Below are 144,179 nucleotides of genomic sequence, written 5' to 3' on the forward strand. Positions count from 1 at the left end.
ACAGACTAGTGTTGGTCAATGTATTACTATTTTGTTCCTTACATTTTATTTCTTGAATTTTATTATTCTTGAAATTTATTTGCGGGTACGTCTAGTGTTGTGTGAATTTCTGTTTCTCACTGTTATGTATTAAACTGTTATGGTGTATGTTATGATTAGTTTGGTTTGAGTTGGTGTTTTAAGTCCACTTTATGCACAGTAAGGCTAATCGGGACTGGACCTACAGTTTAAAGTGGGATCCGAACCACTTGTGCCTCCACTGGGTATCGAACCCGGGACCCCTTGATTACAAGGCAATGACACTACCACTGCGCCATGGGGGAGGCCCTGTGTTATGATTAGTGTATTAAGGATTAGCCTAATATTTAACTCTGTATAAATATCCAATAAATAAGTTGAAAGTTTTAGCCTTGAACTGTACAATTGGCAGTTTTAGGGAAAATTACAATGACGAATCAAGCTAAAAATATTCCAATTTTTTTTTTCACGAACTGACGAATAGATTCAATGAAATCCTTTGTTCATTTATTGTTCATTAAAATTCTTTCTACGGTGTTCCTTCTTATGTGAACTACCTTCTCACACAGCATTTATTGTTATCTCAAAATATAGTTTAGCTCGAATATTTTTTTCAATGATTCGCAAGTAACGCAAAATTGGCTACTTTCAACTTCGTTTTTCTCAAAATCAATATTTCGCACATTCGCCGGTTCGTGATGCAGGGGAGTTGACACATTCGCCAGTTCGTGAAAACATCGACGATATGCGTGTAATACATTTTCCTATATACAAGACAACAGAGAGAACAATGAATGTACCTTTGGTAATGGTCCCCACCAGGAAACTATGGGGAAGGAAAAAACCTTGAGCTGAAGATAGCGATTTCTTTCCTTTATGACAGTGGCATAGCAGCCGCCGCCGTGATGGTGGTCTCTAAGCTCCTGAGATTTTATACAGTGTCGGTTGTTTTTTTTTAAAAAAAAAAAAAAAATACGAAATAGACAAAATGCACGTCAACAATGACAAAATTTGAACTCGAAATTCACTGATGTGGGCACTAAATAGACCCGATCTATGTTTTTCTTGTCGGTGAACGCCGCTCGGGATCAAGTGATGATAAAATTTGCTGACTGCACCAAACTTAACACTCCTAAATAACTAGCAGGTATATATTTTTTACAATTATAATTCTAATACTGCCTACGTTGTTAGGTTAGGAGGGCAGGTTTAAGGCTCTTAGGCCTTAGAAGCCAATTTTCGGGACGTGTGCACGTTGCGTTACATTATCTTCTCCCATCTCTCTTATCACTACTGTGTGCCTGTTATTTGACATTAAGATATTGTGTTCGGTTTTCTTAGAGCTTTTCTTTCAATCCTCGTTTTTTGTTGCATACAACAATGTGCATAATATTCACAATGATGGACAACTTGCCTACTGCTGCATTTGGAAACTGGAAGTAACAAAATTAAAGTAATTGAATAAATCTAATTTTATGTTGGTATAATTGTTAGTTATTTTCGCTTGATCATCCCTAATCTTCGCGGAGTCTTGTCCAGACTTCGAAGTGCCAAGCGTTCTTCTCATGCCTGCTTCCCTCTGAAGCTCAAATGCTATGGAAGAATAAAGCTTTGAATTCAAAGCATTTAGAAGGAAAACTTTTAATGTTAATTTTGCATTTAATTCTAATGATGTTAATACAAATAAATAAACTACATAAACATGTGTAGAGTTATTTCAGATCAACAACTTACTGCTCAGGTAAAGAGCTAAAGATTTGTTACAAGTCCGCTTTTTAAACAGATAAACTAATCGGGACTGGATGGGATCCGGACTATGTGCCTCCACCTGACATCCAATTAGGGACCACTTGCTTACAAAGCTTGATTATAAAGTGACAGCGTTCTTTATCCATTATTAATATATGTACAGAAAAATGTCAGCACTGGGAAAAATACTATATTACTGGATTGTAAGAAGAAGTGTAAAATAATTGTAAAATTTAAGAGAAAAAGAAGTTTCGAGGATTTACGAATAATACAGCTGTCCTAAATGTTGTTAATGTTTTGTGCTTAATAGGTTAGATGAATCAGGTAAGTTAAATTGATTTGAGCTTTATTTCAAACCCACTTTATATATAAATAGGCTAGTCATTGTGGACCTACAATTTAAAGTTAAATCATAACACTATGTGTCTTCATCGAACACAGGACCCTTGATTACAAGGAAAGGACGTTCCTCCTACACCATCGGGGAGGCCCTACAGATATAACAGCCAAATTATAATTCATAACTCCAAGTTACTTAGGGACAAAAAAATACTACACTAACACGAAAAAATACCTTACTTCACAGAATTTAATACTAGCATGTTCCTTTCTTTAACACGGAATTAGCATTAGTCGCAGCCAAAGATCTGCTGCTTATACGCTCTCCTCATAACAAACTTCAATAAAAAATTAAAACAGGAATGTTTCTCTTCGTCAAATACTGGACAGTCTGAAAAACAAAAATGCTAGATCTAGATTTTACTTCTAGTCCGTCTTTGTTTACGTGTAGAACGCAAGGGTAACGTTTCAGGGTTCGAATCCCAGAAAAGGATGCATTTGTACTTGTCTTTTGTTGCATCATGACAAGTCACTAACAGTTCTGTGTTGTAACGATTTCATTGACTTTCAGTTGGATAATTACAACCCAGAAGAGCCAGTGACTGTACAAATGACCCAGTTCGATATTTCAACGGCAGAGTGCTTCTACTGCTTGCACAAGTGAGTGTTATCTGCTGCAGTAATCGTCAAGTCGTTCCCCTTCTTCCACTCATCCGGCTACCAGAGTAGTGCGTAAGAATTATTTTGACCGGTATCTAATTTTCGCTCCAGGCTAGAAGCAAGGTCTAACAAAATAATTAGTCATGCGATATAACATGACGATTATTATTAGAGATAATTTATGAATTGCTCTTTTGTAAAGTGAAATAGTTTTCCCTTTCGCTAAAGTTAACAACAACGAGATAGCAAAGTAAAGAACTATGAATCAAAACAAAGACAATAGCTAACAGACAGCGTTTGCCTTTCTTTGACGCTTTACTTATGAAACTGGCCTGTGATAGAACATTTCGTTCCCAGTTTTTTTTTTTTACATTTATTATTATTTTACAAATATTTTTTTAAATCTTGTATTTACAAGGACAAGCAAACAAACAAAAGTAAGAATGTCTTATTTCAAATTGTTAACCGCCCTGAGCCAAAGGTTGAGGGAATTTGAAATGCAAAAGTTAACTTTCGTACTTGGTTATTGGAGAGAACGTGCATAGTATTAATATAACGAATGGTTTGTCCAATGAATGTATAATACTTGTAATTGTGACAGACAGGCGGAGCAAAGGACGAAAATTCCGTGGATACAACAAAACCAGAACTGCATACCCAGCCCAAAACTTGACAAATTGAAATTAAAAGTGCGCAAATATAGAAATATTATGAACCAGTTATTGGTCCATCATTTCCAGCTGAATTGAATATTTAAACATCTGTCGTAAGTGACTTATGGAAAGTTTCATCTGCACATTATTTTGCAAAACTCCACCTTTACAATTCTACTTTCCTCTCTATAGGTATATACCATGTTCGATATCCGGTAAAGGGACATAGTGGTTCGGATTTTATTTTAAAACTGTAGGTCCAGTCCCGTTTAACCTATCTGTGCATAAACGTGGACTTAAAAACTATACGTATACAGATATGCCGACCTCCGTACGGAGTGGTTAGGAGAGTTTACGACGCCAATGGTAACGACATCTGTTTTCTTTGTGAGTGTTCCTGCATCAATTTCGTAATTTCATCCTATCATCACTCATCTTCATCGTTGCGATTAGCCTAAAGTGATAGCAAAGCGATGCAAAATAACAAAATCAAATCACACACAAACAACATACATACACTGAAGAAACTTAGTAGCAGTAAAAGTTTTGCATTTCAGTTCACAATTACGTGTGTTTTACATTGAAGGCACATTAAGTAATGTTTTGCGATGGATCCAAAATATGTCTGTTACTGACAGTCAATTTTTTTTTCCTCCCATCCGTATAGCCTTCACCCGAGTATCGAGACGTCGCCAGTTTCCATCAATGTTTCGTCGACAAAGGCTTCAACAACGATAAATATCACATCTCTACTTTCGATGCGTAAGCTTCATGATTATACTGTTTAATATTGAATAAAGGTGACGACCATCTGTTGAAAAATGCTGAACATTTTGGCAACGTAGAGGCAGGATTACATGGTAAAGAGCTCATTGCGTCAAGCAGGCTCTGGCAATTCCCTTACAGTTGACAATTTTGCAACAGCGCCAGTGAATTTCTCATCTTGCTCAAACTCTACCATCAAAATCAAAATCATTATCTCTACTTCTTTTAGGTGGAGTTCGACGTCTAATCATACATGGGATAATTCACTTCCTTTGCTGCTGATACGTTTTTGCCTTTCAAGTAAATGCAGGATTGATTGATTTGGTGTTTTAAGTCCACTTTATGCACAGTAAGGCAAATCGGGACTGGACCTAAAGTTTAAACCCGAAATACTGTGTGTCTCCATCCGGTATCGAACTCGGGGCCCCTTGATTACAAGACGACCACTCTACCACTGCGCCATCGGAGAGGCCCAAGTAAATGCAGGAAAATCAGGCCTTCTGTAAGAAGCTAAGAGGATTAAAAACGTTTCTGTCCCTCGCCCTCCTGCAAGATAGCGATAAGAAGTGCTTGCTTCTTTTTTTCTTTTCGCCGAACTACATTGAGTTAAACATGTCAAATGCAGTACAAGAAGACCTGTGACCGGTGGTTGACTGCGGACGGAGTAGATAGTCAAAATGTTACAAATGGAACATTGGACCTATCTTTCTACATTAAACTACATTACTCTTTCAATTAATATACTTTAATTTCTAACTTATCCAATTTATCTTCCAGCCGGACGCTCATTTCTTTCATGGTTCGTTTACTTTCCTCCACATTCTGATACAACATGTCAATTTTTTTATTCTACTCTTGCCTATCCTCTTCTCTAAATTTAAGCTGATCTTGCATATCCTCTTTTCTACTCTGCTTCATAAATAACAAAAGTGTCGTGACGCTAACGCTCTCTTTATTTTCGTCAGTTAATTTTTGAACACCCTGACATTTTCCTTTTCTGACAGTGCGCAGCATATCTTGCAAGAAAACATTTCTTCTATATGCAACTCAAATTTCGTAAATTCTTCTTCGCTCATTCCCGCGCAAGATTTATGGTACCACATAAAAAAAAACCTACATTCTATTGCTCCCTCATAAGAAAGTCCATTGCCGCAGCACTCAAGTATTTTATTCCAGCCTATTTCCGCTGCTTCGTACTGAGAAGGAGAGATCGACGTTCGAACCATGTTTGTACCACGGACCTACTTATCGCTAGCTCGCTAATCCCTTAATCCCGTACAGCTGCAACGAAAGAGCCTGCTCACCCGATCAAACTGTACAGGTTTTTCTCTTCACTTTCTTACGTCGAACACAAATATTTTACACACAAATAATCCTATCTCAACTTATTATTAACATATATTCATATTTTCAGTAACTGATTGACGCATAGTCGTAACGTAATTTCCTGAGAAATATGGTGCGAAAAGATGAATTCCCCCATTTATAAAAATTCGACTCTGTTGTTGAGTGCGTTGGGTGATCGTACACTCCGGGTTCGAGTCCCGTCAGCTGTTTTGCGAGTGTCTCTTCATCCATTTAACATAATCAAGATTCATCGTCGTGAATTGCCAAAAAAAGGAAGAAAGGCGACGTAAAATAAATAATAAATATCAAATACAAATGACTTCTAAAAAACAGTGGCCTGGCCAACCAGAAAGCTTCGTACTGTCCATAACTGCACAAATTAACCTAACAGTCCATACCCGCCCCCCCCCCCCCACGTCCCTTTTGAACAGGGAATCATTTCGTGGGCTTACAACTGAACAAAATATAAGACATAAAAACGAACAAAGTAGGTTTCAGGGATGACCAGTGGCTTAGCAGCAGCTCCCTCAATGCAGGAAAGGGGGAAGCTAGGGACCTGTCTATGCAGTAAAGTACAGCTGTTCCCTGTGCATTGCGCCATGACTGAATATCACGGGAGTGTGGACTGTGGAGTTATAGGGCATAATATGATAAGATGACCTGATTACTGCAATGCTGTCTCTCTTCGCCCGAAAAATATACGCAGTGTTAGTGGTATAGGTGACTTCGCACACACCGCACTACGAAAGAAGGGGGCCCAAGCCTCAAGACTAGATTCCGAGATCGGAAAGTGAAAGAAAGAAAATAATTATGATGATAAATTGAATTCAAGTTTCTCCAATTTGAAACACAATTTATTAAATAGTTTTTAATTTTGCGTACGTGTTATGTGCCCATATTTCTATTATTCATTTAAATTATTAAACTAATTAATATGTTAATATCTGCTATTTATATATCAAGTTAAAACATCATGACACTTTTCTGAATGAGTTGAAAGGCGCTAAGACTTAAAATGTGCTAAGGTGACAGAGAACAGGCGATTGCTTTACAAGCCGTTAACATGTGCTGTTCCCGAACAGCGATATCTCATTATATCTAATCATCACGATCTCTTGCACAAAAACTGCGTCATAAATGAAACAATAAAGAAAGATTCCGCCGAACTACCGTCCAATTAAAAATTATGGCTACTCGAGTTTGCTCTCGAATTAAAAATTAACCAGTTAACTTATTGAATTGTGAGTTAAGCTATAATAACTATTTTTTTTCAATTATGCCTTCAATTTCTTATCCTCGTGAGAACCAAATAAAATGCCGCTTTTTTGGTGTTTTTCAAACTACGCTCTCTTTGAGATTCTGTAATTAAAAAACTTGTGGTCCAATCGTGACGAAATTTAAATACGTAGCTCTACTGGTTAATTTTTTGATTTGAGCTCAAACTCGAGTCTCCATAATGTTTAATCCGACTGTAGACAATCATTCGCTTTCAGGTCAATTGCCCTCAAATAGTACCAACACAGAGAAAACAGGAATGGCATAGTCTCCCTCCTTTCCGTACTTTCAAGCGACAACCCTGGAATCAGCCAAAAACGGCGTCACCCACTCCCTCCCCTTCCTTGACGTCCCCTAGCCCACAAGCAAGAAAAAACAGCGTCGGAGATCCAATTGCGTACATGGGCCAATGTTGAGGGTCTCAAACAGTTACCAAAATTCTGGTTTGAAAGATTGCGTTAATACATGTTATACAAAGTTTAGCTAAATCTAAAGAATAGACTCGATAATATTGAGTCATGGACATCGTAATTCTACCTTCAACATTTTATCATTCCACATCATTGTCTGGATTCATCCACGAAATAGATCGGTGAAGTAAAATAAAAAAATAGAAATAGCTATATAGGAAACATTTTAATTGAATAGGTCGCAAATTCTTTCAAAATAATGTGACGTGTAGAAATGTTTATATTACAATCGAAGCAAGCAAGAAATATTTTTTTGCAAAATTGATGGTAAAGCAGGCAATTTTGACCAAATATTTAGTCTAAAATTGCATACTACAGTAAAATGTTGTTAACCGTAAGAGGCTGCTGGTAGATCAGAATGTAATCTTGATTTATTTGGGGGAGGCAAATGGTATATCGCCAAATGCCGTGACGATATATCGCTGACACGATATATGTTCTAAAATATCCTGACTATGTATTGCCCAACACTAATAAGAACTAATAACCTGGAAGTAAAATTGAAAGTTTAATTCAGATATAAACGAAAGAAGGCAAGGAGAGGAGATTTAAAATTGTAAACAGATTTAATAAAGGATTCAAAGGTTCGTAGGTAAGCGAAGATATGTGGCCCCCGAGAAAAGTTAGTTTACACTGGATATAAAGCAAAGCAAACAGCACGACTATTTATTAAAGTTCTTGAAAGAAATGGGCCAGAGGAAAAAGGCCATCCCTTTGGCTGGTCGCAAATCCGAGTTAACCAATTTTCAGGACCAAACTTGAAACCAAACCTGAAGAAATGAAAACAGACAGTTTCTGGATCAGCGCTTCTTTCAAATATTCATTGCCGGTAATTGCGAAGATGAGGGTGAATGGTAATACGATCAGATTGATGAAGTGACAATCAGAAATCTATATGGACGACACAACCCAGGCACCAGAGACTCGTTAGTCTGATAAATGCAGTTCAGGGTCAGACTCCAAGACACACATTTTGGCGAAGTACAAGATAATTTCGACTATATTCCTCTTATTCAATTTATTCGACATAGCATGCAGTTTTTCTTGCATAACAATTGTATTACTGAATTCTAATTAGATTTCTTTATGTGTAAATATTTAGCGTACTACAAACTGCACGAGAAATTACGCTACTGGTTTTATATATAGCCTCATTAATGAGTTCCTCAGCGAGGGGGGGGGGGTTGCAAAACTGATATAGCAGTCACCTTAATCAAGATGTCTCGGACTCGATTTTCAGTGGCGGCACATATAAATAGTATAAATACCGTCACAATAATAGCAAAACCTGTGCATACCCATAAACCATAAGGTAAAATGGTTTCTGTGAAAGTGGGAAATGAACGTATGACAATTAAGGTAACATTCTCCAGACAGGCTACTGAAACACCCCTTAACACTCCCAAATAAATTAGTCTGCGCTTGCATATGTGTGTGAGGGGAAGGGATAGGAGAGCGTGTAGTTCTGAATTCTATTACCCACGTGTTTAAGTGACATTTCAGAAGCTGAATATCTTTTCCCCGGCATCATGAAACATGACCTTGAGACTGCTTATCGTATCGTTAACTAAATAACGGAGAAAAGGATGGTAATTGGACATTATTGATTGTTCACTTTTCTTTTCTGTCACTCTTGACTAATCGCGAATATGAGGATGAGCTCTGTATTTCTCCCTATATTTAAGTCGCAATTAGTCATAATGCACAGTTTTTTGCTCCACAACTACGTAAGTTTGAATAGAAAAGAATAGTTACAAGAACACAGACATTTGCTAGTAAAAAAAGCGTGATCTCGGCGCTTTACAAAAGTACGAAAAACATTTTTTCTTTGTAATTAACAAATCACCCAAATTTTTAACCGCTACGGCCACTAGGCCTAACTACAGTATAACAAAGCGTCTCAGGTTCAACTACAGTTTTTGCCTTGATCAATACTCTCATCACGGGAATTTTAACGTCCTTTCTACAACAATTATTTTCTCAAAAACCACGACAGTGCAGTTATGCAACGTGCGTGTATAAATTTTAGCCACAGAAGATTCTACATGTGTAGGGGTTCGAGGAATAAAGAGTGTCTGCCAAATGGCAACCGTTACGGAGAAAGGGGGACGGGATGGATAAAGGCTCGTTTACACCGAATGTTACCTGCAAACGTTATCAACCTTTTGTTAACCTTTGTTAACCTTTGGTTTACACCAGATGTTGTCAAAATGTTGGTAACCATATCACTACTTTCACTTTACTTTTGTTAATAACTTTTGTTAACATTTTGGTTGCAAGATGCCGACCGTGGAGGACGTTGTACTCTCTGTGGCAGCATGTGTCATTTTGTCGAAACAGAGAAGACCGAAGATTCTGGGTGAGACCTTCACTGCGGACAGGAGATAATTGTAGGGGAAGTGCCCTTTGATCTGTACCGACTTCTAGTGGATAACAACATTTCTGTTTCCAACACGGGAAATCTGTTGAAAACATGAGATGTTGATAAGAAATTCACAAGCGTTTTTCGAAATATTAACGACATTTGCTGGTAACATGTGTGAGCAACCCCGGTGTAAACGCGGCTTAAGAGCATGGATAAATCCTGGAAAGTTTCGATACAAAGTTTGTTTTCCAACAGTTTTGTTATATTGAATTGGTATTGAACTCCAGCTAGGATCGTAGCAGTTAGTTAACACACTATTCTGTTCATCTTTTGAAACTTTTCAGGTACTACAAATCGACAAAAACACTCGAAATAGACGATTACGATACATTTACATGTAAATGTAATGTAATTGTTTGAGCAATGTTAATTTGTTCGAGCAATAAAATATAAATAAGAATTTAAGAACTAAGAAGTATTCACAGTATTTATAACCTGACCAAAACAAATAATGGGCAGACTGAAATTCAAGATTACTCATTTTAAAATATCTCCATAATTGATTGATTGATTTTGTTTATTTTAATTCGCTTTTCTGCCACCTTTGGCTAATCGCGAAGATGAGGATGATATGATGAAATAACAAATGACACCAATGTCTAGACCAGGATTTAAACCCGAGACACCTGGCGCCGAAGCGAGCTGTGCTAACCACATCACCACGGAGTGTTTCGTACATCATGCAATATCAACAATTGCAAGGGACACGTGACATAGGGGAAATCCACGAACGAACAAATGTAAGCATGATGTGTTTGCTGCCTCGTTTCAAACACGCAGACTATAATGTTATTACAATTTATTTATTAGAAATAAAGTGAACTAGCGCTATTGCAAATCGAGTTCGTTATAAAAAGCAGGCTGAAAAGAAACAAAAATCTCCGGCAGATGAATATTCTTGAGCCATTTCGGTGACTGAGTACGTTTAGTGATCAACACATGATCCCTCTCTACCGAATGTTCCGGACACGAGTTTCGACCTGACAAAAATGTCACTGAATCTTATGTCCTCGTATTTACTATTTGCCCGAAAGTGTAGGAAAATTACGTACAATGAGAATAATATAAATTCACACGAATTATTCCGGAAATTCATCTAGATGTCAGAATCTCGCTCGTTTGCTACAAAACGTTGTTTCCAGGCTGAACTAAAAGTTGACATTTTGTTGCCTTCCGAAAATATTACTCTTACATTTCAATGTTGATATCAAGTTGCTACAATGATTGATAAATATGTACAATTTATGACGTTTACTCAATGGTTTCCTTTTGTTTATTTTTTTTCACGTTCCATGATAAGAATGCTAAGCAAAGACACAAAATGAGAAAACTAATTCGCACACATGAAAAGAGTGTAAATTACGAGGATTTCTCTTGATGTACCAATATCAAACGATATCGTGAAGTGCAGAACAAACTAGTACAGGCAGTAAGTATGCACCGAACTCAATGTGATTCCTTTGAGTGAAATATTAATTTCTTCCTACAACTTCTTTAATAGAGCATTCAAGATTAACCAGTTTGAGTGGGGAGAAAGAGAGAGATAGAGAGAGAGAGAGAAAGAGAGAGAGAGAGAGAGAGAGAGAGAGAGAAGGGGGAGAGAAAGTTTTTAATTCGCATGTTCCTAGTATTGCAAATAATCCTTGGAATTTTCTTGATACCAATTTTTGAAACACATAATTTTTCTTACATGCATATCAGTTGTCGGTAAAATTTATAGGTTGCCACTGTTTTCTAAAATAAGCTAGGGGTCTTGGGTTCGAATACCGGCTTGGGCATGTATGTTTGTGAGTGTACATTCATCAATTTAATCATATCATCATTCATCATCATCTTCGTGTATTAGCCAAAAGTGGCACAAACAGCTAAGTAAAATAAAGCAAATCAATCAAGCAATCAATCAATCAATCATTAAATGAAAAGAGCCTCGCAATTATTTTCTTATGAGACAAACACGATTAGCAATAACGCTATTACAGATAGGAATAATTTTCAAATAAATTGTAATAACCCGGGTTCGAGTCCTGGTCGAGCCTGCATTTTTCGCTGAAAATTTCTTCATTTCAGTCTGCGTGTTCGAAACGAGGCAGCAAACACATCATGCTTACATTTGTTATTTCGTGGATTTCCCCTATATCACGTGTCCCTTGCAATTGTTGATATTGCATGATGTACGAAACACTCCGTCGTGATGTGGTTAGCACAGCTCGCTACGGCGCCAGGTGTCTCGGGTTTAAATCCTGGCCTAGACATTCATCATATCATCATCATCTTCGCGATTAGCCAAAGGTGGCAGAAAAGCGAATTAAAATGAACCAAATCAATCAATCAATTATGGAGATATTTTAGAATGAGTAATCTTGAATTTCAGTCTGCCAATTATTTGTTTTCGTCAGTTTATAAATACTGTGAATCCTTCTTACAACATCGCAAGTATCATTAATGTTTTCGATTTTGCTCAGGCAAGACTCCCAAGTTGTTGTTTTTAAGTCGTCTCTCTTAACGAGGAACGCTAGTGGCAACCCTGCCACGCGCCCCTGCTAGTTATGTCAGAACAAGCGTTTGCTGTGTTGGGTTGCATACGTACAGGATAGACTTTAAGCGCTTATAGCACAGAAACTAAGCGCTTTCGAGGTAAACTTTATAGGGAAAAGTTACTTGTTTTTATGATATCTACCAGCTCCCAAGCGTTGTTGAAAGAGTTTTGCGACACCCTGTATAGTAAACGTTCATGCAACTTCCCACTCTTTAAAATTATGCACTTTTTGCGTGAGGTCCGCCATCACAAATTAGGAGGTAGGAAAAGAAACGGATGACACGCTCACTCAACAAGAGGCCTTGCATCAGTGGTGCTTTCAAATCTGGGCCGATTAACAATTACAAAAGTCGGAACGAGTTTACGCCATAGATTGAGCTGATGCACTCGTATCCGGACTGAGATTTTCTGTGTCTTCTACAGATGACTGCAGGCATAGCAGCTTCGTCGACGGACAATATTTTCCAAATAACTGCCCTAAATCAAGAAATGTTCCAAAATAGTGGGACATTAAGTGAGATATAATATGTGACCCCTTAAAACTACATCCATGCAACGCTGTAATGCACTTTACTTTACCTTTGCATGTTTCACATTCATATTATTTATTAGTATTTTTTGTGTTAAGAACTTTACACCTTTCCAACGACATTAAAGTCTAAAGTCTTAAAATACCACCATAGAATAGAGATTATTCATTTTGTGCTCGTAGGCTTGTTTTGTTGCACTAAGTCGCTGTGTATTAGTAGCGACATGTTTTGTGCTGCCATTGGTTGGAAATGTTCCGTGTATACGTCGATCCAAACTGTTTCTTTCAAGGTTAGTTGGTAAAACTACACACAATAATAAAACAAGACCGTATGATCGCAATAATCGGGACAGTTAGCTTCTTGTGCTTTTGTAGTCAGGTCAGTTCGTTCTGCCAAGACGACACCATATACTTTTTATAAGTAGTGAATTGAAAACATTTCTTGTGACTAAGAAATGTCTCCCTCTGTTGCTAATATCGGACTCTTGAGATAACAGTGCAGAATAATGGCGTGTTCGCCTCTACCTCAGTTTGGTGAAGCCACTTGTTTTATTGCGACATGTTATGAGAGTTTCTTATTCGACATACCAACAAAATGTGACGCAACATCAGTTTAGGGTTGTACAGAAACGCTTCTGGGTAGTAATGATTCCATTGAAAGTCAATAGTGTTGCTACAACACAGAAGTGTCCGTGACTACAATATGATTATTTACCATAATATACTTCTCCCAACTCGGCCTCGAGAACATTGGTTCATTTCTTTTTCTTAATCGTGTTTTTTTTTATCCTGCTTTTGAGACTGGGTAACGACATGAAGACATACGATATTTAAACTTCTTGACTGTATGCTTGCTTTTGGTGCAAGTGGAACTCGTTTGTTTGAGTTGGTGTTTTAAGTCCGCTTTATACACAGTAAGGCTAATCGGGACTGGACCTACAGTTTAAAGTGGAATCCAAACCACGAAATGCCTCCACCGAGTATCGAACCCGGGACCCCTTGATTACAAGGCGACGAAGCAACCTTTACGTCATTTTTTAAGGAATACCCCTAACCGGAAGTATCCCCCGACACAAATACCCGTGCCTTACCCGGGACTCGAACCCGGAACCCCTGGTGTCGTAGCGCGCCGTGCTAATCAGTCCGCCACGGAGGTCGACATGGCCATCGGGGAGGCCTTAGGTGGAACTCGTACCCCTCCTACTTGACTGCGAGGAGAACTACCGAAGTAAGAAAGGACCGGGCGTCCGGTAAAAAAGGCGCGAAAACGAAATGCTTGTGCTAGGACGCAAAGAAACACCTGCAGACTTGATGGGTGACGTGGAAGTAGAGGTAAGTTGATGAACAGTTACTGTGAATGGGTGGTTGCAAGGAATGAGATTTATAAAACGTTTTATTGTTCGCTCCATTCGCGAAACAAACATTTCTGTACGCTTCACATCAAGTTTATACGTCAATCATTCATTACGAGTATTACAATTATGCCCTATCTCAGGGGATCCCAAACTTTGTAGTTTTCAAATTTTTCCGAGGCGCCCAAGTCAGAATGTAGGCATAGGTCTATCTAAAACTTGCAACGCTAAGTTAGTGTTGTTAGGTTGCTTGCCTAAGTTAAAAAATAAGCACATATTTCAAATTCAGAAACATTGTTTATGTAAAAAGCACTAAATAAGCAAATGTTTGGAACAATCATATCTAAAACCATTTGTAGACTAACAAGTAAGTGACATTTCAGTGAAAATATCGCACCCCTGGGCGCCGCGGAGCACACTTTGGGAATCACTGCCCTATTCAATTTTGAATCAGTTTGTGAAGAAAGGTTTAATTAAAATGTCGATTAAGACTCACACCATTATATACTTGGATAGTTTTACTGTACTGGACTTCTGGTAAATTAACACTTAATTCATTTTACAAAGAAATGAAATAAGTGACTTTTTCCTTTGCTCGTTTTTTTCAAATGTACAGTCTACATGGAACAACCATCTGAAGCACCACCCTCCTCCACAAACTTAATAACTCCAACAGAAGTAATTTTTTGTCGACTATAGTCTCCAAATTCTGTTCTCACGCAGAGAGACAAAATCGTAACAATTCTATTGCGAGTGACCCTTCACAACGATGAAGAAAGTGAGATCCTATAGATCGACCACAAGGAAAAAAACCTTGGGACGAAAAGTATTCGCACAACTTTCCCTTCTTCCCTCCACCTCGGGCCATAAGGAAGCATTGTCCACTCTCCCCCTCCCCTACTCATGGGGGTACGGTGCACAGGAGCCGCGGGTCTGCGCAAGTTGTTTTGCTCGTGGTTCCACAATAGTTCCAGTAAATAAATTGTTAGGGCCGCTTCGGTAGATTATAGTGCACGCTGAGTGTGCACAGAAAATAGAGTTTCAAATATAATGAGTGGCTTCGCAAATGATCTGCGGAGACTGTATTTGTATAAGCATTCTCTTCCTTCCCTGAGGAGAATTGAATAAAACAATGGCTTGGTGTAGCTTTCAGAGGCGAGCGGCACGTGACACGCTTAACTTGCAAACCAGCATTCAGAAAGCGACAGGACAAGTTGCATGTGTCACTCTGATTAGGCAATTTTCTCAATACCGTGCTCTTGTTAGCTCATGCGCGGTGAATGTTTGAATTTAAACTAACTGTGCGAGTGTCGCTTGCCGCTTGTAGCTTTTGTGTGAATTATCCGTGTCGCTTGTCGCCTGTCACTTGTCGTCTGTCGTTTGCAGCTTTTTTGCTTTGTAAGGGAGATTTCACACGAAAGCGACAACCAACACCTGTCCCTTGGAAGCGAACCAGCAGTAATGAATTGAACTTTTAGAACAGAAGCGACACGACAAGATGCAGGTGTCGCTTGTAGCTTGGGTGTCGCTCTGATTTGCCAGTTATGTTAATACTGTGCATCATGTCGCTTCGTTCTTTTGTTCTCGCATGCGCGGTGAATGTTTTGCCTTATATTGAATTTTCTAATGTCGCTTGTTGCTTTGGTATAAAATCTCCATGTCGCCAGTCGCCTGCCGTTTAAGCAGATTCCAGACCGAAGCGTAACGCGACAAGCGACAAGCCTCGGTAATCAATGCTTCGTTTCGAACTGATACAGCACGGTAAGCTGCAAATATTGCATGTCGCTTGGTTGTGTCACTCAAACTTGCTATTTTATCAATGTTGTGCATCGTAACGCCTCCACTTGTTGTCGTGCACGGGCGTGAATGTTTTAGTCTACAAGACAAAAGGGACCCGTGTCTCTTGTCGATGTGGAAGCACACTGTCGCTTGTCGCCTCCGTCAGAATTCTTCCCCTGACCCCTTCAAGGAGACTTCAGATCGAAGCGACAACTGGCAGGCGACAACCGACAGGCAACACTGGCATGGACGTCAGCAGTTTTTTTTTGCAGGGAAGGGCCAGGAAGGGATTTTTTCCTGGGGGGCAAATAAGCCACATTTTCTCCAATGTTCCCTCAAAAAACATTGCTTACATTTGAATTTATCATGTTCGTGCATTAATAAACACTTATTATTGTGGCTTAAATGAAATTATATGTGTGAAATATATAATTTCTTTGACTTTCATTTTCCAGGGGGGCACGGCCCCCCTTGCCCCCTTCCGGACACCCACGAACACTGGCGACTTCAATCTAAAGCAAGAAATTCACCGCTCATGCTCGAAAAACCTAATGCATCGACCCGCAAGCGACATGTGTATCTTGCCCAGTCGCATCAATGCGAAAGGTCGAATTGATTACTGAGGGTTCAATTCCAAGCGATACGTATGTCTTGTCGCTTGTTACCTATTGTGTTTCGCTTGGTAGCGTTCCAATAAAGAGCTTCGTTTCACATCGTTGCCGCATGATAGGTCGCACAAGCCTTCTTTGATTTCTGAAATCATCAAACAACACATAAAAGTATGCAAAGTAAAAATTAAGATTCAGCGATTAGGGTAAATTTGATAATTTTCTCAATTCCACAGTGGGGCAAAAACTCCTTAAGTACGGCACTGATTGCGCCGCAGTTAATCCCTTCCTAACTCCGCCGCGAGAGGAACTCTGCTTTCTCCCCCCCCCCTTTTCTAATGCACTGCGACGAGACAGATACTTGCAAGCTACGCGCTCTCAATTGACGCCGTAAAGCGCGTTTCACAACTATTGCCCAATTCGGTATGGCACGTAGCTGCTTACACACAGGAAGAAATCATGTGACCTACAAGAATTGTGATTGGTTGGACGGGTTTTGCATTATTGAATGGTACCCACAACGGATGCAATTGTATTAAAATTACAACACGTAAATCAGACAGGTGATATTGGTACCAGGTTCCAACAAGAATAGTAACCATTATTTCGTCAGGAAAACTGGATGAATGATAATTTTCAAAAACCACGGTGGTATTTGTAATCACATGCATGGTCTCGACATTTTAAAATGAATTTGATTATGCTAATTTATCAAATTATAGTGGTTCCAACAACATATGTACACTCACTTGGGCCTTATAAGACCACGTTTACACGTATGTGTGTGTGTGTGTGTGTGTTGTGTGGGGGGGGGTTCATAGTTTATGTTAGAAAGCAGAGTGCAATATCCTCGGAGATTGGGGAATTTCAACCCACCAACAATTTTGTCCTACGTAAATTTAGTTGGTATAGGAACTTGCTACTTGTAAATACGTCATATGTATAGTATGTGTGTATTATTATATCCATATGTATACACACAAACATACACATCAGGTATTCATAAACTAACAAACCAGTTCGTTTACCAACTGAATTTTTGTAGCACAAAATTGTTTGTGGGTGGAAATTCCCCCCTGTCCCCAGAATTTCACGCTTCTTAATATTTTTAATACTAATAATTCCAACAAAATAATCTTTACTGCCAACTTGTTGATTTGGTTGATGGTACCAAGCATCTTGTTCTGAGAACTGGACCCAATTAGTTGCAATAAACAGATGATTTGGTTGGATTAACAAGATTAAGTCAATCAAATAATTTTGTACTCTCAACCTTCACGTTTTGCTCGCGTAGCTAGGATTTGTTGCAGCCAACCAGATTTTTTTCTCAGTGCAGTGTAAATTTCATGTCTCTATTGCTTCTTGTACAAAATTTGCGTACGTTCAAAATCTCGTTTTCCTGGCTTCTAGGACACCCTGTAGAATTATGCAACAAGCTATTATTATAACTTAAACATGTTCTAAATTACACATTTAATAAGTTCCTTGTTACGTAGTATAGATATAAGGAAGATTTTTGAAAGGAAGATAAGAAGGGAAGGTTCATTTTATTATTAAATTTCATGTTTCATCTGGTTATTTGTTTATTGCTATAAATACGAAACATTTGTTAGAATTGACTCTCAGATCATCTTATCTTCAAATCCTTCATTTTACACAAGTCTTTGCTCCAACTCTGTATCATCGTTTGTAACAATTACCTGAAAATGAAGAAGATATGACAATGAAACAACAATTTAATGAATATACGATAGAGCAAGGTGTTCGAATGCCTTTTAAATTTTAGACACGCATATTTTGAGTTGCAGACCGTGATACAGTTCCATTCAATAAAATCGTCGCATAAGGTTTGGCAAGTCCAGAGTCTATATAAATTATATTACAAGTTCTGCAACAAGGTGCGAAAATATCTATCTGAAATCAGAGTGACGTTGACTTAGGAGGAGGAAAAGGTGTGACCACATATCTGTGGTGTGAAACAGTCTTGTTCATTGGATGATGAAACAATGCAGTGTTATCAAACATTTATATAATTATAAAGTTAGTATTGGTTAAATATTGTTTTACTAATGCGAATTAGCATGAAGAATTAATAATAATTTATATTGTTGCTTTAATTGCTAAGCATAGATTACAAATCGTATTAATAATCTCAGTTATCGTTCACCAACTTGATATATGCATGATTGAATGTATGAAAGTGTGTTTGTGTGAATATACTTGTTTGAATTTTGTTTCAAATCTCCCTTTATGCACAGGTACGTTAATTGGTACTGGACCTACCGAAAAAGGCAACGATGTTATCACTACGCCATCGGAGAGGAACAAACTGTGTGTGTGTGTGTGTGTGTGTAAATGTAAATCACTCATTACAACAATCTTCACGTTACTTTCATTATATGAGATGATATTTCATTTATACTTGTGAGATAATAGTATCTAATAACAGAAACACTATTCATTACATAATTTAGAGATGTATTTTTTTTATTTGCTAAATTAATTATTATACAATTTTTTTATTTTCTGTAAAAGTGGTAACCGCAAGTGAAGGAAAATTGGGAAATTACATTATTAAGGTGAGCAGTTTGTTATATCATCACTTTGTGCACACACATGCTAACTGCAACTGGGGATACATTTGAATTGAAATTTGAAACATTACGCGACATGATTGGAAATCGGAGGTGGAAACACTGTTTAGAAGACGTCGATATTTTACCACTGCGCTCTGGAGAACACCCACCATAATGAGGGATTATGCTATATAGGGTACGACGTGAAAAGTCTCTAAACACCTCCGCCCCCATGAAATGTCAAGGAGTTATGCTGAGCACAATTGGTCATGAAAGAGACAGGTTAGGCCCGGGTTGGGAGGGGGGAGGGACGATTGGTGCGTGTGTCAAGCTGAGGTCTGCCATATTACTGTTGGACGCCATGTTGAATACAACTTAAGCATTTTAAATGCGAAGGGATGATTTTATATATCAAGTCAGGCTAGAATTTGTGGTGAAGTTTTTTCGACGTATCTTTAACCAGTAAAAAGTTATTAATGAATGCTTGTACCCATTTCCTTCTTTTCGAAGTGTCAGAAATGAAGCATTAAAATGACTCTAACTCGTCAGTAACTCATCGAGATTATACTGACGTCTAGGGAGAGAAGATCGCATGCCATAAAACATGCAAATAAACTGTGAAAATATGAAACGAGTGTCTCGATGCTTGAGTATCTTGGTAAACTGAGTTACGCAACCCATGCAATGATTAGCAACCGCCATTTTAAACTCTGAATATAATTTCCTATTAATTTATTATTGTGTGACCATACCACTTGACATACGTTCTTGAAACGCAGGTACACACTGAAAGTGAGGGGTCGGATGTGGAAATAGGGAAAATAGGGAATGAAGGAGGCGTCAAGGAAGGTGGTCAATATGTATGTGTTCAGTTGAAGGAGTAGCTCAGAGGTAGAGGGTTAGGTCACCAGGTATTTTGTTAGTTGAACAGAAATTTTACAATGAAGAAAACAAAAAGAAAGCAATCAAAATGTTCCGAGACGTAGAATTTAAAATTAACAGATCAGCTTCTCGATGGTGCAGTGGTAACGCTGACATCTTATAATCAAGAGATCGCAGCATACCCGTACCCAAGGGGGGTCAAGGGGGCCATGCCCACTCATCGAACCATGAAATATTTAATGCAAACCTATAAAATTCTACAAAATTAACATGACAATTGCAGCCCTCACTTTCAAATTTTGTGCAAGTAAAAACAAATGTCGTAAATTTTTTTGCTCGTTTCGCTCGCAATCCTTTGTTTTCTTCCAGTCTCACAGCTGTAGCTAGGGGGCGGTGGGAGTCACACCTGCGTTCGAACGATCTAAATGAAAAAAAGTTGTAAAAGAGAGAATGCCATGGCGACCTGTCAAATTATTTGCACTCTATTCCATATTGTTTTAAATTAGCAAAAAATTGGATCAAATTTTTTTATCTCTTCGCACGCAATATTATCATTTTCTGTAATGCATTGTAAATTACCAGAGAGAGAGAGAGAGAGAGAAGTATGACCAAATATGTACTTCAGACTGTTGCTGCTAAGCAGTTTTGTCTTAAATACATGAACAATTATTTTGAGGAATAGGAGCGGGTACATGTGAGAGACAATATATATCATTTTTGCTGTTGGTTTATTATCAGATGGATGAATTGATTAAGTAATGTATTTAAATAATGTATGTTCTATATGTATATGTATTAAATAAACTTTGAATACGTAGAGAATTTAGTGTTAACATCTTGCATATCTATTTCCTTATTTTACGTCACTCCAAATGTGTAAATGTAAATGTACATGAAAGTTATACACGTCATGTGTAAAAAAGAATCATATTCGGAGTGCATTTATCATGCGTTTTCTGTCTTTCAAAGATAGAGGTTGTTTGCTTGTTTTCCATTATTAGCTAATGTGAAACTGAGCTTGTTGAAAAGAATATTTCGAACCTTTGTTCCAACACAAATGCTTCAGTACCGACTTCTATCCCCTTTCTGTGTGATTTCCGAGGATAATAACGTATTTGATACTACTACTACAACTACTACTACTAATAATATCATTATTATTATTATTATTATTGGCACGTTTATCCTGGTACTTGCATCCCATCAAAATTCGTGGTTGCGCCTCTACTCCTCCACCAAGTTACGTAAAACATTATCCATAGTATTAGCATCTCAGATCTTCAATTTGCAATTGAATTTGAAGATGCGAGTGATACCACAAACTGCTTCAATAAAGAGAAGGTGGGATGCACTGCCGATTGTCCTTTTATTAGCAATATTTCTTGAATGCTAAGTTTCATTTTCATTGGATTCAACAGATAAGAGTAGGTACATAATATACTTTATCTTCAATGTCTACATATGCTAGCTACACATAGGCAGAGGGTGCAAAATCTGTGCAGGGGTTGCGAAAATCTATTCTCTTCTTTGGTGCCGAAATCTCTAGCTAAAGCTCTGATTAGGAAATATTTCCATTCGAGAGACCATTAACAGATTTACACCATTATAGAAACATATACACAAATAAACTATGACATTTTATTGATCGTTATTAATAGAAAGCAATAATAAAAAAATCACTTATTAAAAACATTTCATATATCTTCTAATATCTTGACATTTTGAACATTTCTTTATATGTATATTTAATTATATTATTTAATTATTTAAATAATATAATAATAATAATTCATGGTAATAATATATATATATATATAGAGAGAGAGAGAGAGAGAGAGAGAGAGGAAGAGGGAGAGAGTTTCGGGCATGCCCCCCCCCCCAACTCAAAAGAATCCTGGGTACGGGCCTGGATCGCACGTACGGTTCCGGTGGAAGCACATAGTATGTGCAATGATGCCGAGTCCACGTGAAACTACAGTTACTGTCCAGAGTCAAACTGTTAGTAAAATTTGGCCTAGCGTTTTTTGCTAAATCTTCCCATATTGCAGTATGAGTGGGATTTATAGAGCGGCCAGGAGAAAAAGAACCTTCGGTTAAAAGTCCTCGCGCATTTTTCCCTGCATCTGTTTAGCTCGACCAATGTTGCCAGGTCAGATTTGAATAAATCGGGAGATTGTACAAAAAACCAAATTTGCTAAAATATCGGATGATCTAATAGTAGCGGATTAATGTCATTCACCGGTGGAGGGCTTTCTAAAGTTGTCTTGCACTATCTTTATTAAATTGATTGATTGATTGAGTTTGTGTTATAAGTACACTTTATGCACAGTAAGGCTAATCGGGACTGTACCTACAGTTTAAAGTGGCATCCGAACCACTGTGGGCCTCCACCGAGTATCGAACCCGGGACCCATTGATTACTAAGTGACGACGCTAACACTGCGCTATCTTTATTGAAGATTAATTATTACTATTGTTAGTCAAAATATAACAGTATTACTCTTACTAGGGTTCAAACTTTTCAAAAATATTCGGTGGACTCAAACACTACAATAATATGTTCACAAGAAATCTCATGAATTCTCCCTTCCATGTTTTAATGATTGATTGATTTGCTTTATTGGATAATGGATAATTGGGAAATTAGAAAAATCCACTCTTCTTACACCTCGTAAGGAGCACTAGCAGCACAGTCGAGAACTCTAACCACTACACCATGCCCTTTCCTTTCGCTGTAACAACAATTTTTAAGTACTCTGTCCCTCCAATATTGTAAATGTCGTTGGGTATACATGTAGTTGAACTGTTAGTTTACTTTTGAATTGCTTTCTTGTAGTATGGCAGAGAAATAATTTTCGAAGTGATGAAGAAAAACGAGAATATTGGTAGTTGTCAAAATGAATACTTAAAAATTGTTGTTACAGCGAAAGGCAAGGGGATAGTGTAGTGGTTAGTCTGGCTCGAGCAGTGGTCCGGGACGGTTGTGTTTGCGCGTCTCTCTAATAGCTCGAAGTCACGTAGCGCGTATTACTCGCGAGTCCGGTTGAAGTGAAACACGGCGACGCTGCCAACATGGTAATCAAGAGATTGAATACACTAAAACTGAACTTCAGTCAAGTGCGAATTAAACCAACTTCGACGGAAATACACAATTGGATTAGCAAGACGATGAAATTGAAACCGGAACAAGTAGTAAGTATTGAAGTAGACAATTATAGATGTTGTATCATTCTGAAACTACTATCGAAAGTAGTGTGTGAACAGTTGTTGCTGCAGTCAAACGGAGAGTATAAATATAGTGACGAAGACGGGGATTGTCCAGTGCTTGTTACGTGGGCGGATCCAAATTACGTGATAGTTAGAGTGCACCTTGTACCGAGTGAACTGTCCGATGACGCTATTCGATCGGTGCTGAGTACGTACGGTCAGATAATATCCCTGGACGATGAACGCTATTCCAGTGATCATATTTATCCGGTAAGATCTGGCCGAAAAATCGCCAAAATAACTCGTGCGATTCCATCGTACGTCACAATCAGTGGGGGATGATACTGGGTCACATATAGTGGTCAAACCCGTACTTGATCTTACTGTGACCTTATTGGCCATTTTTACGTGACCTGTCCGTCCCGACGTCGTGAAATTGAGAAACCCGATGGTACGTCCTATGCTGGGGCGGCGCGTCCTGTTCCGAGGAATGTGCTGAGAAAATGCTGACCCCTACAACCATTATACTACCTGTGCACCTGAAACGCTCCGAAGACCAGGATAATATGGGCAACGTACAAGCTTCACTACAGGATGTACCTAAAACTTCCGTATCAGATTCCACTTTACAATCCAGTGTAGAAAATAAGACAACAGCAGATGTCCCTATCCCCGTCAGTGTGGACCAAGTGAATGTCAACCAAGCAGCCCACGTAGCACAGAAGAATGGGGAAGAAACAATGGACGTTACTCTAGAGGTGCACCATAGTCCGATGCAGCAGGCAGATGATGATCATGCAGTTGAAGGTGGGAACTCCGAGACGGCGTCCCCTGCATCAGGAGCTCTGCCGAAAACAACGAAGGAACCAAAAAAGACGAAGAAACGCAGTCTCCCTAAGAACAATACGGCGTGGATGCGGCGGCAAGATGACCTTCATCGTTCGGTGTGTCTAGTGTCTCGGCGACTGCGTAGAACGATGAGTGCGACAAGAGAACAAAGTGAGAAATCTGGCGGCGGCTCTGATTGGTAGCTTAAAGTAAATGAGTGATATATGTCTAACATATCATAAATATGAAGTGTGTTGTCCTTTTCACAATGTTATTATGGTTATGTTTGTCGTTTTTCTTAGTGAATTTGAAAAAGGTAACTAGTTTAACATCAGAAACTGCACATAACATTCCCACCGGGTACAATATAACAGAATCCCACAAGACGACACGCATATATCCTTTTGAAACAATAAACATTAACAAGATGAAATATAGTGTCAAGCATCATGCATTCTTAAATTATATTAAGCAAAGTCACCTGGATGTAATTTTCCTGCAAGAAGTCGGGACCGATTATTTCTGTCAGTACAACAATTTAACTCACAATCCTCTACGAACCGCCATAGTTGTGAAAGAAGGCTTACGTATGGACGGGTTAAAGTTACAGTGGTGTAAGTCACTTTTTTTTTAAAAAAAAGAGACTTAAACACAGAAACCAGATCGAGATAAGTCAATCTGTTAACAGAAAACGTGAAGTAAGTCAGAGATTCATTCAACTGTGAACAGACGACAGTTTAAGGTCTAGTGATTAAGGATACAGCTGTTGTGTTGATCAGCAAAGTGCTGTGAGTCAGACTCTTTTTTTCAAATACATATATCGGAAGTTTACCATCAGCCGTCTGGTCGTATCACATGTATCCAAATAGGAAACATATGGTTTTGTAATGTTTATGCACCATCAGGTACCAACGCTAGAAATACTCGGAACATATTTTACGCTACAGAAGTGGCGAAGGCATTAGGTGGCACCCGTCAAAACATTGTGCTGGTGGGTGATTTTAATTGTACTCTAAGAAGACAGGACCAATATCCAGGATTCCATACATCACCTAGCTTGCAGGCGCTGGTTGAAGGGTTTAAACTGCACGATGTTTGGGTGGCTAAAGGTCCGAATATAGACTGCTACACATACATACGTGCCAACACAGCGAGTCGGCTTGATCTTTTTTATGTAAATGCATACAAGATTAGCAAAATATCTGCGATTAGAATTTTTCCCAACGTACTTTAGTGATCATTTAAGTGTCCAACTCGACATGAGTTTAGATGTACCTTCAGTTGAACGAGGGCGGGGATTTTGGAAGTTCAATGTACGGTTATTGGAAGATGAACAATTTCCTACCGAATTTAAACAAAAATGGAAGAAGTGGGAAGATATGAGCGGGCGTCAAACTGACATTATTATGTGGCGGGACACTTTTCTAAAACCTTCCATTAAATATTTCTGATTAGCATATAGTCGTGAAAAGTACTCAGATTTCAATAAGAAATATAACTTTTACTACAGAGTTCTTTACGAACTAACAACACAGTTAATAGAAGGGCAGCCAGCCCTTCAAGAAGTGAAACGAGTGCAAGCAGTGCTGCTGAGCATGCACAGACAGCGTATGCAAAGTTACAATGTTAGGAGTCGTCTTTCTATGTTTGACACACAAGAAGAAGTCTCGCTGGTGCAGGTGTTAGCAGAGAGGCGCAGTGCACAGCGAAAGAGGATAACGTGTCTCGATACAGTATACACACAAATACTCCCCTCCAGACTATTAGAAAGTAGTTCTGGAACAATCTAGCAGGTGGCTTTCCCTTATCAACTGTACTTTCACCTGAAAGAGAATGTGGTTGGATTCTTTAAATCAGGCCCGTAGCCAGAATTGATCTCCCGGGGGGGCTCAAGGGTTATCAGGGGGGGCTTTGTACATCAAGTCAATTTTTCAAAAGGGGCCTCCCCCATGGCGCAGTGGTAGCGTCATTGCCTTGTAATCGAGGGGTCCCGGGTTCGATACCCGGTGGAGGCACAAGTGGTTCGGATCCCACTTTAAACTGTAGGTCCAGTCCCGATTAGCCTTACTGTGCATAAAGTGGACTTAAAACAGCAACTCAAACTCAATTTTTCAAAAGTTTAACAGTATTAAATGAAAGTATATTATGTGTGGGGGAGGGGGGGGGTCATTAACTTACATAAAGTTTAGAAATATCACAAAAATACTACATTTTCTCTATATCTTTTAAAATATCGCTTGAAGTGATAGTTGTCTGATACTGAAATCATCCTTTACTACACACTCCATACTACGTTTGATGATGCAGATATTTATATCACCCAAGATGGACAATATTCAATCATAGTGCTTAGCCTAGCATACATTCCACTCCCCGACCGAAACAATAAAACTCCCCTTCGTTTCCAAAATTTGGGAGCTGTTAACCTTTGACGCAGATGCGGAGGGTTAATGACATAAAAGTCGCAGATTTCTGTATAAATGGGAGGTTGTAACAAGGGCAACAGAGGTACTAATAAAGAAACTCCCTTGTGAATGAACTTTCTCAAGTCTAGAGAAGAGAATCTCCTAAATACTAGCCGCTACTTACACTTCTTATAAATAAGATGAACGATTGTAATAGCTGCTGTTCATACTCCTTGAATTTATCCTCGCAACTTTGATGAGGGATAAATTCAGGGAGGATGAAGGATTTTGAACCTTTGAACTTGAATTATGCACGTTATGGTCAGGATAGTTACCTGTCTATACTTAGAAGAACGATCTTGATTTTTAGGAAACGTAGAGTAAAATAAACTAAGCTCTCTCTAGGCTTCGTAGGTAGTTCACCTAAGTCAGACAGAATGCTCCTGCTCTCCCTTCCAAAAGTCCTGTTGCCTGTCTCTAATGAAAACCAAAAGTGAGTCCCCTCCCAGTCTGTCCGTCCCTTTCAACACCTCTCACTGCAGACTTCCTATCCGCTGGTCAGTCAGTTTTTACCTTCCTACTCATTTAAGCTGCTTCTTGTATACCTGATGTAAACCTTGATGCCCCAAAATATCAGGAAGTGGAAGTCTGCGTAACACAAGACTGTGCATAATTCAAATACCTGAGAGGACTGGACAGCTGGTGTAAACAAGTGAATGAACTTAGGTGAAATAAAGCTTAGAGAAAGTTAAAATAAAAATAAAGAATAATAATATGGATTGATACGTAATGAGGAGAGGGTTCAAATCATGTTGTGGGACTATATTTTGTGATATGGTATCAAATTCCTACATTCAATTGGAAAGTCGTGTTATCAAGGAGAATTTAATCTGAATTACTCGTAAGGAAAACCGTTCCTTCTATCCTAAAACAAGCATCTGCCAAATAAGAAGTTCATGGACATCCGAAAAGGGGCGCTTGAACCTCCCTGTAGAATGAAAAGAAAACATTAACTTCATCGCTTTCTAGCATGTAAATATACCTATTGGTTAGAAGCAAGCTGCATCCGGTAGATCTCGGTGGTGACAATATCTTATTCTGGTTGAAATAAGTGAAATTGTACTTCAACACCTCATCGAAAATATTCCTGTCACTTGAAATTGCACATTTAATACCGTACAACCTCACGTGTTACCAGTTCCCTCACAAATGGCTTGCTGGAGGGAGGGGGTTGGAGATGGAATATTCACTTTAAAATTACCCGTCAAAGGACTGGATGAAATATATTGTCCTGTCATAATAGTAACCTTGTCCACATCAGAATATGGAAACAAATAATGTTCGCATGTTCGCTTCTTTGTTTCAGTTAAATAACATTTGCGTCTTGTTTTCGTAAATTAAACGGCTGATATCGACTTTTTCCAGAACTGTATTTTTAATGTGTCTCCTAATCAAATTGGATTATAGACTACCAATTGTTATTATAAATTAGAAGTCTCGCCTATTGAATACAGCATTCATGAAGGACTAATAGTTAACTCAACCTTAATTAAATATTTGTTGTTAGTCGTTGTTAGATTTTATGATTACACAAGTACCAGTAGAGGGGAAATAAACCTTAAAATAATTATCAATTGGACTGTCCAAGTAAAAGTACATCCTTGCTGGTGCTGATTAGAAGAAAATAAGAGATTGCCAAGTTTCGTGAGATTTGACACCATCTAACAAACAAATGCCATCCATCAACGACGAAATGCTACGTTTTACGTTTTATCTGTGTAATGTCGCAAACACTGAACGATGTATGACAGACAGCGTCTTGCAACTATAGAGGACTTGGTCCTTTCGCTTTCTCCAGCTTTTCTACATTATCAAGTGCCCTGTCAACCGGATTGAGCAGAATGCCTAACTCATGTGATGGCCTATGCAATAGTGTTGTGTGACATCACATAAACATGTTTGATTTCGAAGATACAGATTTTGGATAAAATACACAGCAAAATTATATGTTTCTGTATATGTGATAACTAGGGCTTGGAAGTTAATAACCTAAAAATGACCTTTACAGTGACTTTAAAATTATTTACAAATGACCTAAAATGTCAAAAAATGACCAACAAATAGTTTCCTCTCTTAAAATGAAAGCTTGATTTTTCACAAATTGCAAGAGACTAGTTGAATATTTTGATAAAATCTGTTTGCTGGTTTAAACTATGAAAGCACTTAACTGCTAATGTAGTTTTCAATATTTTTACTTCAAGGTAACATAAAATACTCCACAAGGTTTTTCTGTGCAAGTCATTCACCTTCTTTCAGAATGGGCCTTTCACGATACAGTATTCAATCAGAATCTGAAAATAGGGTTTTGCTTCGTGTGCATCAGATTACCTGATATTTTATGAACTATATATATATATTATGTTGTGACTAATTTTACTTTAAAATCACAGATTAAAGTGATAATAGTGGCCAACAAGGGAAACTCAAAGTAGGCTTCAAACAAAGTATTTTAAGTATACTGGAAGAAAAGTAAATTTACCACAGATTAATTCAACACAATCCATTGCCAAACATTTCAGTTAAAAATAATATTTTGCTTTTGCATTGACCATATTTACGATTAATGGCGTACTTGCTAAAACGAAAACGTGTTGGAGAATTTAAATACATAAGTTATGCTAGCAAATGCATTTAAAATTCATGATACAACTGGGAGAAGAAAGAAGAAACTTCACAAATAAAAAAAATGTAATAAAAACGGAAACAATACTGAAAGTGACTTAAAAACAAAAAAAAGAGCTGAAAATTAAAAAAACAAGAAAAAAAACATGTTGTCTGGTTCTAACTGAAGTGAAACGGACTGCTATCAGGTTTAGGTTCAGGGTTAGTTTATCTTCCAAAACTCAGAGAAAAGAGTTGATTTGTCATCAACTCCCTAGCATTAGTGATAACTTTATTTATCCAAATCGGTTCAAGACAGGACGAACAAGGAGCTATTGGAGTATTTTATATGTAATGCTTAGAATTTACCTGATACTTTATGAACTCTAAACGCCATTTCAGGGTGGTGCACACGTTTTCAGCTTCGAATGAGCAAAAAGAGAAGCTATAAAAGAGTAAATATGGCGGGATCCTGTGAAAGTATTGGCACTCTATTAAATTAACATTCTTGCAAGACTGCAGAAAAATGGTTGCAAACATTTTCTTCCTCGCTTCGCTCGCAACAATACGTTGCAAAAGTGCGTGTTTTGGCCTTTGGATCGGGTGATTGGGAAGAATAATACTACAGCTGCTATACGAGATATAAGCAATATTCTATATATTGATTAATAAAATCAGTTCTTAAGATTTAACCTTTTGCCGCCCAAGGCCTTTTTCAGAAGTAAGCCTCGGTTGCCCGAGCCGATTTTGAGCAAAATGCAGAGTTGAGTTTCAATTAAATGAGTGTAGATCGGAGGCTGATTGCCCTAGATAGATGGGTGATATACCGTTGTACGCGGAATGAACCAGAAATTCAGACTATATAAAATGTATGCAAATTCGGCGTATATGTGGCGGGGGGAGGGGGCTAACTCTCAAAATTCCAAAATTTCGGGGGAAAAAATTTGTTCCCCCCCCCTCCCCTCAAGCAAAAAGTACATGACAGTGTCGACATGCACATGGAAATGATCGCTAACATGTAAGGAACACAAAAATATTTGCATTATTATCATATGGCCAATGTAACTTGAGTTGTACCCCCAAAAGGAATTGTCGGCACGCCACTGATTCAAGCTTCAAAATGCAGCAGTACCTTGAAATGACTATAGCTCAGAAACTAAATGCCCTGGAGATATGAAACATATACCGTTGTACGCAGAATGAATCACAGATTTAGACGATATATAATTTATACACAGTCGGCGTATATATGAAGGGGAAAGGGGGGAAATCCCCTGAAAATACTTTTTTTTTAAAAAAATGGGGTTTCGCCCCCCCTCCCCCCTAAAAAAAGGATATGAAAAGTTCAAAATGCACATAGAAATTATCGCTGGCATGTAAGAAATAGAAAAATATTTGCATCATTGTCGTATGACCAATGTAACTTGAGTTGTACCTCCAAAAGGAATGGTCGGGACGCCACTGATTCAAGCTTCAAAATGCAGCGGTACCTTGAAATGACTATAGCTCAGAAACTAAATGCCCTGGAGATATGAAAGATATACCGTTGTACGCAGAATGAATCACAGATTTAGACGTTATATAATTTATGCACATTCGTCGTATATATGGAGGAGGAAAGGGGGAAATCCCCTGAAAATACTTTTTTTTAAAAAATGGGGTCTCGCCCCCCCCCCCGAAAAAAGGATATGAAAAGTTCAAAATGCACATAGAAATTATCGCTGGCATGTAAGAAACAGAAAAATATTTCCATCATTGTCATATGACTAATGTAACTTGAGTTGTACTCCCAAAAGGAATGGTCGGGACGCCACTGATTCAAGCTTCAAAATGCAGCGGTACCTTGAAATGACTATAGCTCAGAAACTAAATGCCCTAGAGATATGAAAGATATACCGTTGTACGCAGAATGAATCACATATTCAGACGATATATAATTTATGCACATTCGGCGTACATATGGAGGGGGAAAGGGGGGAAATCCCCTCAAAAATACTTTTCTTAAAAAAAATGGTGTTTCCCTCCGCCCCCCCGCCCCGAAAAAATGTCAAAATGCACAAAATGCAAAATTTATGCAAATTTGGTGTATATATGGAGGGGGAAGGGAGAAAGCCCCCAAAAATTATTTTAAAAAAAAATTGTCTTCCTGTGTCGGCAAAAAATTGACCTTGAAAAGAGACGCAAAAGAGAAGTCCCTTTTCCCGCCTTTAGCCCTCCATTTTCATGAAGACAAAAAAAATGCAAAAAACCATTTCTCTTAAATACATGTGTTAGGAACAATATAACAAAATAAAATCGAAATTCTAGTCAAAAATAGAAAAGTTATAACGTAAAAACTACGACCTTGACACAGCGTCTCGATCGAGACGCTTGGTTCCGTGAGGGTTACTTTTGGGTATCTCGATCGAGACGCTTGGGCAGCAAAAGGTTAATGATTAGTATAGGTATCCTGTTTAATTTAAAAACATTAATTTAAAAACATTTTAATGATGTAGTTCTATGAGCAATATTATTGTACTTTTGATTTCCTGCATGCTGTGATAGTTGTACTAAGTGTACTTCGTAGGTACAATGAATAATCATTCTAATATCTTGTCGCAGGATAATATTACTTTAGGAAGTGAAATTTGCAATTAACATAGAATCCATGTAATTATTGGTATTTATTGCTAAAATAATAATATTTACCCCAATGGGGTGGGTTCTCCGAAGGAGACACCTTATTGTATTCTCCCCCCGGCCTTAATAATTTCTAGCTAGGGTTCTGTATATGTCTCGTGAAACAATATTTGAATCTGTCACACAAACAAGCAAGTTTTGCTTAACAAACAACTGCAGCACGTTATTTGGTTTGTCTAGGTTGATTGTGTCAAATACTAAAATTGTGAATTTTCAAAATCTTATTCGCCACCCACACACACTGTCTAAACACACATTTTATATAATTAACTTTATGATATTTGATATTAAGTTAAGTATTTTACCAATCAATATGCTATATTTCCGTATTTCGAAGAAGAACCACGATTCGTAAAGAAAGTCTTCATGAATTAAGTAATGTAAGATTGATTACATTTGCAACCTCAAAAAATTTAATTTCGAAAATTACCACTTTTAAACATAAAGATATCCATAAATGTACCTGGTCTTCTCCAGATGGTAAAACTCATAAACAGATAGATCATATTCTCATTGATAAGAGAAGGCATACTAGTATAATTGACGTTTGTACACATAAAGGTCCTGGCTGTGCCAGTGACTATTATTTAGTTTTGCTAAATCAAGAGAAAGACTCGCAGTGATAAATCATAAGCAACAAAATTTAAAAATTACAAAATTTAGTACAGGAAAATTAGCTGATGAAAGAAATAAGAAAGATTACCAATTTAAACTGTCAAATAGTTTTGATGTTTTAGAGGATTTAAATTATGATTAAAATATTAATGAAACAGACGTAAATAAGAATTGGGAGCACATACGTAATGCAATAGAATCAGCAGCTAAAGAAAGTATAGGATACCATAAACCAAGAAAAAGTAAAGCATGGTTTGATAATGAATGTCATAATCTAGTAGAAATAAGAAATCAGGCTAGACTTAGGTGGTTAAATAAATCTGATGATACAAATCTAAGCAACTATAATAGAATAAAGCGAGAAGTTAACCGCACCTCTAGAAGTAAAAAATGAGATTACTTGAGAAGCAAAATTAACGAAATTGAAACAAACAGCAAAACCAAAAATATTAGAGATTTATATAAAGGTGCAAATAAATTTAGAAAGGGGTGGCAACCTAATGTAAAGTTGATAAAAGATAAAGACGGTGATTTTTGGCTGACCCAAACGATATTCTAAATAGATGGAAGAATTTAATGACCTTTTAAATGTTCATGTAGGAGATAAATCAGAAGTAAATGAAGTACACACAGCAGAACCTAACTTGACTGAAGTTAAAGATGCTATTGAAAGCTAAAAAATAACAAAGCACCTGGCATTGTTTAATACCAGCTGAGTTAATTAAATATGATGGAAATTTGTTAATATGTCAAATTCATAAATTAATTTGTATAATATCGAATAAATAAGAAATCCCTCAACAGTGGAAAAAATCCATAATTGTTCCTGTGTTTAAAAAAAGGTGATAAAATGAACTGCAATAATTACCGTGGAATTTCTCTACTCTCAACAACATATAAAATATTATCTAATATTCCTTTAACAAGACTAACACCATATGCTAATGAAATTATCAATGTGGATTTAAACGTAACAGATCAACTACATATCAAATTTTTCACATTAGACAGGCACTTGAAAAAAAATGGGAATATAATCAAAATGTCCATATGCTATTCATTGATTTCAAAAAAGCATATGATTCGGTCAAAAGAGATATAATATATTAGTAGAGTTTGGAATACCTAATAAGCTTGTTAGTATGATAAAAGTATGCACCAGTGAAACAGAAAGTAAAATTCGTGTGGGTATTAATGTATCTGACAAATTTACAATTCATGGAGGGTTAAAACAAGGAGATGCATTATCTCCATTGCTCTTTAATTTTGCCTTAGAATATGCTGTTAGGAAGATAAAAGAAACTAACGAAGGACTTAAATTAAATGATGTGACTCAGTTGATAGCATATGCAGAGGATGTAGACTTATTAGGGGATGATATAAATGCAATTAAGAGTAATGCTAAAATATTTTTCAAAGCAGCTAAAGATATAGTTTTGGAAGTTAACAAAGAGAAAACTAAATATATGCTTACAGGCCGATACCAAGTGTTAGATAATAATCAAAATCTAATTATTGATATCAACTCGTTTGAACCATTTTCCAAATTCAAATACTTAGGAGTAATATTAACAAGTGAAAATTATATTAAAGATGAAATAAGAAGTAGACTTAATTCAGGAAATGCATGTTACTTCTCTCTTCATAAACTTTTGTCTTCTCGTTTAATATCTAAGAAACTAAAAGTTAAAATATGCAAAACAGTAAATTTGCCTGTAGTATTGTATGGGTGTGAAACTTGGTCCCTTACATTGAAAGAGGAACATAAATTGAGAGTATTTGAAAATAGGATCGTTAGAAAAATATTTTGACCTAAAAGTTATGAGGAGACAGGTGAGTGGAGAAGGTTACATAATTTAGAACTACATAATTTGTATTCCTGTCCAGATATTATTAGAATGATTAAATCAAGAAGACTTAGGTGGGCAGGCCATGTGGCACGAATGGGAGAGGAAAGAGAAATTTACAGGATTCTTGTTGGGAAAGCTGATGGTAGGAGACGTGTAGGAAAGCCAAGACGAGGATGGAGGGACAACGTTGAGATAGACCAAAAGGAAATCGGTAAGGATGGAAAAGATTATATAGATCTTGCTCAAGATAGGGACAGATGGAAGGCCTGTGTTGCTGCAGCCATGAACCTTCGGGTTTGAGAATGCTAGAGAGTTATTTTTTATGTGAATCTGAGATCCCGCATAGCCAGGAACGGCGCTAGAAATTTTTTTACCGGATGGGCAAGAGCCAAATACTGATGAATTTGGGTAGGCAGATATAAGGTTTATGAATTTCATTAACTCATACAATCTCGTTTTCGTCCCCCTCTCTCTTGAATTCATTTGTATTTCTTTCGTATTTCCTTTTTGTTGTTGGACACCTTCTTATCTATCCTTTTCTTCTATTGTCCGCTTGTGTTACACCCCTCCCTCCCTCTCTCACCTTCTTCATTCGTCAAATCTTCTGCTCAATTTTCTCATCTTTATTCTCTCCATCCACTCCAATCTAGGAAAAGTAGGGAAGGTTGATTGATTGATTGATTGATTTAGTTTATTTTACTTCGCGTTTTGCGTCTCTTGGCTAATTTGCGAAGATGAGGATGAGTGATGAAATGATGAAATTGATGAATGGACATTCACAAACAACCAATCCCGGTCGAGATTCGAACCCTGGACCATTGGCGTCGCAGCGCGATGTGCTAACCACTCGGCCACAGGGTCGGGCGAAAAGTAGGGAAGGCTGTTGTCACCTGCTGTAGAGCTGCTTGTCTATCATTCCTATCTTTCCTGCGTCAACCTTGATAACATCTCCCTATTTCTCTCCCATTTGATTTTTTCTAGACTTCAGTGTATCTTCTTCTTAGCCGGCCCCCTAGCGGAGCGGTTAACACATCGTGCTACGACGCCAGGGGTCCCGGGTTGGAATCCCGGCCTGCGAATGGGTGTTTGTGAGCGTTCATCATCACTCATCCCCGTCTTTGCAATTTGTCAAAAGTCGCAGAAAAGCGATGTAAAATAAACTAAATCTATCAAACATTGTATCTCCATGTATATGGCTTTGTGTTTTACACAAGGTAAATCTAAAAATTGTAAAAATAAATTAATTTGTGCAAAATAAATATCGACAAATCGATACCATTATAGAATATATCACTTCCTGAAGGTAATCCTGAGATGACCCATGCAGAAAAGACTTGCTCGATGTGGTTGAATAGAAATATGTGTAGCAATGGAGAAACAATTACTTTACACATCAAAACGAAAGTAGACAAAAAACATCAAATTTGATCATGAGACCTACGTAGAAATTATCCTCTGCTTCACACCTGACCTTTCATGCAAATGGGGTTTCTCTTGTCCAATTTCAATTACTGACAGTTATCACAATATCAAAGTAAATCAAAACGCTATACCCTGTCTCAGAAATCCCTGGAGCAAGCGATCGAAAGCCAGTCTCTGCGCAAGCAATGACTCGAGAGGACTCAACCAATAATCACGTGCGAGGGAAGGGGATTGCGTGGAAGGGGAAAGGCGACTGCAGCTACCAGCCTTTGCATCAGCGTGTACTGCTTCGCTGCGCTTACTCACTTTCTTCCCTTCTGTATATATTGCTCCACAGATTCCCGGAATAGACTATAGGTTTAAGAAACCTAGTCATGAATCAAAGTTCTTTTCCATATTATATGGAAGTAACGCAAAAATGATATTTTTATTTATATATTTGGTTGTTGTAGATTTTTTTCACATCCTGTACATCCTATCAAAAATATTTTTATAACACAGGAGAATGTGCACGTTTTGTTCTCATAAATGTGGCACATTTTTATCTTTATAAGTCTGATACACAAGATAATTGTACTTCGAGGTATTTTTCACTTCTTGAGTGCAAAATGTATTGAAATTCGCAAAGATCATATGATGTAATACCGAAGTAAAGAATAATAGTATTCATGCATGGATATGTTCCAAAAATTTGAACACGTACATACGTAAACTTTATGTACAGATAGGCTAATATGGACAGGACTTACAGTTGAAAGTGGGATGCAAACAGTGAACTGTAATAGCAAATTTTCAATAACAAGTTTGCTAAGCGACGTTAAGTTGGACAACACAATAACGTATTCGTATTGCAAGTAAGCGAGAATTGTCCAAATCTAGGTGTTCCATTTTTACTGCCGGTTATTGTACCTTCACCAGGCATCGAATCCAAGATTTCTTGATTACAAGATAACGACGTCACCACTGCATCATCGAGGAGGCTCATTTTTCTGAAGTGAGTATTGATTTCAAAGATATCACACTGCATTTCAAGACAGAAATATCCTTAATGTTGATTAATAACTTCCATCACAAAATAATGTTTCGTCTAAGTGTTTTCATGTATATTTAAAGAATATACGTCACTATTACAATGTTGTTCCATCAAAATTGTGAATGACTATCTGCATACTGTAATAATTTTACTCAATATATTACAGAGGACCACACTGGAAGTTACCCACATAGAACAGAGGAAGATAAAACACAAAATAAGAAATCCAAGCTCTTTTTCCTTTTTGGCGCGAAGCAGTATTGTCTTATTAAATCAGTTGAAATGTAGGAATAACAAGCACATCTGAGACAAAAATTGATATAATTTTACTGTGAAATCCTTCAAGTTGAGGCACTTGCTGTTTGCGCGCGAATATTAGGAAGGTGCACAAAGTATTAAAATAAACTTTGTTCCAAGAATGAGAAGAAAGGGGTGAACTTCGGTGTAAGGAGCACGGAATTCTATTCTCGGTCCAGACAAGCTTCAACTCTATTATACTCTACAACTATACTAACTACTTGTCTGCTCAAATATATAAGTGAATGGTTGAAGATAGCTGTTCGTAACCTCAAGGATTTCCGAGTTCGATACCCGGTAGGGGTACATAGTGGTTCGGATCCCACTTCCAACTGTAAATCCGGTATCCCTATAAGCCTATCTGCCCATAAAGTGGGATCAAAACAAAATTTTATTGCCCTTCATCTTTCATTTGTCACGTACCCACATTATGTAGATTTTCGTTGGGGATTCAATTTCTAGGAGGTGTATAAGTGTAAATTCAACGCAAAATTCCCATAAATCTGGCATTTGTAAAACAAGAAATGGAAGTTCTGGTAAAATGCCTTTGCCGAGAGGGGGAAGGGAAGAGTGTTTTGGGATGTGTGGATAAATCTCTGAACTCAACATTTGTAGTTCCTCACCAAATAAAGTTAGGTGGAAAATAACTGCATGTTCCTATTTCTGAGAAAACGTACATCTTAAATGATTTGCCACATGACCCCTTTGCCATTTGAAAATCTAGAGAGAATTCCAAAATATTGGCTTTCAAGATGGCCGCCATGAAACATACTGGCTCTGTCTGGTGTGCCCCCACTGCCATTACCCATACCTGAAGTTTCATCGTCCTCCGTTAAGCCATTTTCGAATTAAAAGGGTAGTGCTGGACTTCTGCCTCACTCTGTACTATCAAGAGGTAAGTTTATACTCTTTTGAACGGTACAGAATGACGATTCTGTAGAAAGATTTCCTCTTGTCATTGGTTGAAGATTCAATAGCTTATTAGGATACCAACATTAGAAGACCATGCTTGTCAAGATCTTGAAAATACGAAATAACAACCTTAATTAATACACAGTGCTTTACTCCAAAGGTTTAGTTTGCTGATTATGCAGCAGAAAATTCTCTGAACCAGGTAAAGCAAAAAGCAGTCGAAACGGAAGCTGGCTCGGTAGATACTTGGTACATACTGCAATGTATTTTTTTCATTGCAGTGTGAGGAATACCAGATGAATTTTAATAGTAATATATTTATTTCATATATAATGAAATACTCTTATCAATACTAACACTGCTGTTTATTATAATAATAGTAATACAGATGTCAATTAATAAGAGGTTAAGTAACCTAGTCAGCATTTTTTGAGATTTATTAGATATAGGGACAATATTGACTAAATAAATAGATAAAACTTTACCCCTCCTCGGATTACTTTCACTGAAGAACGAATAAAAATTGCGTATGTTCCTGATGAAATATTAATCAATTTAAATTGAATGGATGCATTCTTGGTTATAGTATACTGGCACTCTTAATGCACCAATAAAAATTTCACATATGGTCTCCCCCATGGCTCAGTGGTTTCCTTGTAATAAAGGGGTCCCGGGTTCGATACCCGGTGGAGGCACAAGTGGTTCGGATCCCACTTTAAACTGTAGGCCCAGTCGCGATTAGCCTTATTGTGCATAAAGTGGTCTTAAAGCAGCAACTCAAACCAAACAATTTCACATCATTACATATCTAATAATCTTCTATGTTTATAGAAATTCCTAACATAACGTTTTCAAAACAGGATTTTGTTTCTTTCTACATTCCCTGATGATGAGAGCAATGTATGCGCTCGAAACGTTGGAAGCCAACGTCAACTTAACTTGGCTGATAACCCGAGAACACATGTTCGAATCACGCCGCCAGGAAAGCTACAATTCCTATTTAGGATTATGTTTGTACAATGCCCTTCACTTATCAATGACATTAAATTCTACCTGTGGAGATAAAGATATATCAATTATACTTCGTCTAAAAATAAATTGTTTGTACGTATTTGTTTTACAATGTTAGTTTTGTTCACAACTTCTTTTATGCTTCTTCATCAAAGCACTGTTCCAAATGATGCATTAAATCTGAAAATGTTTATTGCCATCTTTAAGAAAAAGTGAAATTACATAACCCTCTACAAGATATATAAATAATATCTCTAAAATAGTCAATAGATGTAGTATAATATTCCTAGATTGTTGTAAAAATTCACATCTTTACAATGTTGTTTTTATATGTATGTTAATAAAATTTATTAATAATTATTTTTAACTTTCTAAAAGTGAATAAAAATTTTCAAGGATTACAATAACATTTTTGAAGAAAAGATTATTAATCTTGTGAAATAAGAAAGCATATGATCCATGAAATATTTGCATTATATTTATACATACGTATATTTATGTACAGGTTATAAGATTTCCATTGAAATACGTATTAGTTATATGTATATAATGAGATACAAATACTTACAGAGCATTTAGAAACACGCTTCTTGTTGATTATGTTGTAAGCACATTTACAGCAGTCAGACGCAAATATTATAATCAGAGCAATGATGAATACCATGAGAACGAGACCGACAGACTCAGTGGTCTCTCCATATACTTTCGTCATGAGTAGTTGTTCTTTGCCTATAGGCTTACCTATATATAACATCCTGAAATTAATGAGCATATATAATACCAAGAAACATAGATAAATTACTAATTGAATACAATGCGAGTCATTAGATAAAAAAATATAGATATATATTATAAAATATGTTTTATTTTCACTAGGGAAAGGACACTACACTCACTCGCACCCGAACATTTGACGCACTACCAAAAAAACAATGCTCGTTGCAGTGACATACTGTTTGTTTTTACAAAAGTATTCTAATAATATGTTGTTAACATCAATGTAAAATGAATTTATACGAACAACCTTTCTTATTTTAAAATTTACATTAATGTAATGTGCATAATCCTACATACAAAACTTCCTTTTTTGTATTCTGTAACAGCCATGTACATGAGATTAATACCTAGCTACATATATATATGTTTCAATTTATATATTCGGCCCTGTACCAAAGAGGTGGCCATGGCCCCTACTCGGAATATGACATATTTTAATGTGAACCTACAAAAACCTACGAAAATAAGTTTCACAATTTATCCGAATTTGCAAAACTTTCGAATTTGTCCTTGCATGAATAAATGACTTCTGGACATTCATTCCTTTTAATTCATGTTTCGTATCCGTTCAGACACCACTTGCTTAAAAGAAGACTTTTGCACCACTGTATACGTTATACTGGTTATGTAGGACATTCTGTAGAATACTGTTTAACGGAAAGTAACCCAATTTAGCCTAGTAACCTAATTTTGCCAGCCAGGGTTTTTCAGCTGGTGTGGGTTGGGAACAACTGTCATAGGTCTTAACCTTATAATTGGAGCAAATGCTGTGAACTATGAGACATATAAGAGTGAATATTTCATTGGAAATTTGAAGGTATTTTCTCCCACTAAAAGTGTTTGAGAGGTTCCGATGTTTAATAAAACTGCAGAAAGGGTAGATTCTATACTGTTACCGATAAGCATGATTGTTAAGTAAAATGTGTGCTGTAATATACAGTTTATTGTTGGTGGTTAAGAGTTGTGCTCTGACTTCGGGAGTTTTGTTGCACTTTGTCAAGTAGACCGAAATTTCGCCTACCTGACTGTTTCGCCAATGGGTGAAATTTGGATACGAGTTTATTTTTTCAAGATGAAGTATTGCAGAGCATGAAGGACATATGTTGGTCTATGAAGCAGCAGCAAACAAACCTTAGTCCGTACTAAACCGCATTGGTTTCAACTTATTTCACGATTATAGGGGTTACATGTGGTGCATGAATTGTAGAAAATAACATATTGAAACTACATAAACGTGCTTGTGTTTCCACGGAAAAACATGAAAGCAGAATTGATGGACTCATCTCCCTTAGGATCAATTGCAACCTGCCACTTTTTCGGCTGGAATCAATATGAATCTCTTGCACAATGCTTGCTTCATTGAGTGATTGATTTGCTCTATTTTACTTCGCTTTTTGTGCCGCTTCTGGCTAATTTGCGAAGATGGGGATGAGTGATGACATGATGAATTGACACTCACAAACATCCATGCCCAGACCAGGATTCAAACCCGGGACTCCGGGCTAAACACTCCGCACGGAGGTCGGCCATTTACACAAAGCCTGGATAATTTTACATCAATTATAAAACCCCGTCAAGAAGATACGTTCTGCTCATTCTACATGGGCATTATTCCTCTAAGACATTGAAAAGGATAACAATAGACATTAAAAGAGCACAATAAAATACAACCTCCCCCAAAATAGTGAACTTGAACTCGTTTTTTTAAAATTCTCTATGTCATTTTTCTCTATGTCGGCTATTCATTTTAATGTATATTCCTTTATTTTTTAATTTGGGTCGTTGTTCTGTTTCTTTTTCTAACCAAGACAAGGATGATGAATGGTAATAAAGTGAAATATATATGAACAGAAGCACACAAAATTGCAGACGTGATCATGGCGAGTATGTGGTCCCCTGAGAGTTGGGATTGTTCATTTAAAAAAGCTAGAAGCTTGTTGTTTTGATAGTAATTAACAGAAATCAAACTAAGTTAATTACTATTCCAGCAGAATTACCAAAGAAGAAAGAATTAGCTTACAAAATTGAGTGTAAACTACAGGAATAGAACAGATCTCTATGTTTCGAAAGTCTAAAACTTATTTAAAATAAATAAAGACTATTTTTAAAAAAAAATAACCGCAGCTTTGAAAATCTCTATGACAGATTTAAACGTTTTGTGGGATTGCAAGGAGATTATTTTGAACACTTGTAATTGCAAAATCTCAATTGTTTTGGAATAATGATTGCCGTCTTATTACTTGACGGGTGCACTATGTATGCATTGTATCTTTAAAAATATACTAATGAAAATGTTTTATTTTTCGGCATATTTAAAATTTGGTAAGTTCAGATGTAAATATCGTCGATAGAAGTAATTTTTTGTGCTATACTTTATACGTTTGTCTTCTTACATCTCCTCACTTCTATAAACTTTAATCAGCCACCCTGGTGGCTGAACGGATTGAGTGGTTCCGGGTTCGAGTATTGCCTTCACTTCATTAATTTCGTCGAAGCCTCATTCATCTTCAACGCCGCGTTTAGCCAATCGAGGATGTAAAAAATAAGCGATGTAAAAATATATATATATATATATATATATATATATATATATATATATATATATTTTACGTTTACCTGCAAGACTATTGATCCAAACGTTTCATTTCTAATTTGCTGTACAAAAAATCGCCACATTCAATATCGTTCTTTCAAAAACTCCGACGACGGAGAAGAGAGAGAGACTAAATTGATATTCTTGCTTCTGTATTTTTGGAACTTAAGCTTGTTGCCAACTATTGAGCTCCGAACCTATACGTTCCGAACTGCCGTATATGCAACATACACATTTTGTGTCTTTTGGAGAGGGTCAGTGCATTTACCGAGCGCGCCGATCCGAAATGCCGTGTGTTGGGAATGCATAATGTTGGAATTATAGACAGCCGAAAGGGCACGAGAGCGCATTCGGAAGCGAGCTGAAGCGGGTGGAAAAAAGTATTCTCTAGAAACTGCAGACGTCTGGCATGGAAATTCAACGGGATGTGTTTGTGGCCCACTGCAAGTGCTATTTCCTGTCTGCAGAATTGTACCTTCGGTCGGCTATAAGCTTTTGTTGTACCATATAAATCCCACCTTTTTCCAAATAAATAAAATTCCATGGATAAGATCTCACCTTTGAAGCAAATTCTTAGTTTCTCTCTGCCAGTCACAGATTTCGAATCAGATCTTGCTGCCACTTGTTGGATGTGAAAACACAATTAAACAGTTGAACTAAAAGTCGTACGATGCCTGTGCGCCTGGAACAGTAAGCGGAAAGGATAACATATATCATGATGTTATGAAAACTACCTTCTATTGTTTTCAGCGAATGAATTCGCCTCCGGAGAACCCATTCTATATCGTTTTATGGCTTTGTTTATTCCTACCATAAGTTGACGTAAAGCTAATAATGAAACTGAAGTTGGAAACACGTACACGGAACCATTATTCCCAAGCGCCAGTTTACATAATTTTCAGAGAGCGTAACCACGGTGAAGATAGGGACTCTTAATTTAAACACACTGTAAGTTTACTTTCTATATTTTGCTTTGGTTTATTCATGCATTATATTTGTTGTCATTTATTCTCACCGTGGGGCCGTAACGTTTTCAAAGGTGAGATTAATACTGTGAATATCCAAGCCTTTATATAATTGAGAAACTGGGAATGTTTAGTGCTGACAAGTTGAAAACACTGTCGTAGGTATGCCAGCATATGCTGATAGCACACCTGGTCTCTCGCTTCTGTGATCGAGAACGTTGAGTGGTCGATCCACAATCTTGCCACTGAAGCTTCCTGTTTCGAGCATGTGCCTGGGTCTGGGTGTCTATTTGTTACTTTCCCCTTGTCAATTTCATGTAAGCATTATCCAGCATTATTCAAAATAGGGAGAAAAAAATTACGTAAAATCAGAAAAATGGATGTACATATTAATGCTTAAAATTCCTTGTAAAGTAAGTATTTGGTCAGATTACTGCTTTCCTGATTGCACTCCTCAAATATAAATATATCATTCAAGTGTTTTTTTCTAAAATAAATATTTATATTAATTAAAATAAATTCACTAAACTAAGGGCAATATCCTCTAATATCAAACACCGGAACAAATTTACATATCACGGGTAAAATAAAACTTTATTCAGAAGATCATCTTGAAAGGTATCACTAGAAGTTTCATGTTTCTTCCTGTCATCCTTCTGTGGGCAAATTAAAAAATAGAACTACAAGAATGCCCAAAAATGAAAATGTTCAACTAAAAATTCCCCATAAAATACGTTTCAATAAATAATACGTATATTCAAATTTATTATATATAATTTGGCAGGTAACAACACTTATAAATGCAATTATAAAATAATATATTTAATAATTATAAGAAGGGTTACAAAATGTGAATAATATAGTTTGCCTGACTGGGTTATTTTTCCGATTGCGTCATGAGAATATATATTGACAATGCAGAATGCATTTAGAATAATTGAAATGGCTGTGGAAGTAAATTTGACATTCGAACAAACCAATTCGTGTGTTTTAAAGATACAAGAACTACAGTATTAATTCGTGATGAATTATGTCATTAAAAATACGTTGTAGAAGTTCATTGTTTTTTAACTAGGAAAACGTATACAGGCGCAGTTGATCAAAGAAACGAAAATATGGAAATACTGAAGCAATCAAGTCTAACCATCCAAAATTATCTAAAATTTATGAACAGTAACACTGTAAGCACGTACAAGTGTAATTATATTGCTGAGAGCTCCAAACCTTACACGCCTAACCTACTCAGTAAACATATACAGTACAAGCGGGATGATAGAAATCGTTCTGCCCTAAAAGGGCAGTGAGTAATCAGAATAATTGTTCAGTATGCGATAAAAAGCATGTGTGTAGTACTCGTATGATTCGATTAATGGAGATGATACTGGGAATTTCATAAACGGATTCTGGGCCAGGTACTGAATATTTTATGGAACATACTTTGCATCCAAATCACTGCTGAAGGGCATGGAGTCAAATGAATTAATACATTCTTATGTACGCATGCTCACTTAATTTTTTGGTTAAGGCATTGATATCAATGATTATATTACATCACGGATACATTCATATCTTTTTTTAAATTTATTTTATTAATAAACCTATGGACCACGCAAAGTTTGAAACGGAAAGAAAACACTTTCTTCAAACTTCTGTAACGCGTAATGCTTAAAATATCTCCCTTAAGTCCTTTACAGCGAAATAAAATTTTAACTGGATTCCACTTAAATTATTCGGTTAGTCGGACTGGCAACTCGCACAACAGAACAATTCTACGCGCAGTCAGATGGTATATGGAGATGAACCTTGGTGAATTGAATTAAAACACGTTGATTCAAATCACTCTAAATAAATAATTTATAGAATAATACACATAAGAAGTTTGTAGATATCAGAAATTATTTTGTTGAAAGTACATTACTCTCGTGATCATTCAATGGTGATTATTAGATTCTAAGATAGGAAATAAAGGAAATAATATATATGTACTGATTGTGTGAAGCTCATACGAAAAGAAATGTAAACACAGGATTTCTCTTGATTTAAAATTCAATAATTTTATGGGCAAGAATAACAAACATTTTGTGTAGAAAAATATACAAAATACTAATCATGTTAAACCATAAATAGTGGCAAAATCATTAAACTGTAAATAAACATGACAACTGATATTTTTTGAACTATAATTAACAAAATCTCCTAAATTCATGTACTACAAAGACTATAAAAATATTTAAGTTAATATTTTAAGTTACAATTACAGAGTACATCCAGTATGTTTTAGTTTCACTGAAAGAAGAGTTCTGAAATTATCATCAGTTTCATCAACAAACTCAACAAACATTTCCGTAGTAGTTACAGTATCAGAAACAGAAAAAGGTATGTTCACGTATATTTTTTATTTGCTTTAATCAAACTGTTAAAATATTTTACAGGGTCATTTACTAGAATAATAAGAATAATAAAAACATATATCTATGTGCATGGTGCCAAAAACAATGCAATCAATTTTAAGCATTTTTAAAAAATGGATTTAAATTTTAAAAAATCCGATATAAATTTAAAAAATCAACACAAAAGTTTTTTTAAAAAATAAAAATCATAATTTTTATCCATCCTGAGATGAACACATGCAAACAATTAGCAATCACCAGCTTGAAATTTGAGCATCATGATTTTTTCAATAGGAATTGTCATAAACAATGTACATAGCACAAACCTACAAGAGCACTTGAGACCAGTTTTCATACCTTCTTTCTAAACCTGCCTATTTACAGGACGTTCGATGCCAACAATTGGTATCATTCTACAGAATGATGGGATCGAACCAACCGCTCCCAATAGATTAATGGAAAATGTAGCTATTCACCATTCACCCTCTTTAATGATGAGACCACTTGTCCTCATGACAAGTTGGATGCTTGGCTGCGAGAGGTACAACTGAAATAGAATACCTAACTATACAACTAGAAATGACAAATTGTCACTCGTTCGATTTTGTGAAACTTTGAACCTAAATCATGCATGTTATGGTTAGGATAATTACCTGTCTAAACTTAGAAGAATGCCAATGAAATTGATCACGTAGAGTAAAATAAAACTAAGCCCTCTATAGGCTTCGTAGGTCGTCCACCTAACTCAGGCAGACTCTCTCCTTTCTAATGTGCTGTTGCCTGTCTCTCATCAAAACCAAAAGTGAATCCCTTGCCAGTCTCTCCGTCCCACGCAACACCTCTCTCTGCAGACTTCCTATACGCTGATCAGTCAGTTTTAACCTTCATATTCTTGAAAGCTGTTTACTCCTTGTTTACTTGTTGTAAATCTTTCAGCCTCAATATATCAGGAAGCGGAAGTCTGCTTAATACTCGACTGTGAATAATTCAAATACCTGAGAGGACTGGACAGCTGGTGTAAAGAAGTGAATGAACTTAGGTGAAATGAAGCTTAGAGAAAGTTAAAATAAAAAATAAAGAATAATCATGTGGATTGATACGAATTCACAAAGAAATGGTCGCTGTACATTACACCCCACCGTTACCTGTCCATGGTCCTAACGAAGAGCAACGTTTATTTGGAATTTATTTCATATTTTCTGTTTTGAACTTTATCTGTAAAGGTAGATTGATTGATTGATTTGGTTTATTTTACTTCGCTTTGCTGGCATTTTATACTCTAACATTTTTGTTATTTAGCATCCCTTTCCTCCATCTTTAAGCTAATCGCGAAGATGAGGATGAGTGATGATACAATACAATTGATGAAAGAACACTCACAATGAATACCCATGCCCAGGCCAATTATAACTCGACACGCCTGGCGTGGTAGCAGGCTGATCTACTCAATCCGCCACGTAGGTCGGCCTGTCTTTAAATAATATATTCAGAGAAAGGATCAGTACATTTTGTACTAAAACATTAAACTTTGTATAATGAGTATTCAATTCCCGTATGCACAACAGAATTTGGAGAACCCTACCTGACCCATCGCCAACTGAAATACGACGTCATTCTTGCACGGATTTCTTCGAGAAAAATGAACAAATTGTAATGATTATTAATGTAAGATATTGCTAAAATATTTTTCTTTTATCAATTCGTCAGATTTAATAAAATAAAAATGTTCTATAATGTTTTTTTTTGTTTTATAAATGGAAGGTTATATAATTAGATATTTTTTATACTCCAAATTACCTTGATTTTTCTGAAAAGATTTGTTGAATAACATTTTAACCTTAACCTGGCTAGTCCCTTTTGTGAACAATGCCTGTAAGCTTCGTACCCTGCATTGCCCTTTCTAGAACCAACGGTACGTGACTAAATTTTTCGTTGCTTCTCGGGAACAACTATTAATATTTCATTTATGTTTACATTGGTATGGTTAAAATAAATTAAATCAATCAATATACGTATGACATATTTGAGTTTAAATGCAACGCAACTATTTTATCGCTTTTGTCAAACGCTGTGTTCTAAATCGATTTCAACTTTAAAGCACGAGCTTTTTAATTATGAAGATTTGTTCTTGGCAAGGACAACATTTTAACATGTCACCTTCACACAAGCCCTATTATACGTTGTTGAACCATATTAACTCTTGACTTATCAAATGAATATAGTCAGATAAAATTTAATTCATCTTTCTCCTTTTCTCCTAACTACGCTTGTTGGGAGGGAAGATGATAAGACTTACGTGCTTCAAAATCTTTGTCTTTAACCAATCTTCTACAATTTTTCAATATATTCGTGAGCATTTGGATAATAAACACAAAGTATTATATTTTTGTTTTAATAGAATTATAGACATATAACTGTGTGTATTTCTATCACATAGGCATCTGTGTGACTCTATCTTGGCTAATTCCTTCAATATTTTAACATCTTTTCACGTATCTTCTATAATTTCTAGAATATTTTATGTCAGTGGTGGCCCTGTGTATTATTAGATAAAAGTTACGTTGAGGCCCATAAAATTACCAGTATATTAATAATTTCCGACGCTCCTATCAGGGTCGCATTGAGACAGTAGAAGCAGGAAATCCACGAATTTACAGCAATATAATATTTCTAATCGATATAGAAAAGAAACACATTAGAAATATAATACAATCCATCTCTTGTCCACTGAAAGGTTATTTTTTTTGTGATGAATATTCTAATGACAATTAATACTTTCTCAGCAAATGTTGGTGCTTTTCACGCTCGTATCATGGAGCATGAAGATTCAATTTGACTCAGCATACCCCCGTGGCGGAGTGGTTAACATATTGCGCAAAGACGCCAGGGGTCCCGGGTTAGAATCCTCGCCTGAACATGGATGTTTGTGAGTGTTCATTCATGAATTTCATCATATCATCACTCATCCTCATCTTGCAAATAAGCCAAAAGTGGCACAAGAAGCGAACTCAAATAAAACAAATCAATCAATCAATCAATTTGACTCAGCAGAATCCATTTCCAAAGCAGTTTTGATCCGCTCCATAGTACTTATTCAATCTCAATGGTCAAGACCCTGCTACGACTATAGGTGGAAACCGTAGGGACTGAAAAATTGAATAGCTGCTTGACAACCAATATATATAACGCTTGGGACGTGATTCGAAAAATAAAAACAAGGAAAAAATGCCATATGAATTTTTTCTTAAATCGGCACCCTGCGAAAATCGGCTCACGCCGTGTTTAAAGCACAATAACTCAAGAAGGAAAAAAGAAAGCAATGTCGGATTAAAAGAATACAAAGAAAGTCGTACCTGACGAATACAATGGTGAAGCAATTGAGACCTTGTGTAAATTGCGCAAGGGGACTCTCAAAGAAAGTGGGAAATCCCCTGATGGAAAATGCAGGGAATTTACTACTATTTTCTACATAATGTTGAGATCGGAATGTAGCCAGTAAAAAATGACGACGTATGTCCACATGCCCCACTACTGCTGGGACACCGTCCCACACTCGGGAAATAGGAAATTCACCCGAAAATGACGCTATGCCGTCAGATTACGCTGAGATTGATTTCAGCTAAGTGATACAGTTAGCCCCACTAGAGGCGCTGGGAGTGTAGGTCACCTGTTACGTATTAGCGTTGGTGGATACTACGTAGAGAGTGTAGTCAACCGTTGTTCTTCCTGTCCGTTCTACGTGTCGCAGCGTGGAGTTTAATCTGGCGTGTGTGTGTGTGTGTGGTTGAATTGCGCCAAGGAGTATTGTACGTAGAGTACGTATTCCAGTGTTCTTTCTCGATTTGCAACAACTGCGTGGACACCTGTGTGACATTACGTAAGTGCTAATCACGGTAGTTGTGATCCGTCACTCGGAGGGAAAGTGCTGGTCAGTTCTCGAACAGGACAATGGCGGATTACTCTACCCACGAGCTTGCTGTTATGCATCTCGTTTATGGAAAGGCAAACCGAAACAGCCGTGAACCACGGCGTTCGTATCAGGAACGTTTTCCCAATAGACGGTTACCAACACATTCACTCTTTCAAAGACTTGATGCTCGACTGCGTGAAACTGGATCTCTACTACCCGGTAGGTGGGAGAGCGGGAGCAAGATTCGAACCCGGGACCCTTGGCGTCGCAGCGCAATGGGATAACCACTCGGCGACATCGTCTGGCGTCTGTCACTCGAAAACGGTGCCGATTTCGAATTTTTTTTACATGCCATTTTTTCCTTGCTTTTACTTGTCGAATCATCTCACAAGCGTTGTAACAGGTATTTAGCAACACCCTGTATATACATGTATGTATGTATGTATGTATGTATGTATGTAGGTTTGTTCCGCCATATCTGTCAAACGCCTGATGCGATTTCAACCAAACTTGGTACACATATCACTTGCAATCTGGAAAGAAATACTGTGGGGGTAAGACACCTCTGGCAGCCATAGGGGTGGAGGTGGGAAAGGGTGACATGTAAAAATAATCGAAAATGACCGACATCCATGTGGAATCTATAGTTTTCGGAGTCGCTAAGATGAATAGTGACACTCCCCATGCTGTTAAACTCCAACACACCACTGACACCCTTAGAGGTGGGAGGGGAAGGGGGTGACATAAACAACTGATATTAGTGTGGAATTTATAGTTTTCGGGGACGCTAAGATGAATAGTGTCACGCCCAATGGAGTTTTACTGCAAGACACCTCTGACACCGCTAGTGGTAGGGGTGACATGTAAATCGAACGATATTAGCGTGGAATCCATAGTTTTCTGGGTCGCTAAAATGAACAGTGACACTCCCAATACCGTTCAACACCAAGACACCCCTGGCACCCCTAGGGGAGGGTGTGAGAAAGGGGTGACATGTAAATCGACCGATATTAATGAGGAATCCATAGTTTTCGGGGTCACAAGATGAATAAGGACGCTCTCAATGCCGTTCAAGACAGCTCTCGCACACTTAGGGGGTTGGGTGGGAACGCGGTGACATGCAGAACGACAAATATTATTGTGGAATCCATAGTTTTCGGGGTCGCTAGGATGAGTAGTGGCACTTCGAATGCCTTTCAACTCCAAGACAGCTTTGGCACCCCCTGCACCCCTAGGGGTGGGAGTGGGAAAGGGGTGACATATAAAACAACAGATATTAGTGTGGAATTCATAGTTTTCGGGGTCGCTAGGATGAATAGTGACATTCCCAATGCCGTCCAACTCCAAAACACCCCTGGCACCCATAGGGGAGGGGTGGGAATGTGGTGACATGTAAAACGACCGATATTATTGTAAAATCCATAGTTTCCGGGGTCGCTAAAATGAATAGTGACACTCCCAATGCCGTTCAACTCCAAGACAGCTCTCGGACCCCTAGGTGTGGGTTGGAAGGGGGTGACATGTAAAACGACCGATATTAGTGTGTAATCCATAGTTTTCGCGGTCGATAAGATGAATAGTGACACACCTAATGCCGTTGAACTCCAAGTTAATTTTACACTTTAATTAGAATTCATTATTTTCATGTCTAATAGAAGATTGGGATACATAAATTCCAGGGCAACGCCGGGCAGTAAGTTAGTTATTATATAATCTGCTGTTAAAATTCTCCACACTTTATTTTACTCTTCTCCTTCAACTGTTCTCGGCTTTTCATATTTTCCATGCACTCACTTCCACTGTCACGCGCTCATTGGTCGAGCCCACTGGTGTCACCACTGGCTCAGAGACTTTTTTTCATTAGCTTGCTCCAGATATTCCTAAGATATTGTATATAACTATAGGTCTTGTCTACTCTTATGACGTGCGGCTCTCATGTTAGCAAGGGAAGTGAAGAACCGGGATTACGCCGCAGACCAACCAGACAACAGCAGTGGCGTCGAGAGTGACGACAACGAGGGGAGGAAGTCCTGTCCCCACCTCGTTCTACAGGCTGCTGCGTTTCTCATCTCGCTGGATTGGTCGCTTCCCTGCTTCCCCACTTCCCTTTCCAGCATATTGTGAGCTTGCCGTAAGAGTAGAAAAGACCTATAGCTATTAATTTCATACATTTGCATTACACGCGTAATAAAACAACGGCATTCGTTATTTTTTTTCATTTTTCATAAGCCTCCACTGACTATAATCTAATTTTCAAATATTATGAAAGCATATTTTAATTATAGTTACACAGTTAAGTATGCTTATAATAATTGTAATTTCTGTTTCATAGCTGTGGGCTAAGAAGATTTTTTATATAAATCGGAACGTTTCGGTAAATATTAAATAACATCTGATCATAAACGGAACATTGCACAAGTTTCACGGTACTTAACTGTGTAATTATAATTAAAATGGTCCAAGACCATATTACTTGTAGTAGCCTAGTTACATGGGATATTGCAATAATATAAGAAGAAATACAAGAATATATCTGTAATCCTATTTTATGTTTCAGGAAAGGCAAATATAATAGTGCTTATACAGAACACCAATCGAACGGTCTATTACGTGTGAACGTTAAATCCAATATTTATATCTGTTATCTGCTTTTGCTGTCTCTAAAGAAGGTAAAGTGTGCACGTGAGTTGCGCAGATGTTAAAATGAGGAATGAGGAATGCTATACTAAACATAACATAATGACTAGTAGCCTATCATGGGCGTCCGCAGGATTTTTTTCCAGAGAGGGGCACGCAAGGTAATTTTTTCCAGCGGAACAAAGGAGGCATACTTTTATCCCATAATAATAATGCCCTCTCGAAAAACACTGCTCCAGTCCGAAATTATGAATGAACTTTCAACGCCTTTGTAATAATTTACAGAAATTACTGTGACTGAAATGAAATTATGTTTGTAATGTATACTTTTTAGGTAGACATTCATTTTCCATGGGGGGCTGTGGCCTCCCTTGACCCCCTCTTCCGGATGTCCATGTAGCCAATAAAGATTTTTCAACTGACTTGAGCTCTTATTCTGAAGTGTCTTCATGAGAATAATATTTTGTATTTATTTCTTCATTAGTTGCTTGTGGTAGTTAGCTACTCGATTTTAATATGCACTTTAAGAATATAAGTAACAACATAACCACTATGTTGGTGTTATGGTTCTGGATCCAAAGAAAATGTATAAAATTACAACCGTAACTTTATGTCTTTATGATATGGTATTAATCATTTTTCATATATGATAGTAGAAGAAAGGAAAAGTTTAAAGAAGGTGCCATTTCTTTCAGATTCCTTTTTATTAAATCTTCGAAATCCTTCATCAAATGCCCAATTAATATATACTTCGGTTCATAATTTTCAATATTTAGGAAATGTAATCAATACAGTAGGATATTTGAAGAGCTTGTTTCCAAAGTTTCGTATCTACGATTTTAAAATTTTTAAGCTGACTACGACATCATGTGCTATGATGACTCTTTGTCATCATTTTGGTTATTTGTAATACGTATATTGTAAATCTCTCTGAACACAGTTTGAGAAATCGGACTTTATTTCTAGCGTCGCATCATCATATGTCAAACAGTTGTATTTCTATGCCTCCGAAAAGGGAAGTAAACCTTTCTATCATTCGATTCCTTGCCTAACTTATCCCTTCCGCGTTCACGGTTTTTAGCTTTCAATCGCACGTTTGGAAGTGTTGGAAAGGCTGAACGTTTCCCTCTTACAGCTAATTAAAATAATAATATGCAAGTGATTCAAGTGCATATTCCCTTTAATGGTTAGCTACTGAATGGTTGGAATGGTTAAAATTTTCTTGTTCAGAACACCAGTCATGTGTGGAGAACAATATTTGGAATGTGCAAATAACCTTTGTTAAAACTGTGAAAAGGTGGCCCTGTATTGTGGCCAAGAAGTTATAATTAAATAATGAATATTCGATACCTTAGATTGTGTAAACCACTATACTCTGCTAATTAAATTCAATTCTTACAACCTCTCCAAAGCCGCACTAGATTTCTTTGCTTCCTATCTAAGAGACCCTAAAAAGGGAATATTAAAAAAGGAGTACAATTTTCTCAGTCTTCTGCCAGGGCTCGAATCGCGACCCTCTTACTTTTAGTTTTAATCAATGACTTATCATACTTCCTAAGTAAGTTATTCAGACTCTCAAGCGGGGATGATTTAAAATTCGATAGAACTCTGCACAATATTGACGACTACAAATTGTTGCAAGAAGAAATTTAGACAGTAACCAAGTGGTGCAGAATAAATCATTGTAATTTAGGAAAATGCTGCGCTATGGCATACTCGCGTAACCAAAAGCAGACTGAATTCAATTATGAAATAAATAACACAAAATTGAAAGGGCAACCGAGATTAAAGATCTGGGAGTTACATTCGATTCAAAACTTACATTTGCAACACATATTCAAATAATAGTAAACGAGGCACACAGAAACCTAGGGTATGCAATTAGAATGATTGATTGATTGTTTGATTTATTGATTTGCTTTATTTTACTTCGTTTTTATGCCACTTTTGGCTAATTAGCGATGATGCGGATGAGTGATGATATAATGAAATTGATGAATGGACACTCACAAACATCCATGCCCAGGCCAGGATTCGAACCCGGGACCCCTGGCGTCGTAGCGCGATATGCTAACTACTCTTTTTTTTCCTTTTAAATCAAACAATTACAGTAAATTTTACAAAAGTTTACAAATATGTTATTCAAATGTTAAATTTAATAAGTTAGCATAATGTAATTTTCTATAATCTTGAGACATTTGTTTATATTCTTATCTTAGAGTTAGTCCAAAGTCCAAGTAATTATAATTTTTTTCCACAGGAAATAAAAACATTACGTATTGTGCTATTAACCATTGAACTGATTTTAGCTTTTGCACTTGGAAAAAAATGAAACTCTGATAGGATTATGTCTTTTGCTGATACTTGGTTTGGTGAAGTACGACAAATTCTACTAAGCATTGTTCTTAATTTTGGACACGCTATGGCTGTTTGTTACATTCTGTTATCTTTTGGATAATCGAATCTGGAACATGACAATTATAATAATTTGGAGAATTACTAAAGCCGTATTTATAACATCTGTCTGACGTTACAATTACTTGTTGTATCACTTTGTACGTACCATATAGATAAAGCCTTATTCGTTAGATGTTTTGCCATTACATTATTCCACCACTCCGCCACTGGGGCCAGCGCAATTAGAACGAGTAAGGATAGAAATTGTATCTTTTTGGCGACAATATTTAAACAGGTGTTCTCGGGTTATCAGGCAGGTTAATTTGATTTTAGTGTCCAACGTTTCGAGCGCATATATTGATCTCATCATCAGGGAAACCACACTTTGCTTGGTTGGGTTTGGAAACCATACTTGGTCCTGATGATGAGAGGAATGTATGCACTCGAAACGTTGGACACTGACATCAAATTAACTCGGCTGATAACTAGAGAAGACCTGCTTGAACGAGTAACGACTCCATGAACAAAGAAGCAATTAAAATAATTTTATTAATGCTTTGACCGAACCAAAGTTGAAAATGCAGCAGAAACATTGGCTCCTGAAGACAAGAAATATAAGCGAAAAATAGAAATTCCAAAGTCTAAATTCGTAATGCATGCCACCAACAAAGAAACAGGCACATATCCCCGATATGAATCATGCACTTCCCTCTGTAAATGTCACATAAAGGAAGACACAATTGCTAACTTTCATGTATAATATTATGAACATTAACATTCAGGTAGAACATATAGTAAAACATATACACGTACGTGTTCCTATCTTCAAGACACGCCACAAAGGTGGTCTCTTTTACTGTTGCAGCAGGAATAAAACATTATAAATAAATCGCCTATCTGCACAACGTTTGATGCTCAGAAAAGGAGCAAAAATTTGAACCAAAGTATGGAAGAATCAGCTGTTGGATCTGCAGTTAGTTGAAGGGCTAGTAGGAACCACATACTGTAAAACATCCTAATACAACATTAAGATTTTTTGTTTTCTTAATTTAATTAAGACGTGAAACTCTTTCAAAGTGACTTAATTTCAGTCCTAAAATTGCAGATCCTCTGATTTTATTCCTTCAGAATTCTGTCGTATTATACTCATATATTTATATACACAAACAAATTTACAAACAAAAAAATCAATTTCTAGGAATTCAAGCTTTGTTCATTTTTTTGGTTTTCTGAAATTTAGCGTTTGATAAAAATACGTCACTTTGCAAATAAGCTTTTCATTTGTAATGAGTAGTTGACAATTATTCAAATTTGTTAATTAGGAATGACAAAGTGTTTCCTTTCCATTATTCACAGTATAAAAATTCGTACTTTAGTGCACGAAAGTAAAAATTTACCAAATAATTTCGTATTAATATGTTTCATATTTCCATTTGTAAAATATTAATGCAATATTTCACAATAGTAAATATATCAGCACTTTTTTGATATTTATAAACAGTTAATTTTACGCAATACTATTATAGAAAATATGAAAGAAATAAGATTATAAAGTGAAATCATACATTAGTCAGTGACGATTTTCAGCCAGTGTATGTGTATATTAACTTAATTTTACATTGATATATAGTTATAACCTAGCATGTGATGTAAAGGAGTAGAGGCGATTGTCATACGTATTTTTCATTATTTATTATGTAATGCAAAGTGGATAAATAACTAATACGTTCGATTGACTCTATTGTTGTCAAGGCGGCACATACCAATTGTCTCATCTGTGGTCGTACTGGAACATCGAGGTGCGTTACTAGCTCCGTATAATGAACGAAGTCCCCCAAGTAATAAATAATAAGGAGGAAATAGACGGACAAGGTAAAATTAGTATTTTCTAATTTCATTTATTTTAAAATCAACTCTTACATATATCTTATACGACCAAATTGAATTACATTTAGGAAAAAGGATTCTAAATTTAAAAGTTATTTTTCTATTTTTAAGTAATAGGATCACGAAATACCATGCATTATATATAACAGTGTGATGGACGAGACAAAATGAAAAGCGAAAGCCAATGGAAAAATGATAAGGCAGTGATAGCAAGATGTTTCACCGAAGAATTACTAACACCACATACACTGCCCAAGGAACTCAAGTTGTTCGCTTAGTCAACGAAACATATTGCATGTCATGGGGGGATGGGAACTTCTATCATAGTGAGACATGCTGCTGTTTGTAGAATATAAATATTGTGATACATGTCGGTTTTTTCCCTTCCTACAGTTGTTCAGCATACACATTTATTCGAACGGATCGTATATTCCACTAGTATTCTGCCTACTTAAAGACAAGAAGAAGCAGACGTACACTGATGCTTTGAGGATCTCGAATGACGAATGTGAGAAGAAGCAACTTCGATTACAACGAGAAACGTTGTGATCGATTTCGAGCAAGCTATTCATGAGAGCACCATATCTGTGCTACTTTTAAGGAAGGATCTAGTGAGCTGTCGATTTCATTTGGCGCAGGCATGGTAAGTGGAAAAGAACTAATTTTCTATTTGATTACGATAACTGCATTGATATTTTTCAATATGTATCCATATTTTACATATTCTAATCATAATAAAAATCACAAATGTATATATTGTTTAATGTATTAATGTATATAATTATAAATATACTATTTTTTGTAGGTGGAGGAAAATTCAGAGGCTCGGTTTGTCTGCAACATGCAAGCACAAGGACTCCGAGAAAGGGCAGTGGCTCCACTACTGCTTTGGTCTAACGTTCTTAAAACCCGAAGATGTTGAGGGCACATTCTGCGATTTAATTGGGATACAACCACCGGATAAAAAATTTACTGGTTTTACAGTCTATCTTCTAGAAAATGATATCGACCAAGACGAGCACGCTACTTTCAAACCACGCATTTGGTCAATGCTTCGTGGAGGACGACAAATGCATGAGAGAGCTTTCACTCCAGATTCAATGCTTCGTGCAATTCTTTACCCGAACATATATAACTTCTTGAGGAGCTTGAAGTCAACCCAGACAGACACTTAACTTCCGTGTTAATAGTGTGCGAGAAGGAAATTTTCCACAGACTGACAAGAAAAGAAGCAAAAACATAACAAAAAAATTGAGGCATTCATCGAAAATAAATTAGCACAGCTTAGAAATAAGTAAAAATATTGATCGTTTGAGTTCTGTGAAATGCGTATCTTACAAGGTGTCTTGTTAACTAGAAGTGAGTTGTTTAATCATAATAAATTTTTTAATGTCTATATTAAAATGTAATTGTTAAGTACATGTGACTCCTTTGGATGTCTATATTAAAATGTAATTTGGTATATGATTACTGACAATTTTGCCCAAATCTCAAATAAAATTCTTATTCTTATTCTTAGTTTATTAATTCTTACATGCTTTGAACTTGTTCCATTTGTGTCTACTTGTTCCATTTATGTATGTATTTCCAGCAAACTTGGTGCGCAATTCGTGCTCGGTGGAAGGGGGCGATCTTCGTCCGGTGCGCAATTCGGGTTCGGTGAGACACCTGCCCCACTGTAGATATGCAATTCGTGCGAGCCCGTTTCGAACACGCAGACTGTAACAATTTATTTGGAAATTATTCCTTGGCATGTAGCGTAATTCATAATCGAGTCCGTCACATAATACGGGAGCAAGCCCGTAAAATGATGCAATAAAATGAATAACGTCGTTTAAACATAAATTAATTCAGAAATAATTAACAGTGATTGGATTTGATTGATCTGGTGCTTTAAGTCCACTTTATTCACAGTAAGGATAATCGGGACTGGACCTACAGTTTAAAGTGGGATCCGAACCACTATGTGCCTCCCCCGGGATGAATACGATGTGAATACGACGTTTCCTTCAACAGAATGATGCTATAATGCAGTCATTTTAGGCGATTTTTTAGAAATAAAGGAACTAATTCATAACAAGCTGAAATTTGGTAGGTAGCGTTTTTTTAGCATTAATAACAACATACCAAAAGTCCCCGGCGATCACCCTTACGCTAAGTCCGCCATATTAGAAAATGACGGACAATGAAAGTTTTTACGAAATAAGGGAACTATAATTCATAAGAAGCTGCAATTTGGTATATAACATCCTAGTGACATTAGTAACAACATAACAAAAGTCCCCGGCGATCACCCTGCCGCTAGGTACGCCTTATCCAGGGAGCAAGATAAAATGGAATGTCACAAAATGGAATGTCACAACCGTGTCATGCATACCTCTTAATTGACAGGTCGCTTGTTTGATGTTAAGAGTCCATTGTCTTCACAACTTTTCCAATTTTTCCCATGTCACCAAACGAATACGGGGATAGTTACCTTAAATTAATGCCCTGGCTGCATTCATGAAAAATAAATTATCAAAAGTTGATCATCGTAGCAACTCTGAAGAATTCCTTGTGTTCACATCGATTTCTACAAACCTAAACTATATTTGTTACCTCAATCACCTTGCATGTTTTTCCTGATCCACACGAGATAGACTAAGACTTACTTCAGAAAACGAATAGCAACATTGCAAATATAATCATTTCAATCCTAAACAAATGTTTATAAATTGTCATCAATATTATGTCAAAATGTCTGTCTTTCAGTTGTGGAAAACGATATGCAGAATGAACAAAACTTTATTTGTTCGATAAGGCCAGCCGCACACCAGTTCCGACATGACACAACGAGATGGCGTACGAAGAAAGGGGGCTGAGGGGGCTAGAACCGCTCCGTAATTTTGAGAAAATCAACATTTTCAAATAAAAGCAATGAATACAATTCAGGAAACTAGAGTGGTAAATGCAATTCCCCATTAAAATGACCGCCGGTTGCCATTTTTTAGAGTGAAAATATCTTATTGTATGTACATGCCGCCTAGAAATCAGCTATGTATTATCTACTATTACAATTTCAGCCCCTCCCGAAATAAATCCTGCGTGCACGACGCAACGAGTAATTTTTGTTGCAAACCGTCTCTGTGTGGGAAGGCTCTTATGGCTGGTCGCACACCAAACGAAATATTTGACTCGAGTCAAATTGCAAATGTTTGCTACAAAACAATAAAAGCCCCTGAAATTATGTCTGGCAAGGAGCAACTTGCGACTAACGATCTGCACATGCGTAAATCCTTTGTCTGCAGCACACCGCCAGCGTGTGATTCACTACTGTATCGTTTGACAGCACTGATTGTATATAGGCTGGCGCTGGAGACAGACTCTGCCTGTAGTTTGCGGTTTATATTCTTTCTTTCACTAATCCCAATGAAAGTTAATTATGCTTAATCTCGTAAAATTAAAGAATTTGTCCTTATCCACGTAGTTCGATTTTAAAGAAACGCGTAGTTTCTTTGTTCATTTATTGGATGCGTCCAGCAACTACAGGCAGTAGCGTAACCAGTGAGAGATTGGTGAAGATCATAAACACCTTTTGGCCTAGTATCCCTTAAAAAATATCGTCGAAGGGAAGAAAATTGAAGAAGTTGAGAACTGACCCGGCCTGTATCCAGGGAGGGACATGTCCCTTCGAACTATGAAATAATTTAATATGAGCCCACAAATATTTACGAAAATAACATTGACGAGTCTTCAGATTTTGAAAGAATTTCGATTTCGCCCTTACATTAATTAATGGGCTAGTTGTGGGAGAGGCAAACTACAGAAATCTGCAGTATGCGATATTCAGAAACATTAGTTTAATATAACCTTATTTGTAGTAGAAATAGTCCATTTTTTTAAAATCCCTGTACTGACGCTTTTTGAACTGTAGTCGTGACGTGAAAATATTTATTTGTTAACTCATATTTCAATATTTTCTTTATTTTAATAATCATTGATAATAAATATAATTTAATTTTATACATAGCCTATATTGTTTTTTAAACACAGAATTATCATGGTTGTTGTTTGTATTATAAGAACATTAAAGGAAATTTGAAATCTTTGTAATTTTCGGGAACATATACTTTTCGAATACTTCTGAGAAATTAACGTAAACAATAAGCAGAAAGCTGTACGCAATGTGACAGATTGTCTGTGAGCGACTTTGTTCTTGATTGTCGTGTCGCTGAGAAGGGAAGCGAGATCTATCGCACAGTTGATTTTTTCCCGTTTCTTTGAACCCCATAGTATTTCAACTCTATCATTCCACGATTAGCTCTAGCTGCAGTACTGCCATACATTGGTGGTCGTATCTAATACTCTAACAACATTACGCCAACGACCATGGTGGAATGGTTATTACAGCGAGCTACGACGCCAAGGGCCCCTGGTTCGAATCCCTACCTGAGCATTGGTGGTCTTTCACTTCATCAATTTCGTCATATTATCACTCAACTTCATCGTCACGATTAGCCCAAAGTGGTAGAAAAGCGATGTAAAGTAACCTACTCCAATCAATCGAACAGCATTTCGGATCTACCCTTTCAAAGAATCTTGAGTACGGGCCTAGAGCTGACTAGTAAGAATACGTGAACCCGCTGGACAAGCTAGAGTACATGAGGTTCTTTTGCCATCGAAATGCATCAAATAATATGCACATACTTCAATTGCTTCTTCATGAGTGGCCATGTTGACTGCGAACACAAGAAGCCCGCTTTCATTTGCTTCGTTTTGAAGGAAAAACAAGATCCTGTGAGTAGTTGGCCTATGTGTTTAAAAACTTAACAAATAATACATTAATTTTAACCAGACATTCACGCTTACATTTGCCACTTGTAAAAACCTTATAAGTTAAGAAAAATGTTCGTTAATCCTCAACGAATAGACAGCACTTATTTCAATAATAACTTAATAACTCAGGATTAAAAATTATATATTCAAGTTCAATATTTGCCATTTTCAGACGCCCTTTCTATCAGTCACCGAATGTTCAAAATGCGGTAATTAGCCTTCTTTTTTTTACAGGAAGAAAATGGGATGTAACACAAGCTTAAACCCAGCTCACATTAATTTAACTGTTGTATGCATGAAAGAGCGTGATTAGAATGCATCGTTGCAGCTTCTTGCAAGTTGTGCCAATAACAGACAAAGCGAAAGAAGTGAAATAATATATATGAGACAAAGTGGGGAAGAGAGGAAATGATAGAGACAAATATAGACGAGAAAATTAGTTTAGAATTTGAATTCAAGAAGAGAGAGAAAGAGAGATAGAGAGAGAGATGTAACATAATGAGAAGGTAGGGACAAATAAGAAGGCACAAATGAAAAAAGAGGGAAATAAGAAAGGAGAAGAGAATAGATGTAAGAGGAATATTAAGATTGGAAGAGAGAAGGAGGGAAGGAGAGAAGGGTAGCACATATTTGTAAAACTGACATAACATATCTCATAATGTTATATCCTAATTTGTCAATATACAACTTCTGCCAACCCCTTCCAAAATCTCTAGCTCCGCTCCTGATGAAAGGAAACGAAAAACTCAAGGACATGTAGTAAGCACGAAACGAGAGATTGTACCTTGTATAGACAACAATAGATGGTGTTTTTCTTTTCTAGAATACCATATTTAGAAAAAGAAGTCACCAAGAAGACCAGGATTTGAAACGTTGGTTGAAGAAATTTGGAAAGTGTGATGAATTGAAACTGGCTGAAAATTTAAGTGCTTGTCCAAAACTGCTACACTAAGTTACCCACGAAATTTCAAGTAATCGAAGTTTGTTTTAAGTTTGCTTTATGCACAGATAGGATAATCGGGAACGTTAACGTGGGACCCGAATCACTATGTGCCTGCATCGGGTATTGCACCCAGGACCGTCCACTTGATTAAGAGGTAACGACGTTACCACTGAGCTATGGGTGAGCCGATAGCGCAGTATGTATAATTTCTATCAAGACTCCATAAATGATGAGTAACAATTACAGTTTAACAAGTAACGAATAATATATAGAGCATATCTTCACACATACGTACTATATAATTTTTATGGTGTAGGAATGTTTCATCGAATACAAGAAATATCAATAACTTTGATTAGAAGTTCACCGTGCAAATAATTAGTTATGTTGATCAAACATTTAATGTTAACTCTACCAATATAAATGTATCCTCTTAATTGTATACAGTCCTTGCTGATTTCCACTTGTAACTAAAGACAAGCATAACAAGCAAGAACCTCACTTACTTTCTTGCAGAATTTTTCAGGCCAAAAGCTGATATTTGCATTGCCTTTTACCCTGGAAACAATTGTTTGTGAAAATAGCCTACCTCCGTCGCGGAGTGGATAACACAGTTCCCTAAGACACCAGCGATCCCTGGTTCAAACCCCAGCCTGGGCATGGGTGTTCTTTGTGGGTCTAAATTCATCAATTTCATCACATCATTCCTTACTCATCCTCATTGTCACGATTAGCCAAAAGTTAAAGAAAATCGACACAACATTACAAAAATCAAATCAATTTTGTAACAATAATACCTTTAATTAAAAGTTATTATTGCAAATTGCTAAAGGAGCTCCATTAGTATTTATTATTTTAAATAAGATTCTTTAAATGAAGATATTTAATATTTTGGGATCTTTTTATTCTATTCAGATACTACTTACATAAGCTTACCGATTGGTTTCTTATTTCATTAAAAAAAAGAAGGCAGCAGCCATTGTCAAAAACGTAATTTTATTTTTGTAATTTTGTGTCGCTTCTCTCTCATTTCTGGATAATAGCTACAATGATGAAATTGTGAAACAGGTTATTTGACACTCAAAAAGAACATCCATGCGCAGACCGAGATTTGAACCCGAAACCAATGGCATCGTAGCCCGCTTTAATAATCACACTATCACACGGAGATGGAGGTAAGCTATTTTCGGAAACTATTGTTTACAGGGTAAAAGTCTATGTAAATATCAGGTTTTGACCTGAGAAATGCTGCAAGAATGAAAATGAAGTTCTTGCTTCCGCATAACATGTTATGCTTGTCGTTAGTTACAAGTGGAGATGAGCAATTGTACTGTGTACAATTAAGAGGAAATATTTAAATTGGAACAGTTAACGTTATGTGTTTCATCAACATAGCAAGTGATTTGCACGGAGTAACATTTAATGAAAGTTATTGATATTTCTTTGATAAATATTATTCGATTAAATACCTATACCATAAACATTATATGCTGCATATATGTACACATATGTTTTATATACAGGGTGGCTCAATAAGTCACTTTACGCCCCCAGTACAAGGCTACTGCGGCATGGAACGTGAAAATGGCGATGACCAATCGTAGCCTGGCCAAGGGGGAACCACATTGACATCACCCGCATGGTCGGCAGCCATCTTGAAATCAACTTCAGAAATTAAAATGGGAAGGGAGTCGTGCGATATATCAAAATGGGCTAGAATTTCACAAGGAAAACAACTGTGACATTTGTTTTCACCTAACTTTAAATTTAAGTGCGATTCCCGCATGGGAGAGTGACACGTCCTTTCCTTTTTGCTTAAATGTTTATTGTTCAAATTATTGTTAGTATGTGATTATGTGGTATTTATTGTTTAGACCAACTGGATATTGACTTACCGGTATGTACATATCTTTTAGTATTGGTTGACATGGGATTTACGATTGTGTTTTGTCTTTACATAAAAGTTTAAAAGAGTGATTATGTGAATTCATCGTGTCAAGAGTAGCACATTTCCTTTTTCACTGATCTGAACGAAAATGCCACTAACACGTGAGGAACGGATTGCCATCATATTGATGTCAGGGGAGAGAAGTACGCGTGACATTGCCGCAGACTTCAATAACCGCAATCCTGCAAGACAACCGGTGTCACATGTGGCCGTCAGCCAGTTGCTGGCAAAGTTTCAAGATACTGGATCTGTGGACGACAAGCCGCGACATGGACTTTCGAAAACAGCCACGGATGATGGTACTGCTGTAGCGGTGTTGGCATCATTTGCAAAGTCCCCAACCCGTAGCACACGGAGACTGGCGCTGGAAGCGGTGTCAGCAGGGGTTCAATTCAAAGGATTGACCACTGGCATCCGTATAATATACAGCTGCAGCAGCACCTTAGTGAGGACGATCCAGACAGGCGTTTGCAGTTTTGTGAGTGGGCTATAGTACAACTGCAACGTGGCCCTGCAGTCTGTAGCAATATTCTGTTCAGTGATGAGGCTAATTTTTATGTGTCGGGGGAGGCGAATAAGCAAAATCTGCGGTACTGGTCTCCCGAAAATCTACATTGGACAGATCCCAGCAAAGTGACGGGAGGGGGGAAGCTAATGGTGTGGTGTGGCACTTGGGGTTCCCGACTTGTTGGTCCATTTTTCATTGAGGGCAACTTAAATGCAGAGGGCTACTTGCCTCTGCTACGGGAGCAGATCTTACCATCCTTACTGTCCGAGGATGGGAGCTATCCTGAATGGTTTCAGCAAGATGGTGCTACCCCGCACTATGGGATGATAGTCCGTCAGTACCTGGATCAACAATTCCCTCACCACTGGATTGGTCGCCGAGGGACTGTGGAATGGCCTGGAAGCTCACCTGACCTGACACCATGGGACTTTTACCTCTGGGGACACCTGAAAGGCATGGTGTATGCTACGAAAATCAGGGATCTGCCCCATTTGCGCACACGCATTGTGGATGCCTGTACTGCAATAACTCCTGAGGTTCTTCAGAATGTGGTAAGGTCATTGCGTGTGTGTTGCGCAAGGGGGACGTCATATTGAGCATGTGTTATAACTTTGTGGTATTGTTAACTCTGCAACAATTAAAGTTAGGTGAAAACAAATGTCACAGTTGTTTTCCTGGTAAAATTCTAGCCCATTTTGATATGTTGCACGATCCCCTTCCCATTTAAATGTCTGAAATTGATTTCAAGATGGCGGACATCAAGATGGCTACTGACCATGCGGATAAGGTCAATGTAGTTCTCCCTTGGCCAAGCAACGATTGTTCATCGTCATTTTCACGTTCCATGCCGCAGTGGCCTTGTACTGGGAGTGTTAAATGACTTATTGCGCCACCCTGTATTATTAGTTTCTTGTAAAGTATAATTGTTACCTATCAATTATGACAAGTCATTATATTAATTATAAATATATCCCAATAATCCTTCGCAGTGTTTATGGAAGGGTGAACATTACTTTGCTTATTCACATATACACTGGTATAAATTAAAGTAATAAAACTATGAGACGACAAATTACATTTTTGCAGAATATCACTTGTATTACCATTTGTTCACTTCACTTTCGCATTCAAATATAAACAAAGAATATTGTGGATAGCTGTATGCAATAGTTGGTACTGCAAATATTTCAGACCCCTCCGAGTAGTTTGGAATTAGTGAAAATCGACATTACGTGATCATGGTGTTGTATCCAGAAAGTAAGACTACCAAGATTTGTTACTTTCCATCTTTTTAAATCAATCCATGAATTTCTTGCGTAACTGAAGGTTGAATAATAATTGAATTATACTGAGCGAGAGACAACAACTTTCCTGAAGAATTATTTTATGCACTGCTTATGGGTAGTTTGGCTGGCATCTTAGATCACATTACTAGTTTTTGAAATTTCTTGAGGAAAGGTGGCTCACCGATAGAACAGTGGTAACGTCGTCACCTTGCAAGCAAGGCAGCGGTCCTAGGTTTAATAGCCGGTGGAGGCACATAATGGTTAGGATCCCACCTTAACGTGTAGGTGCAGTCCCGATTACCCTGTGTGTAAAGTGGACTTAAAACAAATTTCGGGTGCTTGAAATTTCGTAGATAACTTAGTGTAGCAGTTTTGAAGAAACTTGTATTTTCACTCATTTTTAATTTATCACTCTTCCAGATTTCCTCAACCAACTTTTCACATTCAGGTCTTCTTCTATTTTTTTTAATATGGTCTTGTGTAAACTAAAAAAGCATCTTCTATCATCTATTGTTGTCTATCCAAAGTACAATATCTTATTTCGTGCTTCCTACTGTTTCCTTTCCATTCACCAGGAGCGGTACCACAGGGTGGGAAGAAGCTGTACATTGACCAATTAGGTTGGGCAGTACATACGAGAGACATTATATGATATTTACAAATATGTACTACCCTTCTTTCCCTCCTCCTCTCAGTTTCAATCTCGATTTTCCTCTTACATCTCTTTCCATTTCTTCTTTCCTTCCTTATTCTGCTGTTCCTCCTTATTTTTCTCTATCTCTCTTTCTCATTTTGTTACATCTCACTCTTTCTCTCTCTCTCTCTCTCTCTCTCTCTCTCTCTCTCTCTCTCTCTCTCTCTCTCTCTCTCTCTCTCTATTCTTAATTACATAGTGTGAACTGATTCTCTCGCATATATTTACTTCTACCATTTTCTTTCTTCGCTATTCTCTCTCGTATTTATGTTTCACTTCCTTTCGATTTATCTTTGATGCACACTGCTTGCAAGAAGGTGCAATCCTGCTTAAAACAGTGAAATGAATGTGAGTTGGGTATAAGCTTGTGTTGCATCCCATTTTGTTCCTCTAAGGTGGTAAAATACAGCAACAAGGCATACACCCGCATTTTATATATTCGATAACAGTGATAAAACGGGCGTCTGAAAATCGCAAAGATTGAACTTTGATATATAATCTTTAATGCTGAATTTTTAATTGAAAGAAATGTCGTTTATTCGTTGAGGATTTTCGAACATTTATCTTGGCTTACAAGGTTTTTACAAGTGACAAATGCATGTGAATGTCTGGACTGAAATTAATGTCTTATTTGCTAAGTTTCAACCACACAGACCAGCAGCACACCGGATAGTGTTTCCTTCAGAACGAAGCAAATGAAAGCGTGATTCTCGTATTCTCGACTTATTTGATTTTTTTTTGATTTTTTTATTTGATTTAGTTTATTTTACTTCGCGTTTTGTGCCTCTTGGCTAATTTGCGAAGATGGGGATGAGTGATGAAATGATGAAATTGATGAAAGGACATTCACAAACAACCAAGCCCGACCGGGATTCGAACCCGGGACCCTTGGCGTCGCAGCACGATGTGCTAACCACTTTTTTTTTTTTTTTTATAAAAAGGAAAGCCCCCTAAGCGGAAGCTTCCCCCCTCACATTCACTCATATCATTTCATTCACATTTCTATTTCAGGACTTTTTCAGGACAGACAATCACAAATACCCATGCCTTACCCGGGACTCGAACCCGGAACCCCTGGCGTTGTAGCGCGCTCTGCTCACCACTTTTTTTTTTTTATTTTTTTTTGTCAAAAGGAAATACCCCCTACACGGAGGTATCCCCCACCATTCACTCTTTTTCTCACTTTTACACTTTTCAATTCTTACATTTTCTTTGTTTCTTATCAACTGGACGAACACAAATACCCATGCCTTACCCGGGACTCGAACCCAGAACCCTCCACTTCGCCACGGAGGTCGACAACCACTCGGCCATAGGGTCGGGCATATTCTCGACTTATGACGAGGAATTCGATGTATCGGTATGTGCATATTATTTCATATGTTACAGTGACAAAATAACTTCTCGTATTCTAGTGTGCCCAGGGTTTTCTAACGGGGGATTACGTATACTTTCCTTACTAATCAGCTACATACCTGTACAAGGATTTTTAAGGGTGGTAGATCCGAAATGTTGTTGGATTGATTGAAATAGGTTTCACGTCACTTTTCTGCCACATTCGCAACGATGAGGATGAGTGATGATATGATGAAATTAATGAAGTGACATTCACAAACACAACTTATGCCCAAGCGGAGATTCGAATCATGGACCCCTGGAGTCGTCGCCCGCTGTTGTAACCACTCAAGCACGGGTGGGCAGCAAAATGTTGTTGGTGTATTAGATATGACCACCAATGTATGGTAGTATCGCAGCTAGAGCTAATCGTGCAATTGTAGAGAAGCAATGTTATGGAGCCCGACCCTGCGGCCGAGTGGTTAGCACATCGCGCTGCGACGCCAAGGGTCCCGGGTTTGAATCCCGGTCGGGCTTGGTTGTTTGTGAATGTCCATTCATCAATTTCATCATTTCATCACTCATCCCCATCTTCGCAAATTAGCCAAGAGGCACAAAACGCGAAGTAAAATAAACTAAATCAATCAATCAATCAATGTTATGGGGTCCAAAGCAACGGAAAAACTTCAACAAAGCGATAACCACTCCCCCCTATCCACCTGACCCGACAATCAGCGTCAAAGTCACTTACGGACAAAGTCTGTCACACGGTGTACAGATTGTTTACATTCGATTCTCAGAAGTATTCGAATAGTAGTGTTTTGCAAAGTAACAATGTTTTCTAATTTCCTTTAATTTACTTGTAATACAGCACCATTGAACAGTCACGATAACTCTATGTTTAGAAGAAAATCTATTCATTATTTAAATAATACGTATTAGAAATGATTATTAAAATAAAGAACATATCTAAATAAGAGTTAGCCAAAAAAGCGAAACATTTTTGTTTGATAACTGCAGATAGAAAATGTATGAACAGGGATTTAATAATGGACTTTTCAAACTAAATCGGGACGTCTGGTAGCCTTCTGTCAGTGATTATGAAAACCAATATTTCAATATTGCAAACTGCAAACTTCTGGAGCTTTCCTGTCTCCACAACAAGCACCTTCATTTATGCAAGGAAAAAATCGAAATTCTTGCAAAATCTGAAAAATCGTCACTGTTATTTTCGTAGGTATTTCTAGATTCATATAAAAGTATTTCATAGTTTGACGAGACATAATCTCTCTCTATGTACGGGGCGGGCCAGTCCTCATATGGCACTCTTTTCCTGCCTTCGACGATCTTTTCAACTGATACTGGGCCAAAAGGTGGATTATGATCCCAACAACCCCTCCCCGGGCATGCTACTGCTCGTAGTTGCTTGACGCATCTTATAAATGACAACGGAACGTGCGTGTCATTTTAATTTTAACTACGCTGAAATCAGGACACGTTCTATAATTTTACAAGATTAAGCACACTTAGCTTTAATTGGGGTTCTTGAAAGAGAAGATGAAGATGCAAAGAACAAACTACAGGCAGTATACTTATATATAGTCGGCGCTGTCAAAGGATAGCGTTGGACCATAAGGTGGCGGTGCGCTGAAGACAATGGTTTCGCGCATGCGCAGATCGTTTGTGGCATCATTGATTGAATTTTGTAGAGTGGTCTCCAAGGTCACCGGATCTAAACCCTTTGTATTTTTGTGTCTGGGGTCACCTCAAAAGCGTAGTGTACGTACAACATTCCCGTTGACACGGTTGAAAAGCTGGAACAGAGAATTGTACATGCCTGCCACCAATTCCGAAGTGATCAGGGTTGTTCGAAAGAATTCGAAACTCAATGCGGAATTGCGTACAGTATTGCATCGAGATGGAAAGACGACACATTGAGCACCTCCTTTAACAGGTACGACTGTACAGTAATTGTAACATAGAACATATTAAATTTAGTGCTGTATTCCTTGTTAAAGTAAGTAGAATGTTCAATAAAAGCAATAGGATCTCTTGATTTTTCATACTGTATTATTGGTATTTTACCAACTAAGACGATGTTTACAAACACTGAAGTCAGTGACGACTTGTACCCACACAGTCGCACACATTGTCAGCATTTTACCAACTAGGACGACGTTTACAAACAATGAAGTCAGTGGCGGCTTGTAATCACACATTCGCGATTATTTTGAAAGCGGCTCGTTTGCAGACCCACGTTTACTGATATATTTTTTGTTCTATTATCTATTATTAACCTGTGTCAGTTTGCGTTATTACTTTTGAGACACCTTCTATTGCTCTTTTCTTACACGGACGGTATGTATTATATTTTTAGTCTGAAAAGTGGTAATCGACGGTCATTTAATTGGGGAATTGCATTTAGCACTCTGTTTCTTTCCCGAATTATTCACCGCTATTATTTCCAAATAATATTTTTTCTCAAAATTTTATGCGGGTCTGTAGCCCCATTAGACGCTTCCCTGCGTTCGCCATGGCGTTGTCATGTCGGCTAGCCTTATCAAACAAAGTCTTATGTTTATTTTGCATAACGTTTTACTCGAATGAAAGATGGACAAAATATAGCTGAAAAGTAATAAACATTTGTGTAGATGAATATCTCTCTGATGAAAATAGTCAGGTCATTTTTTCAAGGTAACAAACTATCTCCACATTCGTCTGGTGATGTCGGAACAAAATGAAAAAAAAAAAAGTTGTCAGAACAATGTGCTCCAAGATCAAACAACGGGCCTGTTGAATAAGAGGTGCCCATGACACGGTTGTGACACCCTGAGTAGTAGATAAACGACTTAACGTCTGTCGCTATTTAATATTCACAATTTATTTGCACGTATTTTAGAATTTATTTGCATGCATTTAGAACGCATTTGCATAATTTGGAATAAATTTGCATATTATTAGAATACTTTACATTTATGTATTTGCATGTTTATAACTTTTATGAATATATAATTATTTATTTTATGAAAAATATAGAAGGTAATTAGAGGTACTAAACGCTATGCATATGGTTTTGTATTCATTACTGCAAAGTATGTAATGTATCAAATGATAATATTAATGTTTATAATATTGAAAATAAGGGTTTATGGTTTATGAACCGCTATGAAGGGTGTTAATGGTATGAAAGAAGACGGTCCCATTAATCGAACTCGCGATATGCAACGGTAATAAATGGTTTTTAGTGTACTATGTATGTAATAATGTATGTTATTATGTTATGAAAGACGATGGTACGACACGCTAGACAGAAGATTGTGAACTCTGCGGGTAGACGAGAATGGAATTTGGGGGATGTGCGATCTAGATCAAATGACGTCAGAACGCCAGAACAAAGAAAACACCCGATTGACCAATCAGAACCGGTTTTCCCAAGGTTAATCAGAACGCAAGAACAGGTGGAAGGTATGCAACGCTGTAGGGCAGGGGAGGGATTGAACCAGACAACAAAGGATGTCTGGGAATACGCAGCAAGGGTCAAATTTTTTGAAACTGTGCGTCGCTTGCATGCTAGAACATGTTTTTGTCAAAGTAGGTCAAGGTTTCCTAGAACACTAGAAGAAAGGATGATGGAAAGGAGTTCAAAGTAAACTAGATCGCAAGAACAGGAGAAAAGTATGCTACACTGTAACAGAGGTCAAGGGCGAAATTGAACCAGACAACAAAGGATGTTTGGGACTGTGCGATCTAGGTCAAATCTCTGAAGCTATGCTTCGCTTTCCAGAACAGGTTTCCGTCGCCAATTAATATTCAGCTCAGGCTTGCCTCCAGGGCACTGAATGCTGTAGCGCGGGGATTAGGCTAGAGCGCTTGCATGTCAGAACAGGTTTCCGTCTAAGTAGGCCAAGTTTGCCAAGAACACAAGAAAAAGGATTTTGGGATACCCAATTAAATTGGAGCGAGAACTTTACTTTGAACAAGGAGAACGAAGCGTAACTGTTTTTTATATGTAGTAGGCAGAAGGGAGAGCTATCAGGGACTGGGCCTACAGTTTTCACTATTTGATTTTATCACGGGGTATCGAACCTAGGGACCGATTGCACCAACAATATTAGCTTTTTTACTCTACATATAACTATAATCTCTTATTCTTATTTTTTTACTCAAATAACACAATTTAAACGATTTTAGCAAGAGTTTTTATTATATTTTCAACACACAAACTGCCTTCTTCAACTTTTAATTGTTTACTTTCAAGCTCTGGATACACAAAGTGTATTTTGGCCACCTCTAAATTATTATTTTACCAGTTTTACACAATTTCATCTATTCAGGAAATATCTTTTTATTATATTTTAGAATTACAAAGAATTTTTTTAACTTTTAATTTATTATTTTATAAGTTTATGCTTATTTTTTTACAAAATAACACTATTTATACTATTCAGCCAACATTTTTTATTAAATTTCGGACTCACAAAGACATTTTTTCAACTTTTAACTTATTATTTACCAACTTTATTTTAATTTTTTTTTCAAAATAACACTATTTATACTATTCAGGCAACATTTTTTATTAAATTTTGGACTCACAAAGTTATTTTTACAAATTTTAACTTATTATTTTACAATTTTATGTTAATTTTTAACCAAAATAACACTATTTATACTATTCAGGCAACATTTTTTATTAAATTTTGGACACACACACACACACGCACACACACACACACACACACACACGCACACACACACACACACACACACACACACGCACACACACACACACACACACACACACAAAGAGAGACAGAGAGAGAGAGAGAGAGAGAGAGAGAGAGAGAGAGATATTTTTTCCAAGTTTACAGGATTATTCTCCAAGTTTACTCAAATAACACATTTTAGATGTGTTTTGAATTAAATTTTGTACACACGAAGTGTGTTTCGTAAAGGTTTACAATTTTATTTTTCAATTTTACCTTTATTTTACCAAAGTAAGACGTTTTAGTCTATTCAAGAAAGTTTTCAATTATATTTTGGATACTAAACTATGTTTTTTCAAGTTCTACCCTTTTATTTTACAAGTTTAGGCTTATTATTATTATTATTATTATTATTATTATTATTAATATTATTATAACACAATTATATCTAATCAAGCAACATTTGATTTGTTATATTTTTGACACACAAAGTGTCTCTTGTCAATTTTTAACTTATTATTTCTCAAGTTTATGTAATTTTTTATTCTAATAACACAATTTTAACTATTCAGGTAACATTTTTTATTGCAATTTGGATTTACAAAGAGATGTTTTAAATCTTTGTATTAAATTATTCTATTTATTGCGTTTTGTATTTCACATTCACTAATTTTTAACTTAGTTTTATTTTTTTATTCTTTCTAAAAACTAAAGAAAAAAGTATTTTTAACTAAAAGTTATTTTATAGTTTTATGTTTTCAGATTCCCACTAGACAATTTTTGGTTCTGTATTTCTATATTAGGATATTACAAAGTTCTAAGGTGTGTATAATATTTCAAAGTATTTTCAGGGTGTATTTGTTAATGCATTTGGATGAACTAATCTTAAGAATATTTCAACCAATCAGAAAACGTATCGGTTTTATTTCAACCAATCAGAGAAGGCGTCAGTGTTGCTTATGAGGTATAAAAACTGGTAAAAGCAAGCAGAAGCTATTGGGGAAGTATTTGTGAAGCATTGTGTCAGAGAAAACGTCAAGTTGTGATTATTGTCCGAGAGTTTCAGACAAAGAACTCAAGAGAAGCTATAATTAAGGTAAGTTATTTTTAATATGCAGTGTGTTTTAAATAATGCGTAAATCCTAATATTGAAACGAAGAAAAAGTCAATGCAAATCAAAAAGAATATTCGTAATGTGAACAAGTACTACAACTATGTTCTTTATTTTTCAGGTGCATCTAATTTTGTATGTGTGACTGGAAGGAACTTTTAGTGAAAGATGGCGTTTTAAGCTCTACAATCATGACTAACCACACTGCGGTGAGTATTTTGCAAGAGATTTTACCTCTGGAATGTATATTTCTCCAATAGTTTTTTTTTAAAATAATATATAAATCTAGAAAACAAATAAACGAAGAAAAAGTAAATACCAAAATGATTATGAGTAATGTATTTGAATTTGAATTCAAAATTTAGGGTGCGTCAGCACTAAGGCTAATTTGCACCCGTCACATTCTACAGGGTCCAGCCCCTTACCGTTGCAAATAACAACTCTAACGTTGCAGAACTAAAATCATAAAATATTAAAATCTTCTGACTTTCGTTAAAAGCTGAGACTGTAAAGGGGCACTCAGCACACATAAGGTCAAAAGAAAAGGACAATAAAAACAAAATTATACTGGCCATGGGACCAGTCGCCAGAGCCTCTTTAGTCTTCAGTCCAGGGTGTACTAACGTGGAAGTGAGGTTGACATTTGGGTGTACAACGTGGAAGGTCATCCCTTACACCCCAATATGCGTAATGTAAACAAGTACTACAACTATGTTTCTATTTTTCAGGTTCTTTCATTTGAGTATCTGTAAGTGGAAGGATCTGTTACTGAAAATGTCGTCAACGAAGTAACCGACAAGGGCATGAGTAACGTGATTTCAGATGTTATCCATAAGGTTGTGTGTTGGAGATTTTGAAGAGGTATACACCTAGCAAGAATATTATATGCAGGGGTTGTTATCTAAATCTAGGCAACCATTTTTATGAGTGCGAGTGCGTATGCTGTAAAGATGAATTTCTGATTTCCGAATGTTTTTCTATTTCCAAGGGGAAAGCTGTTTGTATGAATGCCAGAATTGTGTTGAGTGGATGTGCGAGAGAATCCAGTGTTATTTGCAGGATCAGGACAATACAAGATATATTCTTGATTTTTATGTTGCTAACCATGAAGATGTTGCTGATGCTTTGAAGGCACAGGAGGAATCGACAGGATACAGACACTTTTACAGTGTGTTGTGTGAAATTTCAAATGATGATGAACTAGTAAAAACTCTTGTAGCGCCTATACGTGAAGCGGAGCTTACTTATGGTAGCACAGGATTTTTGGGAGAGTTGAATAAAGAGAAACTGACCAATAACAGCGAAAATGGTGAAATACATTATTGATGTACAAGGATTTATTTATAACAGTCAATTTATATTGCGTGAGATTTGTGTGAGTTCTACAAATTTGGACACTGTGTATTATGCGCTTGTGAGTGTTACCGATTATTTCAAAGAGAACAAAGAATCTCGCTGGATTAAAGACAATCTCCATGCATTAATGTATGATATTCCTTGTGGATGTGAAATGTAGTATGTCCGGAGGGCAGTTAGGAACTTGAACTGTCAAGGTGGTACATTTTTCTCCAAAGGAAAATCCCAAATTATCAAAGATTTGTTTAATATTGATAAAATTGTTGATTTACAAACTGCAAACATTCCATCCCTTAAGCATTTGTATATGTTTCAAGGAGGATTGTGCAAGTATCATTCTGATACTTCTCCTCCAGCTGAACAAGGTTGCGCATTCAGAAATGTTCAAAGACTTATATGTTGGTACAATAATAAAAATATTAATGTGTAATGTATTTTAGTGCAAATAATAAAGATTTGTGAAAAATAATTTTTTCTATGTTCTTATTTAGTTTTAAAGCCTTTATTAAAGGTATTTTCAAGTATTACAGGTTTTCTTGAGTGATTGACTTAATACCGGTAGTTGTAACGACCCAGCGTGGTCGCCACATTTAACGACCCTGTGAGGTCGCAATATTATATTTTGTTAAGAAGGTATGGATGAAGAATGCATGCTAAATGTGTAAAGGTGTTAACGGATCCACCTCTACGGTTATTAGTTTCGCTTATTATTATTTGACCCTGCGTGGTCGCTGTATTCTGTAAATGTTAACGGGTCCACCTCTACGTTTATTAACTTCGCTCATTATTAGACCCTGCGTGGTCGTTGTATTTGGTAAATGTTATCATTTATTGTCATTTACACTGTTCAACTCGATGTTTAGGATTGCTGAGTCCTGCGAGGCTCATTATTAATTGTATTGTCTGAATGCACCCAGTTTTAGTTTATGTTGACACGTGCATCTAGTGATTTTCCCACTAGTGTTTTCTTAATGTTACTTCTTGGATGATTCTCAGTACGAAGTTTGCTATATGTAAAAAAATGAGTTAGCAACGCGTACTTGTAGTTAAAATTTTCACCACCCATGCGCCACCGCGAGTATAAAGCCAGCGCAGCGAGGCCCGGAGTTCAGTTGGCTTTCAGGTTGGCTCCCGATAAGATCTCTCTTACCAACGGACCTGGAAGAAGGATAACTCCGCTCTTGCGAGAGTCCAAGCATCCTAAGGAAGGAAGGAAGTTGCACTCCGCTCTTGCGAGAGACCAAGCACCCAAGAGAAGTTGTCCTCCGACTGCGGGCGAGAGAAGCCGCACTCCGCCTTCCAGCGAGAGAGGTTGAACTCTGCTTTTGGCAAGAGAACCCACTCCACTTTCGAGTGAGAGATACCCCACTCCGCTTATTGGCGAGAGAGAACAACTCCACTTTAGAGTGAGAGGACCCGCTCCGCTTGCTGCGAGAGGTTTCCTTCCCCTATCAACCTGCGGCACCCCGCCAGGGTAGTGTGGCGTTGGGTTTCCAGACAACCTACTCTCTCTTTCAGGGGAACCCGTGACGACTGCGGCGACGATAAAATTAGGTCCCCATACTCCCCATTGGCGCCTCACTGCGAGGAAGGAATTGGATGTTCCCTGCTCCCCCCTTATCTCTTCGAGTCTAAAGGTGGTACAGGTAAATACACGTGAGTGGTAAGGGTAAAGGTAAAGACACGTGTGTAAGTGTGCTAATGGACATCCTTGTGATAGGATTATAATAAACTGTTACATCTATATATAAACCTGGTTTAGTCTTTCTTTACACCCAGCAAGCCCTGAAATATTTCTGAGTTTTTGTACTACTACTGAATCAGTTGCCCATATGGGTAGACTTTTGCCGACCACCCAACTGCAGTGTTTAGCGTGTTGAACGCAGCCAGTATCAGTACTCCTGCGCCGTGATGCTGAGCTCTGCGTGGGTGGACGTTGCAGAGTTATACAAGCCTTATTTTTACTACAAGCACTATATGTCTATGAGGACTAAAATCCACTGATTGAAGCTTAAAGCTTAGGCTTACAATGTATATTGATTAATCACAGAACAACACGAACCTTACAGAGGATTGTAGGAAGCATAGGCCCACACGCCAGAGCCTTATTAGCCTGCAAAAAAACATTTATATGGGGAAAATGTTGTTGTCTTGTGACTGTTTAGCAATAATATTTAAAAAGTTTAAATCATTTTTATTAGATTACATATATATTTTGGATTCAAATAAAACACTCAAGTTAAGTTTTTTAAGTTTATTTTTATTTAATAAACAAATATAGAATATATATCAGATTTACATATATGAAAAGTACTCTACCAAAGACCAAAAGTCACATAGGGATTACGATTTAGCCGCTGCTGAAATTCTTCCATGAGGGATTTGTAGTAAGATAAAAATTTTCGCCACTGTTTAAAGTTGAGAGTGACTCCCCCAGAGATGTTGGTGATTTCCACTTTTATGTTTTCTCCACTGCCCTCGAAGGTGAAGTAAAGTTCTCCTATAATGTTTATAGATCTGAATCTGTCTTCTCGTGTGGGGAATCTGTTTTGTAAGTGTCGAAGATCGCATCTGATTTGTAGACGCATGTTGGGTACTGTTCTCTATTTAGGACAAAGTAATTTTTTTCATGTTTCAAAATCAATTCAGTGTCTGTGAAAGTACCTCGAATAATGATATCCATGTTGGCATCGATGATGAATCTGGTTTCTGGTTTTATGTTGTTCATTTGGCAGGTGCCTCTGATAGACTGCAATGCTTACAGTGTTTTGGTTTGGTATCAATATTTTTTTTAAAAAAAATTGAAACTAGTGCCAGAAAAGGAACGGAAATAATTGACAATTCATGGATTATAACTAAAATTCAGTTTGCTTTTTACATATCCAATATTTACAGACCAACACTAACTAGACTTCGATTTATATAAATGTAACAGGAACTATATTTCTGAGAATCCAACTATATTAGGATTATATGTTAAACTTATACAAAACCAGATTTTTCTATGTAAGTACGTATATTTATATTGAGTGGATTATTTAACAGATCAAGCAGAAATACGGAAAAATTCACTAAATGTAGTTCTATACTATAGGTGATTGCAGGAAAGTAACTAGGTCAAGGGGTGACCAACAGTGAGCTGAATGTATATATAGAGGGTCGCTCTCTATTATTCTCACCTTCGCTGGATTGGTGAAGGAACGCACTTGTGGGCGGTAGAACCTGAATGGGCTCCACCAAGACATCGGAGACTCGAAGCAGATGTCTTGGTGAATAAACCCAAGTAGGGTCATAGGCGCTAGGACCAATTTGGTCATTTCTTTTTGTATGAGGAACCAATTTGCCTAACTCCCAAAGTTAACTTACATTGCTTATAACTAATTAAATTTGAAGAAAAATTATTATCTCTTAGACTGTAAACATATTTTATATTTAGGCTGCACAAGATCCGATGACAAAGTTAAAAAATGATAACCACCCAGACTAGGACTCGTACCCTGGACAGATAGGTTAAAACCCTAATGCAATACCAACTAAGCTATCTGGGCACAAGGTATTCTTTTTTTGAAAAGTTAGTTATGTTAAGAAATATCATTTGAGAACTCTTTTGGTCTGGGTCGACAGAGAAGGAGACAGCATTTCCAAAATTTTACAGACTGGATGTGTTTTACCACCACTATAGAGGTCTTTACTATATGTAATTCGAAACGCTAGAGTTCAGTTAGCTTTCAAAATTGAAGTTATACTGTACTGTTTCTTAAATATTTTGTGTTTGGTACGCTTAACAAGTTACACTATATCTAGTTACGGACAAATGATACCATAACTTTGCTAGTAGTTGATGAGTTGACAGTAAATTTGAGAGTTTTAGCATCATAAGTCTTTGAACATTTCTGAATGCGCAACCTTGTTCAACTGGGGGAGAAGTATCAGAATGATACTTGCACAATCCTCCTTGAAACATATACAAATGCTAAAGGGATGGACAGTTTGCAGTTTGTAAATCAACAATTTTATCAATATTAAACAAATCATTGATAATTTGGGATTTTCCTTTGCAGAAAGATGTACCACCTTGACAGTTCAAGTTCCTAACTGCCCTCCGGACATACTACATTTCACATCCACAAGGAATATCATACATCAATGCATGGAGATTGTCTTTAATCCAGCGAGATTCCTTGTTCTCTTTGAAATAATCGGTAACACTCACAAGCGCATAATACACAGTGTCCAAATTTGTAGAACTCACACAAATCTCACGCAATATAAATTGACTGTTATAAATAAATCCTTGTACATCAATAATGTATTGCACTATTTTCGCTGTTATTGGTCAGTTTCTCTTTATCCAACTCTCCCAAAAATCCTGTGCTACCATAAGTAAGCTCCGCTTCACGTATAGGCGCTACAAGAGTTTTTACTAGTTCAACATCATTTGAAATTTCACACAACACACTGTAAAAGTGTCTGTATCCTGTCGATTCCTCCTGTGCCTTCAAAGCATCAGCAACATCTTCATGGTTAGCAACATAAAAATCAAGAATATATCTTGTATTGTCCTGATCCTGCAAATAACACTGGATTCTCTCGCACATCCACTCAACACAATTCTGGCATTCATACAAACAGCTTTCCCCTTGGAAATAGAAAAACATTCGGAAATCAGAAATTCATCTTTACAGCATACGCACTCGCACTCATAAAAATGGTTGCCTAGATTTAGATAACAACCCCTGCATATAATATACTTGCTAGGTGTATATTATATATTGTATATTGTATTGCATATTTCCCACCATTGTCTACTATTTCAATTTATGAAGCGTTTTACGAAGCGATTTATTCTGTATGTCTTCCCAGTTCACGCATACTCCTCGTAGGTGATTTTAATTTGCCGGATGTAACAGGTTCTAATTATGATTTCAGCAAAATCTCGCAAAAAACTAAAACTCTCTCCAACTTTATGTCTTACTATAATTTAAGTAGTGTAAAAAATGTGTCAAAAACCAACAACAAAACACTAGATTTAGTACTGACTAACATCCAAAACTTGTCAGTCTGTAAAGATGAAACGTTAGTACGTACCAGAGGATGAACATCACCCCCAACTTAGCACCGAATTCTTTGTTTCAAAACACGTTTAAGCAAATAAAGATAAAACAATTAGCATACGTAATTTCCAAAAAGCAAACTTTGAAGTAATGTACCGTGAAATTGCTACCATCAACTGTAAAGAAATATCCATTCAGAAGAATGGAAATGACGTGCTTGATATTTTTTACGAAAATCTTGTTAAAGTTTGCGAAGTCACCGTCCCGTACAGAAACAAATCTATAACATCACGCTATCCTAGTTTGTTCACCAGTGGCATAATTAAAAATATTAAAAGCAAATCCCACCATTATAATTATTAATATCTAATTTCATAGTGTTCAGTTTGAAACTCTCCGCAAAATAACCAAAAGACAAATTGAAAAAGCTTACAGGAATTACAATTCAGAAACAGAAAATTATATAAAACTCGATTTTAGACACTTCTGATATTTCGTTCAAAATAAAAAAAGGATAATACGTCCATGCCCCTCAAATACAATGACACTACGCTAGACGATGACGAGGCAATTGTGAACGCCTTTGTTCATTATTTCCTTTCCACCTATAAGAGCATTCCCGCGAATTACGACTGTAATTTAATTGAAGACCACGACAAGATAGACGTAGGTGAAGCATTTGTACTAAACGCAGTCAGTATTGAATATGTTGAAAAGGCAATAAAAAAGTTATAACCAAAGATATCCTGTGACCCTGACGGCAATCCGCCCTACGTGTTAAAAGGTTGTGCAAGCATATTAGTCCCACCCTTAATGAAAATATTCAATCTTTCCCTAGCTACGTCTGTATTTCCCATGAAATGGAAAACATCTACAGTGCGTCACGTACCCAAAAATAGTGGCACCGGTAACACTGAAGAGCATAGGCCCATAGCTTTTTTGTCTGCGCCCGCAAAAGTTTTCGAATGTCTTATTTATCAAAGATTATTGTCGCCCATATCCCCAGTAACATCTGAAAACCAACGCGGCTTCGTCCCGGGTAGATCCACTGTTACGAACCTATCCCTCCTAAGCCATTTCGTTGCAACTAATCTAGAAGAAAGAAATCAAACAGGTGTCATCTATACAGATATAGCCAAGGCCTTAGATAGATTAAACCACGATATTTTGTTGAGTGAACTCTCATGTTACGACCTCTCCAAACCAGCACTAAATTTATTTGCTTCTTATTTAAAAGACCGTAAGCAGAACATATCTTATAAAGGAACTTTAACAGAAGAGTTCGCAGTTTTCTCAGGAGTCCCCCAGGGTTGGAATCTCGGACCTCTGTTGTTTTCAATTATAATCAATGACTTACCAAAGTACCTGTGTGACTCATTCAGACTCTTATACGGATGACTTAAAAATTGGTAGGACTATTTGTAATACTGATGACTACAAATCGTTACAAAATTAAATCAATACAGTAACAAAATGGAGCAGAATAAATGATCTTAATCTGAACATAGAAACATACTGCGCGATGACATACTCGCGCAAGAGAAAGCAAATTGAATTCAATTACAAAATAAATAACACTAAAATTAAAAGGGTGAACGAGATGAGAGATCTAGGAGTTACATTTGATTCAAAACTTACATTTGCAACACATGTTGAAAGGGTCGTAAATGAGGCACACAGGAACCTAGGGTACGCAATTAGAATGAGTAAAGAGTTTATGAACAAAGAAATAATCAAAATAATATTTAACGCTTTAGTCCGAAGCAAAGTAGAATATGCAGCAGAAATATGGGCTCCTCAGGACAAAAAGTACAGGCATAAAATAGAAATGCTACAGTCTAAATTCGTAAAGTACGCCACTTATAAAGAAACATGCATATATCCCCGATACGAATCATACACTTCCCTCTGTAAACACCACAACCTGCCTTCTCTCAGCCAAAGAAGGAAGATGCAATTGCTCTGTTTCTTATACAAAATCATGAACAATAATGTTCAAGTGCAACATCTTCTAGAACAAATACACATACGTGTTCCTATCTCCAAGACACGATCCAAAGGGGCCTCTTTTATTGTAGTAACAGAAGATCGAACATTATAAATAAATCACCTATCAGGAGAATGTGTGAACTGTACAACGGATGTTCCGAAAGGGAAACAAAATTAGATATATTTCACATGCGTATTGGGACATTCAAAAGAGTTATTCAAGACATGGAAGAATAAATGTCAACAATGTAAACATAAACGCAATTTTTGTAAATATATATTTATTTAGTAGCATATACTCAATTACATATATGTACGTACTTTCTAGAGTGTTAATTATTTACAGGTCCTTTATTACACACATAATTAATCTATTTCTTCAAGGTAAATAACTTCTATCCTTGATTTATACTGTGAATATTTTATTTCCATACTTTATGTAATTTATAATATATTAGTATATCCTTATATACATATATATATATATATATATATATATATATATATATATATATTTGTGGTGGTAAAGATCTGAAATACTGAGTTTAAAGATAAATATGTTGTGCATTGTACTAATAATTTAAATATTATTTTCATGTAGTCTATTTTTGTAGATAATAGTTAGATATTTTATTCCACTCTCTTCATTTTACATGTATTATTATAACTCAGTTTCTTAGCTGTTGTATACAAATATAATTTAGCGTTGACACATTTTATGTTTATTTACATTTATGCACAATAATATTTCTTATCAAACTGTAAATTTACAAACTCAAAGCAAGAAATGTAGATCACTGTAAGTGGGCATTCGCCTGTTGTGTTTAATAATAAATAAATAAATAAATAAAAGAGATTAACTACAGGTACAACATTAGTAACACCTCTGAACTGGGAACTACAACTCGAAATCAAACGGGAACAAATGAGATACGCTGCAGTAGCAGACTGAGAAACAAGGACTTAGCAAAGAACACTCAGAGAAATGTGACTGGGGAATCAGGAGAAACAGACTTTCAATTCTACGAACGGGGACTAACGGCTTTAAATAGGAGGAAATATTATATAACGTCCTTACGAAGTAGTAAGGAAACAGTGCTGTGAAGTGTAGTGTAGTGAATTCGAGGTGTTTAATCGAATAAAATATGATTCTGAGTAATATGTACAGTCACTGGACACCCAGTGCTGTTCATTTCAAAGACACCAACCATTTAACTAAAAAGGCGTCGGGCCTCCCTTCGCTATTATCACAGCATTTACTCTTCGGGGCAGGCTTTCCACTAAGTTCTGGTATATTGCAGGTGGATTTTTTACCATTCGTCCTGTAACCTGGTACGAAACCGGCGCTCCAGTTCATCCCAAATATGTTCAATGGGGTTCCAGCCGGGGCTTTGAGCGGGACAGCTAAAAACATTCACCTGATTGTCCTCAAACCACGATGTAATGAACCCTACTCTATGGACAGGGCCATTATCGTGGTGATAGAGGAAAGGGACCATTTCAAATTGTTGCTACAGTGTGGGCAGCATGCTATTGTCTGAAATGTTCTCATAAATACCACAGTTCATGTTGCCATTGACCGAAACTATTGGCCACGGCCCAAACCAGAAAAGATAGCGCCAGACTATGACACTGCCGTCAAGTACACTTGGATGTCCGGTGACTTTTGGTTACATAGTGTACGTATATTGGGATAGCCGCAGGGTGGGAGAAACCACAAGAAATTAGAAGAAAATGAAAGAAGAAGCAGCAGAAGACAGAAAATCAGAAAGAAGATAGAATATTGAAAAAGAAGCTAGAGATTCCCCTATTCGGGGTAATTTTACAAGTTGGTAATTCCCGTTATATTGGGTAGCCAACGTCTAAGGGGCCTCCCCGATGGCGCAGTGGTAGTGACGTCTCCATGTATTCTAGGTGTCCAAGGTTCGATACCCGGTGGAGGGACATAGTGGTTCGGATCCTACCTTAAACTGTATGTCCAATCCCGATTAACCTTACTGTGCATAAAGTGGAATTAAAATACCAAATCAATCAACCAAGATCTAAGGACCACAAAGATTCAAATAAATTAATTTCGTCTTTAAATTTACAGGTCTACGGATCTGGGTTTCATGGGCAACACAAAATAAAATTAAAATCTAATTATAATACATCATTATAATTATTATTATTATTATTTACACCACTACCGATCCTTATTCATTGACCTGCAAAGTTGGTAATTCTGTTATTCGAAAGTAAAGGTTTAAGGACCAGAACAGACTAACAAAACCTAAGCTCTTCTCCAAACCTCCAGATTTACGGATCTGACATAGGATAGCCAAAGTATATGCATTGAACAATTGTTTGCATTATCGGTATAGTGATTCTTAATTCCTCAGTTGTGTTTTATAATTATATTTATTCAATTTATTCAATTATCATTTATATTATTTTATATTTTTTTATTGTATCTTTATTCTTTCTAGTAATCAAATTCAATTTTAAACTTTGGAAATCAAATTAGAGTTCATACGACTTTGTTTTAATTTTTAGGCACAATGGCAGCTTTTCCTTTGCTCTTCAATTTTCCTGAACTCCTAACCAAATAAATGATCATTATCCTAAGAGGGGCACAACTGCTCCCATCTAAAACGGCAAACAAGAAATGCCATCAACGGGAACTATGCTGGGAGATGGTTTTATTGAGTGCAAGGAGAGAGGAGGTTGGTGGACCTCGTCTCCTGTGCACCCTTAAAAAAAGTTTTGTTTGTATTACTTCAATGTTTGCCCCCCCCCTTGAATTGACTTCCGTCCAAGATTTGGAGGGTAATGCCACGCTGCCTCTCCTGTGGTCGCGCCACTGTACATATATCTTACCAGGGAGAAATCTATTTTCTACAATAATTGGCATATTTATTCGATTTTTACCCTTCTCTGACGATATGCGCTTCCTTGCTCCAGAGTTAGCCGGGACAGGGTAGACGTACAACATGGCAAGTTATGTTGTCTCAAATAAACATCATTACATTATTATTTCTAATTAGAAACTGGGGGTATTTACCCACACAGTAGATGTCTAGCATTCATTTTACCAGATGTTGTAGGATTGTGTTTTGAATTGTAACCAACTGAGACTTTTCTTCCTACAGATTTCTATCGTATCAAGTAAGTATATTTTACAGTCACTAACAGCCGGCCCCCGTGGCGGAGTGGTTAGTACATCGCGCTACCACGCCAGGGGTCTCGGTTTCGAATCCCGGCCTGGGCATGGATATTTGTGAGTGTCCATTCATCAATTTCATCATATCGTCACTCATACCCATCTTCGCAGGTTAGCCAGAAGTGGCGCAAAAAAGAAGTAAAATCTAGCAAATCTATCAATCAACTGCGTCACTAACAACTATTCTATTACATTTGCCCTCAGTGTTCACACATTTCTGAAAAAGAGCCTTAATCCATTACGAATTAAAAAAATTAGACACATAATATTTATTTCTTTCTTCATACATTTTACTTGTTCTGAATCGAAGAGATTTTGGACGTGTGTGTGATCCACCCCCCCTCTCTCTTTCTCTCTCTCTCTCTCTCTCACACAGGGATGTTTGTGTTCATTTGAGTGTGAGTGTGAGTGTGTGTGGGGGGTATTGACCACCGATATAAAAAGTTATACATTCATTTATTGTAAACTTTTTTAAATGAATATATTATTGCTGCAGTTACAACCATTGTTTTCTTAGATTTTAATACAGTAATATATGCAGCTTCAGATTTTCAATCGACCCAAACAATTTATGACTGTTACTTTTATTAAATTTTCGTTGCAAATTGTGGCAGTTAAGATTGTGCATTTCTTTATCATTATTAAATCGTTGTTAACCTTACTTAATTTGTTTATTTCTTTCTATCATTTAGATGACGTTGGTGGCCTATTAACATACGTAGAAGAAATACTTAGATTCGCTGCTGAGAAAGTAGGATTAATCATCGTGAACATCATCATTGTTGTGGTTATAGCCCAATGGGAAAATATATCACAAAGTATGCACGCCATATTTTCTAATCATCGAGAAAATGAAGTATTTCCTGTGAGTATAACGAATATTCTAATGTTTCAATATTTACTTACGTTATCAACACAAACTCGCAAATATACACTTAAAATCAGACTAGTAAAATTTTATATCTTTACTTTCACTTGATGCCAGTCGTTTACTTACTTACCTGGAAGATAATTCAAAACGTTATTACTTATTATTATTATTATTAATAATATTATTAATACATGTATACAAAAATGTGTAAACACACAAAAACTTTCAGAGCTTGTCCAGAACATCTAAATAGGGAAATCCCTAAGATGTTTTTATTATTCTTTGCTCTTCTACAGAGGATTATACCTCTAATTACAGAAGGTGTAGACTGCGTTTATTTGATAAAGTATATATTACATGCGAATATGCAAACACATTTTCATACTCTCAAACGGACACATATAAAACATGAGAACATGTATTTATGTACAAAATTATACATTTAGGCAAGAAGTTCATGACATATTCTTAAGTATTGCACATTTTAAATGCATCACAAGAAATGCATGTATTAACATTGCAATTTAACAATCTACGTTCTATCATCATTTCGTTTCTTCATAATATTGAGTTTATTATTATTTTATATCTGTCAAGTGTAAATGAAAAATCTACATGTTGATGGCTTCCAACAGGACGACTTGAATTGCACTGGTGGATAATTGGATAACACGTAACAGCTTTCTAGGGACGTGAGATACACAATGAGAGATTTTCTATATTTAGAAATTTCTACTCTCAAAAATTATAGCTGTGGGATATTTTATTGGGGGGTTGCATTTACCACTCTGTTTTCTCTCGAGTTTTTCACTGCTTTTATTTGAAAATGTTGATTTTTCTCAACATGTCGGAGGGAGCTGTATCCCCATTAGCCCCTCCCCTCTGCGTACGCCAGTGATTTACAAAGAGGATATTATAACTATGACTCATTGGTGAGTTCTTGTAATACCTCTGAGCTTTTAAAATCTTAGAAGTCAGAATATTTCTATTGCGCAGGTTATATTTCTTACATTGAATTGAATTTTATCGAATAAGGAGCTCTTATCTAAGATTAATTGTTTCATAGATGTTTACGTGTTCTAATAATATTCTACTCTTACACCCAAATATTTCAAGCAGATTATTATAATTCACGTTATGAAGACATATATTTTGTGGAAAAGATTCCTCAGAAACTCTTTCTGTATTCTCTTTACGCCGTTTTCGTAAGATCTGTACATAAGACACCAAATAATGGATGCGTATTCGAGTTCACCTGTCACTATGCAGTTAAGGTAGACCGGAGAAAATTGGGTCACGGGAAAATTCTTGTTCTTTTGAATTTAGGCGCTCGTAACTGGCAAACTAAACGGGAATAATTCATTCCACTTTCAACATTATTTCCCCACCTCCATAGAGAAATGAACACTTCATGCTACGAGCCCAGTAAGAATTGGCAAAACTGGGTAATAAACAGTGAAGCAGCAGATGAAGGGACCAAAAAACAGAAGAATGAAGAACAATCACTTTGTAATTTATGCAAAATGTCATACAGTGACCAAAGGAGTCAGAAGGCAGTTGACTACATTCAAAGCTAGGAATGTAGAATGTGGTGTTACGAACGTATTATGTTACATGTTATATGCAATTATATTATTATATTTAATATATTATTTTGGCGCAATTGAAAGCAGGAAAATATACTGCTGGACAAAAAAAACCGGACACTTGCATTTTTTGTGATAACGCAATGGGTCGATAAAAGCTCTGGTACAAGGGCTAACTAAATGTTGCAGAAACTGAATTAAGTACGAATGCATAAACAAAGTCCGAGCCTATGAATGGTGCATATGGTACACAGGAATTCGAAAGAAACGTCCTCCCTTACGGTTATGCAACCCGGAATTTTATTACGTCTAGTTTCGCCTGGTAGAGTAGTTCCCGAGAGGAGCAGTGTTTCCAAACCTATAACCGTAGTGTTTCCAACCCCGTATTGGTTGGTTGGTTGTTGATTTGGTGTTTTAAGTCCACAATGCACAGTATGACTAATCGGGACTGGACCTACAGTTTAAAGTGGGATCCGAACCACTTTGTGCCTCCCTTGATTACAAGGCGACGACGCTACCACTACGCCATCCAAGCCTGTATTGCTTCGTAGAAGACGAAACCTTCACGTAACTTCTTCATTCGTGATTTACATTTGGTTTACAGACTCACATTACAGGACACTCTTTTCCTGTATTGCACGTTTTCTGGAGCATTTATTTTTCCTTCTGTGGAGAAAATTCTGTTATTATTTTACATCTTATTTTTCGCAGCTTCTCTACCATTTATTGGCTAATCGCAACAATGAGGATGAATGATGACTCGATGAAATTGATAAAAGGACAGTCATAAAGGAACCATGGGGAGCTAGATTCATATTTTTATTATTACTAATATCTTTCTCTTTTTTTACTTTACTTTTGGCTAGTCGCAACGATGAGGATTAGTGTATGATAAAATTCATGAAGGAACAGTCATAAACAATCATACCCAGGCCGGGACTCGAACCCGGGAATTTCGGCAGCGATATCAAAAGCCGACGGCTTACCACGCTCGGGCACAACTGCGGCCAATTATTATTAGTGATATTGTCTCAATTAGTGTATTTTTCCACCATATTCTTTCACACAATCATGAAACGGATGAAAATTAAAATGTTAAAATACCTGCCTACGTTGTTTTTTTTAGCTTGCAATATAAAGCCCTACTGCACAAAGCCAAATTGTGGGAATACGAAACAGAACCAAGTTAACATATCTTGGCCGTGGAAAGTGTTAATAGAAAATCTAGAAAAGAGCCATTTAACAGTTGCCTGATTGCTTTTCCATTTGTTGTATGGGAAGAATTGTCTGAAATGTGTGTAGTGGCAGGCAAAAGAGAATACAAAGATCGAATAGAGAGGCAACACTGTCATTGTTCTGCACTGCACAGATCACGCGTCTCGTCGAGTGGGCGGGGCACTGTGGGTGCGAGCGAGCTGCTGTTGCTTCTGCAAAAAGAACACTCACAAACAACTGAATGACGCTCCGCTTAAAATCTAGTCAATCGAGAAAGGATTTGTTGAGGAAGTGAATTGAAATATAAACGCCAGAATTTGGTCTAAGCCTATAATGGTTACTAGCAATAAGAGCTGATCAATTTTTACATGTGGAATTCCGTAATGAACGAGGCAACAGGCCGCACTCCACACCTTTAGTCTGGTAACACTAATAAATCATCTCATTATATGCGTTCGGTTATGCTGATAGTCATGTTTAATATATTACCTTCAAACATAAACAATATCATGGACTCGCTCAGAGGCAGAATTCAATTTTACGCTTTACTTTCCTGAAGATATTGTAGCAATATAATCATTCCGCTCTATTTTCATATTCTCAATTGAACTCGCACTATTTTTTTCCAGGAGTTGAGCCCCCCCTCCCTTCTCCCACCTTAAAAATTCTTGGGTGAGAGGCTACAAACTATACTAAAACTGAATTACAGACAATACTTTACGACTCAAAGTGACGTGACCTAGAACGTAGTGAAAAATCACTGGTGCAAAATTCAACGTAATGATGATAAAATGAAGGTAGGAAAATGGATGTGCTAGAAAGTTTTACATACATACACACAGTTAACTCCGTGTAGAAGATATTTCTTCACATTTTTCTCACCTTGGCTTCCTTGAATTCACGAAACTGTAAAGCCATGAACGCGTTAACCCCCTATAATCACGGAGTCCCAGGTTCGATTAATGGTGGAGACACAACTGCCTAGTGGTTCGGATCCCACTTTCAACTGTAGGTCCCACTTCGGGTAGCCTTTTTGAGCATGAAATGGAATTAAAACAAAATTGGAACACGGTAACCCATCACAACACACGCACAGAGGCCGTTGAACTTAATGACTGACAACTACATCGAACTTTCAGCGAAGCTGGAATAAGGTCTATTTGCCATGCCAAATAGTGTGAATTTTTAGTCTCGTGGTGCTTTCTATACGAAGTGCAAGCAAGTTATCTAAAAAAATTCAAATGTGAGTCGAGCTATGTTTCATTCGATAAGACTCTTCACTTCAAACATATTTTGCTCTATAGCTGTCGATTTCGAATGGGCATCTAAGACTGGTTGCTTAGCGGACCGGATTTGGAAAAAATTACGGACTGTCATAGTTCCAATCACACTACAGACATAGCAAAAATTGTTCGCCTGAAGATGAGAGAACAGGTGATCTCATGATATGTCTCGAAATATATAAATAGAATATATAGTCAATCAAAAAGAAAAACAATGGATAATGTCCAATTAAGTATAGAAACGCTGTTAGAACCGGTGTTCATTCACAGAGCAGAAGGGTTATTTTGACAAAATTCTGTTTCCCGGCTGGCTGCTTCGGAGAAGAGGGCTTTGTGAAGTTGCCGCTTCTTCCCAAGCGGTAGACCTAATTCGTTGTTTGACCACGAGTTCCTTCGTAGGTAAACGCAGCAACAGAGGATCACTGCCATAAAGGTGGTTCCCGCGCCGGCTGAAAGAGCGACGGGAAATTAAAGCACCGTTGTCACTAACTTCAGACAGACATCTAATCATTTCCTTAGGTTTCGAAGCTGATCCGAAGGGACAACAAATACCAAAAAAAACGACATGAATTAAATAATCGATTGGTCCGTCCTTCTGTTGATGGATGGCAATCCATATTAACAATAATAATCGTAAGCTTATCATTGAGGAGTCAACAATCAAAGCTAATACGCATCTATTGATCAGAAATTACTAGAGGGTTAAAGTTGTTTTTGTACCTCTTGTTATTTTAAGTCGCTCTTCTGCCACTTTCGGCTAATGAGGATGAGTGACGATTAGATTAAATTGACACCATGATACCAATACTGAAGCCGTGACTCGAACCCGGAAATTTCTTGGTATCGGAAGAGGACCATTTAACGCGCTTGGCCACCAAAGAGAACCTTCTCTGCGGCCAAGCGCAGTTAGTGATGGACTAACGATCCAGACACCGAATGTTCCGGGTTCGAGTCACTTCACAATCTAAGACATAACATTTTATCAAAACTTCATTCCTCTCCCCTCCACCTCAAATTTAATACTCAATCTTCCCAACAAAATTTCCATGCCAATTTTAGACTTCCTGTTGATATTGCTCCCTCCAAAAAAGCAATCTAAGACGTAATAGTAATACACAAGAGTTGGGATTCCCTACCCCCCAAAATAATTATCAATCCAGCTACCTGAAAATCCCACTAACTTCATTAATCGCCCACCATAATTTCCCTATCAATCTAAGGCCTAATATGTAAGAGTTGGATATCGCCCCCCCCACCAATATTACTTATTACCCGTAACAATTCCCCTGACAATCTACAAATTACTATTTGTATAACAGCAATGGCTAATTGATAACGTAATTAAACTTGTTCCCTGTTTACTCAGTCAAATTTCCATCACAGTCTGCGCCATAATGCCCCTCCCCCTGGGCACCACTGATTTAGAACTGTGACAACGTGATAGGTGTAATGTAACTAATAGTTAAGTGTTAGGAATGGGTGCATGTGTGCTGCGCATTTGAATTTCATGTGAATCATATCTGTCAATAATGTGAATATTAATATTATAGAATATAATATAATGGTGCAGGTGTGTGAAAAAGTAACCATGAGCACCAAGGTATCAATAAAAAAGAATTGGAAACATAAGTTGCATATGGAGATGTGTGTAATTAGTTTTGTTCTGGGATGTAGCAAAGAACATCGGTTAAACCGTGCGGGGTTTCAATACTGTGTCCACCCGCCGTTGGATTCAAGCACTGCATCTAGTCGACAAGGCAAGGATTTCACGAGCAGATGTTTGGTCTTCTCCTTAAACTCTCCCAAACATCAAACACGTGAAAATGTTTTCGATTGGGAGACTTCGCTGGCCAATCTACTCTTGAAATTCCTGGGTGCTGATTAAACCAGGTGGTGTTCGCTTTCGACGTATGGACGCTGCTGATGTCTTGATCGAAAGTCACGTGCGAAATCTCATCTTCAAGGTGTCTCTCTCGCACGCTGGGAAGCGTGTGGTTTTCCAGAACTGCGATGTATTCCTGTGAATTCATTCTCGAGGACACTTCCACCAATCCACCTACTCCAGACGAACTGATCCATCCCCACACCGCCACGGATATCCTGCCACTCTTAGCATGGGTAGAAATGTTATCGGGGCCGTAGCAAGTGTTGTTGCGCCTCCAAACATAAACCTGACCATTTTCGTCAGACGAAAATACTTTCTCGTCGCTCAAAATTACGTTCTGCCAAAATTCTTGAGGAGCTGGTAAATATTGTAAAGCAAAACTGATCCGTGCTTCGTGATGGAAATGCATCATTGCTTCTTTCTTTGCCGCTCGACGGTGCCGAACTGTTGCAGCATGGCACTCCAGTTTCAACTCTTGGCGAATCTTCGTTGTAGCCATGAAGGGATTGCCCTCGCTCATCTCAATGATGCCTGCATCTTCTTCCCTGGTTGCCTTCCTCGGCCGGCCTTTGTTGGGTCTTCACTTCATTCCTTGGTCCGTCCCCTTTTCCCTCGTAATACCGAATCCAACGCCTGACGCATGAATCGTCCACACCAAGGGTCGTAGCAATCTGTAGTGCAGCAGATCCGCCGCACAAGAACATGCGGACTATCTTCTCTCTTGTAAATTCCGAAAGTAAGGCATGATGAAATGATATCGTAAAGGAACATTCGGACCGAAGGGACATGCTGCACGTGGCACATGCCTCTTAAAAACACCTTATCATTGGTGCATGTAGAGTTTCATGTCCATTCCGGTGAAGAAAGTTTCATTTTATTGGTTCCGTTGCAAGTGGCATGCTCAAGGCATAGATACGAGTAAAACTGCTGCAGGATCTCGAACGAAGCACCCACCGGGGCTCGAATTAAAGCCAAAGCGTGGTGGCAAAAGGCAACCGTGGTGGCAAAAGGCAACCGTGGTAGCAAAAGGCAACCGTGGTGGCAAAAGGTAACTGCATCTGAGATTTACGTCAAGCAGGGCCTGCGTGGTGTGTGCAAAGAAATTCACGCTTGCTTTAGGAAATAAGGACACTATTGAATCAATGCAATATAAAAGAGTATATACCGTAAAATATACATTATTATTGACTCATGCATTCCCTGAAAAAAATGCATTGTTTTCTCGCACATTTCTGCCCGCAATGAATATAAATGTATAATCTATTAAATTAAGCAGGTGAATGCAGATTTAAAAATATTGATAAGATAATTCAATTGAATTGAATTGAATTGTTGTTTTTTAAGTCCACTTTGTGCACAGAAAGGCTAATTGGGACTGGACCTACAGTTTATAGTGGGTTCCGAACCACTATGTTCCTCCACCGGGTATCGAACCCGGGACCCCTTGATTAAAGGTGACGACTCTACGATTGCGCCATGGGGGAGGCCCTAGTCCTCTTACGGAGATAATTCGTTCGGAGCAATATAAATGCCCTATCAAAACAATTGGGGAATGTTATTTTCAATGTGGATATTCCTCGGAAAATATGTTTCTAACAACAGTTTACCTAAATAGTGGGGACTTGGGGTGAGAGAGAGGGACGGAGTTGGAAGAGAGAGAGAGAGAGAGGAAAAGCACACAATTTTCTGTTCAGTGCGAATCTTTGGGATTGTTTTTTCCTAGCGCACCAACAACACAATACGTATAACCCAAATACAACCCAAACCTTCAATGGCAAAATTGTGAGTCAATCACTCAACTGGAATAAAAAGTACGGATTTAAATCTAGGCCAGAAGATAGTTATTGCGCTACCATGTGCCAAAAAAATCCACTTTGCCCGCGAGAATTGTCATGCCTGAGTGATATGTAGTTTACGTTAGTTGTGAGAGTTGCTTCAATTCCATTGCCTGCCAAGAATAATGATAGCGCTGAAAGCATAAAATACAGAAATGTGCATGTTTGGCGAGCTATGAGAAAAGCAGATCCTTGCGTTTTCTTTTCAAAATTTACTAATTTTATGTCAACTTTTACATATAGCCAATGGCGACAGAGGATGAATGATGCATCAGGGAAATTGATGAAGATTGAAGAAACAACGAAAAAGAAAAACTCATTATCAGAGGCTAGGACCCAAGAACCCTGGCTACGCAGCATGTTATGATATTTAAGTATATCACGGATTGCTGCTAAATCCATTCCTAGATATTTGTAATGAATGAACCCCCGCCCCCGCTACGAGAAAAAGAAAGACTATAGGATGTGAAACATTCACAATGTAATTGCATTGCTGTACATCGCTCTTGGCTGTATTCCAAATGTAGTAAGAGATCAGCGATAAGTTGGATTTTTTCTTTTTGTGCCAAGGTATAAGTGTATTTGAGCGCAAGGGCTACCTATTTAATCATTTATAAAGAGTTAACTTCGTCGTTACACTAGCACCAGGCACAAATGAATTATCAATTTATAAAATTGTGACGGGACAAACTCAGTGATACATTCATGCCTGACCAGAGTTCGAATCTGGAACATATGACCTCGCTTCGCTAGAAAGGCTGGCAGAAATGTATCGGAAATGTGTAGGAGCACCAAGAACCGGTTTCACCCAGCACAGACAATGAAATCATTTACAGCGACTCGCTGTGGCAGTGTTGCTCGTCACCCCCTCCCCCTCACTCGCAGATAGCATAGCCTTCTCAGCACCCACATGCTGATGGAAGAGTGGAACCACAAGCAAAACAACCTGCGCAGACCCACGACTCCTGTGCACCGTACTCCCGCGAGGAGGGGCGGGGAAGAGCGGACCATGCTTCCTTATGGCCCGAACTGAAGGGAAGAAGGGAGATCTGCGCGGGTACTTTTCGTCCCAAGGATTTTTTTCGTTGTGGTCGATCTATACTTTTCGTTTCAGGCATATTCCGACTGGAAGGTTTGTGGCACCCCTCCGCCCCCCCTTTCCCACCATGGTTAATAAATGAGAAACTTGAACTTTCAAAACCCTTATCGCAAGAAAAAGCTGGCATCAATTTTACACCACCATACAATAAGATTTACACGGGAAACATTTCCTAACATATTTTCTTGATTCGGACTAAGGGCAAATTAAAAATAGTCAAAGAATTAAATTACTGAAAATATGGAAAAGCGCGATACCGAAATCTGTAATGAGTGCGAAGGGAAAATCGAGAAAAGGAAAAAAAAATTAAGTATATAAGTATTCGAATAACCAGATTAAGAGAGAAAGTTATCACGGCTCGAACAATGCAAATGATAAAAAAAAACGGAAATACGAATTGAAATATACGACAATCGGAAGTAGGCTGAAGGAAGCAAATTTTAATAAACGTGGAAAGAAAACATAATGAAAGGAGCGCTGCTTCGATTCGCGACGGAAGCTCATATTTGTTGTTCGAGTCCCACTCTTCACTGTATGTCCAGATGCATTTACACTTAAAACAAACTTCGTGGAACTTTTTCCAAATCAGATGTCGCCAAAAATTTAAAAACAAAAAGACTAACTCTGAAGGAAAAATTCCGAAAGCGTTATTGCAAAATGAAAAAAAAAATCTTCACATATTCGTTCGGAAATGGTAAAAGAATAATAAAAAACTCAAGCATAAATGTTAATAACACTTGTTATTATTACCAGAGACATTCTCAAAATAAACTTCTTGTCCGTTAAAATCAAATCAAGAGGAAAGCAAGATCTCCACCCGGTCGCGTGAATCTGTGGCTAGATTCAAGAGTTGGAAACACTACGCTTCTCGCGAGCTGCTATTCCTGGCGAAACTAGATGATATAAAATTCCGGGTTGCATAACCGTAAGGGGGGGCGTTTCATTCGATTTCGAGTGTACTACATGATCTGCCGAACATTCTGTAATATACCTGCGAGCTGTGTTTGCAATTCAGATGTCAAATATTAAAGTGTCCGGTTTTCATTGTCCAGCAGTATATATTAATAATGACGTTTGTTACATTGCAATATATCAATTATTTCCCATGTAATTGTAACGTGAAGCTGACGCTTGAAACAAAGATCTCAGAAGTTAATTCGTTTGTTATAACAAATATGTTTTCCCGTTGACTGGTCATTCGTGTATCGAAACAAAAATGTTTCTCCTTTTGACATTACTTATGTGTCGTAACAAACATGTTTTCCCTTTTTAGCGTCATTCGTATGTCGTAACAAACATGTTTCCCCTTTAGACTGGTCATTCGTGTGACGTAACAAACTTGTTTCCCATTTTCACGGTTCCTTCGTGTGTCCTTTGAACTGTACCAATGGTATGTTCGTTAGGTGTCTCATCCGCTGTATGTAGCGCTTGTGATTGTTACTGATCTGCATATTCATTGAGCTTAGGAAAGTACACTGATTAACAAGACGTCTGTGATAGTTTGAGTTTAAGTTTTGGTTTCAGTCCACTTTATGCACAGGAAGGCTAATCGGGACTGGACCTACAGTTTAAAGTGGCATCCGAACCACATGTGCCTCCACCGGATACGAACGTCAGAATTATTGCTGAGCTTACGGTATTTTCAAAATATGAAAAGGCCAAGATGTTATTGATTTATAGCGAGCATAAGAAAAATGTAGAACAAGTAATCAGGGTGTATACCTAAAGTATCCGGACAGGCGTCAACCATCGCGCCACACAATTGTAAACCTCCACACAGTTGTCGGAAACAGATAGTGCAAAAACACGTAAACGCGTCTGTTACAAACTCGTTGCAGAAGTACCTGGTAAAGTTGGTGTTAGTTGCTATTGCCGTGAACCCACAGATTAGTTCACGTGAAATTTCTACAGGCAGTAGAATCAAACACACTAGTGTAATTCGCATACTTCGACTTCGCATATTTCATAACTAACTAACTAACTCTCTGGTCTTCTTAACCCGAAGGTTCATGGCTGCAGCAACACAGGCCTTCCATCTGTCCCTATATTGAGCAAGATCTATATACTCTTTTCCATCCCTACCGATTTCCCTTAGGTCCATATCAAGGTTATCCCTCCATCTTCGTCTTGGTCTTCCTACTGGTCTCTTGCCATCAGGTTTCGCAATAAGAATCCTATAAAATCCTCTTTCCTCTCCCATTCGTGCCATATGGCCTGCCCACCAAAGTATTCTTGATTTAATCATTCTAATAATATCTGGACATGAATACAAATTATGTAGTTCTAAATGATGTAACCTTCTCCACTCACTTGTCTCCTCAACCCTTTTAGGTCCAAATATGTTTCTAACGATGTTATTTTCAAATACTCTCAATTTATGTTCCTCTTTCAATGTAAGGGACCAAGTTTGACACTCATATAATACTACAGGCAAAATTACTGTTTTTTATATTTTAACTTTTAATTTCTTAGATATTAAACGACAAGACAAAAGTTTATGAAGAGAAAAGTAACTTGCATTTCCTGAATTAAGCCTACTTTATATTTCCTCTTTAATATAATTTTTCACTTGTTAATATTACTCCCAAGTATTTGAATTTGGAAACTGGTTCAAACGAGTTGTTATCAATAATTAGATTGTGATTATTACCTAACATTTGGTTTCAGCCTGTAAGCATATATTTAGTTTTCTCATTGCTAACTTCCAAACCTATCTCTTTAGCAGTTTCGAAAACTATTTTAGCATTATTCTTAATTGTATATATATCATCCCCTAATAAGTCTACATCACCTGCATATGCTAACAACTGAGTCACACCATTTAATTTTAGTCCTTCGTTAGTTTCTTTTACCTTCCTAACAGCATATTCTAAGACAAAATTAAAGAGCAATGGAGATAATGCATCTCCTTGTTTTAACCCATCATGAATTGTAAGTTTGTCAGACACATTAACACCCACACGAATTTTACTACCTGTTTCACTGGTGCATACTGGTGCATATTTCATCCTTATAATATATTATCCTCATCATTATATGAAAATTACTTTGAGAATGTAGTGAATTTTTGTGAATGCATTGGAGTCCTACCTGTTCTCGATGAACAGCTTTTCACAAACCATGAGGAATGAACCTACGAAACGTACATTACTGGTCCGTAGAAAATCATCGTAGGCTTCGACAGGAAGAGCGATGGCGACCTTGGAGTGTCAATGTATGGTGCGTAATAATTGACGACCATCTCCTTGGACCTTACTTCATGGATGTCACCCAAACAAATGGAAACTATGTTGAATTCCTTCCTTCAAAATGATCTGCAACCTTCGCAAGAAAATGTAAACTGGATGGTTGTCCAGCGAACTCTGAAAATGACACTATTATAACCCTTGATCGAATGTGCGATGTAGGTTTTATCGGACATGGCGGGCGAACGAATTGGCCAACCCGTTCTCCCGAACTGAGACATTTAGACTTCTTTTTGTAGGGTTGTTTAAAGGAGGAAGTCTTTTGCAATGCAACTACAACCTCAGAGAACATGAAACATCTCACTGAGGCAGCCTGCGGCAGAATTACACAGGACATGCAACGGTGATTACAGCATGTCGGTTGGAAGTGTGTGTGGCAAATAATGGGGAACATTTATTCTCCTAAAATTCTTTCGTTTTCTATAATTGAATGCGTACAATGCTCTGGCAAAGAGAATCCATACTGTAGAAGAACAATTACTAATAAAGTTTAAGTGTGATTTAAATTCCTTCCTAAACCGTTTATAGTTCTACATAATAAAAGTACTATTTTATCTCTCTTCCTGTTTCATTCTTGATGTTGTCCTTCGATAGACACTTAAATGAACTGCTCGGTCGTTGTATCTCACGCTCAACTTCACGTTACAATAACTTAGAAAGTAATTAAGATATTACAGTGTAACAAATGCATTGGCAATGCCTTTCATTCTATAGCGTCGTCGCCTTGCAATCAAGGGATACCGGGTCCGATACCCTGTGGAGGCACATAGTGCTTGGTATCCCACTTTAAACTGTAGGTTCAGTCCCGATTAGCCACTCTGTGCATAAAGTAGACTTAAAACACAAATCAACCAACCAACATAGTCTAACCTCATTACCTTTAGGCGCAGACCCAATAAGTCTAACGCAGTCTTTTTTTCTTCTACTGGTTAAATTATTTTCATTTTTTTTTCAAATGGTTAATCTCTACTTCTAGTTTTTTCACCATTGGTATGGTTACTACTCTTGGAACAACCTGTACATATGGTTTTGCATTAGGTTTCATAGCAATAGAAACTGTTTTCTTAAATTCTCCAATATTTTGAAACAATTTACAATATTCTGGTGAATTAATATCAACTTTTGTGAAAGATCGTTGGTCTTTATGCAGATTATTTACATTTAGCATTTCTAAAGCAGTGACATCATTTCGACCAAGCAATGGTTTTTGCAACCCTTCTACTATATATACCCTTGTACAAAAATCTTTGCCTTTAAGGCATAATGTAAAATTCGTAGTACCTAACACCTTTAATTGTGTACCTTCGGGTTCTTTCAGGCCTGATTTCTTTGCATTTAAATTACTCAACCTGTTTGAAAGTACTCTATCAGGTAAGCATACACAATCAGCACCTGTATAGATCAAAAATTAACATTAGCGCCAAGTTCCTTAATGAAAATTGAACGATACCAACTGAATTCTGAATTACAATTAGGTCCTTTAATATTTCCTACAAAATTACATCCACACTCGATTTTTCGTTAGTGTTTTGTTCATTCACATTACCAAACTCAAAATGATTGATTGTTTTCGTGTTCTTCTTCCTACAAACTCGAACAAAATGTCGTACTATTTTACGGTACCTGCACGCCACTGTTCTAGCTGGGCAATCCTTCAATTTTGGGTGAAATGGTCCTTCACTGAAGGGACAATACTTCGGTTTATCTAAGTTTGTGTTGTACTTACTCCGAGCTGTTGGTCGAGAATTCCCTCCCCTGTTCGTTGCACTTCCGGTCCCGGTTCTACTAGCGTAGTCTTTCCCGGTCGTCTGTTCGCGTCGTCTGGTCGCTTGTTGTACCTGTCCTTGGTCGGCAATTTCATGTGAATTCTTCTGTAGTTGTTCGTACTGCTTAACCCAATTAACTGCCTCCGCAAGCGTCAATTCTCGCTGTATCTGTTGTTTGTCAGACACACGTTTATCAGCTACGGCCACGACGATCCTGTCCCGAATCATGTCGTCCTTGAGATTACCAAACTCGCAATGTTCAGCCAGTCTATGCAGATCCGTGATAAACACGTCAGCTTGATCCCCCACATTTTACACTCTGGTATTAAACTTATATCGATCAAAACTTACGTTACGATGTGTCAGAAACACAGATTCGAACTTGTTCATCAAGTCACTCACTGAACGTGGTTCCGGGAAACGCAACAAATATTCCTCACTTTGTGAACTCATTACGTATAGAAGTAGGTTGATTTTTTCGTCCTCAGTTTTGTTAACCAAGCCCGAAATACTTAAATAACGTTCGAACATTTTTCTCCATAATGGGCACAGTTCTGGTCGAACAAAGTCAAATTGTTCAGGAGGATTCACATTCACTAGCGAATGCAAAACGTTGCCTGTTACCGACAAATCACTATTGTTAGGCATGTTTAACACACACGAACCTTGTTTTCTGTTCTCAAAATAAGTCTAGTAGAGCCAAGATATCGGGATCCCATGTTCGCTATTCCATTCCTTCGTTCGATCGAACGCGGATCCCATTTCTGCCACCATGTAGTGTTTGCCGTGCTAGCCGGAGCAAGAGATAAGCGATGTATACCGGTGAGGTTGATTGGTTGATTTGGTGTTTTAAGTCCACTTTATGCACAGTAAGGCTAATTGGGACTGGACCTACTCTTTAAAGTGGAATCCGAACCAATATGTGCCTCCACCGGGCATCGAACCGAGGACCCCTTGATTACAAGGCGACGACGCTACCACTGCGCCATCGGGGAAGCCCAGATATATACACCGGTGAGGGTCGGAGGACGTACTGCCCCAGGCACTGGTATAGTGCAGCTTTCATTGTTTAGGTGGCAGCACCTTACACAACAAAAAGTGAGTGGAATCTTTTGAAATGTGGCTATGGCAAAGAATGTAGCGTGTGAAATGGACAGAGCAAGGAAGAAATACTGCGGCTTGGGAAAGAGTTGGTGAAAGAAGATCAATTCGGAGAAATCAAGAAAAGGAAAATACATTGCTTAGAACACTGACTAAGAAGGAACTGCGCTTAAAGACGTAATGGAAGTAACTAGTATTTAATATTCACTTTCATCAACCGAGGTTTTCACTTCGTTGAAATTATTTTTCACTTTATTCCCTGAAATTTCTCAGCGGAGGGAAAATTCCTTCCCTTCAAAATATTTGGAGAAAGAAGATTCGGCAAAACTGGAATTTCCCTTTTGCCTAAAATTTTGCTTAGATGCGATATTTGTTTGGTTTGAGTTGCTGTTTAAAGTCCACTTTATGCACAGTAAGGCTAATCGGGACTGGGCCTACAGTTTAAAGTGGAATCCGAACCACTTGTGCCTCCACCGGGTATCGAACCCGGGACCCCTCGATTACAAGGCAAGGACGCTACCACTGCGCCATGGGGGAGGCCCATGAGATATTTGTCTCTGGGGCTTTAGGCCAAAGGGGATTCGGCGAAACGGGAGGAAATATATCCAGCAACGGCACAAAAAACTGAAAAAAGAAACAAAAATAGAAGTTTCTTAGCACAGAAAGCATTTGTGACAGTGTCTTCTTCTTCTTCTATCTGCATACAGATAGAAGATGCCCTCCTCTAACTCCCATACATTGGAGAGTATGCGCTCATGTTCTGTTGCCTACAAATATCAGATCGTCTTTTCCGCTGAATATCGATTCCACCTCTAGTGCCTAAATATACCAAAGGTCATTTCCTTATTACTTTATTTGCTTCAAGAAATACACATATGTAGAAAGTAATCCGCAGAATCTGGTAACAGAGTTCTTCGCTAGTCAAGAACAAGTTCGGTTCAAAGTTTGTTCATGTGATAGTTGTTTTGTTCGTTTTCTTGGGTATGTAGTGTTTGTTTCAATGAATTTGACGGGCTGTCGTCGTGTCAGAAAGTGAGTTGGTGAATGCTGGAAGTCATATGACTGCCCTTGCTTATACAGTATGTAACATTGTTATTCTTACTCATTGAATTTCCGAGGAAAAAGTGTCAAATCTACTAGTAAATATAATCATTTTCATATGTACCTGGAAATTAATGTTAATGAAGGTTTCACCAACAAATGTCAATAAAAATGCATGTTAAAAGTGTGTAAACAGAGCATGTAATTTGTGTGAAATGAGAAAAACACGCTGTTTCATGCAACATTGTTATTCGTACAGGCAAGAGTTTCAATCTTCCTCACATACAGCGCCACCGCTATTCGGGCGATTTCGTGCAGTTTGAAACTTCTTAATAAGTTTGAACATGCAGGCGAGCTCCCCGTCAAGCGGAATGCTGGCGTAGGTATTGTTGTAGGTCTATCGTCTATCTATCAGCGTGTTCGAAATAGGTAAGGTGAAGGAATTTAGTTTCGATCTGAAGGATGTTATTATAAATTTTGCCCTTAGAGGTTATTCGTTAAGAAAAATTGGACAAACAGTCAATAAATCACACTTCACAGTTCAATACATAGTAAACAAATTTAGAGAGGAAGTTTCAACACAGAATGTGCCGCGAAAACCAAAAGAGACAAAGAAGGTTGAAAAAATGTGATGAACGCTTTATTTCAAAAAGAGTGCGAGAAAAACCCCGACTATACCGCGTTTGTTACAACCTGTGCTCTTTCCCGCGCTAGGGAGCGCTCGACAGTTTCGGTGCCAATGAGAAACGAGGAAAAAATCGTCTGCTGGGCAGCTAGAAAAAATGGAAGCCAGAAGAGAGGCGCTTACGTAGATGCTGTTGCGACGTTGCGTATTTTAATTGGCTGCCTGGCTTTGACTTTCCCCAGCACCGAGAAAAGCCAGGGAGCAACTAGCGCGGGAACCGGGACAGGTTGTAACAAACGCGGTATAAGTGTTCCTCAGTTACGACGGTTAGTAGAAAATGTTGCGTTCAAGAGGTTGTTCGATCGAACTGTCCGACATACCTTGTGGAAGCATGGATATCATGGCAGATTACCACGAAAGAGGCCGTATGTAAATAATGTGAATCGCAGGAATAGACTTTCATTCGCAAAAGAACAATTCCAATAAGACCAGGAATTTTGAGATAGTGTCATATGGTTAGACGAGTCCAAGATTAATATATACTGGTCGGAAGGGATAAATAAGGTGTGGAGGAAATCAAATAAAGACAATGATCACATTAACACAGTTCCAACAGTTAAACACGGTGGTGGGTCATTAATGATTTGGGGCTGTATGTCGTCCAAAGGTGTTGGCACCATCCAGTTTATTGATGGTATCATGGATGCATATGTCTATTTGGACATATTGAAGAACAATGTAAATCAGAGTGCCCATAAAATCCGTGTGTACGAATCAGAATGTTACATACTGTATATCGAGAAAAAAGAATGACAGCTCTTTGACGTACCGCAGGTTGTCGATGCGTTCTCCAAAGCACATGAGAATATCCGAATTCCACTTCACTAGGTGACTTTTGTTGTTTCTAATGCTTTAGAAAATTATTTTCTTCCAAAGTCCTATTTATTTTGTAAGTAAATTAAACATTTCATTTTCGTTATCTATGTTATTTTCTAATAAGTTAAATATATGGTATTTATATATCTAGTTTCATCTCAAGAAAATTATGTATTATGAAATTATAAATGGGAAAACTATTTAGGCCATCTCTACCTGTCTCTCATTACTGAAATAGTCCACTGAAAAGTATGCGACTACTGACTGTATTAAAATCAATTGTATGAAGATAATCTTGCAATCAAGAATTACCCCGATCAGCACAAAGAACAACAAACATAAAACAGTATACATGAATATAAAATATTTATTGTTGTGTTTTCAGGCGTCACACGATTGTAGCTGCATTTGCTCCACGAGGGATCGTCCATGCACACGTGTACTTTGTGTGTAACTAAAAGTACCGCCACGATAACAGCCAGCGCGGAGAACGTTTTTATGGTAGTCACCCGCTCTCGTCTCCTTTCCCTACGTAGGAACTTGCTGTCAGACAGCTAATCAGGCCTACAGCTGCCGCCTTGTTAGTGCTGCAAGCGAAAACCTTAAAATCCCTCCTTCCCGAAGCAGGCATCAGGGAAACAGGATTTACCAAAATAACCGTTCTGCTCTGTGAACGAGGGGCTGTTGATCGGGTGGCCTTAGTATAATGTAACTGCCCCTTTACAATATTTCCCCCCTCCAACGCCCCAGTCACTTACCTCTGGCGCAATCATTGCCAAATTGTTGTTGCTTCATGGATACGAAATTTACTTTTTTAAAGCCAACGGACCTCGATGTTATTAATTGTAAGTAAAACAGTGGCATTTCTCTTCGATATATCATTGAGCAAACATTTCTTAGACTTCTTCAAAACAGAAGAAAAATTATGGACATTTAACTCATGTATAGAAGAGTGATGTACACCCTGGTGTAGTGTCTTCAGGGCAAGGGGAAACTATCCCCTGGGTAGCGCTTCCATCTCTTTTGGGTTCCTTTAAATTGTTTGATAGTTAAATGAATATCAACTATCTTGTCGCAGTACAGTTAAAAATCGAGGGTAACGTGTAACACATTAGGTATGAACAATGCGGATTAGCTCCTATTTGAATACGGAAACAAGTTGCTGGGCGTCAGAAATTTTCGACCAGGTGGAAAGGAGGGCAGAAGTAGTATACAGATAAATTAGAGTAGGCAGGTATAAATGTAAGACACGTGAATTTTACGAATATGTATTTCCACTCCTCCCTCTACTTGTTGGACCCTTGATTTCATTTCTACATTCTTCCCCTTTCGCATTCCTATATTTCTTTACCTGTTTATTGTTTTGTGTCTATATTTCTTTCTCAGCTTGTTCTCATGTGCTCTCTCTCTCTCTCTCTCTCTCTTGTGCCGTTCTTAGAATCGTTCTATTAACTAATTTTCTCACCCTTATGTATAGTATACTCGTATATTGATGAGGTATAATGAGTGAACATAAAGAAGAGGCTCGTTTAATGCTCTCTTTACACTGTTCATTAACTTGACGTTTCCGTCGAATGCCTCTCGTTATCCCAGGAATGCGCTTCATTTCACAATACCTCTGTGATGAGGTTAAGGTGACGAAGGTACACCTCACAGGTAGAGGACATGAGGAGTAATAACCTCTGGTCCGGGAGGAGTATATAACATGATGTCCTCAAGGACAGCTCTCGCAGTTGACTTACAAATTCATTCGATACATTCAGCGCGGAATAACGGAGGAGCGTCAGTCAAAGTCCAGGTACGAACTCTGACAAGTTATGGAGACGGTCAGTAGATACGTCTTGGAAAACACTCAGCGAGAACAGTGGACAGATGGAGAGAGCATTTATACTGAGTTATATCTCATCTTTCTCTTCATTATGAACCTTAAACCTCTTGTTTTGTCATTTGCTACATCCCAGTAACTCTCCATCCCAGGTGTTAATTCGAGTCACACTTCAATATATAGTACACATATATGTTGCACGACACTTGCATGAATGAATGAATTTATTTATGTCTCTACAACATATCATTCTAATCACTCTCCTTCATGTATATGTATGCAATGATAAAATAAACGTGAATTGGATTGTGTTCGGATGGAATGTGTTGCAACATATTTTGTCATTCATGAGCAAAAAGTACAGCAACACGTCACACACTGAATTTTACATATTCGGTGGCTGTGATAGAAACTGCGGTTGACAGATAATGGCAAAGAATTAATTTATTTTGTTCATAATTCAATTCCATACACTTGCATATACAGGGTGACACACGGGAACCGGACGTTTTTGAAATGAATATTAGTCTGTTAATTGTGAAGGAAAAGTAGTTATAATTGTGTCAGAATGGAGAACAAGAGTTGCCATTTGATTACATTGGTTACGTGTGGAAAATTACGTCAATCAGGTGACGGCCATCCATTTGAATGCAAAGTTTAACTCGTCGCCAGAAAGCATTCATAACCCTGCGTAACACCTCTTGGTCAATCGCACGCACCTCCTCTGTTATGCCATCTTTCAACTCCATTAATGTCAGCGGTTTGTGGGCATAGACATGTTCCTTGAGGTACCCCCAAAGGAAAAAGTCACAAGAGGACAAGTCTGGGGATCTGGGCGGCCATGGCACGTCACCGAAACGCGAAATGAAGCGTCCAGGGAATATGTTCCTGACAACTGCCATTGATGCATTAGCGGTATGCGCTGTGGCACCATCCTGTTGAAAATAAACATTATGAATGTTTATTCCTAGTCTCTGCAGTTCCGGTTGAAAGAATGTGTCCAACATGTGGACATATCGTCTTGAGTTCACTGTGACCGTTCTGCCATTCTCTTAAAAAAAATACGGCCCAATTACGCCTGAAGGGGTAACAGCACACCAAACTGTAACTCGCTCTGAGTGTAGGGGTTTTTGCTGGATGTTGTGAAGGTGTTGGGGCGCCCAGTAACGGAAGTTCTGTTTGTTCACTACACCATTTAAGTGAAAATGAGCTTCATCGTTCATCATCACTACAGCATTTTGGTCCTCCTCCATAATCACTTGCATACGAACAGCGAAATCTTCACGAGCTAAGTAGCTGTAAGCTCCTGAACCACCAGCATTTTGTACGGATGGAAGTGTAAATTCAACCATAACATTCTTCTTACACTCTCACGGTTGATCTGTAATTCACGCGCATGTTGACGTGCGGATCGACTGGGGCTCCGATTCATTGCCCCTCTCACTATGTTGATGTTTTCTGGAGTCCTCACAGTTCGAACAGGGCCTGGAGGCTTCTTCTTCATGATGCTTCCTGTTGCACGATACGATTCAACCCATCTCAGGATCGTATTCCGGCTAGGAATTGCGCCATGCTTACCAATATTGAAATGACGACGAAAGATTCGTTGTGTTGTGACAATAGACTCATTATTTCGCACATACGTTTCATGTGCAAACACGCGATGTTCAACTGTCCACTGCTCCATACTGTTTCATACCTGCAAAGAAAAATAATACACTACTGAAATGGCATGTTATGCAAAACAAATTGGCTACTCTGCGTTATCCCGCGCTGAATGTATCGAATGAATTTGTAAGTCAACTGCGAGAGCTGTCCTTGAGGACATCATGTTATATACTCCTCCCGGACCATTATTACTCCTCATGTCCTCTACCTGTGAGGTGTACCTTCGTCACCTCCCGCTTAACCTCATCACAGAGGTATTGTGAAATGAAGCGCATTCCTGGGAAAACGAGAGGCATTCGACGGAAACGTCAAGTTAATGAACAGTGTAAAGAGAGCATTAAACGAGCCTCTTCTTTATGTTCACTCATTATACCTCATCAATATACGAGTATACTATACATAAGGGTGAGAAAATTAGTTAATAGAACTATTCTAAGAACGGCAACCTTCTCAATATATTTCGCTAAGGATCACAAAATGTTTGTGATCAAGGTTAAATGATGTTAGAACGTCATTTGACCTTCAATGCACATCCCCCAAATTCCTTTATCATCTCCCTGACCTCAGTTCACCGTCGTCTGCCTAGCATCACGGATCAACTCCTGTCATAACATAAAACATAGTACACTATAACCATATAACATTATTCCTTAGTACACTATAATTTTTTTCCAGTACTTATCGTGGTTTCGAGTACCGAGACCGTCTTAAATCATAAATAGACCCTTACCATTACGCAATAGCGATTCATAAACCATAAAATCTTATTTTCAATATTATGAACATAAATTATTATAGTTTCATACTTTACATACTTTGCAGTAATGAACTTAATATCATATGTATAACGTTTATTACCGTTAATTACCTTCTATATACATATATTTCATAAAATTAAAAAAATAAAAATTCATAAAAGTTATGAATATGCAGATACATAAACGTAAATTAGTTCTAATGATATGCAAATGAGTTCTCAATTATATGCAAATTAATTAACACCCGTGCACTAATTGACGTTAGCGCGGACAACTACTACTAACAGAGTATCTGTTTTAGGCAGGCCCGTACCAAAACAGGGTTCGACGTGGCTAGGGGACAATGTTCCTTTACTCAAATTTTGAAATATTTTAATGTAAACCTACGAAAATAACATTGACGATTTATAAGATTTTGCAATAATTTCAAATATGTTATTGCATAAATAAATGACTTGTTTGCGGAGAGACATGGGTTCCAGAAGTCTGCTTTCTCCATTGTTTGGTAATTGTAGTTTTACAACCATTGACGCAACGCTACCAGACGTCCCGATTTAGTGTGGACAGTCCATACTTTTTAATGCTGACATTACTGCCGACTTGATTCGAAAATATCATTATTTTCGATAATTCACAATCAGACATGTTCTTTATTGTAAGAATCATTGCTAATACGTATCATTTTATTTACAAATTACTATAAATATAGACTATTATTTCCTAAACATATAATTACCATGTCTGTTAAATGGCTTTGAGTATTTAAGTCCACTTTATGCACAGATAGGGTAATTGGGACTGGACCTGCAGTTTAAACTGGGATTCTATCCACTATGTGCTCCCTGACAAGGGGATGAAGCCATCCCAAAATCCTACGAATGATTCGTTTGTTTAGAAACCTGACATTTTTTCGCCTTTAAAGGTCGGCTGTTGATAAGGGATAAGATAAATAAAATTCTAGCTACGAGCCTGATTCATCCACCGGGTATCGAACCCAGGCTGTTCAATATGACGTCAAGACAATTAACCGAAATATGAATACATTGTTAATTTGAGGAACACAGTACTATACGAATACTTCTGAGAATTGAATGTAATCAATAAGCACCAAGCTGAACACCGTGTGACAGGCTATGTTTGTAAGTGACTGTTTTCTTTTCTTTTCTAAAGTTGGTGTTTTAAGTTCACTTTATGCAGAGAAAGGCAGATCAGGACTGGACCGACGGTTTAAAGTGGGACCCGAACCACTGTGCCATGTGCCTCTACCGGGTAGCGAACCCGGGACCCCTTGATTACAAGGCGACGACGCTGCCACTCCGCCATCGTGGAGGCCTGTAAGCGACTGGGTTAGTGATTGTAAAGTCATAGGAATCTATCGTTAAGAAGAAACTCTTTGATTAATTTGGACCATAATATTGCAACTCTGCAATTGTACAGTGTCTCTCAAACGTTTTAGGACAACGACACTTTAAACTAGGCAACCCAATTTACACAAGGCGTTGGTGGGTTGCGTGTAGAGTTAGGCTCAATTTCAGGGTTGCCACATGCACAATAGATATTTATAAAATACGCGAAAGAAATAAAAACAAGTATTATTGCATAAAATTATTAAAAATATCACTATTATATCGCAAGAGACAAAATTCTTTCTCAAGGGGAAAAAATAGGTTTTCTAGTATTTCATCTCTGATGAGTCTACAGAATGGAAAAGAGGTGAGAGAAAACGAGAGGTGACAAAGGACAGGAGAAAGAGAAAGCGAAAGGAGAAGAGGAAAAGTAGAGGAGTGAAGAAAGAGAGGATAGACGAGGAGAGGAAATGTAGTGTGGGGATTGGAAAAGATTCAAGGAGAGATGAGGAAAATGAGCAAAGAAGAGAAAAGAGAAGGAAAACGAGATGAGAGAAGAGGAGACGAGAAGAGGGGAGTGGAGAGTAGAGTAAAGGATAGAAAAAGAGAAGAACGAAAAGAAGAGGAGAAGAGTGCAGTGGAGTAGAAAATCTAAGACAATAGAGGAGATACGAGGAGTGGAGATGAGTGGGATGGAGATAAGATGCGAGAAAAGTAGGGAAGGCGATATGAGATAAAAGCAGAGCAGAAGGAGGGGAGAGAAGAAGGAGAAGAGAAGAACAGAAGGGATTGAAGATAAAAGGTAGTTGCAGAAAATATCGTCTCAGCGTCAAGAATTGACGCATTGGTCAAATGATCGACTTGAAACATTCAATAACATTTTGAAATGTATTGGAGAATGTATTAGATCGGTTCTAAATGCCTTTTGGCTTAGTTCAGAGCAAGGTAAAATCTTCCATGTAAGATCTTTGATTTTACCTGTGATTATACCACTAAAAACATGAATGTAATTTGAATATTTATAAGAATTATCCAATTTTTGTCCACTTCTCGCTTCGTTGAAATGGAGATTTTGTAATTTAATATTTCCCCTCCCCCCATCGTTAATTCCAAACTGAATCATTCCCTTTGACACTGCGTGGACAATGAACACAATGGGATAGGTCTAAAACTTACGAAAATTTTCTGCCACCGGAAGGGTTTGAACCTACGACCATCAGATTGACAGTCCTGAACGGTAAACACTACCCTACAAGCTTTCGCTTCTGAAACTAAGTAGAAGGAGCTGACCAATGTGAAATGTAGATGTAACTCTCCTCCGACATGTAATGTGCAAACAATACTTGTTTGTAACAAAGAAAACGAAGGTAGTACGACTCGGCGAAAACATTTAATGGAGAATTGCACATGATGAGAACTTTTCATTCGATATTTGCGGAGGTATCCTTGCATTGAACTCGAGTGGAAAAAGGGGTAAAATTAGTATATCCTGAATTTCCACAAATATAAATAGTTTTTTCATTAATATTTGTCAATGTCTTTGGAGGAGTACACAATTATCGTTAGAGTATCATAATTCACGATCTTATACATGAAATTATCCCTTTCAATGTGTGTCAATTCATTTATTTGATTATTTTTTTTATAAATTCCATATGCAGAACAATGTAGCCACTATACACTAAATTAACCCACAGCGCTACAGCCCTTGAAGGACCTTGGCTTACCTACCGACTGCTGGTCTCCCTCCCACTCTGTTCCTCCGTCACCTGTTATAGCGTGGAGGTCTTAGACCAATATTGGGGTGACGGGTGATCAGCCCGATGAACCCCCAGCCGTTGTTGTAGGTCTTCTTGACCGGGTTACGCTCACTCACTAGCCACTATACACTGCTATTACAAATAATGTTACCATGCTCTTGTTTAATAGAAGGGGATTAGAATAAAAGAATAAAAAGAACACCTAGTATGGTAGACCTGGGACCGCAATCAATGCTTTCAAGAACTCTAACCAATACACTACGCCCTTTGTTTCCCTTGGTGCAACAGTTCTTAATTATTCTGCCGCGTCAATATTGTAAACGATATCCTGCAAAGAGAAGTCCAATACTCTGATATAGCTCTGTACTTCTAGAATTACTCTATACACATGCATTTGAAATTTTACTCTGAATTTATTTCTTCGTTGTTAGTATATCTAAGCTTGTGAATATATTTTACAGTACAAGGGTCACTATTTATATGTTGAGCCTAACAATGAAAAAACAGGAATTTGGCATTGAAAACTGCTTTATTGTTTTTCGAAGTATTCTCCTTTATGGTCAATACACTTTTGCATTCGTTCGAACCATTTGTCAAAGAAGTTTTTCCAATCTTCTTGAGACACCTCCATAATATGGTTTTTGAACGCATCAACGGCGTCTTCCGCCGATGAAAATCGTTGTCCACGCAATTTATTCTTGACATTCGGGAACAAGAAGAAGTCATTGGTTGTCAAATCAGGATTGTACGGCGGATGACCCATCAATTCGATTTTTTGACTGTTCATAAAGTCGGTTGTTAGACGAGATGTGTGACAACTGGCATTGTCTTGATGAAGAATGATCCGACGGCGTTTGTTTGTTTTCCGTATTTGACCGAAGACCTCTGGCAAACAAATTGTGTGGGATCCAACGAGAACATACCTTTCTCACAGCTAAATGATCATGTAATATTTTATATATGCTGGTGGAACTAATGCCTAAGGTTGCCTCAATCTCACAGTATGTCACATGACGATCTTGAAGTATTAGGTTTTGCACAGCATCAATGTTTTCTTGAACAACAACTGATTTTGGACGACCTTCGCGAATCTCGTCGGTGAGCGAATGGCGGAAAAGATTAATTTTGTTACACCAGCGTTTCACAGTGGCAAAGAATGGGGCTTCATCGCCAAATGTGGAAGTAAGTTGATCGATGCACTCTTGTCTTGATAATCCACGTCGAAAATCGTAAAAAATCATCGCACGAAAATGTTCACGAGTTAATTCCATTTTCTTGTTGTCGCGCAATCTCCAAGGCAACATAAACAACAGCTATTGACAAAACATTTGAAGTACGTTATGGTCAATAATGCCAGACGATTCCATGCAAACGTCAAATCGCGCCTAACTTCAATCAGTGTTGCCAAGGCTCAAAATATAAATAGTGACACTCGTATATAATTTTATTACGGTTACATGAACATCCACGAAATTTGTTCTTTATAATAACCTCCGGTTGACCAAGTTGCCAATATAAAAAAATGGAACATAGATTGTCTTCGAGCATACATTGTTAAAAAGGAGCGGATACACGTATTACTATCCCAATACTTATTCAATAAGGTTTCTTGTTTGTCAGAAATTATCACTTAAACTATTGCATGTTGAGCTAGTGTCCACCTAACCGCCTCTGATGAAATCTATCATTCTTCAGATTCTCTTTAAAATTCGACTCTGGTCACTTGTAACTTGCTGGGTGCAGACACTGTGCATCGACGCACAATGTTTTGCGATAAGAAGCGACCTTGAAAGCGTGAGTGAGTCACTTTGAACGCGAGCAAGCTACGCTACCAAGCTTGTCTGTCTTTGAAAACCAAGTCGCTTTTTTTTTCACCGTTCCCGAACGCGATTGCTATTGTAGAAGTATATATTCTCTCAAAAGAGCAAGAAAGGAAATTCGACCAATGTTCTCCCGTCGTTTAAAACCAAATATTATTTAATAAACGAAAAGTTCACGATTGTCAATAAACCGATCTGAGCATAAGGTGGATGTAAATAATAAATTTAATAGAAAGATTCTCCAAAATTTCTCTCCCACTGTCTACGTCAGGACAGTATCCGGGGGAGGCATGGGGAGTCATGCCCCCTCGAAACCTGGAATATTTAAATTTGAACCTATCAATAACTACGAAAATAATATTGTCGATATTAGAAATGTGTAAAAATTTCAATTTTGTTCTTACCTAAATGAATCTGTTTCTTGCGCAAAAGTTTTCAGGGTGCAATATTGGATGGTTTTAGTTTTATAAAGAAAGGCTAGCAGACGTCCAATTCACCGATTTAGTCAGGACAGTGCGTTACTTTCAATCCCTGTCCTGACTTTTTCGAACTGCAATCGTAATGCGAGAATGTCTCTTTATTATTGTTTTTCTCTTAACTCGAAATTAGACATGTTCTTTATTGTAGTAATAATTCCTAGTATGCAACATTTAATTTATAAATATATTATTTCCTAAACATAGAATTATCATGACTTTTCAATGGCACTAGCGCTATTTGAACTATTTTGTAATCTCTCTCTCTCTCTCTCTCTCTCTCACACACACACACACACACACACACACACACACATATATATATATATATATATATATATATATATAAATTTGGGTCTGGCCCCTCCCTCAAAGAAATCCTGCTTACGAGCCTGGTATACGCCAATGACAGAAATGCAAGCAATATTTTTATTTATTTTTAACCCAATTAAAGGAACCTGGAACAATTTAAAAGAAATATAAAGAGCGGAACTACTGTTGCTCTACTTTAAACATTGTTGTTCTTCGAGGAAGAAAAATAAGAGGGATTTACTCTAGCACCTTAACACAGTGTCTCACGAGTCTCTCTTAACTATAGGTACTGTCAAATGTGCAAATGTGAAGTGATTTTATGAATAAAAATTTCCGCGTCTAACTTTGCGCAAATTTGGTAGTTCGCAAACGATGTAATTATTTCATGTTATCTTACGCAACAGCAAATACATTTCATAAGACTGTCCTGAACACGAGACTTGCATCAGTAAACAAGCATTTCGTCTGTTGCAGTATCACAGGAAAGGACCATCGTCCTGCAATGTTCAAGCCTCTAGATATTTTCCATTAATAATGTTTAATAAAAAAAAAGTAAGTTAGAAGAAATAACTCGCATTTTCACAACTACCAATATTCTCTTTTTTCTTCATCACTTGAAAATTATTTCTCGAAGATATCTGCTGTGCTACAAGAAAGCAATTCAAAATTAAATAAAAGTTCAAGTACATGTATACCCAACGACATTTATAATATTGGAGGGACAGAATACTTAAAAATTGTTGTTTCAATCAAAGGTAACGTCGTGGTGTGGTGGTTAGAGTTCTCGATTGGGCTCCGAGGTTCGATTCTCCTTAGGAGGTGTTTTTTTAATTCTCCTTTTATTATAAATAAGAGCATGGTAACATTATTTGTAATAGCAGTGTATAGTGGCTACATTGTTCTGCATATGGAATTTATAAAAAAATAATCAAATAAATGAATTGACACACATTGAAAGGGATAATTTCATGTATAAGATCGTGAATTATGATACTCTAACGATAATTGTGTACTCCTCCAAAGACATTGACAAATATTAATGAAATAACTATTTATATTTGTGGAAATTCAGGACATACTAATTTTACCCCTTTTTCCACTCGAGTTCAATGCAAGGATACCTCCGCAAATATCGAATGAAAAGTTCTCATCATGTGCAATTCTCCATTAAATGTTTTCGCCGAGTCGTACTACCTTCGTTTTCTTTGTTACAAACAAGTATTGTTTGCACATTACATGTCGGAGGAGAGTTACATCTACATTTCACATTGGTCAGCTCCTTCTACTTAGTTTCAGAAGCGAAAGCTTGTAGGGTAGTGTTTACCGTTCAGGACTGTCAATCTGATGGTCGTAGGTTCAAACCCTTCCGGTGGCAGAAAATTTTCGTAAGTTTTAAACCTATCCCATTGTGTTCATTGTCCACACAGTGTCAAAGGGAATGATTCAGTTTGGAATTAACGATGGGGGGAGGGGAAATATTAAATTACAAAATCTCCATTTCAACGAAGCGAGAAGTGGACAAAAATTGGATAATTCTTATAAATATTCAAATTACATTCATGTTTTTAGTGGTATAATCGCAGGTAAAATCAAAGATCTTACATGGAAGATTTTACCTTGCTCTGAACTAAGCCAAAAGGCATTTAGAACCGATCTAATACATTCTCCAATACATTTCAAAATGTTATTGAATGTTTCAAGTCGATCATTTGACCAATGCGTCAATTCTTGACGCTGACACGATATTTTCTGCAACTACCTCTTATCTTCAATCCCTTCTGTTCTTCTCTTCTCCTTCTTCTCTCCCCTCCTTCTGCTCTGCTTTTATCTCATATCGCCTTCCCTACTTTTCTCGCATCTTATCTCCATCCCACTCATCTCCACTCCTCGTATCTCCTCTATTGTCTTAGATTTCCTACTCCACTGCACTCTTCTCCTATTCTTTTCGTTCTTCTCTTTTTCTATCCTTTACTCTACTCTCCACTCCCCTCTTCTCGTCTTCTCTTCTCTCATCTCGTTTTCCTTCTCTTTTCTCTTCTTTGCTCCATTTTCCTCATCTCTCCTTGAATCTTTTCCAATCCCCACACTACATTTCCTCTCCTCGTCTATCCTCTCTTTCTTCACTCCTCTACTTTTCCTCTTCTCCTTTCGCTTTCTCTTTCTCCTGTCCTTTGTCACCTCTCGTTTTCTCTCACCTCTTTTCCATTCTGTAGACTCATCAGCGATTATTATTTTTAATAATTTTATGCAATAATACTTGTTTTTATTTCTTTCGCGTATTTTATAAATATCTATTGTGCATGTGGCAACCCTGAAATTGAGCCTAACTCTAGACGCAACCCACCAATGCCTTGTGTAAATTGGGTTACCTAGTTTAAAATATCGTTGTCCTAAAACGTTTGAGAGACACTGTACATCTATACCCTGTCTCAGCTAACTCTAGAGGACAGAGGAGGAGGAGAAAAATGGAGTGGTGAAAGTGCAGCGTTGCCAACCGTACGTTCCTGACCGTACATGTCCAGACCTTAGTCCGTACGCTAAATGCACGGCTTGTCAAAATTAGCTCTTGCAGTTGTATTCCTAATATTTCCATAAGAAATTCTTAAACCAATCTTAACGACCTGGAGACAAAAATACGGTTCGTTTGCCATGCGAGTTCGGTATTATCCTTTTTAAACGTTTGCCACGCTGCCTAGCGAAGGAGGAAATCGGGTAAACTACCGTCGCCCATTACATAATTCCATTTCTCTCACTGTTCACTGGTGGAGTCGTCTTGCGTCACTACTGGCGTATATACTTGGTCTCATTCGCCTGGTCTACAGTTAGCTGATACGGAGTTTAGCTCTGTCTGCAATACTACCATAGTATTGGTAGTAATACTTCGCCAGAATTTTGGATCTTCTCTTTCCTTCACATTTTTGGATCTGCCCTTCCATAAAGAAATCCTGTGTAAAAAACTGATGTTAGGGCAATAATAGACTTAAGCTGCAAAAAGTACATTTGTGTTCTTCTCCCTGTCTATTTATATGTCTGCCCTTCGATGTCAACTCTCGACGTCTAAGTAATTACCAGGTAGGACGTACTTGTGAAAAATCGAAACGAGACCACACCATTCGATATTTCAGGAAACGAGACCTCTACAAGATCCCAACGAGACCGAGACGTAGTGTCCAATATCGTTGGTATTTTTCGAGACCTTGATATAATATTGAAAAATCCATCTAAACAAAGCAATGACACATCACATTTCTCAAAACACATGGGGAAGGAGCGTTCCTATTCGTGATTCAAAATACCATTGTGGTGCTAAAATATAGTGTAGCTGATACTATGGGCACTGGATCTGAGGAAGAGAGTTTATTTACATTCGTCCTCAGGATATACTCCCATTATTGCCTAATACCCCAGAGACAAATATCACAGATAAGCAAAATGTTTCGGCAAAATGAGTTACGTTTCGCTGAATTCTTCGAACCAGGGAATTTTTCCTCTGCTGAAATTCAGGGACTGAAGCGTAAGTGCCTTACGCATCATGCCAGCGTAGAACCCTCTTAATATAATATAACCTATCGTCTGATATCTTATTCCCCGAAACTTTCCCCGTTAACAATTCCTTCCAGTGCATCATTTATCAGGCAGTTCGTTCTTAGCTAGTGTCCCTGTAAATTGATTTTTCTTTCTTTGATCACTTCCAGCATTACTCTTGTTTCGCAAACTCTTTCCAAAACTGTTCTATTTCTTATTTTCTTCTTCCACTTCACAGGCTCCATTATTCGCCACAGACACATTCCTAAACCTTCTGGAATATTAAATTGGAGCCTGCGCTTATGAAACTACAAGACCATCCAGATATACACCAGAAGGTTGATGGCATTATCTTGCTTACATCCGGTAACTCCCGAAGGGAAATCGAAGATAAAGCATCTACTGCTATCAATATGCTATCCGACTTGTGTGACAATGAAAACTAAAAATAGCTGTGGAAAAGACGCATTATATTATCCTTAAGGGGAAGTTACAATGAGACCCTAAAGTAATCTCGGAGGGAAAACTTAGAATGAGTACAAGAAGTTTAATACCTTGGTACCACTCTTCAAGAGATGATGTACGTATTTCAACAGACATATATATATATATATATATATATATATATCCCTGGCAACAATCCAGGCCGAAACAACTAATAGTCTATCCACATCGAGTTCCGCAAATACAACCTTGCACAATCACACATTAAAACATATCTCAGTACCATATACAATGCTATTATACCTTAAGGCTTGCCCCTGTAGGCCAAGGAAACTAGTAAACACAATATCAAAAACAGATTGAGATCTTCACAACGCAAAGTGATAGTTCGACTCACTGGTGCATTCAGAACAACTACAACTCTGGCTCTTCTGATAATTGCGAGGCTACAGCCTACCGAATTTGTCATTAAAACTAGAACATCAAAATATTACTTTAGAAATGGAAAAGAAGACGACATCTATAATCTAATTGGAGTACGCTCTGCCACGGTACAGGAAATTCACCACCACTTTCTTAGCGTCTGGCAACAAGAATGGACACAAGATACACAAGGAATGAGACTTCACAGCTTCCTGCCGAACATAAAGGAGCTACTATCGATGGACCATTTCCACGAGAGGTCTCATACATTTTCTAAAAAGGGACACCGTCCCAACGGTCAACACTTTCATAAGCACAACCTCAGACAGACTGACCAATGCCTGAAATGTAATAACGAGACGGACACACCGGAACATAAGGCCTTTTATTTACCACACATCGAACAAACAAATCGAAAATTAGGACAAAACTACCAATCTTCAACACGTACCAGTTAATAAGGAACCCAGAGCACTTCATATTATTAAATTAGTTATAAAATCGGGTTTCGAAAGAGGAACTCTCTTTTGAAATCAGGCAACATCATCCACCTCCCGATTCAACTCCTACTTCCGAAATTTAATACACCCTCTAGAAGATCACATAGAATCAATCTTCGACAAACTCAGCAACAACAACAGGAGAATCATGAAACAGAAGAACATCGAAAAGGAGACTCTACTACACAAGACAGTGCTGTAGCAGAAAAAAGAAGTATAGGTCCCTCACGCCACCCCAGAGAAAGACAAAGGATAACATTCGACCCACACACTAGCCGAAATTAAATCCATATTTTCAAAACTGTTATCTTACACTCCCTTTACTCTTCTTTACTCTTGTCAATAATCACTCTCTATACTGTAATTCTTCACAATTCTCCATATTTATACTACCGAATATATCTCTAAAGTACCCGATACTTCCCAGGAAATATCTTCCTCCTTCTTTCCTTTCTGATGATGTCCCAGGTACCAACCGTCGTACCGATGTTCATCCCAGACCGACTCCCTTCTTGCTCGTATCCAGCAAGTATCATTCCATCAAGCACCATTCGTTCTTTCATATATCCCTTCTTCATTCTTAGTACTAATACTTATACCTCAAAGCTAATAATAATAACTCACTATCTAAAGCATTACATACTTTAACATAGACCCCCTTCTTAACATTCATAAAATCGTGTTAATGAATAAAGTAGTTAAGGGGGGTTATAAAACGCTGAAGTTGCAGTGTTGCCAACCTAACCTAACTTTTCTAATCAATGTTGCTAACCTAAACTAACTTTAGAATTGAGGACAAATCAGTGTGGCTAACCTAACCTAAATCTGAAAAGAAGCGACAAGCTTAACCCAACTAGTTGGGGAGGGGAGTAGGGGGACAACGAGAGTGATGTATCATGCGATAGAATTACCCCAGTCACGTGATGATGACGTCTTACAATGAAAATAACTCTACCTCGATGGAGAGAGGAGGAGGGGGAGAAGAGAGATAGAAAGAGAGAGAGAAGGAGAGAGAGAGAGAAATCACGTGATGAAGACGTATTACGATATAATTAAACCTAACTCGATGGAGAGAGGGAGAAGAAGAGCGACAAGGGAGAGAGAGAAAGAGATATGAGGAAAGAGAAACAGAGAGATAGAGATAAAGAGAGATGAGAGAGAAATCACGTGATGAAGAAATATTCCGATATAATTTACCTAACTCTTGTATTATGCTTATAGCTTAATCCAAGTCACGTCAAGTTACGTGATAATGACTTGTTACAATATAAAACAGAATGGGGGAGGAGGAGCAATGAGAGAGAGAGAAGATGGTGGACAATGTGTCCATATAAGAGAGAGAGAAAGAGAGACCGAAAGAAAACAAAAAGAAGGAAGAGAAATAGGAAAAGAATAGAGAGAGAGAGTGAGAGAGAGAGAGAAATCAGATCAAGAGAAGGAAGTTCGAAAGTGAAATTAAAAGGAGGGAGAGAAATAAAATAGGTGGGAGAAAGGGGAAGAACGAAAGATTGACAAGAGAGAGTGAGAATAAACAGATCAAAAGCGAGAAAGAAAGAGATCGACAGAAAACGAGAGAAAGAGATTGAGAAGGTGGAAACAAGACGAAATTGAGAATCAGAGATAGATTAACCAAAAAAGTAACAGAGGTTGTCAAAGAGTAAAGAAAAACAAGAGAGAGAAAAGGTAAAACGATCAATAGCGATAGTTAGACAAAGTAGAAGGATACAGAAAGAGAGAGAAAATTGAAAAGAAAAAGAGAGTAATGCACATATCACAGAAAAAACACACAGAGAGAGAGAGAGAGAGAAGAGAAGTTTACATGTGTTTCTAAATAGGTCGACGTTGTCAGAAGAATTTTATATCGCATGCTTTCCAGTGAATATCTATGTTAAATGTGACAATGTGCTCGGTCAGCGATTTTGTCACACGTTAAAGCACGTACGACTGGAGATTTTTCCCACGGATACCTAGAAGTATATCGTAATGTGAATTGAAGGTGTTTGTTCTATAAGAATACTCTATTTGGAGATTATGCAAAAGGACAATACTGGGTTCGAGATTATTTTCTTTCCTCTTTTACAAAGTACAATACTAATTATGTTTCGCAGGCGCTGAATGTGTAACTGTTGATGCAAAGAAGATTAGCGTAGAAACTTAAGATAAATGTTAACGATGATTTGTAAACGTCTCCAAATATGCTAGGAAATGCAAAAACGAGTATACGAGATATACGAGATACATTGAATAGTGATTCGATTCGCACTACATTTTCTATGTTAATTAGTCAATTTGAGCAAAATAGAAATCTAAGGTATTGGATGCGGAGAATCCCAGATATCGTGCGAATGGTAGCGTATTATGTTACTGGTTAATATAAAATAGCACATAATATGATTCCTAGATGGCGGATATGGATAATATTTTTACAGACAAATACAGATGGCGACCTGTATAAATTGAAAATGTATTAAGGTATATATTAATTTTGGGGAGATTGCATCAAAGGTACTTGAAGAGAAACCAGGTTTATAGATCGAGTGATTCCAAGAAGGCAGACAACTGAGGGAAAGAAAGAGAGATAGGCGAAGATTTCGGATTGAGTTAAGATAGTTGACAACGATAATATTATGTTGTAGCGTTAAGTTAAGTTAAGTTATTAATTATTCTAAGAGGGGGATGGGAATTCCAAGATGACGAATATTATTGTTATAGGAGAATCAATATTGCGACATGTGTAAATATATTATAATACGAATAATTTATCTAATAAACGAGGGCAACGACAATGTTATAGAGAAAATATGTGTTACGAATGATTTCAAGATGGCGGATAACAATATTAATATACAGCACTATACACTATATTGTACAGCATATTAAGTTAGAAATTAATTTCAGTTGGTTGACGCTATAATCCCAAGATGGCGGATATTACTGATATTATGTGAAGTAACGAAGATATCAGATTGATTCCAAGATGGCGGACAATAGTATTGCAATACTTAGCTTCAGGCATAGATAATATTACCGGGAAGAGAACAAGATGTCGGACTGAGTAAAGCCAAGATGGTGGGTAGCGATAATATTATATTTTGCGGCGTTTAGCGTATGAAATTATAAATAAATCTAATATGATAGATAGAACAATTCCAAGATAACGAATATGGAGGGAAGATAGGATTTCGCACTCAGTGAATCCAAAATGGTGGCGAACAATTATGTTAAGAACGACTTGATTTGTCTGAGAATGTTAAAAGAAATTTGCTATGGTGCAGAAACCGAACTTTGTTATTTCAGGTAATTACGAATGATAGTTATGCATTGTAAGAACAACAGGTTTGGTTGCTAATACACAGGGTGAGATCTGCACAGAAACTCGAAATGTGTCGCTTCCAGCAAGTACAAAGTGTAACTAGGCGTTGGTAGTGAATGAAGGAAAATTTGATTTCATTGTGTGTATGTCGACAATATTTTATGTTCTTAGCTTTGGCTGTGATATAGAAAAACAGGATACAGAACCGAATTGAGAGTTCTTGTTACAATTAATTTATTTATGCCATTTAAAGTGAAATGTTGCGAAAGTCGAAATATTCTTCGTCAAATTAGATTTCTATCTGAAGGCAATTTTTCAAAGCCGAAGTCACTTTTCTAAGAGATGCAACTTGTCTGATATTTGTTAATCCCCAGAAAAATATACTAAAATGTTACTTTTAAAAAGTGAAATAATTTTTGAAAGACTTTGGAAAGAGAGTGGAAGAAATTTATGTTTAATTTTAGCCAAAGAAAAAATCCAAAGAATAATCGACTTCTGTGTTTCAAAGATATTATTAATCAAAATTGTTTTTACTGTGCAGGTCAATAAAATTTATGTTCTTGGCGATGGCTGTGGTTTCGAAAAATAGGATACAGATTCGAATTTAGAGTTATTGTTTTGTATGTGAGACCAAGGATAATGTGATTTTTTTAAACTTGTGAAACCCAAGCCCATTTTACAATGTAGGTCCTCCTGTACCAGGCCATTTTCCAGCAAAATGCAGAGTTTCATTTAGATGACTGTAGATCCCAGGCTAATTCCCTAGACAAAGAAATGATATATCGTTACACGCGGAATGAACCATAGATTCGGACTACATACAATTGATGCACAATGAGTGTTCATATGCTTGTGGGGGGAGGGGAGGAACCGGAAAATTCCAAAATTTCTGAAGAAAAATGCCCCTTCCCCCATCCGCCTCTAGACAACAAAGTACACGACATTGACAACATACAAATGGAAATGATCGCAGGCGTGTTTGGACCAATAAAAATATTGCACTATTATCTTATGAGCAATAGAAAACGACTTATAGCCCCCCAAACGATATGTCTGTGCGCCACTGACTCAAGCCTCGGATTGCATAGTTACTTTGAAGGGCCTGTATATTGAAGGCTAATTGCACTAGACGGATGAATCAAGTAGCGTTATACGCGGAATAAACCATAAAATCGGACTATAAAAAATATGTACATTGAGTGAATATATGATTGATTGATTGATTGATTGATTTAGTAGGCTAATTTGCGAAGATGAGGATGAGTGATGAAATGATGAAACTGATGACTGGACATTCACAAACAACAAAGCCCGAGCGGAATTCGAACCCGGGACCCTTGGCGTCGCAGCGGAATGTGCTAACCACTCGGCCACAGGGTCCGGCGAGTGTGTATATATATGGATGCGGGGAGAGGGAGGGAACTTGAAAATTCCAAAATTTCTGAGAAAAATGCCCCTTACCCCTCCGCCCCCTTCCTTCCCCTTCTTTCTCCCCTTACTTCCTCCACCCCCATTTGCCGAACTTGAAAGCACTTTCCAACTTACTGCTACCTGCTACCGACGAGCAAACTTTTCCCATATCGAGGTTCAGCTGCATTATTTTAGTGGAACAAATATTCGGGCCTTTGTTGGTCGCAATGCTTTTTTTGAGAGGAAGTCACCACAAAGAAAGCCGCCATTTCCCCGCCTTATTATGTTAGAACAAGACGTGAAAGAGTCCTTACGGTGCAATATATTTGTTAACAATAATTAGGGATTGGACCGATTAATCTGTATTTTATCGCTATCAGCCGATATAGGCATATCGGTGTCGCTTTATCGGTAAAAGTACTGATTATTTTATCGGTCCGATATATCGATCAATATCTTAGTGAAAGATTCAGCCATTTTGATGTAATTTTTCTTCATCACGTGATTTCTCTCTCTTTTTATCTTGCTCCCTTTCTATCTCTCTTCTCCCCCTCCTCCTCTCTCCATCCAGTAAGATTAATTTACATCGTAATACGTCATTATCACGTGTCTGGGGTTAGTCTATAGCATGAAACATCACTCTCGTTTTCCTCTCTCCTCCCCCTCCCCAACTAGTTAGGTTAAACTTGTCGCTTCTATTCAAAGAGTTAGGTTAGATTATCAACACTGATTTGTCCTGAAACCTTTCGAGTTAGATTTACTCATATCGTAATATATCATCATCACATGGCTGACGTTAGCCTATATGGAGATACGTCATTCTCATTGTCCCCCTCCCCATCTGGTTAGGTTAAGCTTGTAGCTTCTATTCAAAGATTTAGGTTAGGTAAGCCACACTGATTTGTCCTCAAAGCTAAAGTTAGGTTAGGTTAGCAACATTGTTTAGAAAAGTTAGGTTAGGTTGGCAACACTGAATTGCAACGTCAGCGTTATATAACCTTAACTACTACTACCCCTCATCTCATTCATAAACACTAATACACACTACACACAATATAAACTATCCTAGCAAACATTACCCAGTCACTTACTCTGTATCTTTATTCATAAATATTAATAATGTTATCCACTAGCATAGACGTACCTCCTACACTTACTAACCTTTATATTAATCTTACTTTTATCCTTATAGAATGCTGTAAAGCCAACTTTGTTCAGGAAAACCGAAGAAATTTGTTTCTTCACACTAGGATATTCATGTCAATGCCACAGTGAATTACTGTATACAAAAGAAAAAGGAAAATATACGATAAATCAAAGAAAAGCGAGGGAATTCGTAAAAAGAAAAATTCGCGGAACTGACGCCCTAGGTTAACTTTCAGGTACCAAGGCACAAGTGCATACATCCGAAAGTATGCGGGTGGAGGAGGGCATATTTTTTAGCTTCGCCTGCTTCCTTTAATATGTTTTCGGAAACAGTTCTTTACTAAGTCTCCCAAGTACATGTTGAATAAATGTAGGTTGTAGGCAATATCCCTGTCGTACTCCACTCCCGATTTCAACTTCCCTCTGTCATTTCTTCTCCTACTATCACGTTAACTTATTGTTCGTGTGTATACAGATTGCTAATTAGTTTCCAGTCTTTTCAATACACGCCAATCGTTTCAGTATCTCAGTAAATTTCATCCAATCCATTTATCAAATACTTTTTATAGATCCACTATAAATACTTCGTTTCTCTAGGTATCTTTCGCCATATATAAATAGAACAGGTGCACTTTGGAACACCTGAAATTTCTCAGCTTCTAGCATAAAATTTTGTTTAGGTGGGAAATCCGACATAGTGTGCATCTGAGCCATTCGGCTAAACGTGATTCGCGAGACTGAAGACACTGTCTGTCCAACGTTATGGGTTGTAAAGGGCCTTGCTCCGATTATAAAACGGAATTTTCGTGTGTTGCGAATGTAGTGTGGACTCAGGGAGGCGTAAAGAAGTTGGATGCATTTCGTGCAGTTCTTACTTACGACCGTGAGCAGAAATATAGAAAATTCAGTCACATTATGTTTAGTTTGATTTAGACGATATATCACGCTATTGAAAACATATCGTCCAGAAGATATCAGCTTGATGATATATCGGCGATATTTATCTTCACGGTATTTTGAGGATATGTATAGTCGAGATATTTTGTCTTTGTATAACTTGGCCACGATACATATCGTATCGGCAATATGCGTCTTCTCCACGATATATATCGCGTCAGCGATATGCATCGTCTCTACTATATATATCGCCTCGGCGAAATATATCCTGCCACGATATTTTATGAATTGAATGCTTGTTATAATTTTTTATTATGGCAAGTGTCCGATGGCAACATATGAAGATAGTATACCTACTTTTTTGTTGCTCCTTCGCAGTCAGCAAGTACTTTCTTATTCTGTTTCTTCTTCATTACACAGTGCATTTGTGAGGAATTTATTTAATTATTTATTGAGAGAATTTCAGATACAGCATGTAGCCATTTTACACTGAAACCATCGTCAATGAAAGAACAATAAAATCAAAATAACAAAATGGCACAAAGGATTAACATACATAAGTCAAGATAGCACAATTAAATAATATTTAGCAACATATTTTCTGATGGTAGACCGATAAGCGTACTCTGTGGAAAATACATCAGCACTTGATAGGAGGTCGTTATATTGGGTAGGATGTCTGTGAACGAGCGATGTTTTTTTAATTTCCAGTCTAGGCTTTTCTGTGTAAAATAGATCTGTGTTACGTATTTTGCGCATGGGCACTGGAAAGTGAAATTCCTGGATGAGCGTGTACAAGAAGAAAAATCCAACAACAAAAAGAGGATATAGATACAATGCACATAGAGCAGGTACAGTCATTTATATATCTCGGGTCAATAGTAAATGGAAACAATGAAATCGAAGAAGAAATTAAATAAAGGATTGCAGCTGGAAACAGAGCATTTTATGCGAATAAGAGGATATTCCAATCCAAACTAGTTACCAGAAAAATAAAATTAAAGCTGTATAAATCCATAATAAGACCTGTGGTTACATATGGCTGTGAAACCTGGGTGCTGAAAGAAGATATAATTCGAAAACTAATGATATTTGAAAGAAAGATATTAAGGAAAATATATGGCCCAACGAGACAATCTAATAATATATGGCGAATAAAAACAAACGAAGAGCTTGAAATAGAATAGAATAGAATAGAATGGTCTTTATTTAAGCAGGCGTGTTTTGGCCTCATGGGCCGTTCTTACAACCAACCCTTGTCAAAGATACAATAAATGAATAAAAACAAAAAGAAAGAAAAAAAACACATAATGATCATGATAATACAATAAAGATAATATAAAGATTATACAATGATAAAATAATACATTGAATAGATTAGTATATATACTGTTGAGTAAAGATAAGTAATAAGTCTTCGGTAGTTCAATGTGTATGTGGGGGGGGGGGTAGGTTAGGTATGCATTATATGATGTGTAAGTGCAGGTGCAATTGTTAACATATGAAGGTTAATTAAGTTGTTGGGACAATAGTAAGTTATTCAGATTTTTCTTAAAACTTTGATGGCAAATAATGTTAGTCAATGGTGCAGGCAGTTTGTTCCATTCCCTGATCCCTGTAACAATGATGGACTTGTTATATGTGGCGGTTTTATGTTTGGGGATTTTTAGATTATGCTTGTTGCGGATATTATGTTCGGCTGATGTTCTACGAGAACAGATCTTATCGGATAAGTATTTCGGGGAGCCACTCTTAAGTATTTTGTGCATCAAGGTGAGTGTTAAGTATTTTCTTCTATTGTTAATATTTAGCCAAGAAAGTTTCTTTAAATAGGGGGATACATGTTCCTTTCTGTTTAGGTTAAATATGAAACGTATACAACAATTCTGAATTTTTTGAAGTTTATAGTTTAAGCCCTGGGATATATTACTGTACACTGGAGCGCAATAGTCTAATGTGGATAGGACGAGTGATTGCATAAGACGATCTTTAACATTAGCGTCCAGACCATGTTTTAAATGATACAAAGATTTAAGTTTTCCCATACAGTTTTTCACAATAAATTCGACTTGTGGCTCCCAATTTAAGTGTCTATCGAACACAATCCCCAAGTTTTTGCTTGTATCCACTTCGCATAGCGGTATACTGCCAAGAGTTGGAGGAGAAGGTGCGTTTTTGTGAAGTTTCTTAAGTGTACCATGAGTTCGTATGGTCATGAAGCAAGATTTTGTTGGATTTAATTGAAGGGAGTTCCTCCGTGACCAATTTGTTATAGCATCAAGGTCGAATTGAAGTTTGGTCATCGCATTATCGTAGTTTTCTGTATTACACTGAATATAGATTTGCGAATCGTCAGCATACTGATGGTAGTGGCAATATTGGACAGCGCGGTCGAAATCAGCTACGTAAATCATGTATAGTAGTGGACCCAATATACTTCCTTGAGGGACGCCTTGTTGAACAACTAACCATTTAGAGTATGTGACTTCCGGTTCCCGATATTTCACACGTTGTTTCCTGTTGCCGAGATATGATCGAAACCAATTTAACGCGTTTCCGGTAACGCCATAGTGATACAGTTTGGCCAATAACAATTCATGACTGATCGAGTCGAACGCTCTTGAATAGTCCAACAAGACTAAAAGTGTAACTTCATTTTCATCTATTCCTTTACTTACATTGTCTACGATATCTACCAGCGCAGTGCAAGTACTATGCATTTTTCTGAAACCAGATTGAAAGTGTGGTAGGAAACCTTGAATATGTGAAAGTATTTGTTCATAAATTACTTTTTCAAGTATTTTGGACATTGTGGATAGAATGCAAATAGGTCGTAGATCTTTTATTTCTGTGGGGTTGGATTTTTTAGGTATAGGTGTTACTTCGCACTTTTTTCCATTCTTGAGGGAACCAACCTTTGGAAAGGGAAATATTAATAATGTGCGTAAGAGCTTCTAAACAAAAGGGGATGCAATACTGTAAAATAGTTAGGTTTATGCCATCATAACCGCACGCTTTTGATTTTATTTTGTTAAAAATTTTACGTACTTGTTCGCTACTTACTGGGGTAAAAAACAACATGTCATTGTTGGGTTGCTCAAGATACGTGTTGGTTTCATCAATCACCGCTGCATTGTTATCTGAGGGTGCACTCTGCTTAACAAAGAACTCGTTTACCGCATTCGGCCGAAATGTATCTGAGGAGAGCGCATTACTATTTTTATTTGGTAAAAGTCCCTGGCTTCTGAGGTTAGACCATAAATTTTTAGCATTTTTTACATTCATATTTACCGTTTCGTTATAGTGCTTAAATTTTGCGTTTCTGACTGCTTTTTTGGCTCTGTTTCTGAAGTATTTGTACGATAGGAGAGCGTCTGGGTCTCCTGTATTTACATATCTCAGATGAAAGAAGTCGCGCAACTTCCAGAATTCCCTTACTTGATTTGAAATCCAGGGGGCGGGAGGTTTGGTTACACGAATTTTTCGCTGGGGGGCGTGCTTATCTATTAATCTTGAATGTTATCATTCAAGGCCTCCAGCGCTGCATCTACGTCCTCGTTTCTTTCGATTTTGCACCATTCCACATTTTCCGCGTCTTTACGAAACTTGTCCAAGTCCATGGTTTTGAAATTTCTAATTTTGATAATTTTTTTAGGTTGCTTTGGTGCGTACAGGTCAAATATGGAGTATGTTATATGGTGATCTGTGATTCCAGGTAACTCGCTCTGCCAAATTTGCTTTACAATTAAATCTTGTGAACAAACGATTAAATCAATTAATGACTTTGACGTCGCTGTCACTCTGGTTGGCTTGGTAATTAATTGTTTCCCGTGAACTTCCTTGATTATACTCTGAAGGAGTCTAGTACTGCTTTCGTTTTTTCTTAACATGTTGATATTCCAGTCGCCTAACGCAATGAAGTAATCGTAATTTAAGTATAGGTGTTGGAGGATATCTGCTACGTGACTGATGTGAGTATAGCTGACATTTTTATAGCTCCAATTTTTTTCCTATCGATAGTTAATTCGATTACAAGGTACTCTGCCGATATCATTATTAACGAACCCGTCTAAAAGTTTCCATTTAAGCGATTTAGAAATGTATAAGCACACACCACCTCTAGATTTGTTTAATCTATCTTGTCGAACTAATGTGTAATTCTCGATGTCTACTATATTATTACTAATATTCGGTTTTAACCAGCTTTCTGTAATGGCTATCAGGTCAAAGTTTAAGTTCGATATCATTTATTTAAATTCATCTATGGAGTTGAGTAAACCTTGAATATTTAAATGACATAATTTAAAGCCATTTTCAGATCTATTTATTTCAGCTTCGAGCTGTTCCTTTATATTGTAATTGATGTGGCGGATATTAATGGGCGACTCATCAAAGTAACTGGAGTGAATTCTGATTGGGAGTGGCGTTTCTGCACCATTGACTACATTGGTAGGGTCATTTATATTTATCGTTTCCTCCACTGTTGGTCATGAAGTATATATTCTGTCCCAAGTGTGAATTGTATATTGGAATAACAATGAAAATGTGCATACGCATAACACTTAATTAAAAAAAACAGGTGCTAGTTATCATAGTGACTTATTACTACAACCAAATTTTTAAAAATGTAAAAAATAAATGAAAAATTTAAGAATAAAAAAGTAAAAATTAATATAAAAATGTGAATACTGACACAAAAGAAGAAAAATAAAAAAAAATGAAAATATTTGTTGATTAACTAAAAATGGGAGATATATAGATTTTTGAGCTTGCCGATATATTCTGGCGTGAGTTAGAATACAAGCTGAGGGTTGTTTACATTTATATAACAGTCAATTATGCGACAGGTTCATGCCCTCCTTTCGCCACCATTGAGGAATGCAGAGAGTATTGCAAGCGTTGTATGGTTCGGCGCGGAATGTTCTCCTGCATTCCCCTCCCCTCTACTTTTGACTGGTCACCGTTGCCCGTACGTCATTGATGGGGGAAGCAGTTCCAAAAATAAACACAACCAGCGTTAGGAGGGGAGTGTGGCGGGACAGCGTTACTTTCTGCTGAACTTTGCGATGTCCTCCGGGTCACTAATCCTAACCACGTTTCCGTTGTGTAGGGCAAGTACATTCCCATCGGTTGTCCATACTCGTTCGAATATTTTACTAAGCCTTACCTTGTGAAAAAAGTCCAAATTTGCTTTTGTTAGGTTTTCAGTTATGAAAATACCTGTCCCTGTAGCCTTAAGGTTCTTCTTGTTCTTGTAGACCAAGTCTCTCTGGGCGTAGGTGACAAAGCGCGCAATGATCGGCCGGGGTTTGCCATCACGTCGCGGTGCTCCCAGTCGGTGAACACGATGAAACACATTTTGTGGCACTTTCACTTTCACCTGCTCATTGATGATTTTTGAAGCAATCACTTCAAACTTTTCACCCTCACTTTCATTGATGCCATGAAAAACAAGGTTCAGGCGACGGTCATATTGTTCCAGGGAATTCAGATCCTTTCGCACTTGCTTCACTTGCTTGTCTAGCTCAGAGATTTTCCTCTCGAGATCGTTTTTTACTTCCTGAATGGCATCCTCCACGGCAGATTTAATTGCAGTGGTCAGCGCTGGTTTAATTTCTTTCAACACCGTATCACTTTCAAATGCCAGGATGATGCGTCTGTCCAGGTCTCCGAACTGTTGGTTGAGTTCCTTCGCTATGGCTGTCGAGATGGAGTTTTCAATCCGTTGCCACTCAGATTTGCTGATTCCCATTTTTCGGGCAGTACTGCTCTTAACAATTAAAAAAAATACGACAGAGTATGTACTTGTGCTGCAGTATCCCCTCCTCCGTGCAAGCTCGAGTTGTGTAGACGGACCCTCTTACATGCGGTTCACAGCGGGCGACTCAAGCGGAAAGAGAGAGCTATTCATGCACGTCCGAACTCCTTGAAGGCTGACGTAGGACATATTAATAAAGAGTAAGAATATAAGAAGATTTATCAAATCACAAAGATTGAGCTGGTTGGGTCACATTGAAAGAATGCCTGAAGAAAGAATTGTGAAACAAATTTACAATTGGAGACCTGTTGCTACAAGATCACAAGGAAGGCCCAAAACCAGATGGATAGACGATGTCAGAAATGACATAAGAAAATTGAAGATACAGAACTGGAAGAAATGTGTGTTGAGTAGAGAAGAGTGGAAGGATTTAATTGAGCAGGCCAAAGCCCAAGTAGTTATGCACCCGCGTTGAGTCCGATGAATCAATTCATTGGAAAAGATCGATCAAAGATCAATTGATGACCAAGCCGTGTGAGCAAGCAAGGGTGGAGGTTTTGAGCGTTTTGATTGGTTGTTGGGAAAAAGTGGGCGGGGCTTAATGATATGGACTTCCTGTTGATAATGAGGAGCTTGATAAGTGTTTCCGGTCTGGAGTTGATTAAGGGGGGCGTTTTCGGTTTGGGGGTTTTGATAAGTTTGAGATTGCGGGAAGTGTTTCCTGTTGTTAATGAGGACTTGATAAGGGTTTCCGGTGTTGATGAGATAGGTGGCTATTTTTGGGGGGCGTTTCCCGTTTGAGACCGTTGATGAGTCTGAGATTCCTGGAAATGGGTGTAACGGTTTTCTGTCTGAATGAAACATGTCCAAACATGTTTTGGGCGTAGGTTTGGATGAATTTGCAATTTCTGGGTGGTGTAACGGTTTTGTGTGAACATGCCCGAACATGTTTTGGGCGTAGCCTTGTAGTTTGAAGTCTGTTTAACGGAAATGGTGACGTAGGAGGGAAAAGGGTATAAATAGAAAGGATGGAGGATAATAGTATCATGTGAGGATGGATGTAAGCGGTACACGTTTGTCTGATAATGGTGTGAATTTCTACGAGATCAGCTACGAAGAGGTCTGGGAACTTGTTCGGTCTTGCGGCGATCTGGACAGCGATCGAACGGCCCTGGATCGGTTGCTGAGTTATTTCCCGTTTATGTAAGTAGCGATACCTGAATCTCCCTGGTGTGGATGTCACGTGGTCAACGGTTCAGGAAAAAGACTTCACCGTCGCTGCGAGACTTTGAAGGAGATAGAAGAGAGGAAAAGAAGAGGTGACGAGAGAACAGGATTTCCGAGTCACGGGTGTATCTGCGAACTACGTCGCAGGAAGGAAGAGTTGGGCGAAGCTTTGAAGAAGAGAGTGAAAGAGTGGCTTTCTTTGTTGGCAGACAGAAATTCCGTGTGGTGTTCTGGCTGTGATCGTCCATTGTTACTTAACTTAGAAGGTCATCCTTGTTTCCCTGTGGTTCCTCCCGAAGGTTTCGATTTTCGCAGACGGCTGTTCCCCGACGATCCTGAGGATATTCTGGCTGAACCTTTATCGCCGATACCGAGGACCCCGTCACCTACAGTATCTGATTTTGAGAATATTCTGGCTGAACCTTCATACCCGATACCTACAACGCCGTCGCCTACAGTATCAGACGAGTTTTCTTTGTTCGACATATGAGAGTGTATACTTACCATACTCGTCTGATAGCAGGCGGTTATTTTACCACCGATTATATGTCGGTGAATGCGAGATACAAGACTTACAGAAAGTGGCCAATAGGATTACGTCAGACTGCTGAAGAATTAGTCACTGCAGGTTTTTATTATTCAGGATTCAGTGATAGGGTAATATGTTTCCATTGTGGGTACGGAGCGTGTGATTGGACATCCGAAGATTGCCCGATTCTAGAACATTACCAGGCAATACCAGCCTGTAGTTACATACAGAGTGTTGCAGCGTTACACAGTGATTCGAAAAGTTGCAAATATTGCGACAGTGTGGAAACTACTGAAAAAACATCCGATAATAAGAGTGTGGATTCTGTGCTACTCTGTAAAATATGTTTTGAAAACTCTTGCAGTGTGGTAATTCTTCCGTGTCGACATTTTGTAGCCTGTGGTCTCTGTGCCTCTCAATTGGACAAGTGTGCGGTATGTCGGGGCAGTATTGATGATACATTGACAGTGTTCACCTGTTGAACAAAATGGATGCCTGTTTTCTGGACATTCAAGGTCTTCGCGGAGCAGGAGGAGAATTTGTGTGGAAAGAAGTGGGGATTTTAAAATTTCCTTTCGACAGCGCATTTGACTGTTTAGTGAAATCTCCATATGGTTTTCACTTGTTGAGTGAAAAGTATCGCCGGGTGAATTACTGGCTCCGTACCAACAAACACGGTCTGAACTGGGGAGATGGGTGGCTACCGTATGAGAAATTAGGAGACGTTTTATATTTTATGCTTGTGAATCAGGAAGTGTACGTCAAAGGTATGGAGAAAATTAAATGGTTGGAAAAATTACTTGGAGAAAAACGTATGGGTAAAATATCTGTGCGCAACATCGAAGAACTTGAATGTCCAAAGTTGGATAGTGTGAAAAAGACTGCAGCAAAATGCAGAGAACATAGTAAATGTGAGAACGTGAAAAAAAATTGTGCAGTTGAAAATGTCTGGAAGATGTACAGTTTCTATTGTAATAAGTACGAGAAATAAAAGATTTTTTGAACATTTACAAATGTTTTATTTATAATTGTAGATATAGGTTAACAATATGATTCGATCACAATGTGAAATATATTTACATATGGACATCGATAATGGTAATTTTACACAATACATAAAAGTAACAATGGCTTATTTACAATATGAAATACAATGGATAGTTTAAAACAGCAAATATATAACAGATTTTATTTACAATACCAATGTGTGTCCAAGATTGTTCTCAAGATATATTTCAATCATCAGTTCGTTGTACCAAAGTACATAAAAATAGTTCAATACATCGGGTACTTCTTTTTTTTCTGAAACCATATTCTATTTTATACAATATACAAAAGCCTCCATTTCGGGTTGTAATTTATGATAACGTTCGTTCATTAATTTTTGCAGAGGTCTGAAAAGATTACACATAAATAAATGTAGTTCAGAGGGTGTGAAAATAAAAGCATCCGGTGAATGATGTTGATACATCGAGATGAAACGTTTCCCGAAAAAATTTACACCGCTAACGGTGATATTTCCAGTAACCAAATAATTGAATCGTCGACCAGTGTCGACGTAATTTAGTAAGTCAGATTTTAAAGCACACAGTTCTCTAATCTGTTTAGAATCGATGTGTACGGGTGATCTCCCCTGTTGCGAAAACTCCCACACTAAATTGAAAGGGGATTCCTTTTCGAATCCTATGGCTACTTACTTTTTTTTTTCCTTGTTCAGAAAATATGTGTTTGCAAGATAGAGATCTAAACATGCATCTACGTCATGTAGTTTAGGACACTCGATTTTGTCTGTGGAAAAACCAATTTCCCTACGTCTCTTTATGAAATCACAGTCCGTAGTCACATCCATTCCTTCGTCAGCCGTCTCGTTCTTGATAGCAACGGTTTCTAATTTAATGGGTTGCACACGTTTTCGAGGTTTACGTTTGGAAACATCATCCTGATGGGTCATGCGTGTCACAAGTTTGTCGTGTTTCTCCATTATAGAAACAGCAGGAGGTTCCATGATGTGTTCACTAGAACTGTCTCGATGGCACTGAGAGAAAGATACGCAGCACACATTTTAAATAGATTTCTTCATGACACGAGCCCGGATCGTGTGGATAGAGCAACACGTTTGTTCCCCTCTGGGACACTTGGAATGTGGTAAACATTTGAAGATCTGACGAAAACGGTGCTGGATATATCCATCTTTACTGATACCTGGTGGAAATGTCTGGATGAAATCCTTGGTTGTAACGTGACGTGCTTTGTAATAAGCATACACGCAACAGTAATGACCGCATGTTGTTGCCAATATCCCCTGTAAGGGAATGTTGTTGTAAGTCCAGACCGAGGAATGACTGTTCAGGAAAGTTATGAATTCTTGATAGAAAGGATGAAATCCGTATGAATCGAAATACTCGGCCACATTGTTTTTGTCGGAATAGAAGGCCACCCAATGTGTACCCCGGGAGTCGGACTTGTCAGTGTTTGCGATGATCAAGGGCGGGGTAGGAAACGTCCGAGGTAAAAGATCTCTCGGGTAAACACCGTAAAAAATGTTTCTGGTGGAACAGTTACGAGATAGAATATGTCTGATCTGCGACGTGTTCATGCTGCTGCTTATGTTTTCAATAATGTATAATAATGTGTCTGTCTTTGGTCATTTCTATGCTTCCAGGGCTGCTGTCAAGTAGTTCGGGAAACAATTGTATGTTCACAGGTTTTGAAGTTGTCACTTTCGAAGAAACACTACTATGCTTAATAGTACGAGTTATCACTTTGGGGGGTTTTTCCATCACAAGCAGTATAATGTTTACATAAGAGCTATTTCGGTAACACTGTGAGTCAGAAACACAGGCACACATATTTATGGAAAATTCGGTCTCACTGATGGAGGATGACACTTCTATCTTTAGGTATATCTACTGCAGATTCAAATTCAGCATACAAAAGGCATGTTATATTTTCCGACAGCTGAGGAGAAAACTGAATCTCGGCTCCGATGATGCCTTGTTCCTGGAGATTGGTGTGCGTGTCGTTTCCTGAAGAGTCAGGCGTTATGTCGTAAATCAGGAAAAAGAATCCGTTCTCGAACATTTTCCGTGTGATCTGGTGTCCGAAATTTTCGTGGTGAATGCCTGTACCGGAAAATAGAGTTTGATAGGCACGTGTTATCAATCCGCTGTTTCCTCCTGTGGTGATTCGTAAAGGTTCGGAAGGAACGAGTTCTCCATTTTTCACAAGATGGAAAGAAGATAGGTTAAAACTTCTAAAGTTGAACGGATTTTTCTTACTGTCTCCGAGAAAGCTGGCGGTGGATACCATAGCAAAAAGAACAACATTCGGAAAAGGTCCTTGAAAAGAATTATCGATCGAAATCTGTTGCGTTCCGGCGACGTAAGAATAAGGTTTGATGACGCTTCTGGTGAACGCATAATGAGCAGGAGCGTAAGTGAGTGCTCTGTCTATGGCCAAACTGGTGGTAGGAGTAGGAATGATGTGATTTATTTCGAGAACAGCCTTTAAAATATTTATTCTGACTGTAGGTGATGTCTGGTCTCCCCAGATGTAAAAAGCGTCACGTGATCTAGCTAGATGTATGCGTACTTCAACACCGTTGAGCAGGTATTTAGACTGGTGGAAGAAATCTATGTGAAGTTTTCCCATAAGGTCGACCACGGCTGTCACTTCCGTAGGATTTCCGGCCGTCGGAACATACTGGAATTTTTTTTTCTTGTGGTGAAACCTGTGTTGTCGGCAGTGATTTCATCTTGATGTTCAGGTGTGTCCAAATACCACAGGGTATTCGTGAGATGCGTGTTTGCGGCATCGCTTCCGTAATTGATAGCTGCTTCGAAGATCGCTTTATATGCGTAATTGTTATCGGCGGTTGTTACAGCAATGCCGTTGAGAGTCACTGTACATTGGGAAAAGAGTGAATGGAGAAGATAATTCACGACCCCGCAGTTTTTTGTGAGGGCATTTTCAGTTTCGGAAGCACTCATGGGACTTCCATCCTGTTTAACCATTTGCGTTTGCAGACGGAGATATGCAGATGAAAGATCGAGAAAATCAGTTCCTGCCGCAGGTATGACAAACTGAATTATATTCTGATTATCGATGGGAGCGATAGGCTTGTAGGTGGCTGTGTACGTTTTTTCCACATTTTGCTGAATAGGTTTTTTCCGGAAGAGGTCGAACTGCGAGATCATGCACATGTTATCCTCCATCATTATCCAAAAATATCTTTCCCTGAGACCTTCTGTTTGATTTATTTTTTACGTGTTCTCCTAGATTTTGCGGATGTTTTCCTTCGTTTTTTGGATGCTCGTTTTTTACGGATCGTAGATGTTCTAATACGGGTGGCTGAACGTTTTAACATCAACTGAGCAATTCTTGTTGCAGGTTTTCTTCTTATACCGGAACCTATCAGAGAGTCGATTTTCCGTTGTGCTTTACTTTGAAGATTTTGACCTGCTTCACGTACCCGTTGACGAACAATAGTTTTCGGAGTTAGTTGGGTTGTTGCAATGTCGGTGATAATGTTAGCTCCTGTTTTTAAAGCTTCTCTTCCGATCGTCTTTGCACCGCTCCAGAGTAGAGGTTTCACCATTCTAAACAGTCCTGCGAAAAGTGACCCCAATCCTCTCCCTTTTTGATTTCTAGTTGAACGGTAGATGGGCCCAATTCCTCCACGGATTTGGTTACTATAATATTCTGTCTGCGAATTCATGGTGATTCATTCGCTTTTCGACAAAGACTGAGAGAAATAGCTGTCTACTGTTTTTTAAAAGGACTTTGCTTTTCTATGAAAATGTAAAACAGCGATTGTGGGTACGGACCCAGTTCTCAAAGGTAAGAAATTTCCTTTTCTATCGTACAAAGCAATTTCTATTGTTTCGAAAGAGGCTTTATCCAGAGGAACGTAATGAATCGGGTCGAATGTATGATGGGCTACGGGTACTGTGCAAGACGTATTTGTGTCCGAACACTGTTTTCGGGTAAGACGCAAGAGACGTACTATTTCTCCCCCGACCAATTGTTGTTTCACCAGATCGGAGTAAATGAATATGTATGGGTTTTTATCCACAACGCTATTGGACATTGCGTGCGTACAGTAAATAGATTTCAATATGTCATATCGAAATTTAGCATAGTCATCAGTTTCGTCTATGGGTGTAACGGTATTTGTTGGACCATCGTCTGGTTCAGGCTTCGGAACCCCTATCACGGATAGATGTTTGTACACGGCCTGTTTGAAGAAAATCCTGAGATGAGTAGGAACAGCTACATTAGCAGGGTCTGTTTTCAGGAAATAAATCAGATCCTCTATCGTATATGTTGTTGCAGGAAAATAAAATGGTTGTTCGTTAATATAGAGTGTGTTACCGTACAGGTAGTAGATCCAAATGTTCCCCATTGCGGTTCCGTCAAAAAATGCCAGAATTTCTCGAGAACGGATCTCCTTATTTACAGGTCGTCGGGGAGAGATTCGATGATGGTAGAGGCTAGGTCCTCAGCACTTGCATATGTCCGAACAGGAAGAGTTAACATTCCAGATTCAGTTTCCAAAACATTGTCGTATAGAGTTGAATAATGTAGTTCTGCCAAACCGACTTCCCACAATTCTGGAGACAGATCGATCCGTTTAGCAAGTTTTACGGTGAAATGGGTGAGTGTGTTGTCTGGAAAATATTCCTCCGATGCAGATGATAGGAGGTAAACGTAGAAATTATCGTCCATTCTCGCCGAACACAGAGGACTCACTGGATCGCAGTACCGTTATATTTTGATATAAATATGTTTTGGAAATTATTTTCCCGATAATTGTTTTACGGAAGATGCCTTGATCCACGAATCGAAACTAGGCGGATATCCGAGCCAACGAACCAGGTATTCCAAATTTTTACCTTTTCCCCGGGTGTTCAAAATCTTATCAATTTTATACTCTTCTTCAGGATCCGAATAAACTTTCTGCAGTTCGTGTTTGTAAAATGTACCTTTTACAGGTTCTTCATTTAAGTCGTCTAATATATATACAGGTACAGGTGTTCGCTGAACAAGGGAATGGATTTTGAAAAGTTCTCGAGACCACGATTGTTCGTATCCTTTCTCGAAATGTCCTTTGACGACAGAAATTCGTACAATATCACCAACATTCAGATCTGAAGATGGTTGCGAGACATGTTTGTCAGGTTTGTTAAGACGTTTCCACACAATGTAAACGTTTGTTTCGTTGATATCTCGAGGGGCCACTCCTATGGAACTGTGGATTGCTGTATTGTAACGTTCGAGAAGTTGCGGTAAAATATCTACATAACGTCTTGTCTGTTTTGAGGTGAAATATTTCCACATCCGTTCTTTTAATGTTCTGTTGAAACGTTCCACTACACTTGCTTTCACAGGATAATTTGTAGCTGTCGAAAATTGTACATGTTCATTTTTTAAAAAATTCTGGAATGTAGAATTTGTAAATTCCGTTCCTTGGTCGGTCTGCAGTGTGACAGGTTTCCGCCTGTTTTGTTCGAAAATAGTTTTGAAAGCTTCGGTTACCGAATTGCTTGTTTTATTTCTTAGCGGTAACGCAAAGGCATATTTTGAAAATACGTCGATCACTGTCAGAAGATATTTGTATTCGTCGTTATGTTTTTGTATCGAGGTCATGTCGTTGAGATCAGCTTCCCAAAGCATGTCTATGTTCCATACATTGTAACGATTTCGAGGGAACCTTTTTCTCGCAGGTTTGTGGAGAGTGTAAGTTTCCTGATGCATCAGCCATTTTTTCACCGTATCGCGGGATATATTTTTATCCCGTACAGCTTTCCACAGACGATCTACAGATGAGAATGAAGCACGGTGTCGGGGATCGTAATATATTTTGGTGAGAATTTTATTGTGTTTCAACTTAGGGACTCCCATGACCGATCTCTCTGTCTACGGCTTTTTCTCAGAGGAACCAGTTTGTAAGCGTCAGGTGTTCTCAGAAAAGGTGTAGTTTTCCTGAAAACACGGACAGTCACTTTCTTTTTCTTCTTCTGTCGATGAGACGGTCCAGGACTTTCCGTTGGCGACGATGAGAAGTTCAACGTTTTCGGATCCGGAAGTGTTTTTTCCTGACGTTCGTCTATCAAATGTTGTGCCGTGGATTGGTACTCATCGATGATATTCTGTAACTGATGACGTGTATTACGGGGTAATGTCTCTGCCAGGTCCTGAGGAAAATACGTCGATTCTGGTGAAATAGTAGAAGAACCGTCGTTATCTTGAACAATAGGAATCTGTAATGGTTCTTTGGATTTTCGACTCAGCCATAAATACTCGTCCAGTTCCTTTCTGTAAAGACGCCATTTTTGATCGTCTGATATATTTTTCATTTTTAGAATATCATTCATCTTCTTATGTAGAACGGATAATTTTTGAGTCACAGACAATTCGGAACCACGAATACGTGCTAACTGTTCCGGTGAAAGGACGATCATTTTTTTGTAAGAAGATGTCATTTCTTAATGACAGGCCGTCTGCACCACAATAAGATTCGGAATGTGAAGAAAAGTTTTTTCTTTCTCAAGATAAGGAATGTCAGTGTAGCATTCAAAGTCGTAAAACACAAATAGAAATTTTGAGTTCTGTTTAGGTTTCGGTATAGACATGTAACAGAAATGATTTACAGGTTTCACAAATTACATACCGTACAATATTTCATGTTGCATCTATCTATATACTTTCTCATATCTATTGTTCGTGAGAATAATTCTGAAACATCGGGGACACTGTTGGATTTCGCTGCAGACAGTACCGTTTCGGAACGGTGTAGAAACATGATTCGTGAAGCAGTTCTCATTTTTGAAAATTCTGTTACATGTTTGACATATTCTACGAACACCCTGTTCAGGCACACACGATGGAGTTGAACGGCACATAGAACATAACTGTTTACACAGATGGTTATGAGCTTTCTGAAATATGAGTTCGTTACACCCGCGACATTCTTGTTTAGCCGCAAATGCTCCAACACGGTTCACTATCACATCATAATGCTGTCTCAGGTTATCGTAGAGAAGATACATAAATTTGGAAGCGTTTTCTACCTGTCCTTCAAACAAAACATCTTTAACGTCACGAAGATTGTTGTATACAATAATTTTATATTCTGGGAGAACTTGCTGAAATTTTCTCAGTTCGGGAATTCCACTTCTGACTCACGTATTGTCTGTCAGATCTACATCTGCTTTACGCATAATTTCGAAAACAGGTTTGAGAAGATTTCTGTTTTTTCTGTATTGAGTATAGCAAGGATCGTTATCAGCATAGGCTTTCCCTATGACCAGCGCTTCAGCTAAACAGAGTGGTTTTTTTTCTATTTGGCACACCGACGATACTTCTTTTCTGTGTACTTAACATATAATTAGGTAAATAATATGTTCGAGTACCCCCACCACCTCCGACAGGTATATTGACATGGTCTGCTCGTAAAATTAAGTGGTCAGTATCAGTGAAGGTTTTAGCACTTTGCAATATTTTGTACATAATGTTCCACACCATATCACTATGCAACTGATCACATCTATGCCACCCGATATAAATATCTTTCACAGTTGGGTCAGATATGTTAGACAAAGTTAAACCTATTTTGTCTTCATCCTTGGTGTCTTTTTTAACGTATGTGAGAAGATTTTCAACACCTTCGCGAATCCAAGTGTGAGGATCGACATTTTCTGGAGGGTGTGAGAAACTGAATTCAACACGTCGTCCCTTGGAACGGAATTTAGGATATTCACGTTCTTGAATGTTTTGTAATGTTATATTCCCTATCTGTTCACGAGACACTGAAACACGTTTCCTTTTCTTACCTTTCCCAATTGATACAGAAGCATTCTTTGATGGCTGCTCGGCTGGTGGCAAGGGATCTGGTCTCCATGACGGTCCAGGCAAAGGTTCCGGGTGTGATCTGGATGCAGCGTTAGTTCCTGTGTCGGATGCTTGTTTCTCCTTGGTGACTCGGGATACAGAATCGGGTGTCGACGGGGGGTCTTGGGACTCTTCGGGAATACCTGTCCATCCTTCTCCAGAAAGATCGGGTGCGGATGTTGTCACTGTCCGTAGTAAGTGGTCATACTCCTCGACCAATGAGATATTTTCTCCCGCGATGATTTTCTGAGCAATGTTCGCTAACACTTCCCGTAATTGTGCAGGTGTTGTGTAATATCCGTCACGATATAGCACTAACAGATCGTCAGCGGATAACTGTGCGTCCATGATCGTACAATAATTATTTCACGAAGACTGTCTTGTGGAGAGAACGCCGTTCTTTATATACGCAAGCATGACGCAACAGTTATCTCCGATCCTAACGGTTCTACTGACCCTATGTGATTATCCCGGAAATGATTAACAGTCTTCACCACATGTTTTCCTCGTTGATATCGCTATGTAACGGTTTTCTTGTTTATCTGTAAACAGAGGAAACAGGATGTAGATAAATTCTTAACGAAGGAACGTGTGAAATGTTTATCTATCGACAAAGGAAGAAGGACGTAGATAATGAAATAGCTCGGATGCTAATTGAGCTAGACCGGAAGTGATGACAAATTCGTAATCTGCACGTCGAGACCTTTCAGTAGAGTGGTCGGAAGGGGGTCTACCTGGTTCACCGGAAAGAGGACTTCACTCCGAGTCCAACAAGCTATCAATCATCCTCCTAGCTCAATTAGGAGCCGACAAATTCGATGGTCAAGCTCAAAGGTCAAAGGTCAAAGGTCAAGGTCAAAGGTCAAAGGTCAAGGTCAAAGGTCAAGGTCAAAGGTCAAGTTATATATATGTATGTTATACTTATATATATATTCTCTGTGAAAGCTTATAGAAGTTCGGATCCCCTTTAAAACTTATCCCGATTAGCCTTACTGTGCATAAAGTGGACTTATAACAGTAAATCAATAACCCCATTTTAAAACATACATCTCCGATATTATAAAATACATCTTCATTATGGGAGACACCTGCCTCAACTAATAACATCCATATTTGTAGACTTTTCCTACCGACATTACAACACTGGTTCATAACATTACATTCGGAAACAGAAAGAAGAAACTTTAAAACTGTAGGTCCGATTCCAATTAGCTTTACTGTGCATTTCCCTGTGAAAGCTTATAGAAGTTCGGATCCCACTTTAAAACTGTAGGTTCGATCCCGTTTAGCCTTACTGTGCATAAAGTGCACTTATAACACCAAATCAATAACCCATTATAAAACATATATAACCAATATTATAAAATACATCTTTATTATGTGAGACACCTGCCTCAGTTAATAACATCCATATTTGTAGACTTTTCCTGCCGATCGGTTCATAACATTACATTGGGAAACAGAAAGAAGGAACTTTATATTAGAACAGTTTATCTCAACACTTCTCGACCGGGGCTGTCAGAGAGATGTATATTTAATTAGACCCTTATTATTTTTCTATCAGAGTCTGCCAAGCATTTAACCACATGCAGCTATTAAATATCTCGCAACTGTTGACACCAACTTGATATGATACTGCGATCCAAATTTACCGGATATGCCGATTAGCCAGCAGTGAGTTCATCTCGCAAGTGTTGACACCAATTTGATATGATACTGCAATCAAAGTTTACCAGATATACCAATTAGCCAGATTCAGCAATTAACTTACTATCTTGAAAGGCGATATGATACTGGAATCTGTGTTTGCGGCAGCTGCATATGTTTCTCTACGATCATTTCACACTTGGAAATTGTTAACGAAGGATCAGAATGGAGAACGGGGACGATGTAAGTACCTTATTTTAATTTCATTTTGTCAAATAATAAGTTCATATTTATACATCGCAACCTTTATTGATGTCGATCATCAGTTTACAAAATATATACACAGAAATTCTTACACGTAATGAAACTCTACAGGTGAGTAATTATATAATATCAGTGTTGCAACAAATCAATAGTGCCGATCATCAGTTTACAAAATATATACACAGAAATTGTTACACGTAATGAAACTCTACAGGTGAATAATTGTATTGCAACAAATCAATAAACTTCCCACCTATCTCTTCGAATGCAACCGCAGAAAATTGAACAGTGTGTTAGTGTATTAGTAATGTTAGTTCTAGCTGTTCAATTTTCTCTTTTTCAAAAGCTCCACCATTCTCTTCTCCATTCCTTTCTCCTCGTCCCCCATTTTCTCCTCTTCTTTCTGCTGTCTGACACCTTTAAATAAC

The 144,179-nt window shown here is 37.8% G+C and overlaps 1 long non-coding RNA gene across 1 annotated transcript; it reads right to left on the minus strand.

Annotated features, from left to right (window-relative positions):
* Nucleotides 1–18,077: 18,077 nt before the first annotated feature.
* LOC145982508 (uncharacterized) lies at nt 18,078–111,151 on the minus strand. The gene is made up of 3 exons (XR_014441065.1): nt 111,136–111,151; nt 39,452–39,624; nt 18,078–18,205 (listed from the first exon to the last, which is right to left on the minus strand). It is a non-coding gene; the product is annotated as an uncharacterized LOC145982508 (long non-coding RNA).
* Between the last annotated feature and the right edge of the window lie 33,028 nt (nt 111,152–144,179).

Source organism: Lepisma saccharinum, unplaced genomic scaffold, assembly GCF_977018435.1.
Source record: "Lepisma saccharinum unplaced genomic scaffold, izLepSacc3.1 HAP1_SCAFFOLD_208, whole genome shotgun sequence".
In the NCBI taxonomy this organism is placed as follows: domain Eukaryota; kingdom Metazoa; phylum Arthropoda; class Insecta; order Zygentoma; family Lepismatidae; genus Lepisma; species Lepisma saccharinum.